The 144,179-nt window shown below is 32.9% G+C and overlaps 2 protein-coding genes, 1 long non-coding RNA gene and 1 pseudogene across 4 annotated transcripts; 1 reads left to right on the forward strand and 3 right to left on the reverse strand.

The window, feature by feature from the left end:
• Positions 1 to 366: 366 nt before the first annotated feature.
• On the forward strand, positions 367 to 10,374 carry LOC134697244 (alpha-N-acetylgalactosaminidase-like). Its single transcript, XM_063559392.1, has 9 exons — positions 367 to 491; positions 2,248 to 2,401; positions 3,581 to 3,755; positions 4,404 to 4,578; positions 5,024 to 5,118; positions 6,156 to 6,317; positions 7,638 to 7,835; positions 8,729 to 8,824; positions 10,092 to 10,374. Exons 1-9 carry the CDS (start codon positions 458 to 460, stop codon positions 10,251 to 10,253), a joined length of 1,251 nt encoding a protein of 416 aa, XP_063415462.1. The 5' UTR covers positions 367 to 457; the 3' UTR covers positions 10,254 to 10,374.
• Positions 10,375 to 11,382: 1,008 nt separating this feature from the next.
• On the reverse strand, positions 11,383 to 36,911 carry LOC134697245 (cytochrome P450 3A6-like). 2 transcript variants are annotated; one of them, XM_063559393.1, is made up of 14 exons: positions 36,728 to 36,906; positions 35,218 to 35,314; positions 28,356 to 28,408; positions 26,902 to 26,998; positions 24,572 to 24,688; positions 22,205 to 22,293; positions 21,586 to 21,731; positions 20,945 to 21,072; positions 20,200 to 20,311; positions 14,757 to 14,914; positions 14,296 to 14,384; positions 12,973 to 13,110; positions 12,564 to 12,726; positions 11,383 to 11,571 (listed from the first exon to the last, which is right to left on the reverse strand). In XM_063559393.1, the coding sequence occupies exons 1-14, from the start codon at positions 36,808 to 36,810 to the stop codon at positions 11,494 to 11,496; spliced, it is 1,548 nt and encodes a 515-aa protein (XP_063415463.1). In that variant the 5' UTR covers positions 36,811 to 36,906; the 3' UTR covers positions 11,383 to 11,493. The 2 variants fall into 2 exon arrangements, with proteins under 2 accessions (XP_063415463.1, XP_063415464.1); XM_063559394.1 differs by lacking the exon at positions 12,973 to 13,110 and having other exon boundaries at positions 36,728 to 36,911.
• Positions 31,879 to 33,678, reverse strand: LOC134697246 (uncharacterized). The gene is made up of 2 exons (XR_010103087.1): positions 33,506 to 33,678; positions 31,879 to 32,207 (listed from the first exon to the last, which is right to left on the reverse strand). It is a non-coding gene; the product is annotated as an uncharacterized LOC134697246 (long non-coding RNA).
• Positions 36,912 to 64,078: 27,167 nt separating the features above from the next.
• On the reverse strand, positions 64,079 to 86,988 carry LOC134698040 (cytochrome P450 3A14-like; annotated as a pseudogene).
• Between the last annotated feature and the right edge of the window lie 57,191 nt (positions 86,989 to 144,179).

The raw sequence follows: 144,179 nt of genomic DNA on the forward strand, positions 1-144,179 counted from the left end.
TTGCAAAGATCAAACACATTTTTTTTAAAGTGGCTGGGACAAGAAAAAACGTTTTTATTGAAAAACGCCCAGATATACATCATTTTAAAAAGATTTGTTAACAGTAACGTACAAAAAGAAAATTAACATACACATTTCATTTTTTTTATAAATGTAAATATATGTAACAAAACCATAGAAAAACCACTAAAGCAAAAATATCCAGTAAAACATCTAAAAGCGAAACAATCTACATGTATCTTAATATTTATATACATAAATCAAGTGTAGATAAATTTATTCAGATCATGTGATGTGTATTCTATATATTGTCGTCGTCAGATTAGACAATCACATGTATACATGTATCTGATTATCATTTTCTTATGATAACGATTTACTTCGTGTACATCTTAACCTGCTGTTACTTTGACACATGATTCGGTCATAAGATAGATCAATATAATTATTAAATCACATGATAACATTTTTACATATAGTATCTTACACAGGTAGGTGAACAAGGACTGTGATATTTTTTATATTTTATTTTCAGTTGTAAAAATGAACATGAAAATACTAGTTTTGTGTATATGTAGAATTAGATATACATGTTTTCTTTGTTTATTTTATGTGCATCTTAAAACCTGCTTTGTTTACAAGACCGTACACAGTTTATTTACTTGATTTGTTATGGACGCCTTCCGCACGGTGTTGTGCTAAATGCAACACAAATAAATTAGTCCAAGCGGAAATTTAATAAAAAAAAAATGATTATTATTTTTCAGTTCCAGGGCGCTCATTTAGAAGATGTTTTTGTGTTCGGTTAAATTGTCCCCTTTTAAAATTGTTATACGTTGATGACTGATGTACCCATATTTTGACTATTTTATTAATTGTGACTGGTTTTTTAGCGCATCATGTAAATATAACGGAATTTGACGAGACTGTTATTCAAGTGAGAGGGTTAGCGCTATAGAACCAGGTTTAATTCACCATTTTCTACATTTGAAAATGCCTGTACCAAGTCAGGAATATGACAGTTCTTATCCATTCGTTTTTGATGCGTTTTGTTATTTGATTTTTGCCATGTGATTATATGGACTTTCCTAATTGATTTTCCTCTGAGTTCAGTATTTTTGTGATTTTACTTTTTGCATGTTAAGCACAGAAGATTAATTTAGAGAAAAATTCTATAACTACATGAGCGATATTCCTCTGCATATTTATATAATTGCACTATTAAGGAATGCAGAATATATCGATTGCAGCCATTGCCTGCAAAACTAAATCATTGAAATGATTGCAATTTTCAAGACAAAGAAGTAAAAGGAAAACACTTGTAGTGTGTATCGTCCCCGACCTCCTTTGCTGTGTCTTATAAACTTTAAATTATTATTAACGTTTTGTTAAAAAATATATTTCAACATTTTATTTTACATTTCTAACAACAGCAAAAAAGTATATTAACTTCGGGAAATATTCGGGAAACATTATGTGAACATCATTCAACCTTAAAGCTCTGCAAGGTAGTTACGGCTGTGTCATAATCAACTTATCAATTATAATTCAGTGTTGTTGGTTTATTAATATAACATTATTCGTAAAGATTAGAAACATTCTACTAAATGTGATCATGTATTATATATATACAATGTACGTAGTTTTATACGTTTGTATCTGCATGCTGTTCACTTCTGTTAGCATATTTTCCGGGTTGACTTTGCTAAGGTCTGCTAAAGCTAGCTGTCTTTCAATGACAGCTTTACCTTTCAATGATTGGATACAACCTTTTTTCAAGTAAATGAAGCATTGGTTTTTGCCCGATTCTTTCTTTTAGCCCAACTTGCCTAAAAGGATAGTTTCAGCCAGTACTACCACGCATTTCACGTCCTTCGTCGATCGCCGTTCGTTAATTGTTTTAAATATAATTGGCAGGTAAATTGCAACAAACTTAATGATCCTTACAGTATATAGTATAGTTTTTCATTAATTGAAACTTGAGCCTGATATAATGCCTAGTAAGCAACAAGGAATACGTGTAGTCTATATAGCTATAGTTTGTGTACATTAACAGATTACGAAATTAACCATATTTGACTAAATTGATGTATATTTTTTTGTCATGTATGTTATTTAAATGATGATCCTTAATTTTTTATCAATAAAAGAACAAATTGCATAGAAGGGAACAATTAAACCATCATAAAAAACAATATTATAGATAAATAAAACGTAAATGGAATCTTGTTTTTGTTTTTATTTCAGACAACATGAACATTTTGATTTTTTGCGTAGTAGTATTTGCTGTCGTCAATGCCTTAGATAACGGACTTGGACGAACTCCCCCGATGGGATGGTTGTCTTGGGAACGTTTCCGGTGTAACACTGACTGCTTAAATGATCCAGATAATTGTATAAGGTATATTAATTGATATTTTCAATGGTGTTGAAGTGTTTATCTATTCCTTTAAATGTGTTGTCTCTGATATTTTTTTTAGTATTTTAAAAGCCCAAGCTGAAACATGAAACCTGTAAAAATAATACCAAGCTCTCTATATAGTGTTCGGGGTTCATAGGAGGCCTGTTGCAATGCAATAATTATTTACTTATATTTAGGACTCTAAAGTGCGATGGGAACTACGCTTAAGTACGATGGTCACGCTAAAGTGCGATGGTCTGCGCAAAAGTCCGATGCCTGCATACGCTAAAGTGCGAAGGCAAGCGAAGCCTATCACATACATTTTATACCCTAGCATACTAGCTATAAATATATTTTTTTAACATCCATATACTTTAACGTGTTAAGCTCTTTAACATTACATTGTACTCTTTTGGTCCATCGCACTTCAGCGTGATATACAATCGCACTTTAGCGTAGACCATCGCACTTAAGCGTGAACATCGCACTTTGGAGTACCATCGTACAGAGTCCTACATATGTATCCAGTGTTCCTCAATTTTCAAGTAGTAATCACAATTCCCAGTCCTCCACTATTACAGGGCCTATTTATTGTTACAGTATACACTTTGTATAGTATTCACTTGAAGGTGTTCTTGTCTAAAATATGCATAAAATATTTGCAACTCAACTTAAATCAAACAAACTTAATCAATTTAACGCGAGTTGCCGCGGTCGCGATACCTTACTGGATCTATTCAAAATTATATGACTGTGTTGCTTCGCCTTTTTCGATAGGCAGACGCAATGCATGTGCAACTGAAATTCAGAATATTAACAATGAACATCCGAGTATAGTTGTATGTCCTCCAACGGACCGTTATTTTGTAAATTGGCATGTAAAATCAGACTCCAAATAAAGGACCAGCATAACAAACTTCAAGGTATTATCTTATTCCCCTAACCATGTTTACTTCCTCAGTATGCATGATATATTTGCCGCTAGACATGTAAAAAAAATGATCAATTGATCAACCATATCAAACACCAATGGTATATAAAACGAAGATTTGGTATGATTGCCAATGAGACAACTCTACTCACGAGGCCACGAAATCGCAAATTATAAAACTATTAAAACGAGAAAACTAATGGCCTAATAAATGTACAAAAAATGAACAACAAATATGTCCTTTTTAGCGAAAAATTGTACATGCAAATGGCAGATCACATGGAACAAGATGGCTACCTTGTTGCTGGCTATGAATATGTAAATATTGATGATTGTTGGATGGCTATGGAGAGAGGTTCCGATGGTAAGCTGGTGGCAGACCCAAAACGGTTTCCTCGTGGAATAAAATTTTTGGCAGATTATGTAAGTTATATCAGTAAGAACTTCAAGTCTTGAACTTTTCATGGCGTTGAAAACTAAAATATAAAAATATTCGCGAAAAAACATAACCCCCTTTGAAGTTATAGGGTTACAATATTTATTCCGGAAAACTTCGGTCTTGTGATTAGGACAATCGCGTCATTGTGGCCGATTTACTGTACCTTGTCAGAATGACTGAGCTATAATTCAGCTATGTTACTTGACATAAGTATTAACGCATACATGCATTGCTGTGTTTAAACGTTTACACATGTGTCGAAAACGAGGCAGAAGATATCAAAGGGATAATGACAAAAAATATAAGGATGAAAAACAGAATATTACTGAAAGGACAATGATAAACCAAAAACCGTGGTAAAAACAGAAAAAATATAGAAAGATAATACTTACAACAGTATACAAAATACTTTTAGGGAACATACAGACAAAGCACACAAACCTCACTAAAACGGTTGGAGGGTAGATTAACTGTCTGACACAAAAAAAAAAACCATGATCCATGTGTACTCTGAAAATCTGTTAAATTGAAGAGGAAAAAAAACTAAGAAGGTATTAAGTTTTGAAGAGCACGCATTGATTTTTCATTCGGAAAACCAAAGTTCTAAAAATGGTGGGTGTGTATATATCCAGGTTCACAGTAAAGGACTAAAGCTTGGTATTTACGAGGACTTTGGAACCCATACATGTGGAGGGTACCCAGGAAGTAAATTCTATATGGAGCTGGACGCTCAGACATTTGCAGACTGGGGCATAGATAGTCTAAAGTTAGATGGCTGTTATAGTGGCATTGAGGACATGAAAGATGGTTCGTATGTAAGCTAAGGGAGCTACCATTGGGAGAGGGTGGGGAGGGGGTAGGGGTAGGATAATCTTTTAAAAAGGCAGATCAAGAATTTTAAGTAAAAGAAAGCCTGGATGAGCAACTTAACAAAAAATGCATTGTATGTAGAAATAAATTATATATTACAACTAAAAGAAAAAAATGCAAGACACATTTTTTTAATTTTATAAATCATCTTTCAATTTAGATCGCATGTACAGTACAGGGCAACATCCTGTCCCATACCAACGATATAAGTTCTCTATTGTCCCATTGGCAATCCGAATTTACGGCGCTTCTTGGCGAAACTACAAATTTGAAGAAGCTATATAAATTCTGTTTTATTGTGGAAGAACTTATAATATTTGCCACTGATTTTCAGTAAACAATCACCAAAGTTAAATGCATGTATCGTAACCCTTTGTTTCAGGTTATCCTATCATGGAGTTTTATCTGAATAAGACTGGACGACCAATGTTATATTCTTGCAGCTGGCCAGCCTACGTAGTTTTTAGTGGCACAATTGTAAGTGTTAACGAAATAATTGAATTAAAATATCTTTGGAGGGTTTGTGATAATTAATGAAAAGGTAGTTGAGAATATTGATAAACACAAATGATACAATGCAATATAAAGCTATGTGTACAGCCCCAACTCGTACGTTTTATCACTGAATGCACGCCAAGCACAATAGCATAGGATCCCTATAGTTTTATTCCAGTGTTCCCCTTTTTCCGACGTAGTCGGTATAGTTTCGGTTTGTGCCCTTTGAACTTAAGGACGCTTAACTATGGCAACAGAATACGCATGCTCGAAAATCCGTTCTGTGATTGGACAAAATGCTGTCATGGTTGGTGATTTGGTTGTGTTTGAAAAAAAAACGTCTCGTTAATTATATCGTGATGGAAAGAAAGTAAAAAACTATAAATATTTTAACTAGATTTACAAAGATCTATATTTTTATTGAAATAATTGTTTCTCCAATAGCACTTTGCATCTATGACAGCTGTTTATTCGGGACAATTATATAATTTTTAATGTAAACTTTGTTGTACGAATGTACATGACTTTTAGAACGCACCTACGCATGTGAGATTTCCACGGTATTTAATTAAAGAACACCTTTTATCATTATGGTTCTGAAGGTTATCGAAATGATAGTTTTAAACATATACTTTAGTATTCAAATTTAAATACGTCGGATAACTTTTTTAAAGATAGTTCTTGTTTTCACATACAATATGCATTGTCCTAAGAACATTCGAAAACAAATTTGAAGACGCATCTTATCTTACATGTATACTACGTAATGTTAGTTATTGATGGGTTTGAATGAATGCCCCTTTGATATTTATAGCCTCTCTTAAATGCAATTTTTACATTAACATGTAAGGTCTGCTTATTCATTCCTGTTAACTAACCCTCATGGAATCGTTAAGAATATAGATAACATTAAATGTTAAAATATAAAGTTAATCAGTATTTCAAGTATATTCAACACCATCACAATATTTGTTTATCTATTACTTTTTTTAATCTGATAATTTGATAACTTATTTTAGCCAAATTACAAATCAATTGCTAACAGTTGTAACATTTGGAGAAACTATGCCGACATCGATGATTCCTGGGATAGCGTGAAAGGAATAATAGATTTCTATGGTAACGATAATGGAAGCTTTAGTTCATTTGCTGGGCCAGGGCATTTCAATGACCCGGATATGGTAAGTTAATTATGATTTCAATTTTTGCTTATTAAATTTTATCAGTATAACGGAACTATAATCAACTGTCTACAAGTAAGAGGTTTAGATAGCTATAAAACCGGGGTTAAACTCACCGTTTTTGTATAGTGTAGCTTTTTAAAATTGATATCTATACTACTAACGGAAGAGACTAGTTTCTCTGAGCCACAACTCCTGTGAAACCATACAAAGGCGGAAATATTTGTGATATAATGTATACATGTAGTGTTTTGTACTTCCTAGATTTATCTCTGGAACATTTTTTTTCCATAGAAAAGACGCCATTTTTGAGAAATATCAAATTCGGAGACCGTCATCGGCCCGTGTCTTTTACGCTTTCGTTCAAACTCAGTCGACGTACTGCTGGCCCTCTAAATGTAAATACTCTTTGTATCAAAAAATTACATAATTACATCGCCATTTCGCTGGTATCTTCTAGTAATAATAAAGCCAACTAGAACATTTTAAAATTATTGTAGTAGTAGATATTATCACGAAAATAATGTATTACAGCGACATCAAAAGTTATATAATCAGCATGAATGTCTGCTCGAAACGACGCATGGTACTTTCCTACCAAACTTACTAAGACATAGATGCCCTTTTCCTGACAAAGGTCTCTGATTGTTTACAGTTGTTTGGCTGTGTTGAGAGTGTACTCGGCCGTGGGATATCGTATGTAAAGGATACAAAACAAACATAAAATTGAGAATGGAAATGGGGAATGTGTCAAAGAGACAACAACCCGACCAAATAAAAAACAACAGCAGAAGGTCACCAACAGGTCTTCAATGTAGCGAGAAATTCCCACACCCGGAGGCGTCGTTCAGCTGGCCCCTAAACAAATATATACTAGTTCAGTGATAATGAACGCCATACTAATTTCCAAATTGTACACAAGAAACTAATATAAAAATAATACAAGACTAACAAAGGCCAGAGGCTCCTGACTTGGGACAGGCGCAAAAATGCGGCGGGGTTAAACATGTTTGTGAGATCTCAACCCTCCCCCTATACCTCTAACCAATGTAGAAAAATAAACGCATAACAATACGCACATTAAAATTCAGTTCAAGAGAAGTCCGAGTCTGATGTCAGAAGATGTAACAAAAAAAAATAAACAAAATGACAATAATACATAAATAACAACAGACTACTAGCAGTTAACTGACATGCCAGCTCCAGACTTCAATTTAACTGACTGAAAGATTATGATTAAGATGTTTGAAGAGTTGGTAAAACGTAAACGTTCTCATATTTGTTGATTGGTTTCAATCAATAGACAACTTTCTTATTCAGATCATTGTTGGTGACTTCGGACTAAGCTATGAACAACAGAAATCACAGATGGCGCTGTGGGCAGTCATGGCTGCTCCACTGATGATGTCAAACGACCTGAGACAAATTGATCCTCAATCTAAAGCATTACTACTTAATAAAAATGTCCTCAAGATAAACCAGGATCCAATGGGAATTCAAGGCAAAAGAATATTAAAAGTAAGTATAACACAATAGTTACTTGGCTTAATAGTTTGTACGCTAGACATGCGTTTGGTCTACAAATAACTCCTTGGTGACGCTCGAATTAACAAGTTAAAAATGCCAAAAATAATGCACAAAGTTAAAGACCGGGGCAAATAATGTACAAAGTTAAAATGCAGGCCAAATAATGTGCTCGGTTGAAAAGCAGGTCAGATAATTTAATGTACGAAATTGAAAAGTATTGGGGACTAAACATTTTAAAAGGTTTTTCCAGATGCAGATAAGTTAAGCTCTTCCTGCATGGTGTAGAAACTCTGCATTATTAAGAAACTATATAAGTTTTGTAAACAAGAAGAAACACAAATGTATATAATTATATTATGTGACATATTTGGAATTGTTTGTGTTATTATTTGTCCTTTGATGGTCTCAATTTTAACTATCCTGTAGAACATCACCACTTCTGTCAGTATCAATGTAGTATTCTGTGTCTTGGTGTACATGATGTCGACAAGGAGGTCTTTACTGGGTTTAACTTTTGTATTCCTAAATGTTTAGGACATTTTTCTCTTTTTATACTTTTTTTTTCATATATAGTTGAGGATGATGATTGAAAATCGGTTATTAAATCGATATCCACAATTTTCATATAGCAACTTTAAGAAAGTTTATAATGGCATGTAGTTAAAAGTGTCAAAGACTCCAAATATTTAATGTATCCTTAGACAGATACATTACATAAAGTATACCTACATGTACGTCCATGATTTAAAAATCTAAAATCATATCCTGATTAAAAAGATGTACTGAATCGTTTTATTGCTGTCAAACAAATATTTTACCCTTCATCTTATTTTAGACATATATTAATCATACGCTATTTGTTTTGACTTGATATATATTTATAGACAAAGGATATGCAGGTATGGACACGGCCAATTATGCCAAAAGGATCTGTGGCTATTAGCATTCTAAATACTGGAGAAGGAGGCGCTGGCACTAAAGTAAGTAAACCTTAAGAATAAAAGTCTTGTTTAAAAGGGATCAGTAGAAGATCAGTACAAGCAATCAAATCTAAGATGTGATGCATCGGTTTTGAATCTTGCACTATAATGCTCTTTGGAAGCACCTTAAGTCAACCAGAGTTTTTGGTAGATTTTAAACATAACTTTACATAGCGTTTATATGTGTGTAATGTACGAAAACATGGATATCATTAGTAAGACGAAAGAAATAATCATGTTAGCAATAAACTCCTCGTAGATACCAAGACTAAATTTTGCATATACGCCAGACAGGCGTTTCGTCTACAAAAGACTCATCAGTGACGTCAGGCCAAATAAAGTACGAAATTGAAGAAAATTGAGGAACAAATTTCCAAAAATTTTTGCCAAATCCAGCTAAGTTAATCTCTGCCTGAGGAAGAGCCTTAGTATTTCAAAAAATTTAAGTTTTGTAAACAGTTAATTTACAAATATAAACATTTCAATTAATTCATGTCAGCACAAAAGTGCTGACTCCTAGTCTGGTGATACCCTCGGGCTAATAAATCTCCACCAGCAGTGGCATCGACCCAGTGGTTGTAAATAAACTCCTCATAGATACCAGGTCTAAGTTTTGTATATACACCAGACGCGCGTTTTGTCCACAAAAGACTCATCAGTGACGCTCGAATCCAAAAAAGTTTAAAAAGCCAAATTAACGAAGATAATTGGAGTTTTAAACATTTCAAATAAGAAACTTCAATATATAGTTACCAATTGTTCAAAATGCAAATCAACTGTTAAAAATTCTCCCCCATACAAACAAATTAATATTGTATTCAAGATGGTCAACAATTAAGGTTAAAGGAGATCTTGAATTGAAAACAAAATGTACCGATTTTCATTCAAAGTTGTAGACTTTCATCAATTTCTTTGTGGCAACAACTTGAAAGTAGTGTCTGCGAGATGAATATATAAGCAACCAATTTGTTTAGGGGCAAAGAGATGAAAATATAGCACTTACTTTACGAAATAGAAGTTGCTATTGAAGGGGTTTATTTGACGATTTCTTTACATTATTAATACTTGATGAGAAGCTTGTTTTTAACACATTATTATTAATCAAAATGCAGAGATAACCGAATAAATTTATCAACACAAAAAAAAGAGAATTAAATGGTCATATGTTTGTGTGAGAACTCTTTAACATTACTAAATTTACACGCTAGTTTCTTCTATCATGTATGCAGAACTATGAAAACTTATGTTGCAGTGCCTTTCGTTTCAGGTTAAGATGTTGTGTTCAGACCTCGGACTAACGAGCCCTGGTGGATATATCATCACAGAGGTTTTTACAGGATCTGTTGTAGGATCATTCAAACCTCAGCAATATCTGAACGTCACAGTGGTGCCATCTGGTGTTTTCTTTGGATCAGCCACTCTACTCTGAGAGCCAAGATGAGAAATGTATGAAGGCCATTTGCATGAATGAGGAAAAATATTATGAATATAATATGCACTTCTCTTTGAAAGTTGAATGAAATTTTATATGTGTGAATGGAGAAATGATCAGATGACTTGTATGTTGTCATGTTGTGCGGTTGATTCTGTGTATATGATTCGTGTTGTTGAGTTAATTGCATTTTTAAGTGCAACTTCCTAATATGTAAGCGAGGTCAATTGTTGATATACATCCGAAGTTTTGTTTTTCCCCTTTTTGCATAATTATATTTTGAATTTCGATTTTGTATTAAATTGTTTGTAAAACACTATAATTGTTTTATCTTTATATCATTGAATGAAATATATGCTAACAAATACTAGGAGCTTCCAGGATTAACGTCTAGTTGAGAGAAAAAAATTTGGCTTTATAAAAAAGGTCATATATACATAGATAAGTAGATTAAAATAGAAATTCAAATGATTACAACATTTTTGATTCTGCGTTAAATCTGATTTTAGTTTTGTTTACTCTTTTATGCTCCAGCTGCAGCGGAGAATTAAGTTTTAACACTTTTCATCCGAATTTTACTTCGTCATTGACACTTTTACCCATTATCTTGAAAACTATTATAGATAATGAGAGTTTCTAAATAGAAAAAAATACCAGCAAGACAAGATATACAAGACCAGGAAGACTCATTATAAGAGTTATTGTCCTTCAATGACGACCTTTTCCATGTGTTTGCTGTTTTGATAATAACTGAACAAGATCGAGAGAAACTGTAAACAGTAGTCAACAATGGACATATACATAGATGAGCGACACAGGCTCTTTAGAGCATCTTGTTTTATTGAACAGCGGTATACTTCTGTAGCCTTTATTTAGGGCTAAAAGAATGTATTTTGTTCCCAGCATTAGTGATAATATTCATATATCGATTAAGCAAAAACAAATCCGAGTCCCAAACCAAAACTGAAGGAAACTCATCAACTATACAAATCTCTTAATATCAATAGGAATAATTACATGGCAAAAAAACCCAACAACGATCGTTTGAACATGAAACAGTTTTTGAGAATTTACAGAGACATCCATAACATCCTTAAATTAGAATATGCCAACTTTAAATCAGTATAATTATGAACAGTTTTTAATTCAAATGAAGAAATAGATAAATACTGTATGAAACCAAATGCATATTAAGACGCATATTCTCTCAACTTATATCGTATGCAGTTTAGTTTTTCTATACTCGACTTTCCAGTTTTAGTTTCATGCCATTCGCGGGTTTTGTAATTCCACCTTTTGTCAGTTGTAAGGGAATCTGAAATAAACGGAAAAAAGAACGATAATCTACCATGGTCCATATAAGGATTTTTATAGTGACAATGTATATAAAGTAACAAAAATAAGAAAATAACTCGATACATGTGTAAAAAAAAAAGTGTTCCGATATCGTATGTGACAAGTAGTAGTGGTGAGTAGCAAAGTCTCGCCGCGTTAGAGAAAACGATAAACCACGATATTCCAATCCTTCTCACTAGACGAAGTTGGATTCGTTATTTCTAAGGATAGCAGTTTTTTGGATAAAGGAAAAAATAGGATTTTCGTGTATATTTGATTTCGTGGATATACCAAAGTCTGCATTCAAGCCTATAAAACCATGTTTTTCCTTCATCATTTAAATTCGTGGTGTACTTATACATTTGTTTACTCACGAAATCCCCAAAAACTTGGTATCCCACGAAGAAAGAAATTAATCCACAATAATTGAGACAAAAATAAATTGTGGTACGGTTACCATTTGATATCATAAGTTGTTTAAGTTAATTCATTTTTCTGTCCAGATCCATGATGAACTCCGAGTTAAATCTCTTTATTTTACACACCATAATTACTCATGGACAGGAATGACATACACAAAATTGTCAGACAAACGTGATAAATACTACAGTCAGTAGTGTGAAATACGTAAAGTCGGATAACTCAATTCCTCTCCGTGTTCGATTGTTTCCCAACAGCAGCATAATACAGCCATATTAGATCAGCGGGCTATAACGAACGCATTGTTCGGGTAAGAGGTACTTTTTTGGTATATTTTGTGTATCTAGCTTTAAATGACTGGTCTTGGAGCGGGTACTCAATAATATGATTATCAGTCAGAAAAAAATATTTTAATCGCTTATGAACCAACATAACATAGCCAACTGAATTGCAAACAATATCAGTACCTTGCCCTTTATAATATAATAAAATTGTTTTACGTAAAAAAGTTCTAAAATGCCCCCTCCCTTTCAATTTAATCATTTAATTTACCTCTGTTTCTGCGCATGTTTTGAACCTGTAATGTTGTAGTATGTACACTAGTGCATATTTGGCTTCTACTTGAGCCAGACGCATGCCGATACAGCTACGAGGTCCATGACCAAATGGTAAATAACAGTAAGGGTGCCTCTTTGCTTTGTTTTCTGGTGTAAATCTAAAACATAAGTTGTTTATGACAAACTTAAAAATTAAAAAAATCATTTTTTTGTGTAATCTGTGATCACGTGTTACAACAAATGTATATAAAACGTTAAGATTAGAAATCTCAGAATATTGTCTTTTTTTTTAATCGGAATATTTACACTGTTATTCATGACAATTGCAAAACTCCGTACAGTGATCGTTTTCCTCTTCCCAGGAGCAGCGGTGGTACTACCGAAGAATTTAAGCAATTACTTACCTTTCAGGGTCAAATTTGTCAGGTTCTTCCCAAAATTCCGGATCTCTGTGAATTGCATGTATAGGAATCATTATCTCTGCATTTTTGGGGATTTTATATCCATTTACTATCATTTCCTTCTCAACATTTCTGCCCGTTCTAAAAATAAACACAACAAAAAAAATAGCAAAAAATAAAATATTAATCAAAGAATAAAGTGTTCAGATATTAAAGCGTATGTTGCTGAATGTTTCCGATTGATTTGTGCTGACATGAATTATCATTGATATTGTTATATTTATAAATTAACTATTTACAAAATTTTGAAATACTAAGGCTTTTCTACCTCAGGCATAGAGTACCTTAGCTGTATTTGGCAACACTTTTAGGAATTTTGGATCTCAATGCTCTTCAACTCCGTACTTTATTTGGCTTTTTTCAACTTTTTTGGATTCGAGCGTCACTGATGAGTCTTTTGTAGACGAAACGCGCGTCTGGTGTATATATAAAATTGAGTCCTGGTATCTATGATGAGTTTATTTATTTTGACTCGGAAGATTTTAATCATTGACACGGACAATCCCTTCATGCAAGTTGAAGGATTTTAGCGGTGTTAACCAACTACTAGTACATTTGAACCAGCTTATATCATTCTCCTGGTGGATGAAGGCGCAGTGGTTCACTGTATACCCGATTACGTACATTCTGCCTGGTGCGTATATCATAATTGTTTATTGTATTTTAGATTGTATATAATCTTTATTTATGATTATTATTGATGCATTGTTTATTTTTAATGTAAATATTTTTGTATAAAGAGAGCCTTATTGAAAATTGGTGTAATCCAAATGAGTTACTCTCTCTCTTAATAAAGATATTATAATTATTATTATAGGCACAATGTTTTATTGTATACCTTAGTACATACACTCCGCCTGGTGCGTAAAGACTCAATTTTTCACTGTATACCTTATTTCGTACATTCCTCTTGATGCGTATAGGTGCAAAGTTTCACTGTCTACCTGATTACATCTATTTAATTTCCTTTTGGTGCGTAAAGGCCTAATATTTCACTTCTACCCGATTACGTACCTTCCCGTGCGCGTATAGTCGCAATGTTTTACTGTCTACCCGAGTACATACCTTCCTCCTGTGGCGCATAGTCGCTGTCTACAAGATTACGAACCTTCCGCCTGGTTCGTATCGACGAACTGTTTCGCTGTATAACCGATTAAGTACCTTCCTCGTGGTGCGTATAGGCGCAAAGTTTCACTGTCTACCCGATTACTACCTTCCTCCTGGGGCGTATAGGCGCAATATTTTACTGTCTAGCCGATTACGTACCTTCCTCCTGGGGCGTATAGACGCAGTGTTTCACTGAATACCCGATCCAGGTAATCCATCTTCTGGATATTGTCATAATTTGGACAATCCTGAAAAATATCATATTGGTATACTGTCACAACCATTTTTTAGATAAAATATTATTCGGTTTATTCAAGAATCTTGACGATACAAATGAGACACACGTGTTTATGGTTCCTTCTTCTCACATTAAATTAGAGTCAGATGCTTAATGTATTATTGCGAACGTCAACTTAAAGATGTCTTTCCGTTTCATGTATCGTTAGGTTTCTTGCTAGAAGATTTATATCATACCAATTCGGTTTATTCATTAAATATATTATATTTTGATTATCAATAGAAAAAAATCCAATATTTGAATAAAAATGCAAGTAAATTTTAACTTCAGTCCAAACAAACTATAATAATGTCACAATAAAAAGACTATTCATGGGTATTACTTTTCCTAAAACGGAGTCTATTTCTTTAATGAGTTTCTCTTGGCAATCCGGGTTGGTTGCTAGGCAATAGGTAACAAATGTTAGTGCGGAGGCAGTGGTATCGTATCCGACTAACAAAAACAAAATGGCGTTCCCAGTAATTTCATCCAATGTTAATCCTGCAATTAGAAAACATGACTTAATATCGTGATTGAATATTGAGAAGCACTTATATGGCATCCACTTTATACAAGAACAGTTACTCAAATATCCATCTTTACGAATGTAAACATCCAATGGGTTTAGAGTGAAGACGTCATACACAGTAATGATAAGACACGAATATTTCATGCAAGGCAATTATGTCCACATTGTCGTCTAAATAAAATAGATGACGAATAACATTTTTAATTCACATAATGTACAAAAGTCTTAATGATAATATCATGGGAATTGGTAATATATCAAGAACCGATTCCGTTAACATTTTGGATATAGTTTCTACACCTGTTCGTTAAAACCGTTCTCACGGTCTTAGAACAAATCGCAATCAAAGAAAATTTCGGACCAATCATACCAATATTTCGGACTTAATTTTTATTTAAAAAAACAACGGCAGACATTATCTGTTAAGAAAGCTCTGTTCATTACCGGTTAATAGGTTAAATAAAATTTTGGAGGATTGCAACACAATTTCATATAACAGTCCTAAGTATGAAATAGTTCAAATTATTATGGCATATTGTTATTCTAAACTATTTCCAAAAATTGATCGCCCTGAAGATCTGAAAAACATTTTATTAAAATAAAGTATGTCAATAAAGGTTTTCATTTTGTAAATATTGACGGTATATTTAACGACCATTCTGTTAAAGAACAAATTCCTGGATATTTTGACAATACTGAGCTCCCTCTTATTTGTTATATTTACAAGACATCTACTCTAAAATTTGTGTTCAATTATAACCAATTGTGTAAAGATGTTAATATCAGTGAAAATACCCCTACTTCATGTAATTGTATGAATTCCGCATACATTTATGGACCCATTTCTCATGTTATAACAGGAGATCTTAACATCGTTCAAGACCGAGAGTTAAAATCATTCCTCAGTAAAGGACCTAAATATCGCCCCCCTTCAGTTATTAATTGGAATGAGTGTCGTAATATCATCCACGACTCACTCCGTACTCACTGTTTGAAATGGATAAAACGGGAAAAAGCTGACAAAAAATCTTTGGACTCTTTTTTCAATTCAGTAATGAACATAGTTGATATACGTATTCAACATTTTAAGAACATTTTATTATTAACAATAACCACAATAAATCTATTTCTCGTATCAAACATAAACTAAAAGAACTAGCCAAGGAATTTTTTTTTTGTCCCGGCCGATAAAGCTGCTAATAATATTATTATTGTTTGACGTAAATTTTACATTGAGGTTCTGAAAAAAGAAATTACCAATTCAACAACATTCCAACTGACTCCATTTTCAGAAAACGACATCTGTAACAAACATAAACTTTTAGCTTCCGCTTTACAAGCAGAACCAAATACAATGAAAGTCCCAACTATGTATTGGCTCCCGAAGCTCCACAAAACACCTAACAAATATAGATTTATTTCGTCTTCAAGCCATTGTTCCACAACTAAATTGTCTATTATCCTTACCAGTACACTTGGTACAATAAAAAACCTGATAATAAATTGTTCAAATAAGGCTTTCGAAAATAGTGGAACTAATTACTTTTGGAGTGTCAAGAACTCGTTGGAAGTACTTGATAAATTGCATGCTTATATTGGTGATTTTGAATCTGTTCAAAGTTTTGATTTTTCTACCCTGTATACCACATTGCCTCACATTCTCATTAAGAAAAAATTCACCCACTTAATTAAATGGGCATTTAAAAAGTCAGAATGTGAATATATATGTTCAAACTCTTTTAGGTCATTTTTCAGTTGCAATAAACAAAAAAACTATGTCAATTGGACATGCTTTGATACTATAAATGCCCTTGAATTTTTACTAGATAACATTTTTGTTCGCTTTGGAGATTCCGTATATCGTCAGGTTATCGGAATTCCAATGGGGACTAACTGTGCACCACTTATTGCGGACCTGTTTTTGTATTGCTATGAGTTACAATTTATGACAAAAATCAGCAAAGACCCATCGAAACAACATCTGATAAACAAATTTAATAATACTTTGAGATATTTGGATGACAGTTTGGCTCTCAATAATGACGACTTCAGTATGTATACTAAAGAAATTTATCCTGTTGAACTTACTTTAAATAAAGCTAATACTAACAATGACCACTGCCCTTTCCTCGATCTTGATATCTTTATCACTAACGGAAAGCTTAATACTAAAATTTATGATAGAAGATATGATTTTTCATTTCCTATCGTTAATTATCATTTTTTTAGATGGTGACGTTCCCTTGTCACCATCTTACGGTGTTTATATATCTCAACTTGTACGATTCGCTCGTGTATGTAACAATGTTTTAGATTTTAACGAGAGAAATTTATGTATTACTGAAAAATTATTACACCAGGGTTTTCGATATCACAAACTAGTCAAAACATTTACTAAATTTTATCATCGGTATAAGGACATCATTCGTAAATATAGCTCAACATGTAGACTTCTTATACGCTTAGGTATTTCACATCCAATGTTTTATGGAAATATTCTTTATAAAGCACAAAAATGTCAGTATTCACCGCAGAAACTAACAAAACCTTTAAATAAAGTTATTAAGAAGGGATATAGTTACGATATTGTTGTCAGGTCATTAAAGATTGCATATTTTGGCGTTAATATTGATTCACTTATATAGTCTTTGCATCGGAACTAAACACATTTATTCAAAAACCAGTTGTAGTCATGACACGGGTTATGTTCTTTTCATATTTGTTATGATGGTATGATACTAAACCTCTAACGGGAAGGATTGTGCCTGATTTTCATATGATGAAATCATAATCTTTCAATCAGTTTAATTGAAGTCTGGAGCTGGCATGTCAGTTAACTGCTAGTAGTCTGTTGTTATTTATGTATAATTGTCATTTTGTTTATTTTCTTTGGTTACATCTTATGACATTAGACTCGGACTTCTCTTGAACTGAATTTTAAATGTACGTCTGGTTATGCATTTACTTTTCTACATTGTCTAGAGGTATAGGGGGAGGGTTGAGATCTCACAAACATGTTAAACCCCGCCGCATTTTTGCGCCTGTCCCAAGTCAGGAGCCTCTGGTCTTTGTTAGTCTTGTATTATTTTAATTTTAGTTTTTTGTGTACAATTTGGAAATTAGTATGGCGTTCATTATCACTGAACTAGTATATATTTGTTTAGGGGCCAGCTGAAGGACGCCTCCGGGTGCGGGAATTTCTCGTTACATTGAAGACCTAGGCCTGTTGGTGACCTTCTGCTGTTGTTTTTTCTTTGGTCGGGTTGTTGTCTCTTTGATACATTCCCCATTTCCATTCTCAATTTAAAAAATGACGATTTGAGACTTGAATTTTTACCAAAAGTTAAAAAAAAATATCTATTCAGATATAGATAATATAGATGATTTTGATAAATTGGTTTATGTCTTTCGTGTCCGTCAATTATGTAGTATGCTGCTCTATTTGTTAAAAAGTCATGGTCACTGAGGAGGGATGGACTCAACAACTGCCTGATAGATACATATGTATACAATGCTTGTTCTTTCATTGGGTGTTTTTGTCGAGCCTTCGACTTTAGTCGAAAAAGCGAGACTAAACGATCCTACATTCCGTCGGCGTCGGCGTCGGCGTCGTCGTCGGCGTCGTCGTCGGCGGCGTCCACAAATATTCACTCTGTGGTTACAGTTTTTTTAATTTTGATAACTTTCTTAAACTATACTGTATTTCTACCAAACTTGGACAAAAGCTTCTTTATGATCATTAGATAGTATCCAGAAGTAAATTTTGTAAAAATAAAATTCCATTTTTTCCGTATTTTACTTATAAATGGACTTAGTTTTTCTGCGGGGAAACATAACATTCACTCTGTGGTTAAAGTTTTTGAAATTTTAATAACTTTCTCAAACTATCCTGGGTTTGTACCAAACTTTGACAGAAGTTTGTTTATGATCATAAGATAGTATCAAGAAGTAAATTTTGTAAAAAAATAAATGCATTTTTCCGTATTTTACTTATAAATGGACTTAGTTTTTTCTACGGGGAAACATAACATTCACTCTGTGGTTAAAGTTTTTGAAATTTTAATAACTTTCTCAAACTATCCTGGGTTTGTACCAATCTTTGACAGAAGTTTGTTTATGATCATAAGATAGTATCCATAAGTAAATTTTGTAAAAAAATAAATGCATTTTTCCGTATTTTACTTATAAATGGACTTAGTTTTTTCTACAGGGAAACATAACATTCACTCTGTGGTTAAAGTTTTTAGAATTTTAATAGTTAAAGTTTTTAGAATTTTAATAACTTCCTTAAACTATCCTGGGTTTGTATCAAACTTTGACAGAAGCTTGTTTATGATCATAAGATAGTATCCAGAAGTAAATTTTGTAAAAAAATGAATTCATTTTTCCGTATTTTACTTATAAATGGACTTAGTTTTTCTGCTGGGTAACATTACATTCACTCTGTGGTTAAAGTTTTTAGAATTTTAATAACTTTCTTAAACTATCCTGGGTTTGTACCAATCTTTGACAGAAGCTTATTTATGATCATTAGATAGTATCCAGAAGTAAATTTTGTAAAAACAGAACTCCATTTTTTCTGTATTTTTCTTTTAAATGGACTTTAATTTTCTTCCAGTTTACCTTACATACAGTCTGCAGTTAAAGTTTTCAAAACATTTATTATATTCATTAAACTATCATAGATTTTTACCAAAATTGGACAGATTAGCTTCTCACAATCATAAGATAGTATCAAGAGGAATATTTTTATTGACTTTTTTCCTCAGTTTTGTTGAGCCTGCGATTTACAGCAAAAGTAGGCGAGACACTGGGTTCCGCGGAACCCTTACAAATTTTTATATGTATTGTAAACTTATTTTGTTGTTTTATGTATGCCTCCAACTCTATTGTGGTATAAATGCGCATAATTGAATATACTTAACTGTTTGTAATTGGTGAATAAGAAGCTGACGGTTGAAGTTTAAGACTTTTAACGGACCGTAATCAAATGTCAAACAAAGGAGTCTATCCGTTGACTCGTGCATTTTTGTTAATAAAATTTCGACAGTCATTCTTTTTTTTTAATATCGATAGAATTACATCAACAAACACATAAACAAACAAGCAAATCTCTTTGACACAATTCCAATTTCCCCAAATTGTCTCTTTGACACATTTCCCATTTCCATTTTCAATTTAAAATATTAATAAAAATTATTCAAACGTTTGCATATTTGTGTGTAGATCGTAAATGTATTACATGACGTATAAATACCTCTTTTCTTCCATTTCTCTGGATCCTTTTCATACTGGTGTACAGCCTCGTAATCATTCACATCTTTGTCGTTGTGCGCGTTCAGCATCATTTGCAGCAGATCTTTTGGTTTCTGAAACTATGAGCGACACAAGCATTATTTGATTTATTATTAAAATATAAAGTTCCGACTTCGCGAAAATTTAACTAAGAAATATTAGTGTCACAACAAACAAAAATGTGCTTTGTTTATAAGTGAAAAACCACAAACAAAGTTTATGAAAAGTACCCTTCATGGAGACGCTTGATCAAGTGTGCGCTTTATTACATACGAATCTATCCTATGGCAAATACTATATTACCCTTCACGGAGACGCTTGATCAAGTGTGCGCTTTATTAAATACGACCCTATGGAAAATACTCTAATACCCTTCACGGACACGCTAGATCAAGTGTGCGCTTTATTAAATACGGATGGTTGTTATGAACAAGACATCATTGTTTATTACTTTGAATTTGAAATTTAATCGACAGTAATAACAGAACATTCAGTATAATAAATTAAATAACACATATCTGAGAGGGTGATAGAGCCGATTGTTACACCTCAAAAAGACATGGTCAACCTTGGCTTCGCCGCGGTTGACAATGTTTTCTCGGGGTTACAATCCGCTCTATCACCCTCTCAGATATGTATTATTTATATAATGTTTATATTTTCGATTGTTTTATGCCAGAATTGTAAATTTCAAAACTACTTTTTACCTGGTCAGTTTCATTCCTCATACCAATAGCTGTTTTGACAACAGATTTAAAAAAGTCCATTATAGTTCGGTTATTATTCGGTGATATGTTAAACCAGTTGAAGATGATGTCAACACTTGGAAAGGCCACTACAAAAGATGATTAAAGTTTGCATAAGATACTATATGAAATAAATGGAAATCAAATAAAAAAAAACAATCAATGTACATATATGTGGTAAATTATTATACATTTGTAATGCAGAAATTCTGATAGCTTCTTTTTCTTAAAAATATCCGCCTTTATTTGATCAAGACAGTTATAATTGGACAGGAGTCTCAAAAGGTAATTACTATTAATCAGAAACGTCCCTGAACATTGATTATCAACGTGCACATTGTTTGAACTCACATGAGAAAACCACGATCTACATACCCTTCCGCAGCACCTGAGATAATATCCCCTGTTTTTAATGGGGTTCGTTTCGCTCAGTCTTTAGTTTCAAATATTGTGTTTTGTGTACTGTTGTTTTGTTTTCTCGTATTTTTCATGTTTTGTTTACATATAATCCAGAGTAAAAAGTCGATTGTAGGAAAAAGGTGTATTGTCAATGACTCGTTTGTTTATGTCTAGTTATTCCTACTTAGGTAATAATATCTTACTTATCAAAATAATCAACCTTGAAAATTTAAAATCGAACAACATTTTTGCATATTTTGTAAATTTGTTCTCTGGATTTTTCTGTGAATCAACGTCAAGACCAAATCCAGCTGAGGCTATGATATCCATAGTATACGCTCCAAACACCCTGAAAAGTGGAAACGAGGCTTTGTTAAAAATAACTTTTCACTTTAGGCTGACACACTATTGTGCTAAGTTAAAACCTTGATCGATCAATAAACTTGATTTTCAAAACAAATAATAAAATTAACAGTAAGTGCTTAAGTCTGACAGACGCCATTATAAATTGTTAGATCGTTATTGCATGCTTGTATTATAGATGACACAATTCAATCATGTTCCATATTTCTCTTAACTTGATATTGTAGAATCCCTTTATTCTCTGTTGTTTACATTTTTTTATCTTCTCTTTTTATATGTCCTTTTATATGCAGGTGTACCTATTCTGTAAGCCCTTTCGATACCCTCAAAGAAGTATAAAAGTTGTCGTACTGGTTTAGTAGCACACGTAGTTTAAGCAACGTATATAATTGTCGTAAAGTTTTTTTCATTTTAACTGTTGTGCTGTTCTTCATTACAAAAAAAAATTACGTTCCTTACTGTTTGAATTCAATTGGTTCTCCAGCTTCAGCTTTCGGCTTCAGGTTCTCTACTAATTGTTCATACGACCGTTTAAAGATAGGGTTCAGCTGAAAATACAATGTTTTATTTATGATAAGTAAACTTATAGTTATGGAAAATCAAGTTAAACACCAAGGATTTACCTTGGTAAAGAAAGGCTCCCCGTGAAACCCTACATCGAAGGTCGTCCTAGTTATGAAGGCATATTGGATGTAGTTAAATAGTCGTAATGTATTCCTGCTTGGAACTAAATGTGTGCTGACGTGATGTGTTTAGGCTGCAATGGAGGTTACTATTTGGCTGAAAGGGTACATGTCTGTTTGGATACAATGGACATGAACATACGTGTCATAGATAAATGTTTATAGTTTATACACAGTATAATGTAGTCCTGCTCTAAGGTAACTAATGTGCTGAGAGGGAGTTTGTTTGGCTGCAAAGGACGTAAACATAATTACGTGGAAGGACGCATGTGTATACATTTAGTTACATAGTCGTAATGTATTCCTGTTCGCATGTAACTATTGTGCTGAAAGGGTGTCTGTTTTGCTACAATGGACGTGAACATACATGATATGTAAAACTGTATGATATATAGTAAATACGTCGTTCATTACATAGGTGCTTGAGGACATGATCCTGTTATGAGCCCCCCATAGTCCCTCCCCCTTATTATAATAAATCTCAGATTTTTTAATATATATCACTTATTTGTACCATATATATACTATTATTAATTAACTACACTGGTATTGGACTTAATATGATGAAAACTGCCTATTCAATATAAGGTGTAAACTCGGCCAATACAGAATAACTCGGCCAATATAGATTTTTTTCTGTATTAGCCGAGTTATTCTATATTGGCCGAGTTGACACAAGTGCAGGATTTCGGAACGTCTCTAGTTTTTACATCGGAAGTCATGAAAAACAGAAACTGTTTTGAAGACGCAGTTGTCATTTAGTCATCTTAAACATGCTGAAAATGTCAGTATGGCATACATTTCAGGCTAAAGACGGTCACATTCATTTAAAAAGTGTTTTGAAAGCAGATGATAGAACTATTTCAGGTTTGGGGAACGAGTAGATTATCACAAAGTTCATTTCTTGACGACCTCGGACCTGTTTACTTTCGCTCTTTTTTTTTGTAAACTTTCATTTATTTTTAAACCCGAACCAGGCATTCTGTAACTATGAATCTCTGTTCTTTGGTAATTTGGCTTATGGATAGTGGTATCAATATCAACTACTACATCATTGGAGGATCCATGGTTGGAACCCCCCTTTTTTTGGCCGATCAATGCATTTGAATGGGGACATATAGTTGGACCCCCCCCCTTCCCCCTTTTGTCCTGGGTTGGGAACCCCCTTTTAAAATATCTGGATCCGCCCTTGTACATTTAAAAAAAAATATATTCAATTTGTTTCTGCATATAAATACATACAAAGGCAGTACCTTTCCAATAATTACTAGTTATGTGTTGCGTCTAAATTAAAATTGTAACACTTTATAGTGACTGGAAAGGGTAGAAAAATTCATCAGATGAGAAAATGCTGAAGACACCTGGAAACAGCACCAGATCATTATATATATTGCATCTAATACTAGTAAAAAGAAACTGAGATTTGGATAGTTCCACTTCAAGGTAAAAATATTTATCTCTTGTGAAATGAAAAAAAAATAATTGTAACACTGTAGTTAATTAATAAAGATACTATTACATGTATTTCTGTATTGGCCTTGTTATTGGTCCGAGGCCAGCTGTATTGGCCTCGGACCAATAACAAGGCCAATACAGAAATACTTACGTAATAATATCATAATATACCATAGTTTTACTTTAAATATGCATGTTTACTATCAACGTGAATCTCGAGTATCGAGCGAAGCGAAAGGTTGCCAACTTCGTTTCATGAAATTGGGGCAACGGTCAGTATATATATATGGTACAAATAAGTGATATATATTTAAAAATTTGAGATTTAAGATAATAAGGGGGAGGGACTATGGTGGGGGGGCTCATAACAGGATCCTGTCCTCAAGCACCTATGGTTCATTAGGAAAAAAATCAATTAAATAAGCATTTACAAAAACAATAATAAACAATAAACATTCATAAATAAAAAAAGAAGATGAGGTATGATTGACAATGAAACCATTCTTCACAAGAGACCAAATGACACAGAAATTGAAAACAATTATATTTGAGCAAAGCCTATACCGTATAGTCAGCTATAAAAGGCCTCAAAATGACAAATGTAAAACAATTCAATTGAGAAAACTAACGGCAAAATCATATAAAAAAATTGAATGAAAAACAAATAAAATATATATTATGTACTTACCGCTCTCATCTTGCCAGAGGAAAACGTTGGCAGTAAAGTATTCCTAATAAACCTCCAATGATCGTCTCGTAGATGTATCAATGAGTGTTTTAGTTCATTTCTCGACGGAAGAACATTCTGCAATTATATAATTTTTACGAGGAAATTTAAAAGAGGGTCTGGATGGGTGCATTTTTTTTTTAATTTGAGGTTTCTTATGACGTTAAGAACCTCAACCTAATTAATCTCTATTCTATATTGTTTATAGTTGAGTTTTTCTATTCTGTTTGCCCATCATTCTCTATTCAGTTACCCACCATCCACACCCCATTAAAGAGCCAGCAAAATTCAAGAGGTACTACAGTCAGTTCTCAAAAACTTTTGTTATAGAGAAAACTTGTGGTGTAGTAACTAAGAATAATCAACTCTATCGGATATGAAAAAGGAAATTCCAAACCTTACATGTAACTAAATATTACATGTTCAGGTCACAAGTGTACCCAAATATTGTTTTTTTTTAAGAAAGTATAGAACACATCATAATACGATATAATAAATTTGGAACGTGTATACATGTGTATAAATATGAAACAATGGCGGTATATCGCGTTTAATATCTCATTGAGAACGAAAACGGAAGAGAACAATCTATGTGTTAACACATGACATGGGTAAAATCTCTTTTGTTCTTACTGTGATATAATCTGAATAATGCACAGCTAAGGTGTGCATTAACTACATCAGATATACTGCACAGTTCAAATCTATTTTTACCTTTAGGGGCGTTTCCTGGATTCTGAAAGGGGTGTAACATGTATTCTATAAAATAAAAAAATATTTACTATTGTAGCGAGACTTACAATTTACGTTGTCCAATTCAATGGTGAACAACCAATTTGCCACCCCACCCCCCTCCAAAAAAAAAAAAAAAAAAACAACATACAAAACAAACTAAACTAAAAACGAATCCGCCTTCTGACTTCAAGTAACTAAAAGTTGATTAATTAAACACTTTGTACAGACATCGTAGTTTAAAAAAAAAATGGATTGATTGTTGGTGTTTTAACGTCACTTTTAAGCGCCACATATCGGCTATTTCGTGGCGCCCAGTTTTTATTGGTAGAGATAGCCCCTTTGAGAGGAAAATTGACAGTTCTTATCAACTAATACTGGAGTAAAAAAAAACGCACGGGCGGAGTTCGCCTTCAAACCCTCCGAGTGTTGACGGTCTAGTAATTACAGTAGAACTACTTACACTTTTTGGAAAACGAGGCCCCTGATGAAAAAAGAAAGGTTTCTCCTTCCTTTTTTATTCTAAAATGGGACATATGTTATTTTATTTTGTGTACACTGAAAATCTATATTCAGTGTTTTAAAGTCAGAACAGATAATAACGATTTTTTTTGTAGTTTCTGCCAAAAAGAAATCATGTATTTAAAAATATTCAGGTAATGAAATCTGATTTGAATTAGTTATAGACTCAATAAAATTCATTACGTTTTTGGCGTATTTATTCCTATACAGGAACTCTTTGGGAATCGAATTTAAATTTGTGGTCGGGGGAGGGGGTAAAGATTGGGAAGATAATCGTTGTTTCTGTTAATTGAACATTTTAAATTTATGTACTAACATCTTCCTCGGTTCATCTTTCTCTAAGCATATCATTACGGAAAGAAAAGCAATTAAAATTACTCAATAACACCGTTTTGAAAGTACAATAAATTTAACAGAAACGATAGAAAAATTTACAATTAAATCGCAAATAATGTAACAATTAAGGAAGCCTAAATATAAAAAGAAATAATTTTAAAACGTACCAACCTCATACTACATTAAGGCTCATTTCCCACTTTCTTTACTCTACAAGAATTTTCCTAGGAGCCGTGGATTTCGGGATATCGTTTGCATATTTCTAAAACGTTCACGTAAATTGATGACGTCATGTGTTAAAACAGTTATTGGCCAATCAAATCGGTATATTGGATTTAATCTGCACGTTTTGCGTGACCCCTTAACCCGAACTCCTACGTCGTTCGGGTTAACCAGGGTCACCCAACCCGTGCAGATTAAATTCAATATACCGACTTGCTTGGTCAATAACTATAACTTGTGATATACATTTTATAAATATACTAGTACTGACGAGTTTCCAGTGTTCGATAGTTATAATGACATATGCACCAATCCTATTGAAGGTACAATATCAGTTCAATCTCCCAGTAAGGAACAAAAGCAGAAGAAAACGTAAATCTTACGTCAATCTTTTTTATTGATAATCAGATTATTGATTATCAATAGTATTTCAAACTCATTATAATTTACCAAAATACATCCTTATATATTATACTTACTCGTCTGTTGGGACAATTAGAGAATTCTTTGACCATAACTTCTTTTATTGTTTCCGGGTCAGAGATCACCAGCGTTGGAACCAGCCCTTGATATATCCTTAATAAAAAAAACGTATTGTAAATATAGTTCAAACAAGCACGTCTCGTTCCACTTGCATTTTTTTCCATCCGATAAGTTAAGCCTTTTTCAACTGATTTTTATAGTTCGTTCTTATGGTGTACTGTCCCAGGTTAAGGGGAGGGTTGGGATCCCGCTAGCATGTTAAACCCCGCCACATTATTTATGTATTTGCCTGTCCTAAGTCAGGTGTCTGTAATTCAGTGGTTGTCGTTTATTTATACGGTACATATTTGTTTTTCGTTCATTTTTTATACAAATAAGGCCGTTTTTTTCCCGTTTGAATTGTTTTACATTGTCATATCGGGGCCTTTTATAGCTGACGATGCGGTATGGACTTTGCTCATTGTTGAAGGCCGTATGGTGACCTTTAGTTGTAATATCTGTGTCATTTTGGTCTCTTGTGGACAGTTGTCTCATTGGCAATCATACCACATCTTCTTCTTCTTTTATATGCGTCATGTTGACGCATGTGTGATAAACTTCTGTAAAGATTTTACACTAATCAATTTCGTTTGAATGCTAAGTCAATTTCCTTCCTAGAACAAAGATACGCATTATGTCATTCAAAAAAGTCATAAACTCTACCGAGAAGCTCTCTAAGGCCACCTTGTGTGATTACCTGTGATATTATGAATCAGTGGCAAAAATAGTAGTCTTTTAGATTAGTATATATATAATAATAGTGATAAAAAAATCACTATTAGTTGTTATTGGATTTGAAGTAGCTGTCAGTTACTGCGAGTACTCTCAGATCTGTACTTTGTATCTTTTATGTTGCAAGTGATGTATAAATACCCTGCCACGTCCGGTCTGTATATTTGTTAGATGTTATGTTTTTTTTCTGCTTTCTTTCGATCTGATGAGTAATATTGAGCCATTTTCAACGCATTTTTATAGTTTGTTCTTAAGCTGTGCTTTAAAACCACTGAGGTTAGGGGAATGCTTAGCGTTCACACAGACATTTAATCCAGCCACATTTTGTACGTGCCTGCCCCAATCCATCAGCCTATAATAGTTCAGTATTTGCCGTTAGTTCATATTTCATATTTATTTAGTTTTTTCGTAAATTGCTTTGTTATAATTATACATCAGGCTGTTAGTTTTCTTAATTGAACTGTTTCATATACAACAAATGAAAGTTTTAACGACCTTGGCTGGCTATACAGCCCTTGCACGGTCGGTTGTTTCATATTTGTCAGGCCACTGCCTTTTATATGCGACTTTGAAGGCCGTATAGGTTCCTGTAAATGCTGATCACTTTCATTTCATTTGAACTTTGGTTTTTATATATATGGTATCAGTATCAGTGAGATAAAATATCAATTCAACTTACCCAAAACATCTGCCGTACTTCTTCACTAGGTCCAGGTCTGTTTGTATCATTCCCTAAAACATAATTTGAGTTTTGGACATAACACGACGTCTTCCGATTAACTGAAAGTTTTTTGTATATCCCCTCATATATTTGATTTGGCCAGGTGACCGTGGTTTTATTACCCCGAAAAAAGTTCATTTAAAATTAAACAATAAGGAATGGCTCTAATGGTTTTTTCTGTCTACGAAGAATAAACATATACAAAATGTCATGCATACTTTTAGATATAACACTACGCAGTTTATTCAATGGGCACTACATTTTTGATGTTATTCTTCATAGATAGAAAAAAATATATTTCAGTCATTCCTTTAACTCGAATAATTTAATCCCTCTTTGTGTTCGATTTTCTGCCTTCGTAGATCAGCGTATATATGCTAGTTCCCGGTACTGCGTTCCAGCCAGATATAAGCTGATATTGGTAAATATGTAAAATACTGAAGGTTACAAGATAGCAATTATTCGTAATGCATTTTCCATAGGTACCACTGGTGTTCCGTATTTTTTTCCCTCGAAGACTGCATAAACCAGGGGAAAACGGGTAGCACTTCCTATTACTAGAAATGCCAGTGTTGCGTTACAATAAAAAAAATATACATTACATGTATATAGTTATGTGACAAAAAATGACTTAAAATGCAGTTAAAAATATCGTCTATTTTTTTTTTCGCTTAATGAAAAAGGCATATTTTGAATGGCTCTGACCTGCAGAAATAGAAGATTTTATGAAATGTGAATATGATTTTCTACATTTTTTAAACCTAATTGGACACGCTTCCACTTAAAGGTAATTCCGATCCTGTATCATCCAATCAGAAGCCGTACAGGATTCTAATCTGAGTACTGTCCATCTTAGGGCAAACAAACTTGAAGTCGGTTAAATGTTAGTCTCGATAACCCAGACGCATATTTAAATATAGCGTCTGGGGTGATTAACCGGACTGGTCAGATATTTATAGGGGGCGTAACAAATAATTAAATATAGAACATATCTATAAATAGCACTTCCGTTATCCCCATTATATCTAAAAACAATTATTACAAACGGTAAACAGTGTTACGTTACATGTATAAAAATTATGTGATTATAAAAACTGACATTTTGTAGTTGACCATATTTTGCCCAACTTGCAGATGGGCAATCTTAAAAGAACGATCAAAAACTGTAATTAGCGGTGGTCTTCCAATTTCCTGAATTTTGTGACACATCCAAATTAAGAATTAAGACAGGATTTTTTTTCGGGGGAAAAATTTGGTTAATTATATAGGAAAACAATGTAGCATGACTGTAGAGTGCCCTCCTTATAACAAGGTCTGGATCAGCCACTGTTGGTTTATAGGGGATACCAAGCTCCGCTGTGCGCTCAGAGAGCCCAGGAATCCGTATAGGTGGACCGTTGTACATAAAGCCATACAATATACCCTTATTTTCTGGTCAGTTATGGTCCGACATGTATCCCTATAATGGCCTATAATCTAGAACCTCATCTTTATATTTATTGTCATTTTTCCGTCCTGAACATTACCATTTTTTACCACAAGACTATATATAACCAAGCAACCCAAAATCAATCTTTTTGTATATTATAACACACCACGTTAAATATTCTCTTATCTTCATACTATAAAATGCCATTTTTCTATATTTTTGTATTTTTAGCATACACTCTCTATTCTATGAAACATTTGCCACTGGACGTTAAGCAACCAACAGTCGGTATGTTGATCTATAGTGTATCCATATTAGTCTGTATTCTTTATTTTTTCCCTTTTTGTCGAGCCTTCGACTTTAGTCGAAAAAGCGAGACTAAGCGATCCTACATTCCGTCGTCGTCGGTGTCGTCGGCGGCGTCAACAAATATTCACTCTGTGGTTAAAGTTTTTGAAATTTTAATAACTTTCTTAAACTATACTGGATTTCTACCAAACTTGGACAATAGCTTGTTTATGATCATAAGATAGTATCTAGAAGTAAATTTTGTAAAAATAAAATTCCATTTTTTCAATATTTTTCTTGTAAATGGACTTAGTTTTTCTGCGGGGAAACATTACATTCACTCTGTGGTTAAAGTTTTTAAAATTTTAATAACTTTCTTAAACTATCCTGGGTTTGTACCAAACTTGGACAGAAGCTTGTTTATGATCATTAGATAGTATCCAGAAGTAAATTTTGTAAAAAAAATAATTTAGTTTTTCCATATTTTACATTTGAATGGACTTAGTTTTTCTGCGGGGAAACATTACATTCACTCTGTGGTTAAAGTTTTTAAAATTTTAATTACTTTCTTAAACTATCCTGAGTTTGTACTAAAATTGGACAGAAGCTTATTTATGATCATAAGATAATATCCCGAAGAAAATTTTGTAAAAAAATAATCCATTTTTTCCATATTTTACATTTGAATGGACTTAGTTTTTCTTCCAGTTAACATTAGATACGTGTAAAGTCTGCAGTTAAAGTTTTTAAAGCATTTATTAGATCCATAAATTATGCTGGATTTTTACCAAACTTGGACAGAAGATTCTTACAATCAAAAGATTGTATCAAGAGGAATATTTTTATTGTTTTTTTTCCTCATTTTTGTTGACCCTGCCATTTACAGCAAAAGTAGGCGAGACACTGGGTTCCGCGGAACCCTTACAAATTTTTTCTTAGTTTTGTCTCGTTATTCTTATTTCTGTAAATTCTTGTTATCATTTATGCTTTCCTTTTTATATAAACTTCCAGATATCTGAAGCACTTACCTTACTCGAAAAGCACACATCAAGTTACGTTTATGGGGGGAAAAAACTCATACAAATACTAAGATTTCAATGTAGAAAATCCTCCATAACAACTTATTACTGGCAGATCAGTGAGACCATTCAATGAGCCAACTCAATTTTTATTTACAAAATTAACTGATCTTAAAATTGCAAACGACAGAATAGTCTGAATGTTTCACAATAATCTATATCGCCTAATCATTTTGGGAAGAAAACATTTAGGGACCAATCTTCACACAATACCACTTTTTCAGTCTCCGTGTCCATGAAGAACTTTTCCAGTCTCCATGTCCATGAAGAAATGCATAAGTTAACCAGTCATTCATGAAACCCAATTTAATATTCTTCGAATATGTTTGAATAAATCACATTGAAAAGATGGAATGGGATTTATCTCATACTGCATGATAATTATCTTGTAAAAAAAAAATAACTGAAGTGTATTCTCCTGCTACAAACTATTATGCTGAGTTCACACGATATACGAATTCGATTCCAATATCCATCATGTATTAAAGGGCAGCTTCACAAAAATTCTCCTGTACATGTGAACCTTTATATAAAATAAGGAGATTGGTATGATTACTGATGAGGCAACAACCTGGATGTTCGCAAAATCACTGCTCAGTCTTCAATATTAAGAAAACTCCATACCATATTAATAATTGAGAAGGGCCTGACATGTAAATGAGATATAATTCAAACGTGAAAACTGTTAAATTTCTTATATGATTTTTAATTTGTTTAATTCTCTGACATATCTTACAACAATGTGATTCTTGATTTTTGTTTTATTTACTTTAATGAATGTAGACATCTGTGTACCTTTTTTCGCTTTATGGTTGCTGTCAGAATAATGTTTATACTGTGATTATAATGATTGCTGGCAGCTTCAGTAATTAAAAACAAATCTTTGAATCTTTTTTTCTTATAAAATTGGAGCTGTTTATTGATACAATGAAAATTCAAGTATTATAGATTTTTTTTTTTAATTCTTCACATTTTACACATAATATCTGTGTCCAGAAATCTTCATTGGTTTGTCTACAAAAGAAAGTAAAATATTAAAAACATATCAATTTTTGGTCACCAGCATAGCATATATGAAAAACAAAATGTTTGGAAAAAACATCATATATAAATATACATTTTAAAATGTCTTGGTGCAAACTGAATCCCGCTACGGCATGCGAGATTATCTCGCTGTGTTAATGACTCAACATGGTGGCATTGGGTTGTTTCCTGTTCTTTTGTCGGGTTGATGTCTCTTTGACACATTCCCTGTTTGTATTCTCTATCAAAATCATGCATGCATTTTTATCATTATTGAAAGCCATACAGTTGCCTATAATTGCTCACACCCACCTCGTTTGAACTTGGGGTGGATAACTGTCTCATTGGTATTCATACCGCATCTTCTTTTTGTATAATGTTGACCTTTTGGTACTTTAATTCTCAATTTTTGTTTTAGTCTTCAGTATGACCTCTTAATCATGTTGATGTTTACTTTTGGTAATGTATGTTATTGGGTTAACAAGTTGCTGCCTCATTGACACCTCCTTTCATTGATGCTGGATCTATTGTTTTGCATAAAATCGAATTTTCAGTTTTTTCCTCATGTCATGGTTTTATTTCAAGGTTTAGAAAGCCAATTGGTATTACCGTATATATTCACCGACAACATTGAATGTATTCTGTTATGATTTTTTTTTAGTGTGGAAAAATGCCTTTTAAAAGTGCAAAAAAAGTATTGTCCAGTTGACCAGTCCAGACTTTGTTTACTAACAGTATATTTAAATTACTTTTTATAACAACGTGTCCCTCTTCTTGTATGTTTGTATATAAAGCTAAATGCATTTGTTTAAAAAAAAAAAATCGAGCATAAATCATTTTGACCTTTTGGTGTATGTTCAAATTGGCATCTTTTAGATATACTTTGTTTGGTTTTCTTCTGCTAATGGTTTTGGATTGCGTTCCCTCTTTTAAATGTGTACAACATTGCGCATCCTTCCTCCCCCTTTTTTTTTACACATATCAAAATGCGAACTCCATTATATACTGCAGACAGATACAACACACTTATCCTGGACGAAGTTCATATTTCATAACACTTTTCAATAAAAGTATTTATAAAGTTAAAGATACTACAAATCAACCACAACATGTATTTATAGCGTACACACGACTGTTCGAGTGTCCCAGTCAATACAAAAATTACCATTTATTGTATATAATTATTAACTTGCTTACGTAGCACGAACATGCATGAAAGAATATAACTACTCGGTGTTTCAGGTTGTATTAAAATTTATGTAACAGTTTGTGTTGTTATGTCATCTTACCAAAGTTTGATGTGCTGTTATTTTCTTTCGCTGTGATGAAAGCCATGCTGTCTGGTGTTTTCCACGATTTGTATGTCGTCACAAAAAAAATATAAATAGCTTTAAACAACAATCGGTACACTCGGGAGTTTCAATAGTATTATCGTAATATTATTTCTTCCGAAGTCAATAACCAACTTCTTGGTTCTTCGTCTTGGACATTATCTTTAAATACAAGCTAAAAAATCCGATACTATTCCGAATGTCATAAATTACCATTTTTATATCACTTGTCATCCAGACGCTCTACTTTGAAGAATAAAGCGGCTGGATGATCGAGACTAGTTAAATGTAAACAAATAATTGCGCTCTTGTCACCGGAATATTGCGATCGGTAACCAGTATACGGGATATAACGAGTGACAAACAAATGGGTTATCATTCCTTAATTAGTTAAAACAAACAAATATTAGGTAAGACTAGCTAAAAAGAAAAATAATGATAAAAATAATTTAAAAAAAAAAGAAATAGTAAAAGAGAATGTCACCTTTAACAGTAACCAGCAAAGCCCAAACATTCAAAATTAATCTTAATATCTTAAAAAAAAAATTCTCTCATAAACATTAAAAAAAAAAAATTCATGAGTACGTGTAAATTAGTTGAACATGTTACCCTGCATTATTTCTGAGCCAGACATCACTTTCACAGTGAAGGCAATTTACCATTTCATAGTCTAATGCATTCTGGGTAATGTTCTCAAAAGAATATATCAGAACGCTCACGGTGCATTGACTTCCAACGATTGAAATTCAACCAACACTGTTTAGATTTGCGGAAACGAACAGTTTGCGGCTTTACCCCTTTATCCTTTAGATTTTGAAACGGCGAATTATGAAAGAGGTTTCAAATTGATTCTTATAGGACGTGCTTCTTTTGCATTGTGCATTTTTTACATAAATAAGGCCGTTAGTTTTCTCGTTTGAATTGTTTTACATTGTCTTATCGGGGCCTATTATAGCTGACTATGCGGTATGGGCTTTGCTCATTGTTGAAGGCCGTACGGTGACCTATAGTTGTTAATGTCTGTGTCATTTTGGTCTTTTGTGGATAGTTGTCTCATTGGCAATCATACCACATCTTCTTTTTTATATAAACTCATGTTCTATATATAAATCCAATAAAAGTTGGTTGCACATGCATATATGGACTTCTTCAGAATAATGAATTTTATCAAATTATCATGCACTTAATATATTTTAACTTTAAAACACTTTCAAACTCTTAAATGGTGCACATGATGTTACTAATTTATTTATTATGACTGATATGTGGTTGCATTCCGAAATTGACATATTTGCTTTTTTACAAACTAAAAGGGAGGTTTATGGAAGAGCCCACACAAACGCTTTTACACTTATACTTATCGGACACAGAAATTACCTTAATTGTACTATTCAGAATCGAAACAATTGATGCAAGCTATTATACTTTATTGTAGTTTTAATATGGGTAGGCATTATGTTTGTGTTATTGTAGCCCTTACGTTCGCTCGGGAAAAAATAATCACGAATATAATATATGCCTACCCATGTTAAAACTACAATAAAGTATAGCTTGCATCATGCTTGCGTCAATTATTTCTTAATCATAACTCTAAAAACGATGTTTGTTATGCGTCCAGCAGCAAGTATTTCAAGTGTTTTTTTTAGAACGATATGGTTATCTTATCTTACTTTAGTTCTATACAGGGGAGTTATTCCGACAAAAGGTTTCGATGTTGGACCAGGAACTCCTGCTCGACTCCATACTGTATGCTTAGATCGGAAATGGCTGAAATAAAACATGCAATCTAGGTAATATTCTAACATAAGTTGAATAGTTTCATTTCAAAAATATTTTACATTGTGTACCTTATTCTCTAAAACGGAACAATTAATACAAAGGCATCAGTACTTTGATTTGTCGAATCTTTCTTCAAAACACCAAATGACTGTTTTTGCGTGTTTTACAAGATTTTCAAATTGTCGAAAATGAAAAAAAAATCGCATACTGTCGGGTTAGTTAATGGGCTTCGGATTGACTATATATTTATAGTGACACGTTTTTATGTTGTACTGTTATACCACTGTCCCAGGTTAGGGGGAGGGTTGGGATCCCGCTAATACGTTTAACTCCGCCACATTATTTATGTATGTGCCTGTTTCAAGTCAGGAGCCTGTAATTCAGTGGTTGTCGTTTGTTTATGTGTTACATATTTGTTTTTCGTTCATTTTTTTACATAAATAAGGCCGTTAGTTTTCTCGTTTGAATTGTTTTAGATTGTCTTATCGGGGCCTATTATAGCTGACTATGCGGTATGGACTTTGCTCATTGTTGAAGGCCGTACGGTGACCTATTGTTGTTAATGTCTGTGTCATTTTGGTCTTTTGTGGATAGTTGTCTCATTGGCAATTATACCACATTATCTTTTTAATATTGTCGTTATACTGACATCCAAATCGACAATTAGGTACTGAAGGATGGTCTAGCTGGGGTCTTTCAGTTTTGTTTTCTATAATTTTTAGGATTTCACTATTCTTAACAAGTTTTGCTTATCATTCTTTTATATCAGAACTCTTTTTTCTTCTTTTTGGTCGTTATTTCTCTATTCTTCTTATTATTTGTATTGGAGTTTATTCTGCATTAGTTACTGTAGTTTCCATGGAAGCATGGTAGATACATTGGTAACCGTCTGCTGCGACTGTTATATACATGCAAAAGAGTGGAACACAGTAATAGAATAGTTATAAAATATCATACTAAAAGACAAAATGGCTGTTTCAAACAAGGTCTTGGACAATCAATTGCAAAATATACCCCCCCTTAAATAATATACAAACATAACCTCCTTAAGAAGTCAGTACAATTTGTACCTTATTCTCATAATGTTAATTTTTTTAAATGTATTTTTGTCTGGTTGTATGTCCGTACATGTCACATTGTGTAAATTTCTAGACCGTTTTTGAAATTGACTTCGGTTACTATAAATACGGATACATTATAAGTTTGTAAGATTAGATTTATAATTAAGGTATTTGCATATTTTATATTCTTACAAATGTGCCACTCAAGGTGACCGCGGGGGTGGCGGTTGACTTTTTCAAACTTACTGTGTATTAACGGAGTGACCCTGTGTATTATTTGTGTGAAGGTTAAGTTTTGAGAAGTTTATAAAAATAATAAAACAATTAAAATTTAACTTACACGAATATAATAATAATTGTCACACAAAGAAAAATCACAACCAAAATCCATCCGTTTATTTCTATCAGTCCCAAAATATCCATTTTATATGATCAAATTGAGCACTGTTGATAAAAACTATTATAGACCAGTTTTGATGTTAAGGTATGCAAATTACCTTATTTGACCAAGATAATTTTTCGTTTATATTTATATACGTGTTTTATCGTACTTATCAAGGTGAAAGCAATGTGTACACAGCGATTCCATCAGTTGTGCTAACATGACATTTCATCAACAAGGTCATTAAAAAGGACGACTAGTATATGCTCTGTGCTCTTTCTCGTTGAAATGTACATTACTAAAACGTAAAATAACAAATTTTAAAATACTTAACTCCGGGGAAAATTCAAAATGGAAAGTCCTTAATCAAATGGCAAAATCAAAAGATAGAACACATCAAACGAATGGACAACAACTGTCATATTCCTGACTTGGTACAGGCATTCTCAAATGTAGAAAACGGGTGATTGAACCTGGTTTTATAGCGCTAAACCTCTCCCTTGTACGTCAGTCGCATCAATTTCCATTATATAGACAATGATGCGTGAACTAAATGTCACAAATAGTGGATACAAAAACAACACGGACCCCACCAAAAACTATGGGTGATTTCAGATGCCCTGAAAGGGCTTAACAACCTCTCACGATTTGTGACGGTATGGATTGGGAGGTTCCTTTGTGTCTTAATTCTTTAGTTTTCAGGCAATTTCTCAAATCTTGGTTTCTTTGGCCCATAAATCTCTATTCTTTATTTTCTAGTCTCTCATTATTAGTTTATCTTTATATGTTTGTCATTTATTCTGCAATTTTTGTCCATTATTCATAATTTCTCTAATTCATTAACAACATGAATCCTCATTTGGATCAAACTGGGACTATGATAAAAGTTATTATAATAGTCCCAGGATCAACCAAAATTTAACTATACATGAAAAATAGCAAGGACGGGTCAGAACGTCCATAGGAAGGTTTGACTGGCAGTTTATAACATATAGACTAGAGGCTCTAAAGAACCTGTGTCGCTCACCTTAGTCTATGTGCTTACAATTATCTCATGTTTTCATAATGTTTAACATATGTTTTTCATATGTTTGAAAACATAATTTCATTTAAACATATGTTTAGGCCCGACATGAAAAGATATGATTTTGAACATATGAAAAACATATGGAAAACATATGTTTATAAAATCATATGTTTTTCATATGTTTTCCTACCAGACCTAAACATATGTTTTCATTTATATGTTTCCATATGTTTTTCATATGTTTTCATATGTTTGGCCTAGGCCTAAACATATGTATTCATATGTTTAGTCTAAACATATGTTTTCATATGTTTGGCCCAAACATATGTTTTCATATGTTTTTATATTATATATATTTTGTATATGTTTTTTTTAAATTGTCCAAATGCATTTATTTTCTCATGTGTATGTATTTTTGTTGGGATTTGTAAATAACCCAAAATACCTAATACATAGCAAAATCAAAAGCTCAAACAAATAAAAAGCAACTGTATACTGTACATTAGCATTCCTTTATGTAGAAAAATAATAATCACAATCAGTGCTCCATAATTTATATATCAAGTAGAACCTTTATTTTATTAAGTTGTTGTCTCTTTTATTTTCATATTTTTGTCTCTTTGACATACACCATTTTATTGTGTTTATTCTTTTTTCATATGTTTGTCTCTTTGACATATCCCATTTCTATTGTCTAGTCTTTGTTCTATTTTCATATTTTTGTCTCTTTGACATACTGCATTCTATGTTTGCCTCTTTGACATACACTAATTCTATAATTTATCTATATTCCATTTTCTTATTTTTGTCTCTTTGACATACCCCATTCTATGTTTTCTATTGACATACCTAATTCTATTGTCTATATTTCATTTTCATATTTGTGTCTCTATGACATACAACATTTCTATTGGCTATATTCTATTTTCTTCTGATGTAAGTGATATTTCTATTGCTAAATCACCATATACATATATGTTATTGTCTACACTGCTAGCTATTACAGGTGCTAGTGTATGTAGCTGCTTTGATGGCCCGTCATGGCTTGCTGTTCAGTGTGAGCATATGCTCTGTTTTGAAGACCGTACTTTGACCTATAATGGTTTACTTTTAATTGTGACTTGGATGGAGAGTTGTCTCATTTGCACTAATACCACATCTTCTTATATCTATGAATAAGAAAGACAAGTAGGTTGACTTTTGAGTTCAATATTGTATTAATTTTAAATGCATGTTCTTTGATCTGTTTCTTTACTTTTCAGTTCCTGCAATAAAAGAACAGAGTTTCAATCTCCACCGAGTTGCAAAAATTTTATCTATCAAGGGACAAAAACTAAAAAAAGGTACTTGAAAAAAAATTATAAATAAAAGGTGTGCTTGGAAAAAAAAATCTTTTTCTTGTATACGAAATATTTGAAACAGACATTCAAGAGCATTACTTACAGTAGACTAGAATCATATTCAAAACAGTGTGGTCCTGGCCATTGATTGACGACCTAAATTATCCCATTGACTGGGACAGATTAGGTGAACGTTTGTCGGTAACAATCACTGTTCACTATGTACTTGTTAAAGTCACTGAATCTGTGGGGTCACCAAAGGTTCTCAACATCTAAATAAAGCAATTCGAAAAACGAATCCGGAATAATACAATGTGTTGATTTATATCAATAATATAAATCAAAACATAAAGGTTATTCCTGAATAATTTTTCGAATTCTTTTATTATTAGAGGCGTTAAGAACCTTTGGTGATCCCACAGTTTAAATTCTATAATAAGTCCGAAGTGAGCAATGGTCGTTACAGACAAACGTTCACCTAATCTGTCCCAGTCAATGGGATAACTTAGATCGTCAATCAATGGCCAGGACCACACTGTTTTGAATATTATTCTATGTGTTTTATAAAAATTAATGTACCGTTGAGAGCACATACGAGGCCATTTTCTATTATTTTATATTTTCAACGGACATAACTCTTTGAAAAATAGTCAATCTTTCAAAATCAGTGAACTTGACCAAGATATTGCTGATATTAAAGTATAGTATAAGTTTGAATTGTACCTGCAAGAGAAATATAAAAACCTTACAATCATTCCATTTAAAATAATGTAGTTCACCTTTACTATAGTATCGAAAAAGACAGAATCAAGAGAAATTTAAGAAATAATTGACCGATAAATCATTGACAAAGTTATCGAAAAAAACTATAACCACAGACTGATCCTAAATTTTGATGACAGTTACGAGGACGGATCCGGCATAATCTAAGATCTAGGATCACTGTCTTGCTTTTTGAAAGCTCAACAAAGAGCAGAACATGTATATCTAAGCAATTATTGATACTTAATGCTGTTGTGATCCTACATCAAATTCTTTTTGTGTGTTCAATATTTTGGCATTACATAAAGTCATGCTTTATTAAGATTGTTTAAAATGACAAATGTGTTGTTGTTACATTAAAACCCTCAAAGGTGAACTGAAATAGATATTTTTGCATCTTTTATTATTTTGTTATTTCTTTTCAAGTAATTGTTTATTAGTCCACACCTTTGTGGCTGATTTTGACAGTTGTTTCTTATGTTGGGCGCCGTCTGCCATACTGTATGTAGTTTTAATTTTTCAATGATTCAAATTTTACATCCTTATACAAGTTGAAGGTTACTGAGGTATGGATTTTGATCATTGTTTATTGCTGTACAGTATCCAGTACATGTTTCATCTTCATCTTTTATTTTTTTAATTATTGATAGTTGTCACATACTCCATTCTCAACGAATATTCATACTTCTTTAATTCCAAGGCTCTGACTACTGCCTTTAATTATATCTTCTACAAATCCAAATGTTATTGGTGGAACGATCGTTAAATCGTGTGTTCCACAACTGTCTTGTAAGCGATCTTGTTTATCGGCCATGTTGCTAGAATACGACCTTAACCTCGTTCTGATAATTATATGAATATTCATGACATCTCATTAAGAATGGAGTATTGAGGATCATATCTCATCTCCATATATCTATATTCTAATTCTCAAAACACGCTCTACGGTTAAAAGAAAATTATTTAATTGTAATATGTTTTGATTCCTTGATGCATACCAGACATCAGAAAGACAGGAAAATAAACAACAGTATACTTGCACAATTATACTTGAAAAAGTTTTTAAACAGATTAAATTAAGGTGGTACCCAACACTTCAACTAAAATTAATTTTGTTCGTTTAATTTCATAAAATTTTGTCAAAGTATTTACTTTGATCCTTTAACAAAAATATAAAAAAATCAAAAATTTTGAACCAACCGTTTTGTAAGAAAAATTACACTGGTTATTTAGCAGTTTGACAAACACCAACTTTGATCATTGAGAAGCTTTATATTCCTTTTACAACACAACGTAATTAAAACGTTTAGTTGACTTTACAGAGTTATCTCCCTGTAGTGTTAGGTACCACCTTAACTGCATTTCTACATATGAACTTACTTTGATCATGTTGATACCAGTTTTTTTGGTAGGACATCGGCACGTACATGTACATCAGTGATTCTAATACTGCACTTTCCTTTTATTTAGTCATTATGCTAAAATAATAAATTTTAATTTAATCCAGAAGTCCAGACAAAAGCTAGATGTAGTATGAACTGATGCTCACTAATTTATACTTTTACTTTTGAGTGAATGGAAACAATTTATAAACAAATAACAGAAAGAACACTGTTCAGTGTAACTTATAAGTATATGTATAGCATGAACTTTCTCATATAAAATGAACTACTCTGCTGTCTAAAGTTTAAAAAAAAACCATTTAGGCATTAACTCCTGTTTATCTTTATTTGCTGTTTCATAGGCAAAATTGTTAAAGTCATAAGAAACCTCAAATCAAAAAAAAATAATGCATATGATTTTAATAACTCAATGGATAGTTTTCATTATAAAACTTATGTACATATACTTTTTTCTGAAGAAAATTCTTTAATTTATTCATATTTAGAAGAAGTTTACTTTATTTGAATAGCTTCCTTCCAGCAAGCAATTCCCCCGACATATTTTCCGTATGCAAGGTGACATCGGTGTGACCCATCTCGTAAAAATCCGGTGACTACAATACGCATGGATGTCCTTAAAATAAACTACTATCTGAATTTACATGGTAAACACGTGCTCAATTTCCATGCTTTTTTGTTTATTTTTCGTCAATTGTTGACAAACAGGTGACAATCGTTAAACTTCGGCTTCAAAACACGAACTTTAATTACCTGCCATATTTTCACAACAACACTGACCGATTGAAAAAAAAATGACAATTATACGAAATTTACACGAAAAAACTGATAAATTCGAGCACAGAAGACTAAGTTTATGATGTTTGTATGCATTGGTTCAAGAATTGGAATAACATTATTTTTCACCGGTCACTCCTTTCTTATGACTTTAAAATACAACATTTATAGGCATTATTAAACTCATAAACATAACATGTTGTCATTTGTGTTACCATCCATATTTTATTGATCTTGTATTGCTTATCATTTTAATAGCCTGTTAAGTTTCTCTCTATCTTCTTTAATTCTTGCTGAAAACACAAAAGAGGATATAAAAAAAAATCATTTCAGGGCAATTACTCCTATAAAGAGACACAGTCTACTTATCTTTGTAAAAGATTGCAAAATTACGAAAAAGTTGTTAAAAATTGACTATAAAGGGCAACAACTCCTTAAGGGTTCAATTGAAAATTTTGGTCATGTCGACTTTTGTAGCTCTTACTGTGCTAAACATTATTGCTGTTTACAGTTTGTCTCTATCTATTATAATATTCAAGACAATAACCAATTTCCTTAAAATTACTAATTCAGAGGTAGCAACCCAACAACAGGTTGTCAGATGCGGCATCTTGGTTGATGGGCAGGGTCATCAGATATATTTTTTCAAACTAGATACCCTAAGGATGAGTTAGGCTAAATTTGGTTTTATTTGGCTCAGTAGTTTCAGAGGAGCAGATTTTTGGAAAAGTGTAAGGACATTGACAGACCTTAAGTCTAAAAAGAACAAGCAATTAAGGTTTTAATTGAACTTCCAATGCTTTTTCTATAAAATATAAAAAAAAAAAAAATTTCACTACTGACATGAAATCAAAACTTGTAACATGTGAAGAGTCTTGACAGCAACAAAATATTCAAACAAAGTCAATCCTTTTCATTACATGTTGTGTACATACCTCTCGTCATAAAATAATTAATTGTCTGCTTCTCTTTATATGCACATAAATCAATATGAAAATCTATGAATCCATCAAACAATATCGAAATTAATGCCTCAAAGAATTTCCATTTGTTGATTAGCTTCTTCTTGAAGTACATGTACTTTCATTGAAAATGCTATAAGAAAAAATGTAAAATCAAATGAAGTTAAAATATCTGCCAAATTGCCTTAAGGATGTACACCTCTGAGAAACTAAAAATTTCTAGAATTAAACTTTTTTTCTTAACCTGATTTTTGGGTTTATAATAAAATTGAAAATGGAAATGGGGACTGTGTCAAAGAGACAACAACCCGACCATAGAAAAGACAACAGCAGAAGGTCACTAACAGGTCTTCAATGTAGGGAGAAAATCCCGCACCCGGATGCGTCCTTCAGATGGCCCCTTAACAAATATATACTAGTTCAGTGATAATGAACGCCATACTAAACTCCAAATTGTACACAAGAAACTAAAATAAAAATAATACAAGACCAACAAAGGCCAGAGGCTCCAGACTTGGGACAGGCGCAAAAATGCGGCGGGGTTAAACATGTTTATGAGATCTCAACCCTCCCCCTATACATCTAGCCAATGTAGAAAAGTAAACGCATAACAATACGCACATTAAAATTCAATTCAAGAGAAGTCCGAGTCTGATGTCAGAAGATGTAACCAAAGAAAATAAACAAAATGACAATAATACATAAATAACAACAGACTACTAGCAGTTAACTGCCATGTAGCTCCAGACTTCAATTAAACTGATTGAAAGATTATGATTTCATCATATGAATATCAGGCACGATCCTTCCCGTTAATGGTTTAGTATCATACCATCATAACATATATGAGAAGAACATAATCCGTGTCATGCCAACAACTGGTTTTTGAATAGATGTGTTTAGTTCCGATGCAAAGACCCTATAAGTGAATCAATATTAACGCCAAAATATGCAATCTTTAATGACCTGACAACAGTATCGTAACTATATTCCTTCTTAATAAGTCTATTTAAAGGTTTTGTTAGGTTCTGAGGTGGGTTTTTTTTGTGCTTTATAAAGAATATTTCCATAAAAAATTGGATGTGAAATACCTGAACGTATAAGAAGTCTGCATGTTGAGCTATATTTACGAATGATGTTCTTATACCGATGATAAAATTTAGTAAATGTTTTGACTAGTTTGTGATATCGAAAACCCTGGTGTAATAATTTTTCAGTAATAAATAATCTTCTCTCGTTAAAATCTAAAACATTGTTACATAAACGAGCGAATCGTACACGTTGAGATATATAAACACCGAAAGATAGTGACAAAGGAACGTTACCATCTAAAAATGGATAATTAACGATGTCCAATTGACCTAGTTTTTTTGTTTATTGCTACTAAAAAATTACCAAAAAGAGTTTGAACATATATATTCACATTCTCACTTTTTAAATGCCCATTTTATTAGGTGTGTGAATTTTTTCTTAATGAGAATGTGAGGCAATGTGGTATATAGGGTAGAAAAATCAAAACTTTCAACAGATTCAAAATCACCAATATAAGCATGCAATTTATCAAGTACTTCCAACGAGTTCTTGACACTCCAAAAGTAATTAATTCCACTATTTTCGAAGGCCTTATTTGAACAATTTATTATCAGGTTTTTGATTGTATGTAAAAAAATAATTGGTGAAGAAAAAAGCATGTGGTGGTGCACTTCTTTTTTTGCTACGATCCTTTGAAAATACCCAATTTTGATGATTTTCCCATTTTTCATCAATTTCTACCCATTTTTGGGCTATTATCGTGAAAAAATCACAATTCCACAATTAAACTTTTTTTCATACTTTCAAGAAAGATGAGGTGGACTAATCTGAATAAATTTAGCTTACAAAAACTATAGGTAGGTGTTTATATAAGAAAGTTTTATCATATTTTGATGCTTTTTTTGTGTCAAATTTGCCATGCTGTCAATTTTGTAAATTTGTGATTTTTCTCAGTTTTAAGAACAAAATGCATATTATTTCAACTTTTTTTGTTATAAATGATTGAAAAATACATATCTAAGAAATTTGAAAAAACAAAAATGATATGGGATGTACATGATTCTTGTAAAATCATTTTTTGTACCCCTCATCCATTTTCTCAAAATTTTGGCTAAAAAGACTGACTTGATTGGTCGTAACATTTGAAAACGGGATTACTCAAAAACTGTTCATTGGAAATACCCATTTTTTCACAGAGTTATGTTTGATTATAATATTTTTAAAATTCATTTATATTTTCCACTTGTATCACATTTTTTGGAAATAATTCCCGAACTAGATTTCAACGAGACTGAAACCTCCGAAGAATACATCCTTAAATATATTTATACGTCATGTTATATGGCAAAATTAGCTTATTTTGATCTTTTTAAACAAGATCTAGACTTACCAGGAAAAAATAACTACTAGTATATACATGTAAAAAGTATTAAATTATTTGAATGTTCTAATCCATCTTATTAAATCCATCTGAACATTTTATGAGTTCAATGGTCGTTAAATTGGATCCTTGACTAAAAAAATTCTTGTTATGATGTATAATGCCAATCTTTTTCATCAGTCAACAGTACATGGTCAAAGGGATAACTTTAAATAAGTTATTTGTGAAAATAACATGCATGTTGTTATGCCAGATAATTTCATGATTTGTCTACTTTTAGTTTCTAAATTTTTCTTCATCTGTTGTAACATATGTTTGTTATTTGTTGTTTTTGGTGGGCACTAGGGATTTTTTTAAACTATATATGCACAGTTACTAAATACATAAACTTTATAACTAATTTTCAAATTAAATAAATATATTTTTAATCAACCCTGGTAATTTCTTTAGTCAATGTGACAAGGATTTCAAGGGATTTAACTTAGCTGTTATAATAAGGCTTAGTTATAATTATCATGATTATTAGACATGTAATGTATTACATGTATTATATGAGACAGTTTGGGTGGCATCACTTTTACCGTTCTTGAGTTATACCCTTACAGTCCCTTTACAAGTGGAATAAAATGGTCCACAGGGCGCAACTTGATAGGACCGCAGAGGTCGAACCCTGAACAGTTGGTGCAAGTATGGACACAACATTCAAGCTTGATACAGCTCTATATTTGGATTGTGATTAAATAGTTGACACAGCATAGTTTTCTGACACAGAACGAACAAAATTTTAATTGGACATTTACCTTTAATGGTCCAATATCCCAAATCTAAATGCATGGTTAGATTCGGCATATCAAAGAACCCCAAGAATTCAATTTTTGTTAAAATCAAGCTTATTTTAAGTTTAGACCCTTTGGACTGTAATGTAGACCAATTTGAAAACAGGACCAACATTTTAAAATCTAAATACACAGTTAAATTTGGCATACCAAAGAACTAAGTTCGAACAAAGTTTTATTTGTGTTTCATTTTGGACCCCAATCAATGTCAATATGAAACAATTTATAAACAGGGCCCAAAATCCTAAAACCTAATACACTGTTAGATTCAGCGTATAAAAGAATCCTAGGAATTCAAGAATTAAACCTCATTGAAATTGGTAAAAAAATAAGCAATTTAGAAAAGTCTTGTTTTTGGACCCTAATTCCTAAACAGTGAGGGCCAAGACCCCCAAAATCTATCGGAGTCTTCCTTAATTGGTATGGAACCTTATGGTACAATTTCAGAGAGATCCATACACTCACACACAAGTTATTTTCTGGAAACTAGAAAAATGCTTATTTGGGTCCCTTTTGGTCCTTAATTCCTAAACAGTTGGGACCCTAACCCCCAAACTCAATCCAATTTTTCCTTCAGTGGTTATAAACCTTGTGTTAAAATTTTATTGATTTCTATTTTCTTATACTTAAGTTAATATCTGGACACCATATGTCTTCAAACGACGCTGACGAGGATGACGACGAAGTGATACCAATATACAACCATATTTTTTTTATTTTAGCGGTTGTATAAAAATGGCTGAATTCTTTGTTTCCGTTTTCTTATTTTAGTTAACTTTTGCCTTGACCAAATGAAAATTAAACACAATGCTTATAACCACATGAAATATACACTTTGTAACACAGATCAAGTTTTGAATTATAGAGGAATTACTTATACATTTGTACCTTTCTAGAGTTATGACCCTTTACAAATGAATACATTGTTATTTTTTTGTTTCCACTCTCTTTTGAAATTTGAAGTTATATACACAAAGATGTTTAAATTTAGACAGTGTTAATGAGATCAAGACAATGTCAAATAAACCTTGATAGACAGATTTTCCAACGCATGCAAATAATTACTGCATACAGCAAAAACTGACCTATTTTCTATACTATAGTATCTGAGAAATGGACTAAAACCTTAACCAGACAAGGTATGAAGGTTTGGTAGTAAATACCTTGTTATTGGCTTTGTACTAGCTGTCAGTAACTAAGAGGTACATGTAACTCTCAAATCTATACTTAAAAAGTCTTATTTGTTGTGGTGATGTATAAATACCCTGCCTGGTCATGCTGGTATGTTAGATGTCTTTCTGCTTTGTATATATCTAATGTCAAATGAGTTAAGCCTTTTTCACACCACTAACCCAGGTTGGGAGGGGGGTTGGCGTCAACAAACTAGTTTGACTCTATCACATGCTGTATGTGCCTGTCCGAAGTCAGGAGCCTGTTATTCAGCGGTTCATGTTGTAGTTCGTTGATGTATATATTTTATTTGTTTATACATGTATGTTGTTGGTTTTTTTTATAAATCATAATAAGACCGTTAGTTCCTTCATTTGAATTGTTTTATATTTTTCATTTTCATTTGGCTTCTTTTATTAAGCTGACTTTGCAGTATGCTCTTCTCTGCTGAAGTCAACTTGTAGGATAGTCCAAATTATTATGACGTCTAGAAAGGATATTTTAAATTGTTGCGTTGACGCTATTCTGGGACATAAGGTGTAAAATAAAATACAATCAGGGCAGTAAATGACCCATTTTATGCCGAAAATGACATTTTGTCGGGCCTTTCCCTGTATGCAATGTACCTACCTTAAAATGAAAGGCCCCCTGAAGTTGAGAAATTTTTGTTGTTAATCAGGCTTCTTTTGGCTGTCCCAATCGAGCTGTTTTGATTTCATTTCAGAGACACAATTTTCAAACCTTGAAATGAAATACATACTTAAAGACTCATATTAAAATTAACTTTAATTATTCATTTCAAATTATTATATCGTAACACTGTTTGTTTACACTGAAAATTTTATTCGGTTAGGTTTTGTCAAATGCAAGGCGATTTTCCTGTGCCAGAAAGATTCCAATCCCTTTTAATAGAATCTAGCACTTATATGCATCACTATTGCCAACATTGTCACTTCGATGTAATTGATTGATTGATTGATTGATTCTCTTTATTTCCGCCATTATACTGAAGATTTACATTTTATAACACAAATATACTAATTACAAGAAATGAACACCATATAATTACAGACTACAATTAAATCACACACAAACAAACAAACAAAAAAAATGTTACTTATATCTATGTTTATCTCCTATGCTAGCAGCTACATTTGTTTAGTTCAGATATTTTAGTGACCAAAATTAAACCTATGCTCAGATAATTCGCCTTTAAATTTTCCGTACAGATGAAATATATGATCTGCCAAGCAAAACATCATGTTTCTCCAGTTATCAGAGTTCACAGATTGCATAAAGTCTGTAACACCACCAAGTAAGGCTACGATCATATCGCTATCATTTTGCTGAAAAGCGTACAGATTCCTTGATTGGTAAAACATCAACAATTCCGTAAAACATTTTATGTCTTGCATCCAAAAGTTTTTCACAGTATAACATTAAGTGTTGAACGACATCTGTAGAATAATAACCGCATAAAGAGCACTGGCCATCCTTTATTGCTATTGAGCCAAATTTTACTATGACTAATAGTTTATAATTCAAATGCTGATAGACAACGGCAAGACGTAACAGTCTGTGAATAGTTAATCTGTTTTGAATTTCGTAGTAACGACAAAGTTCTGGTCAACACTGTATAGATGATTTCCAAATATTTTCTTCTCGGATTTCAATTGATTGATTTACAATTTTGGACCATAGTTTTTTATCCGGGATATACAAGTCATCCATGTAACTCTCAAGAAAGGAATGCATGTCATATTTAGTCAGAGTTTTTATTAAGTCGTATGTTATTGAACGTTTATCGGATTCACCAAGCAAAAGTTGACTGAGACGTAGAATAAATAATTGTTTATGAGTTGTATTGGACTTAGCTCTGAGCAACCGTCCGAGGAACAATAATTTAAATTTATCGATGAGTCCTTGTATAGACCATAGTCCTACGGTACTTGTACAAAAATCAGTTGACGATCGTTTATCTAGACCCAATACAAATCGTACGAAATATCGTGGTGGTTGCTCTTACATTTTGGTTTCAGCAAATGTTAACGTTCCCCAAAGCTCACACGAGTAAAGTGCAGTTGGTAACACAATACGTTTCCAAATAGTAGTATTTGTAATTGAGTTCATGCAACTCCGATTAAGTCCTATACTGTATAGAGAAAAGAGGGACGGAAGATACCAAAGGGATAGTCAAACTCATAAATCTAAAACAAACTGACAACGCCATGGCTAAAAATGAAAAAGACAAACAGAAAAACAATAGTACACATGACACAACATAGAAAACTAAAGAATAAACAACACGAACCCCTCCAAAAACTAGGGGTGATCTCAGGTGCTCCGGAAGGGTAAGCAGATCCTGCTCCACATGTGGCACCCGTCGTGTTGCTTATGTGATTACAAATCCGGTAAATAGTCTAATTCGGTAGGTCACATTCATGAAAGGGAAGGGGATTGTAGTTGCGACGTAAGGAACATATCCGATATCATTTGTGAAATGGTTATTCCATAACGGTCAACCAACTCGTGATGGCGTCCGTAAAATTTACGAAGGGATGATTTCAACTTCACCATTTGGAACTCTTGGTTTAATAGCATCCTTGTAAGCAGCAACCCTCTATCAAGAAAATCATGATAGGAAATGCAAGCACGGGAATATCGTATCAATTGGGAGATATATATACCCCGTATGCAGGTGCTGCTGGAATGTTGCTACTTAGAAATGGAAAGTTCACAATTGGAAAGCTGAAATCATCTCTTTTGTCGTAAAGTTTTGTTTTCAACCGACCCTCATTGTCAATTTCTAGATGTAAGTCAAGATATGAGAATGTAGATTCATTTTCATCTTTTTGCACGCCTTATCAGTACGATCGTATGATTTCATATTACTATCAATCAAAGTTCCAGCATAAATTATACTTTGCTTCATAGGATCCTTTGTTTCACCCAGACAAAACTCATACTTGGACTCATTATGTTTTATAGTAGTTTTTGCTGGTTTGAAGAGAAGGTGAGTGCTCTTAGTTGCGTTGTATTTCAACCGCCATGTATATGCATATTTATTGACAACATTCAACATTTGTTGTAACCAGATTTTATGCCACTAAGTAAAGTGGTGTCGTCCGCTAATAAAATTGTAAGTATATGTATATGTTCAATCATCAGTTTGTTTCCAATAGTTGAGTGATTAAATCATTGATGAATAAAGCAAATAGCCATGCTGACATAACTCGACCTTGTCCTACACCTTGTTTTATTTTAAACACCTGACTATTTAAACGGTTATATTGTACATGTGCAGTTGCTGTCTTAAATGCATATATTTGACATATGTATTATTTTCCACATTTTACTGGTAATTCCAGCATTCCATCATTTAAACAAAAGTCCGTCTTGCAAAATACGATCAAAGGCCTTTTCGTTGTCTAAGATTACTGAACAAACATAGGAGCAAGTTCGATATAGTACCTAATTGACTCTTTTAATGTATAAATAGCAGGAATTGTAAGCCATGAGGTACGACATTGTCTATATTTTCCAACAGATTTTGAATACGATACAAAAATATCTTTTCTAAAAGTTTTTCTAAAACTGATGTTAATGTCACAGCTCTGTAACTGTTGGGATTAGTTTTATCTTTATTACTCCCTTTAAACAGTGGAATAATAATGCCATGTCTAAAACAAACAGGTAGATATTCAGTTTTCAAGATCATATTGAAAAGTTTTTACAAACATTTGATCACTTGGTCACCGCCATATAGTATATGTTCGTTAGTAATACGACCCGGCCCGGTGCTTTACCACACTTTAAAGTATTTACTTGTCCCCGAATTTCTTCTAAGGTAATTTCTTTTTCAAGTTCTGGAATAGATGCTTTATCACTATTTTCAAAGTATGTTTGCACTTTTGACGAAATTTCATGGTAAAAAAGTTTCATTGAAACATTCCGTTGGTTGCTCAGAGTACAGATCGCGAAAATATTTACCCCATAATTCACATCTATATACTACTATCGTTTGTAGCTTCAGTACCATTGTATGACGATTTTGTAGTTGATGGACCGCTTTTTTGAATACGGCGTACTCGTTGGTAAAATTCACCAATATCCATTTCAGCAGCAAGTTTTATATCCTCGAAATTTTTCCTCCTGCCAAAGTTTTTCAGCGATTCGTTTTCGCTTACGAAATTCTCGTTTTTTGTTTTTATATTCGATATAGCTGAGATCAGTTTTTTCCCTTGTTTTATTGTTGTTTACCCATTTACGTCTTGCATTTCTTTGCTCGAAATGACTGTTATTAAGATTTTGTTTTTTCCAATAAGGTTTTAAGTACGGTCGGAATGTTCCAACTGGAATACAAGAATTTGCCGCCATATGAAGAGCGTTTATTAGAAGCGAGGAGAATCTCTCAACGTCACCTTTTGATAAATTATCAGAGTTTGTCTCAAAGTTTAAAAGTTTATCGATTTCGGTTTGATACATCTTGAGTTCAAATTCATCTGCTTTTGACCATTTCAATGTCTTTTTATTTATGTTGTATGCGTTTGACGTCCTACTTAGCAGATCAATATTCAACTATACAAAGACTGGCTAATTATCAGAAACTTCATACGGAGAATTTGATTTAACCTCTAAGGTAAAAATATCATTTGACAAATATTCAGGAACACAAATATAATCTAATAATGATCTTTTGGTAAAATCTTTACTTCTAAATATATATTTAGGCCAACTCTGCACTGTAGTAATAGTGCAGGACATAGATTTCTATCATTCAAAAAATTTGAAAAGTATGTTAATTTACCACTTGTAGAAATACTTGTTAAGTCCATATTACAGTCACCTCCTACAATAGTAGTACAATCTTCAGAATACATATCATAGCATGTACATAACTCATCAATATAAATCATATAAACCTCCGAAAAAAAATTGTGGAGGGTAAAAGTACACATATTAGGCAAATGTCATACTATTTATCTGAACAAAGTTTTACTCCGCACATTCTATCATTAATACTATTAAGACTTTGTATTTTAAAATTTAATGATTTTCGTACTAAAATAGCCGTTCCACCAGAACCTTCAACTGTTTTATTACTATTAATACCAATACTGTATATTAAATGAAAATTATCTGCAAAAGTGCTCAAAAATGAAATATTGTTTTCGTTTAACCAATGTTCTGTTAATAAACAAACATCTGATTCCTTTGAAACAGACTGAAAGTATGAGGTACCATACATTGCACCTCTCATATTCCATGTCGAAACCCGCAACATATGAGTAATTACAAAAAGTATAGATAATAGTTTAATTAGTCCCATTGTGATTCTGTTTTGTTGTTGGTTGTATTAAAGTTGTAGGGGACGTAATCCCTCCAGTATATTCCTTTTGGCCAGAACTGATTGTCCGTTTCAATTTTATTGAAATAGTCATTTTCATTTATATTCACACGCATTATATAAGTAGATTTACCCCTACTTTCTCACCTTTTCAACAGTTTTGTAAACGTAATATGTACATCTTTCTGTTCCGCATACGTTCTCACAACATGGTATGGTTTGTCGGCAATAACATTATATAAAACAATTCGTCTTGTTCGTTTTCTAACAATACCTCGAAATATAGCTGTATCATTGTCAGTTACTTTTGTCTCTATTGGTCGCACCATTTCATCATATTGGAGGTCTTTGGTTAGTGTAGAGTACACTACAAACTGCTCAGAGTCTGAATTGACCAGTTTTTGTGCTCGACCAGTAAAATCGAGCACACATTTTACTCGACTAGTCTCGACATTGTCTCGACTGGACTTAACTGTACTTAAGTGTACTCGACTAGGTCTCGACTTTACTTAATTAGTCTGAAATAGTCTTGACCAAGGCTCGACCTGTCTCCACCTGTCTTGACTAGTCTCGACTCAGTCTGAACCAGTCTCGAGCTGTCTCGACTAGTCTCGACTCAGTCTGAACCAGTCTCGACCTGTCTCGACTAGTCTCGACCTTCAAATTTAGTTTTGACTGGTATAAAGAAGCCCATCTAACTTAATTAAATATTGATCTTACAAAATTCAAGCTTATTTGGTAGTTTGATTACTGGCTGTGAAATAAAAAAAAATTTTTTTTACAATAGGTAAAAATAAAAATTATTATATAAATTCAGATAGGCATCTTTAAATTTTCTAATAACTTTTTCAAATCAACTTGGATTTTCATCAAACTATGCACCTATCTAAGATATATATCAAGCTTACTGAATCCCATTTCGTTTACTTTTTTGTTGTATATCTATGAAATTTAAGAATTAAAGTCATCTCGGTAAAAAAAGCTAGGATTTGCAATTTGGACAAAATAGAGATAGGCATCTTTAATTTTTTTAATAACTTTTTCAAAATCACTTGGTTTTTCATCAAACTATGCAGCTATCTTAGATATAAATTAAGCTTACTGAATCCCATTTCATTTACTTTTTTGTTGTATTGCTGTATAGTTTGATGACAATCAAAGTTGATTTGAAAAAGTTATTAAAAAAATTAAAGATGCCTATCTCTATTTTTTCTGAATTGCAAATCCTAGCTTTTTTTACCGAGATGACTTTAATTCTTAAATTTTACAGCAATACAACAAAAAAGTAAATGAAATGGGATTCAGTAAGCTTGATATATATCTAAGATAGCTGCATAGTTTGATGAAAATCCACGTGATTTTGAAAAAGTTATTAAAAAAATTAAAGATGCCTATCTCTATTTTGTCCAAATTGCAAATCCTAGCTTTTTTTACTGAGATGACTTTAATTCTTAAATTTCATAGATATACAACAAAAAAGTAAATGAAATGGGATTCAGTAAGCTTGATATATATCTTAGATAGGTGCATAGTTTGATGAAAATCCAAGTTGATTTGAAAAAGTTATTAGAAAATTTAAAGATGCCTATCTGAATTTATATAATAATTTTTATTTTTACCTATTGTAAAATATTATTTTTTTCTTTCACAGCCAGTAATCAAACTACCTAATAAGCTTGAATTTTGTAAGATCAATATTTAATTAAGTTAGATGGGCTTCTTTATACCAGTCAAAACTAAATTTGAAAGTCAAGACTAGTCGAGACTGGTTCAGACTGAGTCGAGACTAGTCGAGACAGGTCGAGACTGGTTCAGACTGAGTCGAGACTAGTCAAGACAGGTCGAGACAGGTCGAGCCTTGGTCAAGACCATTTCAGACTAATCAAGTTAAGTCAAGACCTAGTCGAGTACACTTAAGTACAGTTAAGTCCAGTCGAGACAATGTCGAGACTAGTCGAGTAAAATGTGTGCTCGATTTTACTGGTCGAGCACAAAAACTGGTCAATTCAGACTCTGAGGAGTTTGTAGTGGTAATCAACGTAATTTTAGACTCAGTGTAAATTTTGTTGTCTTTTGCGTAATTATCACATCATTTGAATTACTTTCATTAAGGACAATGTTATTTCCACTTGTTATCGGTTGCTTGCTGATATACACAATGTCTGTCGAAGTGTCATTTTTCGTTGATTTTTTTCTGTTGCATTTTGTTTCTTTAGTTTATTGTCTATAACATCCAGTCGGCTTATTATTTTGTCGTTAGTCTGCCTTTGTTTTTCGTTGCCTTGAATGATGTCGTCTTTGTCTTTTATCTGTTGTCCTTGTAACTTTATTTCAGCTTGAAGTTTACCAATTCTGTCCCGGCTCTCGTGGATTTGGCTTTGTAAGTTTGTTATTAATATGTCTTTTTCGTATAATTTGTTTTTCAGCATTATTGTTTCATTTTCAAAGTTTTTGTTGAGTTTGTCAATTTTGTCATTCATAGGTTTCATGTTATCATTAATCATCTGTTTTATTTCCATTAACATCGAAAGCACAATAGTATTTTCATCGTTTGTACTGGTTGTTTTGTTTGATAATTTGTTAAGAATATCGGACATTTTCGAATCCGTTTCATCGGATACTGTAGCCGTTCTTTTGCTCTTTGACACACATTGTCTTAGCTCAGAAGCATTATTTTTGCTCTTTCATGACACTGATAAATGACATATATGTCATCCACTAATTTTTCACCTAGTGGCTGACCATTGCCACGCTGTGTTCTTTCTACTAGTTTTGTATCACAATATGTTTGCTCACGATTCCGAATTAAATCAAATATAGAATTTCTAATAGGACGGAGATTATCTGTGTCTGTATGTTTCAGGAGGTCGTGTTTAAATATTTTTCTATCAAGTTGTCCAAAGCTGGATTTTATTAAATTAAACATATCTTGGTCATTAAATTGGCTATTGGTCATACCATTTTGTGTGTTGTCAATCATATCATTAGACAAATCGATTTCATTTTGTTCCGTTATAAACGAATCATTTTCACCGATGTCACTCATGTTGTATACACTTTCTACCTTGATTTCTACTCACTTTGTAGATAGGTTAAAATGTTATCATTTTACAAAACACTTTTACGTTGTGTTTTATAATCCGAGACCCAAATGGCAAGGCTAACAGAAGCAATAGTATTTGTTTTGAATTTGGGTAGAACTGTATAAGATTGATTGCTTGCTCTATTGTACATTTATCCCAATCTAGACGTAGATCTAGAATAGACGTAAAAGTAACAACCAGTGCTATTAAAATAATGCATGATTTTAACCCCTTTTTATCTTTTCAGTGTTTTTTTCTTTTTTTTTTTTGTCAGCTTGCAATAGGAGGCAACTGCCTACATGCCTCTTTGTAATTTACGGTCCTGAGAATATGATAACTTTCAAGAAATCATATTTTTTTGGACTACATTTGTACTTACAAGTACTATAACTTATAATTGTTGGCGGGCCTCGGTGGCCAGGTGGTCTAAGTAGTTACTACTGTAATCACTAGCAAGTCAAGTTGACAACACTGAGGTAACACTGTGAGTTTGAACCTCGCTCGTGTGGGTGCACTCAACTCCAATCTTAATTGAATAGGATTGTCAGTTTTCCTATCTAAACATGCTAAAGTCAATGGTTTTCTCCACCAATAAAACTAGCAGTCATGAAATAGCCTAATTGGGGTGTTTAAAAGTGGCGTTAAAAAAACTGAAATCAAATATAATTGTTTGGATCATATCACATCTTCTTTTTTTCTATTTACATGTACATTTAAGTACATGTTAGTAGACCTTTCATGCACTCATAATAATTTGAGCTTCAATTAAAAGTGATGATTTTCAAGATTATGCCAGATATGTGATTCCCATTTTGGAATTAATTTGTCAGTTGATCATAATTAAAATTTGGGAAAAAGTTACATGTACATTATTACCTATGCAATGTATGAAAAAGTATACGTTTTTTACATCTAAACTTTATAAAATGAATGGGAGTAATAGAACCCCAGCGACACCTCCTATATAATCCATTCAGTATAGATGTTTTCACATCTCAAGGGGGGCGAGGGCCGGGGAGTGCCATGACGTGCTGCTAGAATATGTCACTTTTTCAAGCTTGAAAATATGAGAATAGGTGGGGAAAACTTTCAGAAATATATAAGGTAGATAAAGTTCCAATTACTTGTTTATGAAAAGCCCTGTCAATTTAACAGCCGCAAGTTTCGCCGTAAATAAACATTATTACACACAGAATCCTAGCCTTGAATGTTCCACTTTTCCAACACATCCCACAAAACCCAACCAATATGGGAAAAGTTTACCTTTGCAATATATGAAAAGGTAAACAATTTTAAGATCTAAATTTTATGAAAAGGGTGGGATAACGTACAGAAGTTGAACCCCAGCGACAATCAGGCCCCCCTGTCAATTAAGTATAAAAGCTCAGCTAAAAACCAAAAGTGTTAATACGTTTATTGTCATATTGATGCCCCCCCTTTTCCCCCTTTTTCAAAGTTAAGCTTATCTCTAAAGCCAAAAGGGTTTACAAATATAGTTATTTGGGATGTATTTGTGTCTTAATCGTGTAACAAAAAAAAACTATATAACATCCTCAATTTAGATAGTGAAACATTTTTTTCTGCTTTTGTCCAATAATAAAAAAAAATGTGCACCATTATATAAATTTACCTTTGGTTGCCCTTTTACGTAATCCATGAAAACAAAACACTGACACTCTAATGTCTACTTTCACTCTATAAAGACTTTCATTTCTATGTTTCGTTACCCGATTTCTTCTTGTTAATCGCCAAGTCACCCATTTTAATTTAGTTGTTTATAAAAAACTTTTTAAAAACCCTGCTGCAGACTGCAGACATCGCGCGAGCGTCCATATATTTTCGTCATATTGTACAAAACGTAAACGGTGAAAAGATTTCCGGGTTTTCCGGTTTTTTTTTATTTCGACGTGCCAAGTACGTAAAATGAGGATCCGGAATCAAAATTAGTGATTTAAGACTAGAGAATAATGACAAAAAATGCAGAATAAATAAAAAAAATAAAGAAATAAAGAACAGATAGTAAAAAAAGCAGAAATATAGAATAAAGAATCATGGGGTTATTAGTAAAAAAAACTAGAGGCTATAAAGAGCCTGTGTCGCTTACCTTGGTATATTTGAATGTTAAACAAAGGACACAGATGGATTCAAGACAAACTTGTGTTTTGGTGATGGTGATGTGTTTTTTTTATCTTACTTTACTGAACATTCTTGATGCTTACAATTAACCCTATCTATAATGAACTTGGCCAAGTAGTTACAGTAAAAAATGTTAGTAAAAATCTACAAATTTTAAGAAAATTGTTAAAAATTGCCTATATTTGCGCCAGGTGAGCTAAAAAAGAAAAGAATAACGTTACAGAACAAACTATTTAATAAAGAATATTTATTCATATCATTATTTATTAATCATAACTCATTCATTTATTTTACATTCTGTTCAATTCAGAATAAAATAGCTCGGCTGTGGGGGTGACACAAAACAAAACTCATTTTGACATTTTCGCCAAACAATTTATTTTAATGCCTTTTAAAACATATGAAAACATATGAAAATCATATGTTTTTCATATGTTTACAAACATATGTTTACATATGTCATAAAACATATGAAAACATATGTTTGCTTACATATGTTTTCATATGTTTCAAAACATATATACATTTTGTAAACATATGATTGTAAACATATGTTTATCATATGTTTGTCCTAAACATATGAAAAACATATGATTTTCGTATGTTTTTCATATGTTTTGAAAACATATAAAAACATATGTTGCAATTTTCCCGGTGTATCTAGGACCCAAAACCTAAAATTAATATAACATATATTGCCTTGTGCAGAAACTCTGTAGTATTGAGAAAAAATATAAGATTTGTAAACAAGAAGATAAAATTGAGAATGGAAATGGGGAATGTGTCAAAGAGACAACAACCCGACCAAATAAAAAACAACAGCAGAAGGTCACCAACAGGTCTTCAATGTAGCGAGAAATTCCCGCACCCGGAGGCGTCCTTCAGCTGGCCCCTTAACAAATATATACTAGTTCAGTGAAAATGAACGCCATACAAATTTCCAAATTGTACACAAGAAACTAATATAAAAATAATACAAGACTAACAAAGGCCAGAGGCTCCTGACTTGGGACAGGCGCAAAAATGCGGCGGGTTTAAACATGTTTGTGAGATCTCAACCCTCCCCCTATACCTCTAACCAATGTAGAAAAATAAACGCATAACAATACGCACATTAAAATTCAGTTCAAGAGAAGTCCGAGTCTGATGTCAGAAGATGTAACCAAAGAAAATAAACAAAATGACAATAATACATAAATAACAACAGACTACTAGCAGTTAACTGACATGCCAGCTCCAGACTTCAATTAAACTGACTGAAAGATTATGATTTCATCATATGAACATCAGGCACAATCCTTCCCGTTAGGAGTTTAGTATCATACCATCATAACATATATGATACATGTCTTACGAATGTTTTGCAGAAACACAAAATGTAAATATAATATATGACATGTTTGTAATTGTTTGTGTGTCTTCTAACTATTACATCTGCATTTTAACCATACTGTGTTTGTTTTGTTTTGACATGCTATTTGTATATACTTAATATAGACAAAGAATATGCAAGTATTGAAACGACCAATCATGCAGAAAGGATCAGTGGCTTTTAGCATTCTGAATACTGGAGAAGGAGGAGCAGGAGCTTAAGTAAGTAATGAAAGGCAATAGTAGTATACTGCTGTTAAATAGAAGTTAATCAATTTAACTGAAACACATCTGGATTATAAATCAAAAGCAAGGAAAACACATCAACTATAAAAGGAAAACAACAGATTAACAGAAAAACTGAACTGCTACAAAAACAAACAGCAACATACATAGAAACGAACTATTTGATAACAATTGCTACATTCCTCACTTGTTACAGGACATTTTAAGAAAAAAAATAGTGAGTTGAACCTGGTTGTATGGCTAGCTTAACTTCTCAATAATATGATAATGTTAAATATTACCGCTCAAAGTTGACAGGAATACAGTACCAATGAATGCAAGAAACACTCCTGACAGAGAAGTAAACTTTACGAACAATAGACTAGTTAAAAAAGGGTTCAGTATAAAGTCGGTAAAAGCAATCATATCTAACGCGTGATATATTGGTTTTGAATCCTATATATGGTTACACTTCAAAGCATATATTATTAAGAGTAGGATCTGCTTACTCTTCTGTAGCACCTAAGCTTTAACCTAGTTCGTGTTGCTCAGTCTTTGGATTTCTATGTTGTGTTTGCTAAACAGTTGTTTGCTCTGATCTGTTTTCTTTATTAACCATGACATGTCAAAAATCCGTTACGGTATCTTTCATATCTCTTCTTTACATAATCTTGAAATATGCGTAAATTAAAAACACAATCATGTCATTAGTAAGACGAGAGATTTGGAGGACAAACAGTTTTATTTTGTATGTCAGATGCTTCATAATTTAAGACTAAAGTAGATCTTGAATTGAAAACAAAATAAATTGTTTCGATTTTCATTCGTTGTTCATGTTGTTTGAACTTTCAATTTCTCTGTGGTAATTTGAAATTAGTGTCTGCATATGAAGTATTAAGTACTTATAAAAAACAAAATGTGGTATGATTGCCAATGAGACAACTATCCTCTAGAGACCAAAATGAAACTGACATTAACAACTATAGGTCACCGTACGGTCTTCAACCACGAACAAAGCCCATACCGCATAGTCAGCTATTACAGGTCCCGGTATGACAATGTAAAACAATTCAAACGAGAAAACTAACGGCCTATCTGCATAAAAAAAAATGAACGAAAAACAAATATGTAACATATAAACAAACAACAACCACTGAATTACAGGCTCTTGACTTGGGACAGGCACAAACATAAATACTGTTGCGGGGTTAAACATGTTAGCGGGATCCAAATCCCAACTGTATCTTTTTAGCCAAGGTATCTAAATGTAAATATTAGATTGTAGCACTAACTGTTCGTTATAAGAGCTGAAGTGGTTCAAATTTTTTTTTAATACTTGCTGATTATCACAATTTTATTCCAAATGCAGAGATTATAGTTATCAAAGGTACCAGGATTATAATTTAGTACGCCAGACACGAGTTTAGTCTACCCAAGACTCATCAGTGACGCTCATATTAAAATATTTATAAAGCCAAACAAATACAAAGTTGAAGAGCATTGATGATTCAAAATTCCAAAAAGTTTTGCCAAATACGGCTAAGGTAATCTATGCCTGGGATAAGAAAATCCTTAGTTTTATTGGTAAATTCAAAGTTTTGTAAACAGGAAATTTATAAAAATGACCACATTATAGCTATTCATGTCAACACCGAAGTGTTGACTACTGGGCTGGTGATACCCTCGAAATGATTGGCATAATGTAAAAAGAGAGAAAGACAGACAATATATAAATGGAAAAACTCTTTTACATTACAACTGAATGTACATGATAATTCCTTCTATCATGTATGCATGACTGAAAACTGTAATGTGGCAGTGCCTTTCGTTTCAGGTTAAAATGTTGTGTTCAGACCTCGGATTAACGAGCCCTGGTGGATATATCATCACAGAGGTTTTTACAGGAACTGTTGTAGGATCATTCAAACCTCAGCAATATCTGAACGTCACAGTGGTGCCATCTGGTGTTTTCTTTGGATCAGCCACTCCACTCTGAGAGCAAAGAGGAGAAATGTATGAAGGCCATTTGCATGAATGAGGAAAAATATTATGAATATTATGTACACTTCTGTTTGAAAGTTGAAAGACATTTTCTATGTTTGAATGGAGAAATGATCAAATGACTTGTATATAATATAAATCTTTTGTCATGTTGTGCGGTTGATTCTGTGTATGTGTTTGTGATTTCTGTTGTTGAACTTATTGCATTTTGAAGTGGAACTTCCTGAAACGAGGTCGATTGTATATTTATACATACTTAATTTTGTTTTCCTTTTCAGCATAATTATGTTTGAATTTTGATTTTGTATTAAATTGTACTGCAAACACTATAAATGTTTTATCATGTTTATCTTTGTATGATTGATTCTAATATGACGTTCTTCTTTGACTTTGGAAACAAAGCCATGTTCTAATTCCAATAAAACATGGGCTGCACGGGTTTGACGACACAATTGAAATGCAACGTTAGGTAAATTTTGAACAAAGCTGGAGATCAAATAGGACATTTTTGTTGGTGTTGCTAGCTGGGAAATTAAATAAAAAAATTATAGAAGTAAGTTTAAATGTGTCTGGTCTTTATTTATTGTTAAACTGTCCAATTCTTATACTTTTTGGTGCGCTTTAAAATCAAATTTGGCGACATTTAGAGCGTGTATTATATGTCTGCTTCAGAGTAAAAAAAGTTCAAACTATTCCTATTAGAACCGAAATAATTCTATTATGCCATGCTCTGGTTCATTTTAACATGGTTATTAAAATATTGACAAATATGATACCTACACATGTTAAAATGAGCACAGAGCATGGTTTGAAGGAATGATATCTTAAAAATGAATATATTAGCATGGAAACAGGAGCTGTCATTGTGTAGGTCTAAATGAGATGATAAAAAAACTTGGCTTTTTAATAAATAACTCACCATGATCATTTAGATCAGTAGCTTAAACATGGAATGATTACAATATCTTTGACTATCTGCTAAATTTGACTTTAGTTGAATTTGTTTACAATTTTTTTTGGTCCCCACTTCGGCGAAGGAATGAGTTTAACCCCTTTTTGTTTGAAATTTACTTCTTCGTTTACATTTTTGCCCGTTATCTTGAAATATATAATAGATAGAGAGAATCTTTAAACTGTAAAAATGACCAGGAAGACGAAATCTTCAAGATCAGGTAGGCTCCTTATGAAAGTCACTGTCCTTCAATGACGATCTTTATCATTTGTTTGCTGTTTTGACATTTACTAAATAAGATAGAGAGAAACTGTAAACAATAGTCCACAATGGACATAAAATATTATACATAGGTGACTGACATTGGCTCTTTAGAACATCTAGTTTTATTGAACAGCGGTATATGGTTGCCTTTATTTAGGACTACACGAATGTAATTTGTTCCCAGCATTAGTTATAAAAGTCATGATAAAAGTCATAAATCGATTAAGCAAAATCAAATCCGAGTCACAAACCAAAACCGACACATCAACTTTACAAATCACTTACTATCAATAAAATTAATTACACGCCAACAACCAAAAACAACAACGATCGTTTGAACATAAAACAGTTTTTGAGAATTTACAGAGACATTTATAGTTCTAATAAGCCAATTTCAAACCAGTATAATTATGTACAGTTTTTAAATAAAACGGAAGGCATTGTTAATTACTGTATGGAACTAATTGTATATTGTCACACATATATCCTCTCAACTTGTATCATATATCTATACAGTTGAGTTTTTCTACATTCTACTTTCCAGTTTCAGTTTCTTGCCATTCACGGGTTTTGTAATCCCCCCTTTTGTCAGTTGTATGGGAATCTGAAATAAACCGAAAAAAGAACGATAAGCTAAAATGGTCCATATGAGTTCTTATAATAGCATTTTTTTTGTGGATTGATCCTTAATCATTTTAATACAAGGTACACTTATACTCAAGAAATCTTAGATAAATGATAACACATGAAAATTGTCAATCCACAATAATTGAGATGAAATATAACTTGTGGTACCATTTAAAAGGTTTACCTTACTCTAATTGACTGTTCTTCAAGTTCTTTGAGCGTGGACTCAATAATAAGAGCCTGAACAACTAAATTAAACCGCTTATGAACCAGACTTTTTATATAGATTAGACCGTTGGTATTCCCGTTTGAATGGTTTAACACTATCTAGTAATTTTAGGGCCCTTTATAACTTGTTGTTCGATGTGAGCCAAGGCTCCGTGTTGAAGGCCGTACGTTGAACTATAAAGGTGTACTTTTATAATTGTTATTTGGATGGAGAGTTGTCTCATTGGCACTCAAACCACATCTTTCTATATCTATTTTATAAAATAATAAAATTGAATTGCACAAAGTTCTAAAATGACCCCCTTTTTCCTGAAATCCTTTTATTTACCTCTGTGTCTGCGCATGTTTTGAACCTGTAATGTTGTAGCATGTACACTAGTGCATATTTGGCTTCTACCTGTGCCAGACACATGCCAATACAGCTTCGAGGTCCATGACTAAACGGTAAATAACAGTAAGGGTGACTCTTTGCTTTGTTTTCTGGAGTAAATCTGAAAGATAATATAAAAAAGAAGATGTGGTATGATTGCCAATGAGACAACTATCCACAAGAGACCAAAATGACACAGACGTTAACAAGTATAGGTCACCGTTGTTTGCGTATGAAAACCCTCTTACGTACCTTCACTCCTTGTGCGTAATGGCTCAATATTTCACATTTTTTAGGTCACCTGGCCCAAAGGGCTAAGTAAGCCTTACTCATCGCTTAGCGTCCGTCGTCCGTAAACTTTTACAGAAATCTTCTGCTCTAAAACTACTCTGCCAAATTTGACCAAACTTGGCCACAATCATTATTAGGGTGTCTTGTTTAAAAAATGTGTCCGGCGATCCGGCCAACGAACAAAGATGGCCGCCATAGCTAAAAATAGAACATAGGGGGGAAATGTAGATTTGGGCTTATAACTTTAAAACCAAATCATTTACAGCAAATATAACATGAGGTAAAATTGTGAATAACGTCAAGATCTATCTACTCTGAAATATTCAGATAAATCTGACAACCCCTTGTTATGTTGCTGCCTGAGAATTTGTAATTTTAAGGAAGTTTTGTCGTTTTTTGGTTATTATCTTGAAGATTATTATAGAAAGTGATAAACTGTAAACAGCAATAATGTACAGCAAAGTAAGAGCTAAAACTAAGTCATTGCCCTTTATAGTCAATTTTTAACATTTTTTGTTATCTTACAAAAATCTTCTACTCTGAAACTACTAAAACAAATTTAACGAAACTTGTCCAGAGTCATCATAAGGATATCTTATTTAAAAAAAATTGTCCGATGACCCTGCCTGCGAAACAAGATGGCCGACATAGCTAAAAATAGAACATAGGGTAAAACCAATTTTGGCTCATACATGTACCTCTGAAACCACAGCATTTAGAGTATATCTGCTGTGGATAAAATTGTTCATTAAGTCAATATCTATCTGCCCTGAAATTGTCAGAACAATCGTTCAACTTGTTGTTGGGTTGCTGCGTCTGAATTGGTAATTTTAAGAAAATTTTGCAGCTTTTGTTTATTATCTTGAATCTATCGATAAACTGTAAACAGCAATAATGTACAGCAAAGTAAGAGCTACAAATTAGTCAACATGACCAGAGTGTTATTCCCCTTTAAAGTAAATTTTTTAACAGTTTTCATAAATTTTGTAAATGTTTTTAAATGTTTACAAAATATTTTCCAGTCAATTCTGTGCCAAGTTCATTATAGATAGAGATGATTTTAAACAGCAAGATTGTTCAGTAAAGTAAGATCTACAAACCCCAACACCAAAACACAATTTTGTCATGAATCCATCTGTGTGTGTTAGTTTGATACGCACATAGACCAAGGTGATCGACACAGGCTCTGTAGAGCCTCTAGTTTTATAACATACTTGTCTCCTGGTACATATAGGCGCAATGTTTGACTGAATACCCAATTACGTTAAATGTACCCTCCTCCTAAAGCTTATAGGCACAATATTCCACTGTCGACCCGAGTACGTACTATTTTCTTGGTGAGTATAAGATCAATTATTAACTGTCAACCAGATTTTGATTCACTGTCACCCAGATTTTGATTCACTGTCGCCCATATTTTGATTCACTGTCAACCATATTTTGATTCACTGTCGCCCAGATTTTGATTAACTGTCGCCACGATTTTGATTCACTGTCAACCAGATTTTGATTCACTGTCGCCTAGATTTTGATTCACTGTCAACAGATTTTGATTCACTGTCAACAGATTTTGATTCACTGTCACCTAGATTTTGATTCACTGTCGCCCAGATTTTGATTCACTGTCGCCCATATTTTGATTCACTGTCGCCTAGATTTTGATTCACTGTCGCCCAGATATTGATTCACTGTCAAACAGATTTTGAGTCACTGACAACCAGATTTTGATTCACTATCAACCAGATTTTGATTCAATGTCAACCAGATTTTGATTCACTGTCGCCCAGATTTTGATTCATTGTCGCCCAGATATTCACTGTCGCTCATATTTTGATTCACTGTCGTCCAGATTTTGATTCATTGTCAACCAGATTTTAATTCACTGTCAACCAGATTTTGATTCACTTTCAATCAGATTTTGATTCACTGTCAAGCAAATTTTGACTCACTGTCAACCAGATTTTGATTCCCGTTGCCAAGATTTTGATTCACTGTCAACCAGATTTTGATTCACTGTCAACCAGATTTTGATTCAGTGTCAACCAGATTTTGATTCACTGTCGCCCAGATATTCACTGTCGCCCATATTTTGATTCAGTGTCAACCAGATTTTGATTCACTGTCGCCCAGATATTCACTGTCGCCCATATTTTGATTCACTGTCAACCAGATTTTGATTCACTGTCAAGCAAATTTTGACTCACTGTCAACCAGATTTTGATTCACTGTCGCCAAGATTTTGATTCACTGTCAACCAGATTTTGATTCACTGTCAACCAGATTTTGATTCAGTGTCAACCAGATTTTGATTCACTGTCGCCCAGATATTCACTGTCGCCCATATTTTGATTCACTGTCAATCAGATTTTGATTCACTGTCAAGCAAATTTTGACTCACTGTCAACCAGATTTTGATTCACTGTCGCCAAGATTTTGATTCACTGTCAATCAGATTTTGATTCACTGTCAAGCAAATTTTGACTCACTGTCAACCAGATTTTGATTCACTGTCGCCAAGATTTTGATTCACTGTCAACCAGATTTTGATTCACTGTCACCCAGATTTTGATTTACTGTCAACCAGATTTTGATTCACTGTCGCCCAGACTTTGATTAACTGACGCCCTGATTTTGATTCATTGTCGCCCAGATTTTGACTCACTGTCGTCCAGAATTTTGATTCACTGTCGCCCAGATTTTGATTTACTGTCGCCCAGATATTGATTCACTTTCACCCAGATTTTGATTCACTGTCGCCCAGATTTTGATTCACTGTCGCCGAGATTTTGATTCCCTGTCGCCGAGATTTTGATTCACTGTCGCCCAGATATTCACTGTCGCCCAGATTTTGATTCACTATCATCCAGCTTTTGATTCACTGTCAACCAGATTTTGATTCACTGTCACCCAGATTTTTATTCACTGTCAACCATATTTCGTTCTTTCTGGCTCTATGTTGTACTGTTTACCTTGTTAAATATCCTCTTCCTGGTCACGTCTATATAGGCGCAATGTGTCACTGCAAGCCCCCTTACGTACCCTCCTCCTTCGGCGTATAGACGCAATGTTTAAATGTCTACCCGATTACGTACCTTGACTCTGGTGCCTATAGGCGCAAAATATCACTGTCTACCTGATTACGTACCTTTCTCCTGGTGCGTATAGGCGCAAAGTTTCACTGTCTACCCGATTACGTACCTTCCCCCTAGTTCGTTTAGGCGCAAAGTTTCGCTCTCTACCCGATTACGTACCTTCCCCCTGGTGCGTATAGGCGCAGAGTTTCGCTGTCTACCCGATTACGTACCTTTTCTCCTGTTGCGTATAGGCGCAACGTTTTACTGTCTACCCGATTACGTACCTTCCCCCTCACTGTATAGGCGCAAAATTTCACTGTCTACCCCATAACGTACCTTTCTCTTTGTGCGTTTATGCGCAAAGTTTGACTGTGTACCCGATTACGTACCTTCCCCCTTGTGCTTATGGGCGCAAAGTTTCACTGTCTACCCGATTACGTACCTTCCTCCTTAGGCGTATAGACGCAGTGTTTCACTAAATACCCGATCCAGGTTAACCATCTTCTGGATATTGTCATAATTTGGACAATCCTGGAAAATAGCATATTGGTATACTTTAACAATTAACCTTTTTTCCATTAAATACATGTATCATTCGGTTTATTCAAGAACCTTTACGATACAAATGAGACGCATTTGTTTATCTTTCCTTCTTCTCACATTTAATTAGAGTCAGATGCTTATATATTATTGCAAACGTTGAATAATTATGTCTTTCCGTTTCATGTGTCGTTAGGTTTCTTGCTCGAAGATTTAGATCATACCAATTCGGTTTATTCATTAAAAACATATTTTGATTATCATTGGAATAAAAAAAAAAATCCAATGTGAGAAAAAAAAATGTAAACACATTTATCTTTAGTCCAAGCAAACTATACAAACTGTCATAAAAAAAAAAGTGTAGATGCTATTACCTTTCCTAACACGGAGTCTATTTCTTTTATTAGTTTATCTTGACAATCCGGGTTGGTTGCTAGGCAATATGAAACAAATATTAGAACGGAGACAGTTGTATCGTATCCGACTAACAAAAACAAAATGGCGTTCCCAGTAATTTCATCCAATGGTAATCCTACAGTTAGAAAATATTACTTAATATAGTTATTGCATATTGAGTAGTACTTAGTATATGACATCCACTTTTTAGAGCAACATTGACTCAAATATTTGGGGAATATTAATTGATCAATATGGATATATGTTAAATCGGTATTGGATAAACAAAACTTGCAGCATATTTTACCCGCACCCCCAAATTATTTGATTAAAGATCCGTTGATGTCGTCCCTTAGAGTAAAGACATAGTAAAAAATAAGAAACGAACATTTCTTGCAAGGCAATAATGTGTAATAAGCTGACGGTTAAAATTTTAGGACTTTAAAAGGTAATCAAATGTTTAACAAAATTCAACGATTGTACATATTCAGTTGAATCATATGCGTTTTTCTTAATAAAATATTCGAATGCAACTTTTCTGATAAATTTAAAATTACGCCAACAAACAAATTTACAAACAAACAAACAATGAAACTTGGCCCTTTATAGCTTGCTGTTCGGTGTGAGTCAAATGTCCGTGTTGAAGGCCGTACCTTGACCTATAATGGTTTACTTTTATAAACTATTACTTGGATGGAGAATTGTCTCATTGGCACTCATACCCCATCTTCCTATATCTATTTAATACAAAATAGAAACCTTTATATATTTCAAATTAGTTGTGTATCATAGATGTATTAAACATACCTCTGTTCTTCCATTTCTCTGGATCCTTTTCATACTGGTGTACAGCCTCGTCATCATTCACATCTTTGTCGTTATACGCATTCAGCATCATCTGACGCAGATATTTTGGTTTCTGAAACCATGGAGACACAAGCATTATGATTTATGCATTTTTTCGTTAAAATATGAGGTTCCGAAAATTCAGATATTAAATACTGGTGTCAAAATAGAAAAAAAATGTTTTCAGTTTAAAAGTGAAAAACTACCAAAAAATTTATGAAAAGTTAACTTCCCTTTTTCTATTCAAAACAGGAGCAAAGAAAGATAACTTGGAACTCATATAACAATGGTTTTCCTTCCTACCATGAGCTTAATCTTTTAGAAAATATTGACAACTCCAGGACAAAAGGGGGTATTTGATTGTAATGTGCTGATGTGTAATGTTTTTTTCCCGATAATTGTTTAATGCCAGCATTAGAATTAACAACAAAAAACTCCAAACCTGGTCCGTTTCATTCCGCATACCAATAGCTGTTTTAACAACAGATTTAAAAAAAGTCCATTATAGTTCGGTTATTATTCGGTGATATGTTAAACCAGTTAAAGATGATGTCAAGACTTGGAAATGTCACTACAAAAAATAATTAAAGTTAGCATAAAAAAAAAAGATACTATATGTAATAAATGGACATTTTATACTTAAATCAATGTACGTGGATTTTTTTTTTTTTTGATAATGCAGACATTCCAATAGTTTTTTTTTACTTAAAATATCCGCCTTTATTTGATCAAGTAAGTTATAATTAGCCGGGAGTCTCAAAAGGTTATTACTAGTAATTAGAAACTTCCACGAACATAGCTTCTCAAGTTGCACATGGTTTGAACTTACACGAGCAAACCATGATCTACATACCTAACAACAGCACCTGAGAAACACCCTGAAAAGTGGAAATGAGGCTTTGTTAAAAATAACTTTTCACTTTAGGCTGACACACTTTTGTGCTAAGTTAAAACCTCGATCTATCAATATACTTGATATTCAAAACAAAGTTTGTTACAGCAACTGCTTTAGTCTGGCAAACGCCATCATCAATTATTTGATCCTTATTGCATGTCTGTATTATAGATGATTCAATTCAATCCTGTTTTTTTTTACATTTTTAGCCATTTTTCTCTATACTTGATATTGTAGAATCCCTTTAATCTCTGTTGTTTACAATTTATATTCATCTTTCTCATTTTATATGTTCTTTAATTTGCACGTGTACCTATTATGTAAACCCTTTCCAGACCCTCAAAGTTGTATTCATGTTATCGTATCGATGGTAGTTTGAGTTTAAACAAAGTATATAATTGTCGTCAAGTTTTTTCATTGTAACCTTACCATTGTGTTGTTCTTCATTACAAAAATAAAACAATATACGGTCCTTATTGTTTGAATTCAATTGGTTCTCCAGCCTCAGCTTTCGGCTTCAGGTTCTCCACTAATTGTTTATATGACCGTTTAAAGATAGAGTTCATCTAAAAATATAATGTCTTATTTAAGTAAACTTAATATAGTTATGGAAAATCAAGTAAAACACAGAGGATATGTTATGGTAAATTAAAGACGGCTAAAGTTCTAGTTGCGAATACATATTGGATTTATAAAATTAACGGTGCCAATTTTCTTGCACCAGATGCGCATTTCGACAATACATGTCTCTTCAGTGATGCTCGTGGCCAAAATATTTGAAATCCAAAGCTTATATAAAAGATGAAGAGCTATTATAATCCAAAAGGTCCAAAAAGTATAGCCAAATCAGTCAAAGGAATCAGAGCTTTGCATGAGGGAGATACATTCCTTAATTTAAAATAATTTCTAATATTTTGAAACAGCAAATTTTAATAACACAAACAATCCGTATTTTCATGCCAGTACCGAAGTACTGGCTACTGGGATGGTGATACCCTCGGGGACTAATAGTCCACCAGCAGAGGCATCGACCCAGTGGTAGTAATAAAATTAACGGTACAAATTTTCTTGCACCAGATGCGCATTTCGACAATACATGTCTCTTCAGTGATGCTCGTGGCCAAAATATTTGAAATCCAAAGCTTATATAAAAGATGAAGAGCTATAATCCAAAAGGTCCAAAAAGTATAGCCAAATCAGTGAAAGGAATCAGAGCTTTGCATGAGGGAGATACATTCCTTAATTTAAAATAATTTCTACTATTTTGAAACAGCAAATTTAAATAACACAAACAATCCGTATGTTCATGCCAGTACCGAAGTACTGGCTACTGGGCTGGTGATACCCTCGGGGAGTAATAGTCAACCAGCAGAGGCATCGACCCAGTGGTAGTAATAAAATTAACGGTACCAATTTTCTTGCACCAGATGCGCATTTCGACAATACATGTCTCTTCAGTGATTTAGTTACACAGTCATGATGAGGTATTCCTGCTCGGAGATTACTATTGTGTTAAGCTGTTTAGCTGCAATGGACATGAACATATACGTGGTATGGAGAAATGTTTATAGTTTTACATTCATAATGTATGCATGCTCTGACGTAACTATTGTGCTGATAGGCCAGGTGTCTGTTTGGCTACAACGGACGTAAAAATACGTGGAAGAACACATGTTTATAGTTACATTGTCGTAATGTATTCCTGTTCGGAGGTAACTATTGTGCTGAGAAGGTGTTGGTCTGTCTTACTGCAACGGACGTGAACATACACATACAAGTTATGAACAAATGTGTATAGTTATATAGTCGTAATGTATTCTTCCCCGGAGGAAACTATTGTGCTGAAAGGGTCAGCGTGTATCATCGTACAGCGGATATAGGTACTAACCAAGCGGACGTGAGCGATTTTGATCTTACACGGTAACGAAAAATCTTTGTTTTGTTCACATAATATCAATGTGTACTTTAATCGAAACATAACTGCTGTTTTAAGAAATGATTTGGTCGTAGGTTGATGATTAGAGATGTCTCATTATTTTCCCAAAACAAGAGGGATTACTAAAAGCATGTGAAAATACTTGTAAAAGAAGTTAGCCCTCGCCTCATCCGATATAATTCTATATTCATTGCAACTCTTTTTTCTGATAGGAGGTCAATGTGTGTGTGTAATAAGTATAGCTGTTTCAATGGCATTGAAGTCTTTCATACTATGTTATTATTCGATATTTTATCCCTAAAGAAGCGTTGTGTACGGTGTTTAGCTGACCACATAAATTCTTATGTACGGTGCATAGTTAAGTTGTTGTACACCGTACACAAAAACTTTATTTATATACTCGTTTATTACCCAAACAGTTTCAAGGAATGAGTAATCACAGGTAGGTTTATGATTCGTAACTATTACTGTTGCCCTGTATTAGGTTTCTTTCAGATAAAACATGTAAATGTCTCAACAACTGTATCGAAATTGAAAGTGGGTGTTGACTTTCACAACTAGTTGCGCATGAACAAGTTAATTGTTCTTATTTGAATATCAAAGTTTATGAATAGGAAAAAATCGATGCAAAAATTTTTTGGGACCAGGAATTCAAATGTTGAGAAATGTACATTGATGAATATTGATAAAGCAAATTATGATAAATACGTCGTTCATTAGGAAAACAGCAATACGCAATTACAAAAACAACAATAATTAATCCATACGTTAAAAAAAGACGAGGTGTGATTGACAATGAAAAAATTCTTCACCAAAAACCAAATGACACAGAAATAAACAACAATGAGCAAAGTCCATACCGCATAGTTAGCAATAAAAGGCATCAAAATGACAAATTTATGTAATTCAAACGAGAAAACTAACCGCCATATTTATATACAAAAAATGAAATGAAAATCAAATAAATAAAATATGTATGTACATTTTACTTACCGCTCTCATCTTGCCCGAGGAAAACGTAGGAAGTAATGTATTCCTAATAAACCTCCAATGATTGTCTCTTAGATGTATCAATGAGTGTTTTAGTTCATTTCTTGACAGTAGAACATTCTGTAATTATATTTTTACGAGGGATTATAAAAGAGGGTCTAATGAGCGAACCTTCCTTTCTGTATTCTGTATTTTTTTTAATCCATTTTACCTTTCTCTTTTCCTTAGCCTTTTTAACCCAATATTCTGTATTCTTTATATTTAAGAACCTTATTATTCTCTATTCTTTATTTCTAAGTTCCAGTTTCTTTAATCTGTTCCCCCATCGTTCTCTATTCTGTTACCCACCATCCACACCCTCATAAAAGACCCAGCAAAATTCAAGAAGTACAAACTACAGTCAGTCCACAAAACACTATTGTTATAGAGAAAACGTATTGTATAGCAACTAAGAATTATCAACTCTATCGGATATGAAACAGGAAATTGCCAACCTTACATCTAACTAAATATATTTTTGTGACATGTGTACCCGAATAATGTTTTTTCAAGAAAGTATAGAACACATCATAATACGATATAACAAACATGGAACGTGTATGTGTATGAATATGAAACAATGGCGGTATATCGTATGTAATTATATCTCATTCAGAACGAAAACGGAAGAGAACAATCTATTTGTTGTGACATAATTTTTATAAATATACTAGTATAAACGATTTTCCAGTGTTTGACAGTTATAATGACATGTGCACCAATCCAATTGAAGGTATAATATTAGTTCAATCTCTAAGTAATGAACAAAAGCAGAAAAACACGTCAATCTTTTTATTTATAATCAGATTATTGATCCCCAAAAGTATTTTCATACGCATTGTAAATTACCAAAATACATCCCTTCATACTTACACGTCTGTTGGGACAATTAGAGAAATCTTTGACCATAACTTCCTTGATTGTTTCCGGGTCAGAGATCACTAGTGTTGGTTCAAGGCCTTGATATATCCTTAATAAAAAACACAATTTCGGTACAAAACAAACAAGCACGTAATATTGACGCATGTGATAATGACTTCTGTAGAGATTTTATACACTTATCAATTTTGTTTCAATGCAAATTCGTTTGTAACGATAATTTTCATTAAATTTTGACAAATATGTTGAAAGGTTAGATTCCACGTTCTACCAGTTCGTAACTAAGAAGCCACCGTTTTGAATTCTAATTTTTGTGCGGTATATACTTTCTAAAATAATAAACACGAAAGTCACATTTTGAGCCTCAAAATCTCCTTTTTGTCAATATTGTTGAAACCATTCTTAAGCGCACTAATAGTATAAATTAAGTCCGGTGTTTATGTTTGACATCAAGAGCAACTATACATCTGACTGATGTAGATGCTAAAGGAGATGAAACAGTTTCGCAGACTTTCTTTCTTAATGGCATTTTTAAGGCAAACTATTTATCAAATGGAATTTATTTTAATATGTTGCATTGGAATGGAGATAACTGTACCGTATTTTAAGCTTGGCCTACGCAAAACTTGATTTTACGGTGACTGTCGCAAATATACGTTTACATAACTCCGCTACGTGTTGCTAGGTTAACTCAATTTGAGACAGTAAAATCTAAATTTTAAATACTAGTTCACAGTGTATGTAAAGTGCGGATCCTAAAATATCATTTTAACTGTATATGCCATATACGTCTAATGTAGAATGATAAATAAACAGACGAACTTTTTTAAATTTTTGAAGAAAATGAAGAAAATTGGTTAAAATGTATATGTTCAGAAATACATAATACTAATAAAACAAAGTAAGAGATGCGAGCGGGGTTTTATCGCGCCTAAAGCCATCCAGCTGTGAAATATATACCAAAATAGGTGAATATTTAGGAAATTTCACGAACAGATCGTGCAGGTGCTTTATAACTAACAGGTAAGATGTTGTTGCCGTAAAAAATATTCATTTTAATACAACTATTAAAGTTATATAACGTAGAATATGTTTTGTCATTCAGTTTCTTCATATTTAACTAAATTCCACTATGATGATTTCGTAATACTAGTCATGTTTACTGTCGAATAATGATACTATTCTTTCATTTTCACTGTGGAGCGAATCATTAGTATTGTATATGCGGTGCAATTTTTTTATCTATTACAGCTCATTTCTTTCAGCATGTAGAGCAAGGCTTTAGTTGACTTGCTTACTTTTTTTTATTGGATAATCATTATGATAACACCCAATTTAATTCAAATATTAAAAATACAGATTGACTATGCCTATTCATATTGTTTAAAAATGTCAATCTTATTTACAAAGTTTGTATAAACAATTATACAAACAAAGCAAGCAAGCCAACCAAAGTTTTGCTTTACATGCTTTAGGAAATTAGCTGTAAAGCCTTAATTTAACCGACTTGCACAAACAATAGATAAAGTAAGAGAAAGATTTGATAAAATTTAACTTACAGAGGAAAGTTTGGTTTTAAAACACTCTAATAAATTCAATAGAAATAACATTTATTTAAAATGTATTCCATTTAGTTTCTTATAAAGCGTATGGGGATCTTTATCCTTATTTCTTTTTATCCATTTCCATGACACTTCACCACTAATTACGTACATCTTGCTATATATTGAACCTTTGTTTTCCCGTTTAAAAGGTTTTACACTGTAGCCCTTTATAACTTGCTGTTCGGTGTGAGCCAAGACTCCATGTTGAAGACCGTATTTTGAATTATAATGGTCTACTTTTATAAATTGTGACTCTGATGGAGAGTTGTCTCATTGACACATACAACATCTATATATGGTTCAAAAACGAAACGAGACGGGATAAAAAGGGATAAAAAAATCCACGCTACTTTTTTTCATATATTTATAATGGGCTTAATATGAGTCAGAATAGAGTAAAATAGTTACAGTATCAGCTGTAACATTTGATATCTGCGTTGCTTTGTTCAAATTCATGTTCACTTGTAAAAGCTGTCTCCAATTGCAAGGTGTTTCCACAAATCTTACTACATTCTTTGGTTTACCAATTACAATTGGTCCGTTTATAGACTGCAATCCGCCAGCTGTTTCAATTGATACTTCAACATCAAAAGTTTTCAAAACACTGTTTAAATTTTCCAACTTTTGTACTACCCCAATTGATGCAATTTCTCTGATTATATCCGGCTTAGATGTACTGCTTGCTTACTTCCATATATCTTTTGAAAGTTGGAGTTTCATTTTGTTGATCTTTAACTGCAAAAAAATATAAAAATATCTTCAAAATTTTGGTTAAAATCAAGGAGAAACGTAATCTGAAGAATACAATTTGACATTTTGAGAATCGCTTTTGTTATAAGTTTGATAGCTATATATTTGATGAAGAATGAATGAGGAGTTTGTATTTCAATTTGAAAATACATGTATCATAAATCCTAAAGTCATCAACTAAGTTTTTTCATTTGTTGCAAGTGCATTTATCACAAAATTCTACAATAAAAATTCCTCGCATCTTTGAAAATTCTACATTAATAATGACTGCACTAACAGTGATAATTCATCGCATCTATAGTTAAAATGGATCGCTTTCAATAATCGATATGCTATATTATGATGCTTTTGTAACACTTATTTGAACTTTAATGCTATGTTTGTATATTATAAAGACATATCACAATGAAAATATGTTAAAACTTGCCTTCAAATCACTTAACTTTATATTTTCAAAACGTAAACAAATACAGTTTTCCCATGATCCTTTATTCTACAATAGACATACCCGCATATAACAGTAAAAATGAACTAGCTGGATTCGCACTTTATATACACTGGTACAGTTATTTTCGTAGTCAATTTCCTTTTAAGAGTAGAGATAGTATTACGCTTTATGTCATTTAAGATAGCCATAAATCCTATGGAGAAGTTCTCTCTTAGGCCATTTTGTGTGCAAACCTTTGATATTCGGAATCAGTGGCAGAAAGTGTGATAGCCTTTAGGATTGTAGTGATAACTTCATAGATTTAAACAAAGACAAATTATTATTTGTTGTTGTTGGATTTTAACTCTAAGAATTGTTCTTTGTTTCGGTTATGTTGCAAGGGATGTATAAATACCCTGCCACGCCCGGTCTGTATTTTAGTTAGATGTTTCGTATTTTTGTTCTCTTACGATCTGATGAGTTGAGCTATTTTCAACTGACGTTTTTTTATAGTTTTTTATGCTGTGCTATAAAGCCACTGTCCGATGTTAAGGGGTATATGTTGACCGTTCAAAAACACATTTAACCCCGCCACATTTTTGTATGTGCCCACCCAAGTCAGTGTTTGTGGCTGTTTCAACTTTTATATTTGTTTTTCGTAAATTGTTTTGTTATTATAAATCAGGCCGTTAGATTTCTGAATTGAATTGTTGTGTATTTGTCATGTCAGAGTCTTTTATAGATGACTATAAGGTATGTTTTTTTCTCATTGTTGAAGGTCATACAGTTACCTACAATTGCTTACATTTACTTCATTTGAACTTTGGTGGATAGTTGTCTCATTGGCAATCATGCCCCAACTCCGGTTTTTTTTATACATGGTTTCAGTGAGATACAAGATAAATCTAACTTACCCAAAACATCTGCCGTACTTCTTCACTAGGTCGAGGTCGGTTTGTACCATTCCCTAAAAAAAGAAAAAAATGGACTAATTACGTCTTCTGCTGATTGGCTAAAAGTTTTTTGGATATCAGCTTATATACATAGTTTTGTCAGAAATTTACTCCTTTGAAAAGGAATTTATAATTAAATTATAAGTAATATACTGTTGTATTTTTTTCTGTTTATTTGAAGTAACATCGAAAATGTTGTGAACACTTTCAAATAACCTGTACGCAGATTATTCAGTGTTCACCCTATTTTATAGGCTATTTCTTCATAGGTAGAAAAGCGTGACAGTCATTCTTTTAACTCGAATAATTCACTCCTTTCCGTTTCCAGTTTTCTTCCAACGTATTTCAGCTTAAGATGACGAATTAATTATTCGGGTTATCTTTCTTTAGTTAGTTCAAAAAATATTAGGTACGAGTTAATTTAAAGACGGAAAAGACAAAAAAAAATGATTACACATAAAAAAAAAAATGTAATTGAAAATGTCTCGTATAACAGTGAACAGTAAAGGCCCAAGTATTCCAATCTTAATCTCTTATGAAATCAATTCTTTCTTATAGTTGAAAAAAGTACTTTTGAATTAGTTGAAAATATATACTAACCCTGCATACATTGTACTAGTTTTCTCTGAGCTCATCAAGCTAGGACAAATACTGACAGAGATGGAATTGGATTTCCTTAAAAGACTCAAGACGTATAAGAACCAGACATTACTGTTACAGTTAAGACAATTCACCTCTTTCGGAATCTAATATACTTTGGGTAAAATTCTCAATAGCGTACACCAAAATGCTTGGCGTACAACGTCCAAAACAATTGAAATGTAACCAATAACTTGATGTTGTACTTTTGGGTTACAAACAATGAGATTCTTGATAGTCCAATAGAAACGGTGAACGTTGACAAAAGTTTTTTCATAACCATATTAACGACATGAAGTCGAGTCGCTTTATCAAAGTTTGATTTTTACGTCCAGTGGCAAATATTTCAATTTTTTTGTAAGAACGATATGGCTTAGTTTTCTTACTTAAGTTCTATACAGGGGAGTTATTCCGACAAAAGGTTTCGATTTTGGACCAGGAACGCCTGCTCGACTCCATACTGTATGCTTAGATCTGAAATGACTGAAATAAAGGATGCATTCTGGTTAATATTCTCACAATTATAGCTAAACAGTTTCATTCAAAAATATTTTATATTGTGTACCTGATTCTCTAAAACGGAACAATAAATACAAAGGCATCTGTACTTTGTTTTGTCGAATCCTTCTTCAAAACATCAATGAATATATATTCTCGCGTGTTTTTTTGTGTAAAAAATGAGAAAAAACGCATACTGTCGGGTTAGTTAATGGGCTTGGAATAACATTTTTTTTAAAAGAGTCGGTGTTGTTGCAAGTGAGACAATTATCCGCCAGCTACCAACAGTCGTCGATGTTTACAACTATTGGACATTGTAAGGCATTCAACAGTGATCTAAACTAGAACAATTAACAAAATATCACCCCCCCCCCCCCCCCCCAAAAAAAAAAACAAACAAAAAAAATCCATAAAAAAACACAAAAAATGAAGAAGTCAGCATATCGACAAAGACAAAGAATTGCATCTGTCATTGTTCCTTACTCTCAATGTGATATTTTTTAAAGAATTGTATTTTTTCTGATTGAAGACCCCATTGTGTCAATTTCTAGACCGTTCTTGAAATTGACTTTGATGGGGCGTATGACATTTGCGCCGATTTTGAAAATTTTCATTCTTTCATTTGCGCCGATTTCGTTTTTTCATTTGCGCCGATTTTATTTTTTTTCCTAATTGGATTTACAGGTAAGTTACAGGTAAGTTCATACTTTACATTGGCTGAGCACAGAGTATTTAGACAAATCAAGTGACATTGCAATTGGTAAATGACTATCCCAATGTTTCTGGTTACCATTCCTTTCCCTAAATGAAATCGATGACTCACTGCTTCACGTTTGACATTGTCTGACGCTCCGCTCCTTCTGATGACAAGTGTCATACATTCTTAGACAACGTACAAGTACACATTTCATAACGGTCAACCAATTCGTGATGGCGTCCATAATAGCTTCCTTGTGAGAAAATACGAACTCTAGAAATGCCCCCACCAGTACGTATGCCAGACAAAGAAAAGAAAACGTTATCGACAATTACGCTAAATATAGAAGAGACGAAATCATAAGAAAGGAATATATTAGACGTGTTGCCTATACATACTTGGCAAGAACAGATTTATGATTTAAATGTATTCCGTTTTTATGGATTTGAATGTTGTACATATATTTTGAATTCGTCATTTTAGTATAAACAAAGTGCTTTTATCTTATGTTTTTACTTCTTGATTTAAAGCAGGAGACAACAGTTATATACATGTTATGATTGACAATTCATAACATATATATATACGTACAACTGGCTAACGAAAGAGGTCTTTAATGAAAAATGAAAATAACATTACTGTGATGGAGAGTTGTCTCATTGGCACTCATACCACATCTTCTTATATCATTTCACCTGTAATTTACCTGTCATTTACCTGTAAATAAATCGGCGCAAATGAAAAAAATAATCGGCGCAAATGAAAGAAAAAATCGGCGCAAATGCAAAACGCCGCTTTGATTACCATAAATGGGTACATTATAATTTCGTAAGATCAAATAAATGATTAAGGTAATGGCATATTGCATATTCTAACGCCATCTTTAAAAAAAAATTATTAACGGTGTGTCTCTGTGTATATTTTTGTGTCAAGGTTAATGTTTGTGAAAAATAATAAAACAATTCAAATGTAACTTAAACGAATATAATAATAATTGATGGACAAAGAAAAACCACAGCCAAGATCCATCCGTGTATGAGGTCGTGTATCTATCAGTCCTTAAATATCCATGTTATATGATCAATTCTAACATGACGTCCTTCAAACGCTTTGAGTACATACCCGTGGTAAAATATGAATATATTGCATTGGCTGTTCCGATCGTACTCCCACGTCATATGTTTTTTTAATGAATGAAGTACCCAGACGTCATAGAATGATGACGTTATAATTTAAGCATTTTACGGGAAAATACACGCTTTTGATACCGAAAATCATCACAACAAGGAAACGTAAACAAACGATGCAAAAATGTGGTATAAGCCCATTTTTTTATATACATAGAAGGCATATAAGTAAGTTATCATTAAAATTCATCGAAATCTATCTTTATAAGTTTTGTGAATAGTTTGAGCATGTCACTTATTCTGTTTGTTCCGTTCTTTTACGCCAATCTAAAAGTGCGTGAATTTATGGGAACGGCAAATAATGGCCTCCACCTAGGGCGCTTCGATCCAAAAAAGTAGCCGTATTTGTCCTATTAGAATCGAAATAATTCATGGGGGCTTGAATATATCTAGATTTTACCACGGGTTGTCCCTTTATGCCGATATTTTACCCCTCGCTATCGCTCAGGGTAAAATATTTGTCATAAAGGGCCAACCCGTGGTAAAATAACGATATATTCAAGCCCCCATGAATTATTTTTTAAATTGAACACTGTTATATACTAGTTTGGATGTCAAGGTATGCAAATTATCTTATTTGACCAAGATAATTTTTCGTTTGTATTTATATGCGTGTTTTATCGTTCTTTACAAGGTGAAAACAATGTGTACATAACGATTTCATTACTTGCAATTGTGCTATCATAACATTTCATTTAAAAGGTCCGTAAAAAGGACAACTGTTATATATTATGTACTGCTCTTCTTTTTGTTTAAATGTTCATTTTGTTTCTCTATTTTTTCCATAATTCTCTATTCATATTTTACAAATCTGTAAACCACGTCCACATCCTCTTTAAAGAATAATAAATCAATAAGGACCACTATCCTAACGTTTATTCGAAGACAAATTTTAACATGACATGACTCAATTATAGTTATCTATCAAAAAGAAATTGAAAAGCCATCAAAGTAAACTGAGAATGGGTTTGGGGAGTATTAAGTCAAAGAGACAAAAAACCGACCAAAGAGCAAACAACAGCCGAAGGTCACCAATGGGTCTTTAACGCAGCCAGAAAATCCCTCACATTGGGAAAGGCCTCAACAGGCCTCTAAATAAAATCAAAGAGCAGAATGCTCTGAGGGATACGATTGCCATAGTTTTCATTGACACATGTATAGCAGTTCTGCCAAATTTTCATTAAACAAATGCATGAGATTTGGCCAAAATTCAAAAGATCAAAGAGGAAAGAAATAGATCCAAGAATACTGTTGCAAAAAAAGCATGAACATGCGCGAGTCTCAAGCATTTTTGGCCGGTAACCCTGGTACAGCTGGATAGTATTATTCTCTAAACTAATTCAACTGCACATGCAAAATGTAACAATCTGAATAGTCACTCAACTTAAAGAATAGCCAATCCCCGTTACAAGTGTATGAGCCATGTACTTATTGTGTTTTATCGAATTATAGTTATCCTGTACCATTGTTAACTCGTACCATTAAAAAAAATTGTACCAATGCAAACTCGTACCATTGCTAACTCGTACCAACTTATTTAAATGCATTCAAATGGTGTTAAATGATACATGATATACGTTACTTTCACCCAATACCTCTTAAGTCTGTAAAATGTATATAATTTGAAAGTACAATGACCAATTTGTAGCTTATGTTCCTTGTATATTGGATAGAAAATACTGTGGCAGATGTAGATAATTAAGGTACATGTATATACAGTTTCACCCGAAGAAAATTTTTCATGAATAATTAAATCTTAGCAGTTAGTCAAAATGATTGCCAAAATTATTTTTACTGTCTATAAATAAATGTAACAATGAAATTTAACTGATTCCTGTTAAGGGGGTCCGCATTTTCCCCGCAAAAAAAGCACATGGCTTTCAACAATTGTAAACATAGCATTCAATTTGTGATCATGGATTACAGCTTTAATTAACTTAAATTGGATATATACATATTCAACATGTTCAATTTTAATAAGGTACAAATAAAGCAATGTTTTAACTTTCCTCTGGATTAAGTTCTACAGTGGCGGATCCAGAACTTATCCTAAGGGGGAGCCCGCTGACTGACCTAAGAGGGGGCCCGCTCCAGTCATGCTTCAATGATTCCCTTTATTATCAACCAAATTTTTTCCACAAAAAAGGGGGGGGGGGGGGCTGGATCCGCCTATGTTCTAGTTTGAAAGATCAGTTAAAACATTAATGCTTTAAAACATTCTTTATTTTTGTCTAAGTTTTCATTTAACTCCTGTGTAAAATTCAAGTAATTCAACTTTATTTCTATTAAGTTTACAAACAGAAACCCATAAAACATCATATTTTTTATATATTTTTCTGAATGTTACCACTTCCCAGTAGTACAAGTTAACTTTTTTGGTTCCAATGCCGTGGTACGAGTTAACTTGCTTCCGTATCTTATCACCGTAATTCTAGGAGGAACCCTAAACTGGACCCCTATTGTGTTCACTTATCGCTACACTGACCTTCGGTGCGAAGCTATATATATATAGAACGGCGGACCAGTTTAGGAGGAACCCCATTTCTTACTCTTTAATTATTGAAGTTCCTTTGGGTCAGAGGGCATGACTCCTTTCCGTACACACTCCTCTGTTTACATTGAGATCGTTCTTAATATAATACGACGTTTACCGGCATTAACGAGTGAATTCTTCTTGACGAATACTTCGAAAAGGGAGACAACTCGAAACGTGGAAGATTCCATTTCTGCTGAAGGGGTGTTATAGGTAATTTTTACGATGAAACATTTACTTTAATTTAAATTATGCATGTGATTTAAAATTATGCAACAACAATAGCCCTCCATATGCAGACAGACATAGAAAGAATCACATGAGTTTCAAATTAATCAATGAAGCGGGGAATCAATCAATCTGATACCCCTTGAAATCAGGAAAACTACACGCATGTGGGTCTCACTAATTAGCGACAAAAAGCGTCAAGAAACGACAAGAAGAAAAATAATAAGTGACAAAAAGCAACAAGAAGCTATTTAGCGACAAGAATACATTTTGTTATCACATACATTAAAATATTTTTTAGGATTATATTGAAAGATGAAGAAATAAAAAAAAATCGATGAAGAGATTGTGTACTTTTTATTATCATATTGATAGATGTAGAAATTAAACATGTGTAAGAGCAAAGGAAATGTAAACGCTATAAAATGAAAATAAAAACAAAGATTTGTCACCTTCCTTTTGAAGGATTTAATAAAACAAAAACATGAAATATTATTTCCTTCCTAACTGTACAATTATTTTTTCCTGATAGGACCAACATTAGCTGTGGCTTCACTCTAAGGTAATACACAATTAAGAGCAACAAATGAGATTAACTAGGTGCGTGTCCTTTGTTTTATTGCAACAATAACATCCATTAACACCTTCATCAATTACACGCACCAGAATATAAAATTATTGTACCGAATAATCACCTGTTGAAAACTCAAGATTGTCATCAGTTTCCTTTAATCTTCAATCTATATGCATAAACATGATAAATATCGATAAATGAGACAATACACTAAATAAAATGATGAAAAATATTCACATTTTAATTATGTTTTCCTCTTGTTTGATTTCAGTTCTTAATTTGTATTTCACAATTTGTGTATGTATTTTCTGGACAATTGTGCACAAATAATGCATTTTGCAAGTTAATTATATATTGTACAAAAATGGTTTTAAAAACAAATAAAAAGACAAAATATACTTCCTGTGATACCTTATAAAATATCATGTAAATAAATGTAGCAATTGAATTAGATTTACAAGTTTCATTTTTCCCCCTATCAAAATTAATTTTCCTGTCGTTGAAATTGTTTTCTTTTGCATATTTTTTTAATATTTATTTCGAATAAGTAATATAAATAAAAAAAATGTTTTCTTGTCGCTAAATAGTTTCTTATTGCTAATATTATTCTTCTTGTCGCTTCTTGACGCTTTTTGTCTCTACATTTCTTTTTGTCTCTAATTAGTGAGACCACGCATGGACATTAATACATAAACAAACCGCGACTTGCGATTTGGAACAAGAACGTTTATTAAATGATATGATGAATGGTTCTCCATTTCTTTATGAGAGTACAGTATCAAATATCAGTTTCATAACGGTAAAATATAGAAATACTCCACTTCAGTTCTTGTGACAGAAATAGAATTATCGATCGGCTTTCAGAGAACTCTCGCAAGTTATCAAAATTTGGGAATTCCCTCTGACGTGTTTCTAAATTTATAAAAACACTAAATATAAATACTGTTTAATTCTGATTTTCCGTATTGTTAAAACACGCATATAAGTCAAGGAAAATATCACACATGAAGATTATGAGTAAAACATTACAGGAAAGTTGTTTATGTTCAATTGTTTTGCTTGTTTTTACCTTTTAAAGCAAGACAATCATAAGAATCTGAGATGTTGCCGAATGTTTAGAATAAAACGAATGACGTGAGGGAGTGTGTCATAGGGTCAATGGTAAAAGTCTACAGATTGCTTGACAGCAATCGTATCCCAAAAATGTACTAGGCGCACAAATGCGGACGGGTTAAACATATTTTGTGAAATTTCACCCCTCTCTAAAATGACAAACGTAGAAGAATTAACAAAACATATACAATTTCACTGTCCTTCTCATACACATATATCTGCGCTTCGCTCTCAACCCATATGGAATTTACTGACCCCGTTTTAGGTCATTAAAACACTATATAACTAATGATAAAATTATGTGAATAGTAAACACAATATGAAACAAGCTACCAGTCACACGGTATGTAAGTATCAAATACAGAATAAAGGTACTAGTAACAAGAAAAAAGGCTGATAACGATGTCGTCATATAGTATTCAAGTAGTCAGGTCAAGCCCTGTTTTAAAGCCACTATTTATTGTAATAAAATAAATTGACAAAGTGATGAGGTCCATCGTACTGTTCCCAACATTTGCAAAAGCGAGGAACATTACTTTAAGATCACATTTTATTAATGCAGTTACGGAAGAGTTATAATCGTAAAAGAATTTCCTATGGGGGAAATGCATCTTGTATATTTACAGAAATGCAACCTCAATATTCTATGGTGACAGCTATCGAACGCAAACTCACGGTTCAATGTTCTTGTTTGAAAATTGTTGAAACCTGCTATATAAAATAAATGCATGACCTTGCTGTATAGTAGACATGTCTGCATACAAGTTACAGTACACCTTATTTTCTTTCATACTTCTTATGACTTCCAGCCACAGGTCTTAATTCGATTTCTATTTGGTGGTGTTTTTGTTGATTAACGAGATCATCTAAAGTACCAATCACGCATGTGTGCATATATTTGGCTTTAAAGTATTTGATCATCTTCCCCATCATGGTCTCAGTGATCGAGAAAAGCACTAAGGCGTATTTGGCAAGTAAAACATAAATGATGCTAAGAATAAAGGTGAATTCTTTATTCTGTTGAAATAGAACTGCAATCCAAGTCTCACTCAAACGAACAGCGATCAAGTCGAAATGTTTTATCCGTTCAACAAACTTTTCTATTGAAACGCCAAGACCGATTTGTTCTTTTTGAAGATGAGGAAACAAACGATGTCGTGTTCTATCTTCTTTCTCATTGTTGGATTTTATATAGTGCCCAGTTAACAATCCATGTTCCTGTAACTCAATTATCTATCTATTCCTGCAAAGCGCACTGGGGAGGAGGTTCTTACAAATCACATAAGCGACCTGATATCCGATATAAGTAAATGTACCACATCACTCATCAATGCCATTGTTAGTCTTCGGGAAATGACTCAAACAGTAAAACACTGTTTTACCATTTATTTCAAATTTTGAGCTCAAGATTCAGATTTTTGAACATAGCGCTCTTCGATACATTGCGCAAAAGAAGCGCCTGTTTCTCCCCTACAACACCTTGATTGTCATACCCCGTGTTACCCCTCATTATGTTTCGCTAGATTTTTTCGCCATTTGTTTTCAAATTTTTAGCTCTAGTTTCAGATTGTTTAACATAGCGCCCTTCGATACCATGCACAAAAGAAGCGCTTGTTTGTCTTCTACTGGATTTATATAGTCATAACACGTGACAACCCTCATTATTTTTCTCTAGAAGCCCTGGAATAGGCCAACCCTCATGTTTTTTGCCATTTTTTTCAAATTTTGAGCTCTAGTCTCGGATTTTTTTAACATAGCGCCATTCAGTAACTTACGCAAAAGAAACGCCCATTTCTCTTCTACAACACCTATATAGTCATTACCCGTGACACCCCTCATTATTTTCTCTAGAAGCAGTGTTCTTTCACCATTTATTTCAAATTTTGAGCTCTTGATTCAGATTTTTGAACAAATCGCCCTTCGATACCTTGCGAAAAAAAAGCGCTTGTTTTTCCCCTTCAAGACCTAGCCATTCCCCGTGACACCCCTCATTATTTTTCTATAGAAGCTCTGGAATAGTCAACCCCTTTGTTTTTTTCGTCATTTTGAGCTCTAGTTTCAGATTTTTTAAGGTAGCGCCCTTCGATACCTAGCACAAAAGAAGCCCCTTTTTCTCCTCTTAAGACCTATATAGCCATACCCCGTGACACCCCTCATTGTTTTTCTCTAGAAGCCCTGGAATAGGCCAACACCTCTATTTTTCCTAATTGTTTTTAAATTTTGAGCTCTAGTTTCAGATTTTGAACATAGCGCTCTTCTATACCTTGCACACAAGAAGCACCTGTTTCTTTTCTACAAGAACAATATATTCATACCCCGTAACAACCCTCATTATTTTCTCTAGAAGCCCATAAATAGGTCAACCCCGTTGTTTTTTTGCCATTTTTTTCAAATTTTGAGCTCAATTTTCAATTTTTATAACAAAGCGCCCTTCGATACTTTGCGGAAAAGACGCGCATGTTTCTCCCCTAAAAGACCTATATAGTCATACTCCGTGACACCTCTCATTATTTTTCTCTAGAAGCCCTGGAATAGGCCAACCTCCTTGTTGTTTTGCCATTTTTTTTCAAATTTTGAGCTCTAATTTCAGATGTTTTTTTCATAGCGCCCTTCGATACCTTGTGCAAAAGAAGCGCCTGTTTCTCCTCTACAAGACCTATATAGTCATACCCCGTGACACCCCTCATTATTTTTTTCTCTAGAAGCCCTGGAATAGGCCGACCCCGTTTCTGTTAATGTGTATGTTAGTTCAATAAAACGATGACACCGAATGTTCTATATTTTACAGGATATGACTACTTTTACACACGTTCTAAATTGAAGTGGTCCTACACCAACAAATAATCCATTGCTGGATAGAGAGTTACTCTGGTACTGAATATTAACCTAAATAGAGATGTGACTTGTTTTGTTAATGGATTTAAAAATTGAATTAAAATTACTATATTTGGACTGATGTTCTGCCTTTTTTTTTATTTAACGGCCGTTGTTTTCTTATTCTGTTTTTTGGTTTCTCAATACATCGTCTTATTGTTCGCTGGCTTTTTGTTCGCTAGTTTCAGCCTGGTACTGCCAGTTAAGACTGGACTTCGAAGCCATATCACGATATCATAAAGTAAAACATGTAGATATTCTTGTGCACAAAGAGTATAAAAAAATCGACATAATGCACTTCGATCAATTATATAGTCATTTTTGTAAATTTCCTGTTACAAAACTATGATCTTTTCGAAAAAACTAAGGATTTCTCATCCCAGGCATATGTTACCTCAGCCGTATTTGGCACAGATGTTTGGAAAATTGGGTCCTCAATGCTCTCAAACTATGTACTTGTTTGAACTGAGCGTCACTTATGAGTCTTATGTAGACGAAACGGCGTCTGGCGCTCGAGGTCTGGTGTATGAAATTATAATCCTGGTACCTTTGTTAGCTACATTCATCAATACATTCATACAAGCTTTCAGAGACAATTTCACACTTACACAATGTATGTAATCCCATTCCCGAGATATCAATATTACACATTTAAAACATTATTACCTAGGTTCTTGCATGGGCAGTTTTCAATGTGTTTAAACACCGAAGAAAGAAGTTTATTTAAATGTGTACCGTTTAAAAAAATCAAAATAACGAGACATAGTTTACCTTTAAAAGGAGGTCAATTATACATTTTTAAAAACACGATGAAAAACCTCATAATCAGAACGAAAGTTGATATTATAAATTACAGGTTTCAAACGTTGTTCATCATGATACATCAACGCTTTAAAGATTATTTTGTTTAATTAAATATTTTCATCTTGTACAGATAATTAATGACATCGAGTACTATCATATTTTGTAAATTCACTTTTAATATACGGAAACAAAATTGGACGCCATTTTGTTGACATAAAATGCAACATAAAATGGAGTTGAAAGACGATTTTGAAGCGGCTGGTGATTTTAAGGCTTCATGGAATAAAAAAAATTGATTTCTTTGAAGGTAATACAGTAACTGAATCTCAAGTTATTTGTTTTAAAGTCATCAATATCATACATGTAACATACTACTGCAGTACAATCGTGTCATTGTTTCAATATGATTGTTATCTTAATATGTAGTTGTTTACAAGTTTATGAGGCAAACCCTTACTTTTTAGAAAGTATCTAAACCATGAATTTAACTCTGAGTAAAGTAACTTTTGCATCTGGAAAAGTTTAAAAGTATGATTGGACCTTGATCCATTCTACTGAATTTTCAAAGAATAAAAAAATAACTGGATTTTGATATTATTATGTTTCTACAGAAGATGCCATTATAACATGTATAAACAAAATCGGGTAAGATGCTTAAGAAGCTTTCCTTATATAACAAATGTTGTGAACTGTTTCGATATGTTGGAATAATTTAAGTACACAATTGGTTTGTCAGTACTAAAAGATATAGTAAAGAGTATAGTTACTTGTGTTAACACAGCCCTATTTGTTAATTCCTTTTGCTGAACCTGGAGATTCATCAGAAGAAGTTGAAAGATATTGTCTTGTTTACACCCTTACTATATCTTCGAAGGATACAGAAAAAACTATATTCCTGGTTTGATTTTCAGACATTAAAAGCGATATACTTTCAAAGTTCTTTTCAATGGTTTCAAAAATTTTAAGACTAGATTTCAATTTTGAGATCATTTTTGTATCGTTTCCATACGGGTTCAAATTTTTAAAAAAATCCAACATATGCATTTCATTTGATACGGTCAATTCAGTCTAACAATTTTCGTCGACTATCCATGTTATTTTTGTGCTGATATATTTTATAACAAACAAAGAGAAACTCAAAATTTGTGAACTTTTAGAAAAAAAAATTATAAATTATATAACATGTACGTAATTAATTCAATCGTTCCTGTCATGCTTTAAAACTTTACCAAATCCAAACGTTTCTATTTCCTGAGAGTTTATTTTATAGTGTTAATATGGCTATATTTGTCCAAAAGATTATGAGGGACGGTCGAGTTCGTCATGATAAATGGAAAAAAAGTAGATTGGTTTAAACATCGAAAATTACCCTTTTTAAAGACGAACATGTGCAATGAAAAACACTAACACCAATGAGAGAGGCAGTTGCGAAAGTGTATCTAGATGAGACAACAACATTCTAAAAAACAATAACAACTGTTGCAATAGTGAAATAAATAAAGGTCAATTTAACGTCAATGCATGTGTGAGGAACATGGTGTCTTCCACTTAAATAAGCAAAAAAAAAAAAGCCAAGTGATGTATACCTGATTAAACATTTGTTGAGATATAATCTTTATTTCTGGGTTCAAAGTACTCGTATGCTAGAGAGGTAATTAAACGTTAATTATTTCTGTTTTAAAGTGAAACAAACAAAAAAATACAGATACCCGTGAAAAAATCAAAACGGAAAGTCCCTAATCACATGACATAATTAAAAGCTCAAACAAATCAAACGAATGGATAACAACTGTCATATTTCTTACTTCGAACAGGCATATTCTTATTAAGACATTGGTGGATAAAACCTGATTTGAAAGATAGATAAACACTCACTTTTATGACATTCGTATCAAATGCCATTATATTAAAGGCATATATTACCAAGCCTAATTTGGCACAACGTTTTTGGAATTTCGGATCCTCAATGCTTTTCAACTTTGTACTTGTTTGGCTTTATAAATATTTTGATATGAGCGTCACTGATCAGTTTTATGTAGACGAAACGCACGTCTGGCGTATTAAATTATAATCCTGGTACCTTGAATAACTATTGACAACGATGTGTTAATTTATCACCTGTTTCAATTTGATTTATTTCAGAATCAATTGGATGCCAATGAATCAATTTGAAAAAAAACATAAATAACTTTGCAGTGGCAGTGACCTTGACCTTTAACTCATTCATCAAAAATCAATTCACTTTATACCCTTCCCTATATATTCATCTTATAAGCCCAAGATACTTTCGGAAAAAAATAAACAAACACTTAATATATTTAGTGCCTCCAAAGCCATTTCCTAGATTGACTGTCACCAGGAACGCTAAAACCTTATGAACATTGCAAACCAGAGTTGCGTATGAATGAATCACACAGAAACAAAAAGTTGAAAGGCTTTAATTCATATCTTTTTTAACGCATGTCAATTTTTTTCTTTTAACAGTGTTTCTATGGAAGGGAAACAGCGGCTTTTACAGTTGTTGGCTTTTAGCACTGGGCCCGCAATTGACGTCGTACAGCACTATTTTGAAGTCAAGATTATGCAACAATATAGAGACTTTGAAGATTACTTAAATGATCCTCAGAACAAGCATAAACTATTTCATGAACATTACCCTAAAATACCCTGCTGTGGTTGCATACTAATCTCCATCGCAGCACCTCATAAGCGTGGTTGTTTGGGAAATCAACAATTTGCTAAGCTTTATGATGTAAATGGTACCATTACTGCTGGTCATGAAAAGACGATGAAAGGTCAGATATCACAACACTGTATATGCAAGGTATCAGCTCAAAAGTCAGTTAAAGTAACTGATATTGATATAACATTGATTAGTGCAATAATTCAACATTGCTGTCCTTTGCACATTACTACAACCATATCTCGTTGGATGATTGACATCAAAGAAGTAAGAAATACTTTTTCGCATTGGGGAGAAGGAAAACTGGACAAACAACAGTTCGATCAGAACTGGAAAAAGTTGAAAACTGCTACGCTGGAATGTGCGGGTGATATTGGGCACACGAGCGTTAAAATGTTCCAGATGGCAATAGATCAAATTGTCACATGTTCTGTAAATGATCTTGGTGACAGAATTTTGCAGACCACAAAAAAATTATCAGAGGTACTATTCTTTTAACACTCTGTAAAGCAAATATATTGTTGTTTCTGATACACAAATAGTTCAATATAAACCATTTGTAAACATCAAACTTAAATAAACTGATCTGCACTGTTATATTTTCTATTTGTTATTGAGTGCTCATTAGAATGATACATCATATAACTGTGGATATTTTCTTCCAGAATGTGCAAATAAGTTTTTCTTTCTTGATTGGAATAAGAGATGTATTGTGTATTTGAACAGATTGGTTTTAGTTTGTGAAATGCTTACATAAATAATGATTTACACAATTCTCAATATTTCAGGTACGCAGCGTTCTAAATGGTGTTATTCCAAAGGTAGAGTCAATATTGTCTGAAAACCAAAAGTCATTTTGTGATCAAATATCTACCCAAAGTAAAGATTTGAAAACTGTGAAAACCGTTGTCGGTAAGCAATATTGAGATAAGGTTTGTTAATGAGTAAATAGTTATCAAAGGTACCAGTAATATAATTTGATACGACAGACGCGCCTTTCGTCTTTATAAGACTCAGCAGTGACACTAAGATCTAAATAGTTCTAAAGGCAAAGTACAAAGTTGAAGAGCATTGAGGATCGATGATCCCTAAAAATTGTGCCAAAAACGGTCAAGGTAATCTATTCCTGCAGTAAGAAAATCTTTTGTTTTACGGAGAATTCTAAGTTTTGTCAACAGGACATTTATAAGAATTACCATATATTTGATATTTATCTCAACACCGAAGTGCTGACTACTGGCTGGTGATACCCTCGGGAACGAAACGTCCACTAGCAGTGGCATCGAAACAGTGGTGTAAATAGTTATCAAGTGTAACCAGGTTTATAATTTGATATGCCAGACGCGCGATTTGTCTACATAAGACTCATCAGTGACGCTCAGATCAAAATAGTTAGAAAGCCAAAACAAGTACAAATTAAAAAATGAAGAGCATTGAGGACACCAAATCCCAAAAAGTTGTTCCAAATACGACTCAGGTAATCTATGCCTGGGATAAGAAAATCCTAAATATTTCGAATAATTCATAATTTTGCAAACAGTAAATTTATAAAATGACCATATACTAATTAATATTCATTTCAACTAACGCAGTCCATGTATCTATCAAATACGTGGACTGCTATTCATGGATACTGCAGAAATAAAAATGATAGAAAATATCTTCCTTTTGTCAGCTGATAACGTAGTTTACAGTTTCTAGAGTAGTCGATATTTTTGATATACCTACATACATTTTGAATTAATAATTGAAATTGTATTATTTAATGGTTAATCATTTCATATAAAGTTTTATTTTTCGTAATGTTTTTTTATTAAACATTTTTAATCAATTCCGGCAGATTGGTTATGCATTGTTTGTGTAACTCCTACTAGTATCAAACTGTTGCATGTTAAGACGATAAAACATGCTTCTTTTGTATGTTTTCTGCTAACAAAACAAGCTGATATAATATGTTTTTCTCAAATCCCTACATTTTGATCCAAAATTAAAAAAAATCTACAAATGACAACATCATGATGCTTAATTTTATTGTTATTGCATTAGCAAATATACCACACCTTCTTTTTGATGTTTATATCAGAAGAAGGAAAAGACGAGATTGGGAAGTTAAAAAAAGAACTAGGGACAGTAACCCACAGACTCAGTAGTATAGAGTTTATACTTGGTATGAGTTTAAAACGGAAGGAGGAATGTCCAGAAGATTTTGACAAAGGTAATGCGGGGTTCACACATTTCCGATTATTGCTCCCGTTTGAGATCATACAGCGATATGACACGAAAAGTGAAGAAGTCGGATAACTATCCTCAATTATCTTGAATGTCCTATCATTGTCTGTCGTTTAAGTTCGTCACAAATTCCTACGGGTCGGGAGGGGTCCGAATAGTGCGTAACATTGGGGGAAACGCAGCCGATTTTGTCTCGTCGGATTACAATCGTGCCTATTTCGTGACAGATTCTGCCGTATCGGATCAAAATCCTAACAATGTTCTGTGTATTTTTTACGGTGTCCTGTTGACACAGGGATGATCTGGAGAAATTTTTCATTGCTGTTTTTCTGCCGATTGAGTCCAGATTGTGAACCGTTTTTGCCGAAACCGTTCCGGAACAGTCCTGTTAGTAATACGAAATTCGTCAATTATACCCACTTCTTAGTCCCGACAATTACAGCATACAATACGACTGAGACCAGACAAAGCCGTTTGCAGTGCGATAGAGCGGACCGTGATAGGATTACGTACACACAGCACATGAACCTCATCATCCCGAGTATGCCAACTGTTTTCGAACGGATAACTTCCGTCAGCGTCAATTCACTGTCTGGTCACTGTCTGATTTCTGTCGGATAACATTCGGTGGTCACTGTCTGATTTCTGTCGGATAACATTCGGTAGAATAGACGCAGTCGTGACATAATCGGTCGAATCTTACCAGGCGAAAGATACAAAACGGATTAAAAGCGAAATGAGAACGGGATTATCGGGATAAATTCGCTTGGAAACGGTTGAATATAGACGCTTCCTGAATAATATCTTATCGTTGTCGTGATTATTTTTTTTTCTTCAAATTTTAATTAAAGTTTGAATTTCCATTCACGATTCGTAGGATCTTGATCAGACTTTTGACAAATTTTAATCGGGAAAAGTCCTGTCAAGGACGGCAGTAAAAATCATGAATGTGTGACCCCAGCTTAATAAAGAAAAGCCTTTATAATATTTACTTTTAAAGACACAAAAATCGTTATCTAAAATAATATAAATCATTTCAAAATATAAAGTTGTCTGCTTGATTGAGATACAATATCTATTTTATAAAGCTAGGCATTTAATTACAGATTTGCTCCATGAAGCCTATACAGTATGCTTTGAGGCATCGCAATTTATACTTTATTACACCATATTGAATACGACGCTATTGTGTGTCAAGTCCTATATTGAACATGATATTAACGTTCTCTCTGTGTTTTCGTACTGTTGTTTTTCTGGTTTTTTTTTAGCCTTGTCAGTTTATTTCTAATTTCCCTTTGGTGTGTATGCGTTTCAGTTTATGATGATTAAAAGTTTGCAATTAGAACACACACAATTATCAGGCACAATTTCGTGACAAAAATCGCAAAGGGAAGAAGCACTTAAAATAAAGATTTAAATTTTGATCCTATCAATTGTTTTATTTCATCTTTGATATTTTTCTATGGTTTAGGAGACAAACAAGATAATAAAAAAAGAAAATTAAAGATTGATGTAGATGCAACGTCTACATCCTGGGACGAGGAACAGACAACACGTAACCTTGCGCACGAAATACAAGAAACTAAAAATTGTGCTATCAATGATAATGATCACAGTGAAGGATTTCAACTGGAGAAAGCGGAAAAAAGATGTATACATTTAGAAGTTGGTGCCTCTCCAGAAGTGTTCCAAAGTCCAGAGAATTTGAGAAACGCAATCAAAGGTCTAATCCGCCAGTTTGTAAAGGCCAGTGAACTCGATAAAAATGTTGCAGCATCTGTTAATATAAAAATTTCATTGAGAAGTCCACTTACAAGAGGTAAATTAATTTCCTTTTTTGAAATAGAAAAATTGATTGACATAATATACATTATTTACACGACGTACTTATAATTTAGTAATTCGCGTTGCTGTGCCCTACAAATAAACGTTTGTCCTTTGATTACGCGAGTAAAAAAGAACAAGCCCCTAAAATCTAATCATAAGGGACATTACCTATAGTATTAGTTACATGGTGTGTAAATGATGTAATATGATATATATGAGGTCAGCAAATTTCATAGATAGTTAACTATAATCTGATCTATAACATGTATAAACAATTTGTAAACTGTTATAAGCTTTTTCAAAGTTACGAAAGTTTTTAGGAGTTGAAAGACTGTTGGATCTTTTTTGGTTCTTGAAGGGAGCCTGATGTTTAACAACAAAATCTTGGCCACTATTACGAGAAAAGGCATCGACAATTCAATTTTTGCTTGAACTTTGGTGTATTGCTTGGAATTGTTAATTACCTGTTATAGCTTGTAGATTTTTTTTTACAAATATGAATCATCCTTTGTTATCTAAATGTTTAAGTATGTTACACGAGTATGTGTATGCGGCTTACATCCACCACCACCCTTTCCCAAAAAAACCTGCTCAACACTAACTGAAAATAGCTCTAAATCAACGCTTGATTCGATTAGGAATCAGGGAAAAAATAAATGCTTTTCAAACAATCTAAAAATATCAATCAAAGCTGTAAATCTTCCATAAAGAACACTGTGATCCTTATTTTTTATGTAGGTATGTAACACTTGAGATTGCATCATAGTATCACTACCGGATTAAATCATTCAAGAACAAAAACAATAAAAATAATTGTTCTCGTTTGAACGGTTTTTCTAAAGAAATCTGGACAGACATTTCAATTGTATATATTTCGAAAAAAATGTTACCACATGAGTTGTACCAATGGGTTTTATGTGCAGCAGTCCACAATTAACAAAAGAAATATTTTCAAACATATGAACTCAAAATTTCGGAAATGAACAGGGAATTTACAATGCATGGCCTTAATAGTTAATGTAAGCCTTGTGTGTGTTTTTAGTGTAGACACTATCAATTAACTATCGATGTGACCTTCGAAAACGGTCGACAGCTATAAAACCAGGTTTAATTCACCATTTTCTACATTTGAAAATGTATGAAGCGAGTCAGGAATATGACAGTTGTTGTCCATTCGTTGGATGTTTTTTGTCATTTGATTTTGCCATTTGATTAGGGACTTTCCGATTGAATTTTCAGTATAACTAAATCCCTCTTTATACGACTTTGGTTGTAATAAGCTATGGTGTTGTCTGCGTCTGAAGAGATTTTACTTCGCAGACAATAACTTGAGAATCTATGAAATTTTAGCACAATGTTTCATTCCACTTAATAATAGCTTTGATTGTGTATGGGCTTATTGTCTTTGCAGTATTGCAATTATGGACCTATAAACAGGTAATTTGTTTCTGTTTCTTGGACCGAAAATGGTTTGCATACAATAACTTAAGTGTAAGTGTATTGATTTGTATGAAATTTCAGCTTCCATACCATAATAAGAGAATTGGAATTATTTGGGGGAGGGGCGGTTAATTATTGTACATGTAGTTAGGAAATTAGGAAATGGTCCTATCACTAAAAAGTCAAAAAGTCTGAAAAGACCAGTTTCTGTCTTGATTTGCATGAACTTTCACTCGATATCCTCCAAAAAATTTGACTTGTGTCTTAATGTGTCTTGACAAATTCTCATTTATATCAAATGTGTATGAAATTTACTCCATATTCTGAATATGGTCTTAAAATTTCTTGACAAATTCTTGGAATTTAAATACTGTCTTGTAATTTCTCGACATATTCTCAACATTCTATTTTTTTCTCAGTATGGCTTTACATATTCTGAACATTTTGAATTGTGTCTTAAATTTACTTGACAGTTTTGAGTTTTACAAATCATGACCAATACTCATGATCTTTATTTCTCTTTACATAATATACTGTTTTTTTCAAGTTACACTTCTTACAACAAATATGAAAGTTGGGTATGTAAAATAATTGAAATTTTGGGTATCTAAATATTTTAACAAATGCAAAGAAGGCTATTAAATCTAATTTATAAAATAATTTTAATGTGGGTGTGTTGAAATAAAACAAATTAAATGTGAGTTTTAAAAAAAATAGAAATTTTGATTCCTAAATCTTATTGATTTAATGATGAAAACCAATCATACTGTAGACATATTTCATTCTACATTCATAATATTCAATGTTAATATGGTAAATAACTATCTTATTTACAAATTATTCATTTAAAAGAAGAAGAATGTGTGTAATGTCATCTGTTGGAATATATATTAAGTATTACACGGACAGGCTTGTTCCCATAAACCTAAGGTATTCCACACCCCAGAACACACGCGACTGTCAAGTAGAAATTACTTATTTACCTGTAAGCAGCCTTACAACTTATCAGCTGACCATTCCAAAGATTAAAAGAAAATTATTATATACTCAAGGAATAAAAAAAATGTATTTATAAAGGGTCCCATCAATGATTTCTATATTGGTCTTATGAAATGGATCTCAAACAGACATGCATAATATAGATCTATTTTTTTTCTTATTACAAAAAAAAATTAAAACAAATTATAAAATTCAACACTCAAATTTTAATAAAATAAAGTTTTTGAGTTGTTCTAAAAAATGAATAAGGTTTTTGAATCAAGATAGGAACAAATTCGTTGACCTACACGAAAGCCCCTCCCCCTTTTTTTTAGCCACAAAAAAAAACAAAAGATAAATTGTGAGGTCCAAAGGAGACACATGATCACAATTTATCACTGCCTTCAAGACACCTATTGTAGTATAGCAAACTTGACTAGCAGTTTTGCAAATGGAAAAAATCTAAATGCTGTTTGTCAGTAACTTCGACTTATATTCCAAGTGAAAACAATCAATTATACGTTTAATAAAAAAAAAAAAAATACATGGGGGATTATACATGGTATTCCAACTTGCACGAAAAAGGTATCTTACGTTACTTGATTAATCCTTGATGATTCTTCAAAGTTAAGTTTAGCCATAATAAAAAGGAGTAGATAACAGCAATAGAATGTCATAAACAGTGCAGAATAAGTCTATACACATTTCATGCGAAATTTATACTGTTAAGATAGTGTCAAGAAAGATTTAAAACTGTCAAGCATGTGTCGAGACATATTCAGACATTACTTAGAATGTCAAGAATATGTCAAGACATATTCAGACATTTATTAGAATGTCAAGAATATGTCAAGACAGATCGAGACAAATTTAAGACAGTCAAATTTAGTCGAGACTAATCCAGACTATTATCAGATGATACAGGAAGTGTCGAAAATTTTAAGACAATGTTCATACTGTCAAGGTACTTGTCAAGAAAAATCAAGAACCTTATTTGACAAATTAATACTAAAACTAAAAATTTTAAAAAAATATTTAGACAAATTAAGAATGTAGAGTAAAAATTCATGAAAATTCAGACAAAAACTGTCTTTTCAGCCTTTTTGACTTTTGTAGCGTATATAAACTTTTGTTTGATCTCATCAAAAATTGAATTATCGGGCTTCTTGGAATGATGATTCATGAACATGAATACAGATTTTAGATATTGAACCATAAAAGATAAAGGTCGAATAATTTTGTCTGTTCTTTGTACACATTCATTTCGTGTCATAAACATGTGCTGTCACAAAACTATGATGTGTCAAATATTCAATCAAAATTCAAACAAACTTTGATGTTGTATCCATACGTGCCTCAACTATTCAGGATTCAACCTCTGCGGTCGTATTAAACTTGGGCCTACTTTTTATTCTAAATCTGTCTTATAGTCCGGCCGATCGGTGAAAAAAATGCTAAAATAATGAGGAAAGCACCATTTTTTGCATGATGGTACATTTTTGTGTACTGAGCAATATTAGCCTTGGACCCACCCTCAAAATTCAATATGGCGGCTTATTATAAGATGTCTGCGGTACGTTTTAACATATTTTCCAGTATTGCACAAACCACAGTGGATTTGATACTGGGTGCACAACAATCAACATATTTGAATGGCTTTGTGTACTTTTTTTTTTTAAGATTTTGTTTTGATCTATTTTTGAAATACAAAATGGCGGCTTTTTTCATAATGGCCGCCTTGAAAAATAAGCAACTATTCATTATTCAGAATTGCCCTGAATATAAACTTTTATTGATGTATAGTGTCATTTGGTATATGTCCCAGTTCTGTCCTTTCTTATTTCGCCTTGCTTGTCATTTCATACACAAAGTGGTAGCCTTCATAAAAAGCTGCAGTAGTAGCTTTCATTAAAAGCTGCACTATTTGTTGTCTAGGGTCACACATAAAGGCTGTGATTTGGGATTTATCTGCCTAAAGATATTATTTAGTGCCGATCTTGGGTCGCAATATTTTGCAACTTGGGACATTGAGTTCTGAATTGAGAACCAGTTAAACACATATCAGTGAAATGGTAGGAATTAATGACAACAAGGACAAGAACATTGAAAAGGCAGAAACTGAATCACTTGGGGATATGGAGAAACCCACAGCTGAAGACGCTTTAACAGAGGACAGCTCGCTCAGAAATGGCTCTTAAACAATTGTACCAAGAATATTTAGCAGATAGAAAATCAAATGCTCAAAGAACAGCTGAGATGTACCGCAATATATAAAATAAAGCGAAGCGCGAATACTGCATACACAATATATGTGTTGATCTCATTACGTTTCAAGCTGAACAGAAAGAGGCAATGACTATTAATAACAAACAGATCAAAACAATATCTCAGAAACTTCAGCGGTCTGAAGACAGGATAGACCACAATGCTAGTAATAATTGCTTGCCGGAATTGATGTTCAGACCAATAAGATATTCAATGTTGTGGTGAGACGAATGGACAAGCTGACAACAACTGAGGAAGGAGACACAGTTCTATTCAAAAGTGTATTTGAACAGCAGGGTACCTTCCAACAACTGGCATCTGTTGAAAATGAATCAGTGGACAATCGAAAATTTAATATTTCTGCAATGGACACATCATCTAAGCCAAAATTGACCTTAGCCAGTACAAAGAAAGTTTACCAAAAGTACACACAACAAAATCCATGCCGTGGGTCTTTCCCCAATTGTAGTTCGCATGAACCATAAACTGCGCCAACTCTGTTGAAGATGTCCTCACCTTAAGTCAAAAATCCTATGGCAGGATCCTAGACCCTGCATGAGACAGTTCAAATTATTCAACAACAATCTCCATTTGAGAACATACTATAAACCCATAGTAATATCTGGTACTATCCCATCAAGGATACCATCAAAAGGCTTATGTGTCTTCTTACGCACACTCACCGTCAACTATGAGTCAATACTATTGGTTCAGATCAGCACACCATTACAGAAACAATTGGCTGCAAGTGGATTCTATCAAGTTTCTCCAATGCTGAATGCAGTGCCTACTTACTTACATCCCCTTCGAGTCAATGGCAAATCCCACATTTATCACTCCAATTATGACAACCTCGTCCGCTTCTGGAGCTCTAATATGCTTCCCATAACAGCAATTTGGCTCCATTGACCGATCCAGGAAAGGACAGAGGAAACAAAAAGAGTGTAGCAACACCTCTTCTTCAGACTCCTCACTGGAGAGAGAATACACGTGATGGCAAGAAAATCTTTGTGCAAGGGACCGGAGCCAAGGCCCCTAGCTGCCAAACATGCATAAACTCAATTGAAGAGGACCTATCACTAGTACTTGGTAGGTGTTCATTTACCAATTTGAACGAACTGCCGGTAGATGACAATGGGAAATCAGAAAAAAAATGTGTGTAGGCCCCAGATTTCCAGGCCGATGCATGCTATGAGAACGCTTGCATGGTAAACACAGATGATGATTCCAAGGCCTTAAAAAATATTCATTTGGAGCAGCGCTTCAGCAAGAAAGACGATCAAACCAGATTGGAACCAAAACATTCCGTCGAGGATGTAAAAACAAAGATTCTTCAAGGCATGTAATCAAGAGGAACACAGAAACATTCAACAAGGTGTTAAAACAATTGAAAACCTCAAAAGCGAGCCATATGGCGATATATGGATAAAAAGTGCCAATTATGACGATCGACAAGTCTACTTTGCTGATGGCACAATATCACCGACCGATGAAGAAACTATGAGCAGTCCTTTGGATTATGAGTTGCATAACCTCACACAAATTGTCACAAAACTAGCTGATATGATGCTTTCAACTAATCAGCATAACTTTGGATTGGCCGATCAATATAATCTCGGTTCTTCTGTTAAACTAAATCACGGAAGATCACCAGTTCAATGGAAGATCACCTGATCAATATAAACGCGGAAGATCTCTTGAGAAATACAATCGCGGTAAATCGGCAGATAGAAGTACACCCAAGCTTAATGCCTATCGATCAGCAACACCTCCACTAAGCTAGAGATCATATAGTCCCTAAAAACAACAGTTAACAAACTCCGAAAATCCCGAATATTTCATACAACGGTCACCTTCACCAGGATACGGAACAAATCAAAGTGTAACCCAAACAATGGAGCAAAGGGTCTGGCCAGTAAGCCAATTTAGATTCCAAAGTATATTGGCCATGAAACATCACCTTATCACAAAATCGAATAGAGGCCCACTGCCTCGACCAATATTGTCATCAGACGAACCGTTTAAAAGAGCTTAGTAGTACGAGGTACTATACATGACCAGAATTTGAGCAGAATTCTGGACACTGCTGCAATGATGACATTAGTAAATGAGAAATTAATTCCGGCAAAAAATGGAGATTTGGAGAACGTTACGTTACGTGGTTTGGGTTAACAGCTTGTTATTGGGAAGATTATAAGGAAAGACTCTCGACATTAATAGAGTAAACATACAATGGGTTGTGTGCAAAGAGCCATTAACAGACGATGTTATACTTAGGCTTATGGAACGCCATCGCTGGCTTATAAAAAGAAACTACTATGACATAATGCAAATGTTGCTTACATGATGTAAATTCTACTGTATTTGATGTGAATTCTTCATTCCATGATGTGAATTCTTCTTTACATTATGTCAATTTTTCTTTACATGATTTGAACTCTTCATTACATGATGTGAATTTTTCTTTACATGATGTGAACTCTTCATTACATGATGTGAAAACTTCATTATATTACATGATGTGAAAACTTCATTATATTACATGATGTGAAAACTTCATTATCTTATGTGAAAACTTCATTACATGATGTGAAAACATCTTTACGTGATGTGGTTGTTTCATTACATGATGCGAAACTTACCTTATGTGCTGTTAAAATAAAAACACTTGTACATGATGCGAATACTTTAGTGTATGATGTGAAAATTGCAGTACGTGATGCTAGAACTGCATTACCTGATGTGAACGTCACCTTATAAGTATACGTCATGTAAAATGTTTAATGAGACCATTTAAGTGTTCAAAACTTGATAGAAGCGTGCTTTGTGTTTTTTTATTATAAGTTTGTCCGTTTTTTGTATTCTGGTGCTCCATAACTCCTTAACCCAAATATGTGCCTTATATTTACTATAAAAGTGTTGTTGCACAGTCCGTAGGCTTGTTAAGGATAATTATATAGGATTTATTTATGATAAGGCTATTCAAGGGTTCAAAACTTTATAGAAACGTTCTTGGTAGTGAATTTTTATGGTAGTGCTATTGTAAAGGAGGGGTTCGGTGACGTCACCTCCCGGGACATGTAGTTGCCAGTATTGTGTCCCTATTCGACCATCGGGACACCTGATATCAGATTATGGTTGAATAATATATCCATTCATCAAATGAAACTATGTTTATTCACAAATGTTCAATAATTGCGGACAAACGAGTGTAAAAAAAACTTCCTTAAATGAAGTTCAAAAATGGAGTAATTTCAAATGTAAATTGAAAAATAAAGTGTTCCCAGAGTTAATCTTTAGTAAAGTAAATTGGCTTCGCGTTGTGTTTTATGTAGTAAAATTACACCAAGAAGAGATGACTAATTCTAGCGAACTGCACAGAAGTGGTGACTAACTCTAAACTCAAGTGGATTGATACAGTCCGGCGAGTATTTGGAGGCCTGTACAAGGCCGACTCCGACTGGAAAACAATTAAAATCCTTATATTTTCATTAAACCGGATAACTTTAACAGAAAAGGTACTGAAGACAAATTGAATAAATTAATATTCATAAAACATTACAGAAACATCAAAAGTTAAATACTAAAACAGTTAAATTAACAATCCTTACTTTTATTTCACTATGGCGTTTACATTAAATTCAACTTAAAATAAACATTTAATCAACAAATAATTAATCTATCCAAAATTAAGGGGAATTAACTAGGCACATCTATTACACTACTATAAGGTTTATATATTTTAGGAAACCACAGTATTATATACTAAACTTTTATGAGTCCCTTACCAACGAAGTTGAGGGGGACTTTAGGTTTGCACTTTGTTCGTCTGTCAGAATGTCCGTCCGGAAAATTAGCTCACCGCATTTTTTTAGGTTTAAACATATTTATTTATAGTGGATTGGGAAACAAGTTTTGCGACTTATATAAAACCCTTTCCACTTTGCGAATGCGAGCGCTGTCTTGCAGCGACATTAGCCTAATCGTTTTCAAAATCTACAAGGATGTCTTTTACGTGCAATAAATATTGCACTGTTGTTGGCCATGCTTGAAGATGTTGATTTGATATTAAGTATATAGTATAACCATGACATGTTACAGATCAAGTTCTAATTTTGTTCTGGTTTGATGATATTTTGCAGAGTTATAGCCCTTGGACTTAGAAAATTAACTCAAATAATTGGTTTCCACATATATTTTTTTAAAGATATTGACTTAAAATTTGGCATATAGTTAAACCATGACAAGTTACAGATCAAGTGCGAATTGTGTTCCGGTCTGATGATTTTTTGCAAAGTTATGGTCCTCGAACTTAGAAAATCTTGCAAAAAATAAATTTTCCACTTTTTTTTGTCATTAACTTACATTTAACAGTCGGGGCACTTAACGAACTCCATAATATTATGGTATACCCTAATTTTTTAGGAAAATTAAAGTTGACTGTCTCCCTTAGACTAACACGATAAATTTCATATGGGAGATAACTATATTTTTTAACTGATTCTCAGAATAAGGGAGACAAATGGACTTTATTTATTGTTTTATTTTCTTAAATTCAATGGAAAATACAGTATATAATATAACATTCCCACAAACAGAAAAACAAAATATAGAATTGTTTTCAAAATTTAACATTGATTTAAATAGTCGTAAATGTTTCAAATATGAAGTTGTTGGCAAATGTTGACACAAGATTTGTAAAAAAAATAAACACGTACGGTGACCTATAATAGTAATTAATGTTTGTGTCATTTTGGTCTTTTGTGGATAGTTGTTTCATTGGAAATCTTACGACATCTTCTTTTTTATATTAACAACAGAAGATTTGATGTGATTGCGAATGGTACAACTCTCTACAAGATACCAAATAACACACAAATTAACTTGAACCATGTACATACATAGTGTGACGGGGTTAAACAACCTTAAAGGTTCCAAACCCTCCCTTAACCTGATATAGTAACTTTACAAAATATGAACGAACTGTATGTATACATCAGTTTGATTTTTTTTTAAAGGCGACCATATGGTTTTGGATTTTCTAATGGTTAAAGACTTTACGGTTGCCTATAGTTGCTTTCATCCACTACATTTAAACACTGTTTGATAGTTGGTCTCATTTTCAATCATACAGCATCAATTATCCTTATTTATTTTTGTATAAACTCATAAGCTGAATACGAACTTATAAATGACCTATTACCATTTCTATCAAAAAAGGCATTTCGATATATTAACTGCAGGACATAATTATGAACCATAACAATCATTGACAAATTGTTCACGAAATCAAAGAGATTTACAAATAAACCTATCGTATCAACAAATAAATAACACATTGAAGTTTGCGTGTTGCTCGTGCGTGTGCTATAAATACTTTATAATCTGCAGACTTAAGTTAAAAACAGAGGTTAAATTGGTACGTTGATCCCTCGAATTGCACTTGCAAGTGCTTCTTTGATATATATATATAATCATTTGAGATCAAATTTTAGCGATAAATCGCCAACTGTAAAAACAGACAAGGCAACACAAAACACAAGTGAAATAATAGTAATACATTTTGCTTTTAATTTTTTTTTAGGATAGTCAATTATAAAATTAAGTTTATTTATATAAATAACGCTCATTTCATATATCCATTTTCCAAGTTGTCCAATTACTAGGCTTATTTTCTACTCTCCTTTTCCCGTTCATAACTAAATCTTTATAGGTTAACGAATAATCCAATGTCTGGATATCAAGAATACACGATTTTATTTCTTTAACTTTATTATAACAAATACAGTGACAAATTAAAATCACTAGTTCAAAAAGAAAATGTCATTATGTATATTGGTGCATTATTAACAGACTAAGGATTTTCGTATCCCTGGCATATATAACCTTATCCGTATTTTGGCACATCTTTTAGGAACTTTAGTGGCCTCTATGTTCATCAACTTTGTTCTGGCCAGACCTTGACCCGACTAAAATTGGCAATCATACCACATCTTCTTTTTTTACATAAAAAATCATGCAGAAAAACTATCCGGCAACGGATTGTATTGTATTGTATCTAATATTCATCTGTGTATCAATTAAATCTTGCGTTTAAACTATATAGTAATGATGTTACCGTATATTGATTTCTTATAACAAACGTCTCTTCGAAAACTTTATCATTATAATTATTCCTTTTGGAACAGATATTTCAAAATAATTATTCCGTGAAGAATAAAAATAATATACCGCTTAAAAGTTCTTCTTCGTTACATTTTGGAACACTGTCATGAGGCGAGGGTTTAGCAGAAAGAATATGAAACCTTGAAGAAAAGACGTGAAAAAAGGAGTAATGAGAGAGAAAAAAACCGTCGCCAACCCTAAGAATTAAGAGTAACTTGATATAATTTTCTTTCGAAATCAATAGTGACGGACTTTTAACTTACGGTGTGTTTATCCGTGATGCGAAATTTTGGACGGGTTGTGCCTAATGCAGAACCGACTCTTAAACATATTCCTGCAAAATTTCAAAACATTTCGCATTGTAATTTCTGAGGACTGTAATTATCTAACCCGTTTGATCTGCCTTTCAAACATTCTAAACAATATTCGCTGTCATACACACTCTGATGCATGTCTGTCTTTGTTTACTTATTTAAGCCTAACCAAGTCTTAACAAAATCAAAACAAACTAAGATTGAACTTTAATTGTAAAATCTCTTGTAAGGATTCTTTGTAAATGTGAACTTAATTGATATTTACCGGTTGCGCATCCTCAACAACTACGTGGAAGGGTGGCATAAAATACCCGAAACGTAAGCGGTATTTGACAGCAATGTTCGTGTCGTTTGCAGGCAAGAAAAAGAGCCTCGGGCATAATTTTTCTAAAGAGTTGTGGACAATACATATAAAATAAGGTTTACACTATAACTATAGGATGATGGTAAAAATAAACTTGCAATTACCGTTCGGTTATCCGAAATACATGTAGGTGGAACATGATATTAACACTTTCAAAGTAAGCGGGAGCCTTTAAAGACATCCGAAAAACAAGAATTGTATCCTTAGTACATGCCCCATGCACACTATCATTTTCTATGTTCAGTGGACCGAGAAACTCTCACTCTGGCATTCAAATTAGACAAACCATATCATTAGGAACATGTGAACTTAGTTTAAGGTTGATATGACTTCAATAGAATTGAGAAAGGAAATGGAGAATGTTTCAAAGCCACATCAACTCCGACCATAGAGCAAACCACAGTCGAAGGCCCCTCATAGGTCTTCAATGTAGCGATCGATCGAGTAACTTCCGTACCCGTAGGTGTCCTTCAGCTGGCCCCTTAAAAATATGTATATTAGTAAAGTGATAATGGACGTCATACTATACATCACCAAAACAGACGAACAGACGGACAGAAGAACGGACGTACTGATCGATTACCATCTCCTATCGTAGGGGCATAAAAACAACTAGACAGTAGAGCTTTGTACGTGTTTTGCAGAGATAAGTTGAATGTTGTTTGTTTTTCGTCCAGTGAAAAATTGTTCATACATTATCAGGACGAGGTTCACATGTGGTGTGACAGTATGATATCGTAATTAATTTTAGTAATAAAATCTAACTGGCTTATTATTTGATTTTGTTCAAATCTAGATGTGCATACTACAAAAATCCTCCCTAACCCCTGCAAACACGTATACCTTAATTTTCCATCCTATAATTTTAAGCAATGATATCAGAAAATGATTATTCTAAAAACAATTGTATCATCTTCAATGAACCAAGAATTGTGTAGGAATCAGAATCTTTTTCTATTGTGGTCTTCGAAGAAAATCCTCTGGTCCTAAATATTATTACTCTACTCTTGCAAAATTTCGATAGTCAAAACCTTTCGAACCAACCTCATTTCAAAAACTTTTAATGTATATGGATCTATATGCAAGTATACAACGTATACCAGACGTCATACTATGTTAGTTTGTATTAAATAAATTCGTTGTTTGTTAACTGATTGATACTGCAGTCCGGAAGTACAACTAGTTGTTATTAGCTTTGAACATATACTTCCAGTAAATGCAAATACTATTATTTCGGTTCTGTGTGCCTATATTGCCTTAATGCTAGTTTTTGGGTGTGTGTGACGTACCGATGTGTTGAGTTAATATAATTGCAACTTGTTCTTGTATTGTACTGTTACGCCACTGTCGCAGCTTCAGGAAGGTTTAGCGCTCACAAATATGGTGTACTGTTACATCACTGTTCCATTTTAGGGGGTGGGTTGTGATGCTTCTAACATGTTTAAACCCTCCACATTTTATCTGTTTTTGCCTGTCCCAAGTCAGGATTGTCGTGGTTGTCGTCTGTTGCTATGTACATGTACGTTTCACATTTGTTGTACGGTTTTTTTTTGTACATTATAATTAGGCCGTTAGTTTAATCATTTAAATTGGTTAAACTTTACAGTTGCAATTTCGGAGCCTTTTACAGCTGACTATGCGAATTTGGCTGTGTTAATCGTTGAAGGCCATCCAATGACTTATAGCTGTTGATTTATGTGTAACTTGGTCTCCTGGAAAGATGCCACATTCCGGTTTTTATTATCCCTGCCTTATTTATTTATGTGATTGTCCCAAGTCTGGAGCCTTTAGTTTTAAAGTGTTTGTCGTTGGTTCATGTCTCGAATCATATTTGATATTTTGTAAATTGTTTTGTTATGTATAATTAGACCGTTAGTGTTTTTCGTTTGAATTGCTTTACACTTTTAATGTCGAGCTTTTTATAGACGACCCTATATCATCTTGTTTTGTTATTTGTGTTGACGGCCTTAAGGTAACCTAAATTGCTTACATGTACATCTTCTTCATATTTGAATTCCGGTGGATATATGAGAATCATATCACATCTCTTAGTTATATACCTGACTTTAAACTCGTGTTTTATTAAAATGAATGAAATATTTGTCACCGGGCGTTACAAATTATCACCAAACAATCAATCAATTTAAATATGTGTTAAAATGAAAATTATTTGCTTTTTATTCATTTTTTGGGTTTGGGGATAGGAGGATTTAATATATGAATATGGTAAGATCTGAAAAATAGGCAAGATTAGCGACATATTAAAATGAATAATAATGCCCTTTTCCTTTCCCAGTCCTCCATCTATAAATTTAAACTGACCACCACGGAATAGCCCAATGGTGTTAAAATTAGCGTTGAACACCAATCAATCAAAATCCCTCTCCTAAAATATCAAATAGCCATCCTTCAATTGTCATTTAGACTAAACGACGCCATCGTTTCTTTCCATTCAGAGGTTCTCTCAAACAAGACATTTGTATGTATTAACTGTAGGGTTCTATGTCAAACTACGTCTCCCGCTGGCGGCTATTTTGGATAATGGATCGGCTACAAAGTAACATGTCATGTTTGGTTTCATTCCATTCAGTGGCTCTCTAGAAGAAATTCAAAATGAGAAAACATAACGGACTACGACGGACGACGGACGCCAAGTGATGAGAAACCCTTCAGGTCAAGTGAGCTAAAAAAGGGGGGTATGTTTTTTAGTTTGATTTTTTTTTTTAAATATTTAACGCTTTAAGTAAATCTGGATTCAATATATATTTTTTTGGTTATCTGCTTGACCTGATTAATTTATTCCCCAGCATACTCGGAATAAGAATATTTTTCAAGAAGAAAACATAAAGTCTCCTTCGACTTCGTCGATAGGGGACTATACAAAAGCACCCCCCTTCTTTGAAGTTCAGTGGTTGTTCTCTTATTAATTAATATAATAATTGAAAATAATGCTAAACCGTTGCTACAAATAAAATACTGAACTAGCTTGTATATCGCAAAATCAATAATTTCCTTATATTCTTTTCTTGTTTTAACCTACAAAACTCATATCTGCTCAAATCAAAATGAAAGAACAAGTGTTTGTCAAAATGATGTAATTTGTTTTAACCTCATAAACCTGTTAACCACTGCCTAAGTATTTATTTCAAAAATGTCTTGAAAATCAAAATCATAGGTATGTAATCAGTTTGTTCCTCAACAAACGTAAAAATCATATTTTATGAGATAATCATGTGAACTGGTTTATCTAACCTCATTAACATGTCACTTTGAAGCTTGTGAGCTCAGAAAAGATTCGTAAATGACCTCAATTTTCTACTCTAACATATATGTATTAGTAAACTTGCTACATGTCTCTTCTTCTTATCATCTTTTTTTTTTCAATTTTGCCCCTATACCAATTTTATACTATAACTAAGAATGCAATAAAAGAAAGGAAATTGTAGCAATACTACAAAGACGAAAGAAGAATAGATTGGTAAATTGTTTGTTTTATAAGGGAAGTGAGTTTGAAAAATTATTTTCAAAGAAACTAAAACAACATGAATTAATATTATAGTTTATATATAAGCACATAGACAAACACATGTTCTACGTTAATAAATAATCCTAAATTGTATAATAAAATACATAATTAATATACCATGATCATTTGCATGAATTTGTATTTTTTTAATCCATTAAAATTACTTAATTGTAATATTGATATAATTCTTGAATTCTGTACAGTCAACCAGAAATACAAGGTCGATGTCTCAAGAAATGTATAATTTATGAGTTCAGAACATTATGAAAACCACCTCTGATACGAAAGAAATTCGGTAAATACTTTTTACAGATGGATAACCTTTAAACTTCCTAATCTAAAATGTGTAATAAATCACAAAAAAAAGGGTCAAAGCACTAAGCAATGAAGGCGCGAAGTTTCTCTTGCGTATTTTAACACAGTAATTACAAATACATGAAATAGGACGAACACGTCACCTGATAATGTCTTTTTTGAGAATGTTACTTTTACTTAGGGAATAAATGAAAAAAGGGGTGTGTGTATTTCTACCATACTTTTCCGAGAATGTTAGTTTACTTACGGAAAAAAATCAAACGGGGGGGGGGGGATGGGGGGGGGGGTGTATGTTTTCTGTCCATACTTTTTTTCGAGAATGTTACTTTACTTAAGGAAAAAATCAAACGGGGGGGGAAGGAGGGGGTGTATGTTTTTTTCCATACTTTTTCGAGAATGTTACTTTACTTAGGGAATAAATGAAAGGGGGTCTGGATTTTTTTCCCATACTTTTTCAAAATTGTTACTTTACTTAGGGAATGAATGAAAAGGGGGGAGGGGTCTGTTTTTCCCATACTTTTTCGAGATTGTACTTTACTTAGGGAATGAATAAAAGGGGTGTATGTTTTCTTCCAATACTTTTTCGAAAATGTTACTTTACTTAGGGAATGAATGCAAGGAGGGGGGGGTATGTTTTCTCTTATACTTTTTCAAGAATGTTACTTTACTTAGGAAATGAATGAAAGGAGGGTGTATGTTTTGTTCCCATACTTTTTCGAGAATGTTACTTAACTTAGAGAATGAATAAAAAAAGGGATATGTTTTTTTCCATACTTTTTCGAAAATGTTACTTTACTTATGGAATGAATGAAAGGGGGTGTTTTCTTCCCATTTTTTTTCTCGAAAATGTTACTTTACTAAAGGGATAAATGAAAAAGGGGGATGTTTTTTCCCATACTTTTTCGAAAATGTTACTTTACTTAGGGAATGCATGAAAGGGTGTGTTTTCTTCCCATTTTTTTTTTAGAAGGTTACTTTAATTAGGGAAAGAATGAAAAAGGGGGGATGTTTTTCCCATAATTTTTCGAAAATGTTACTTTTCTTAGAGAATGAATGAAAAGCGGGGATTATGTTTTCTTCCCATACTTTTTCGGGAATGTTACTTTACTTTGGGAATGAATGAAAAGGGGGGTATGTTTTCTTCCAATACTTTTTCGAGAATGTTACTTTACTTAGGGAATGAATGACAGGGGGTATGCTATGTTCCCATACTTTTTTGAAAATGCTACTTTATTTAGGGAATGAAAGGAAAGGGGGGGGGATTTTTTTCCTCATACTTTTTCGAGAATGTTACTTTACTTAGGGAATGAATGAAAAAGGGGGAATGTTTTTCGCATATATAATCTGATTCCAAAGCTGATGAAAAACCAGCTTTCAGAGAAAAAAAAATATATTTTGAATTCTGATTTCCCCCATACCTCAGAAAATAATTTTATTGATAGCGTTGAAGATATGAATTAAATAGTTAAATAGTTGTTCCCTAAAAACAATTTCACTGGGCCGATGCTTTTGCTGGTGGTACTCCCTGAGAGTATCACTATCCCAGTAGCCAATACTTCGGTACTGGCATGAAATTACGGAATTTGCGTTTTTATCTAAAATTTCCTGTTACAAAATTTTTGAAATAATTCAAAATTAAGAAATATGCGTATCTACTTCATACAAAGCTTTGATTCCTTGCCCGACTTCGGTTGGTTTTTTTTTGTCCTTTTTGGTTTAGTATAGTTTTAAAAAAAAGCTTTTGATTTTCAACTATTTTGGCCTCGAGCATCACTGTAGAGATAATAATTGATTGTCGAAATACGCATCTCGTGCAGACAAATTTGTACCATTTATGCCGTTTAATGCTGTCATTTTGATGTTATAATTAACACTGCCGTTAAAGAGGGAGATGCCCCAAAACCATATTGAAAAGTTCGAAAAGTGTATTAGATGCAAATACATATTACAGATAAACAAAACTTAAATATTAAATGAATATAAAAAAAAAAGTTCAATAAATTATTGTAATTGAAATAAAAAATCATGCTAATCAACTCTATTAATCTCTTGTATTTAGCATGTCGATCAGTTATACATTAATTGAATTATGGTCACTGAAATTGAATATATCTGAAATAAACATAATATGGGAGGACAGTTGTTTTAGAATGTTTAGCAACTTTACAAATAAATGCAAATGCAAAGGAACATGCATGAACTGCAAACATGTTCATTTTTTAATGTAAAAATTATTACGGTACTTTTATAGCACATGTCACCATAGGCGAGTGTACCAACATAGGATTCAGATATACAATATTAATTTAACAAATGTTTAATTTCAATTGTTCGTTTGTTCAGTTTATCTATCTAATTGTAATAATAACATTTTGTAATTTTGTAAAACAAAAAATAATGATTGTGATAAATTGTTAAAATATAACTAATATGATCCAATCACATGTATATGGTCAGCTGGTACTGAACCATACGCGTATACGCATACTGCCCGACCGTACGAGTATACGTACATGTACGCGTACGGTCCAAATACTCATATGGTCTGGAATAGCTATACTAAACATGAATGTGATGATGAGCCGAACCAAAAAAAATAATCTCTTTACCAGAGGATATATATTAAAATATATATCTGCAGTATAAATAAAAAAAATGTGGTGTGATTACCAATAAAATAACTCTTCACAAGAGACCAAATGGCACAGAACTTAATAATTATAGGTCACCATATGGCCTTCAACAATGTGGAAATTTAATACCGCATTGCATCTGTCTTCTAATACAAATACGAAAAACCCGACAACAAGAAGAACACTTTATACACATACCGAAAGTTATCCGATTGCAACACGATCTTAGCACGCTTCTTCTGCGATTATAGAACGATTTTTCCACGATCATTCTACGATCTAACCACGTTCATATCGTGATTATACTACCAGAACTCGTTTGCCTGGTGGTAGGGGTCGAATAAGTGGGGCCTCTGATACAAAGTCAAAATGGTTTTAATATTCATATATAAACGTAGTTATGTCGTAAGATGAGCGTGATGAGGACGGCATAAGCGTGCTAGAATAGTACTATGGTAGTAACGTCGCTGCGAGATCGTAGCGTGATCTCTTTTATTAGGATCGCGCTTTCGCTTGATCTGTAACTTGTAATGGTAAAACTAAAAACCAAATTTCAAATCTAAATCTGTAAGTTAATGACAAAAAAATACTGGAAAATTTATTTCTTGCAAGATTTTCTTAGTTCGAGGACCATAACTTTGCAAAAAAATCTTCAGACCGGAACACAATTCGCACATGATCTGTAACTTGTCATGGTTTTACTATATGCCAAATTTACAGTCGCTACAAGACAGCACTCGCATTCGCAAAGTGGAAATGGATTTATATAAGTTGCATAACTTGTTTCCCAATCCACTATAAATAAATATGTTTAAAATTTTAAAATGCAGAAAGCTAATTTTCCGGACGAACATTCTGACAGATGGACAAAGTGCAAACCTAAAGTCGACTTCAACATCGTTGGTATGGGACTCATAAAAGTTTAGTATATAATACTGAGGTTTCCTAAAATATAAACCTTATAATAGTAATAGTGTAATAGATGTGCCTAGTTAATTCCCCTTAATTTTGGAAAGATTTATTATTTGTTGATTAAATGTTTATTTTAAGATTAATTTAATTTAAACTCCATAGTGAGATAAAAGTAAGGATTGTTAATTTAACTATTTAGTATTTAACTTTTGATGTTTCTGTAATGTTTTATAAATATTAATTTATTCAATTTGTCTTCAGTACCTTTTCTGTTAAAGTTATCCGGTTTAATGAAAATATAAGGATTTTTTAATTGTTTTTCAGTCGGAGTCGGCCTTGTACAGGCCTCCAAATACTCGCCGGACTATATTAGTCCACTTAAGTTTAGAGTTAGTCACCACTTCTGTGCAGTTCGCTAGAATTAGTCATCTCTTCTTGGTGCAATTTTACTACATAAAACACAACGCGAAGCCAATTTACTTTACTAAAGACTAACTCTGGGAACACTTTATTTTTCATTTTACATTTGAAATTACTCCATTTTTGAACTTCATTTAAGAAAGTTTTTTTACTCTCGTTTGTCCGCAATTATTGTAAATTTGTGATTAAGCATAGTTTCTTTTAATTAATTGTCTGTTGTTCAGCCATAATCTGATATCAGGTGTCCCGATGGTCGAATAGGGACACACTACTGGCAACTACACGTCACCAACCCCCTCCATTACAATAGCACTACCATAAAAATACAATACCAAGAACGTTTCTATAAAATTTTGAACACTTGAATGGCCTAATTAAAATTAAATCCTATGTTGTCTGAAATATTCGAGCATTTCTGGTGTTTGTCAGTGAAGATGCTTACCGTTGTTTTTAGGGACTTTATGAACTCTAACTTAGTGGAGGTGTTGCTGATCGATAGGCATTAAGCTTGTGTGTACTTCTATCTGCCGTTTTACCGCGATTGTATTTCTCAAAAGATCTTCCACGTTTATATTGATCAGGTGATCTTCCACGTTTATATTGATCAGGTGATCTTCCATTGAACTGGTGATCTTCCATGATTTTTTTTATCAGAAGAACCGAGATTATATTGATCGGCCAATCCAAAGTTATACTGATTAGTTGAAAGCATAACATCAGCTAGTTTGGGACAATTTGTGTGAGGTTATGCAACTCATAATCCAAAGGACTGCTCATATTTTCTTTATCGGTCGGTGATACTGCGCCATCAGCAAAGTAGACTTGTCAATGGTCGTAATTGGCACATTTTTATCCATATATCGCCTTCTGGTTTGCTTTTGAGGTTTTCAATTGTTTTAACGCCTTGTTGAATGTTTCTGGGTTCATCTTTATTGCATGCCTTGAAGAATCTTTGTCTTTACATCCTCGACGGAATGTTTTGGTTCCTATCTGGTTTGATCGTCTTTCTTGCTGAAGCGCTGCTCCAAATGAATGTTTCTTTAAGGCCTTGGAATCATCATCTGTGTTTACTATGCAAGCGTACTCAAAGCATGCATCGGCCTGGCAATCTGGGGCCTACTGATTTCCCATTGTCATCTACCGGCAGTTCGTTCAAATTGGTAAATTAATGCCTCCCAAGTGATGGATTCTCTTCAATTGAGTTTTTGAATGTTTGGCAGCCGAGGGCTTCGGCTCCGGTCCCTTGCACAAAGATTTTCTTGCCATCGGATATATTCTCTCTCCAGTGAAGAGTCTGAAGAAGAGTTGTTTCCTCTATCCTTTCTTGGATCGGTCAATGGAGCCAACTTGCTGTTATGGGAAGCATATTTGAGGTCCAGAAGCGGACGAGGTTGTCATAATTGGAGTGATGAATGTGGGATTTACCATTGACTCGACGGGGATGATACCGTAAGTAGGCACTGTATTCAGAATTGGAGAACCTTGATAGAATCACTTGCAGCAAATTGTTTCTGTAATGGTATGCTGATCTGAACCATATATTATTGACTTATAGTTGATGGTTAGGGCGCGTAAGAAGACACATAAGCCTTTTGATGGAATCCTTGATAAGTACTATGGGTTTATAGTATGTTCTCAAATGGAGATTGTTGTTGAATAATTTAAACTGTCTCATGCAGGGCCAAAGGACCTGACATAGGATTTTTGACTTAAGGTGAAGACACCTTCAACAGAGTTTAAGTTTATGGTTCATGCGAACTACAATTGGGGAAAGACCCACGGCATGGATTTTGTAGTGTACTTAAGGTAAACTTGCTTTGTACTGGATAAGGTCAATTTTGGCTTAGATGATGTGTCCATTGCAGAAATATTAACTTCTTTATTTCGATTGTCCACTGATTCATTTACAACAGATGCCAGTTGTTGGAAGGTACCCTGCTGTTCAAATGCACTTTTAAATAGAACTGTGTCTCCTTCCTCAGTTGTTGTCAGCTTGTCCATTCGTCTCACCACAACATTGAATATCTTATTGGTCTGAACATCAATTCCGCCAAGCAATTATTACTAGCATTGTGGTCTATCCTGTCTTTAGACTGCTGAAGTTTCTGAGATATTGCTTAAATCTGTTTGTTATTAATAGTCATTGCCTCTTTCTGTTCAGCTTGAAACGTAATGAGATCAACACATATATTGTGTATGCAGTATTCGCGCTTCGCTTTAGTTTATATATTGCGGTACATCTCAGCTGTTCTTTGAGCATTTGATTTTCTATCTGCTAAATATTCTTGGTACAATTGTTTAAGAGCCATTTCTAAGCTGTCCTCTGTTAAAGCGTCTTCAGCTGTGGGTTTCCCCATATCCCCAAGTGGTTCAGTTTCTGCCATTCAATGTTCTTGTCCTTGTTGTCCTCAATTCCTGCCATTTCACTGATATGTGTTTAACTGATTCGCAATTCACAGTTTAATGTCTCAAGTTGCAAAATATTGCGACCCAAGATAGGCACTGAATAATATCTTTAGGCAGATAAATCCCAAATCACGTCCTTTATGTGTGACCCAAAACAACAAATAGTGCAGCTTTTATTGAAATCTACTACTGCAGCTTTTTATGAAGGTTACTACTTTGTGTATGAAATGTCAAGCAAGGCGAAATCACAAAGTACAGAACTGGGACAAATACTAAATGACACTATACATCAATAAAATGTTTATATTCAGGTCAATTCTCAATAATGAATTTTTGCTAATTTTTCATGGCGCCATTTCAATGCCGCTATTTTGTATTTCAAAAATAGGTCATAACAAAATCTTGCTAAGTACACCAAGTCATTCAAATATGTTGATTTTTGTGCACCCAGCATCAAATCCACTGATGTTTGTGCAATACTGGAAAATATTTTAAAACGTACGGCAGCCATCTTGAAAGAAGCCGCCATATTGAATTTTGAGGATGTGTCAATAGCTTATATTGCTCAGTACACAAAACTGTACCATCATGCAAACATTGATGCCTTCCTCATTATTTGAGCAATTTTTTCACCGATCGACCGGACTAACATGTTTTAACAACACATTACTATTAATCAAGGTAAATCCAGGTAATTCTTGTGGAAAATAAAGAAAAGAATACAAATTATATCACAATATTTTATATTCCTTCAATATTTCATTATTTTATATATAAATAATTAAAAAGCAAATGTGTGGTAAATAATGTTCCAAAACACAAAATGAATTTATAGGCTCAATGTAATTCACAAGCATTTGAATTATTAAGGTGAAAAAACATTAGATTAAAAAAACATTTACAAGTAAATGACATCACTTGAAATATAATTTTATCTAAATTGTAGTATTTTTCTTTGAAACAAAGCACTAATTTTTGAGTTACACTAAATACTCATTGAAATAAAACACCAAAAGAAGACTATATTGATATTAAAGCAGATCACTTAATATACAGTAATAAATTTCACTTGATTAAACACACAAGATTATACAAAGTCTGAATGAATGTTCAGTAGATGAGAAGAAGCATCTACATACTAGAATGGCACAAGTTCATCATTCTGTAACCTTGTTTTTAGTGTTTGAATACAACAAATAAGAAAAAGTGATATATTTCCATATGTGACATATGTGACATATCTCATCAAGAGACAGAAATTACACAAAAATTAACAACTATAGGTCAACGGATGGCCTTCAAAAATGAGCAAAGCCCATACCGCATAGTCAGATTAAAGACCCCGAAATGACAAATGTAAACCATTTCAAACGAGAAAACCTAAAGGCCTAGTTTATGTATAAAATAATGAACCAAAAATAGTACACAGAAACAAACGGCAACCACTGAATCGTGACAATCACATTCAGAATGTGGTGGTGTTAAACTCGTTTTAAGTGCCAATCCTCCCTCTAACCTGGACAGTGATGTAACTGTTCAACATAAGACCAAACAGTTGAAAAGGCTGCTTAGCTCAGATCGATAGACATATCAAAAATATATCCCACAAAAATTTCATATAAATAATATTTTATTCAAAATCCACAGTTAAAGTTACATTGGACCTAATTAGAGACTAATGACTAAAACAACATATCTTGCAATAAAAACATCTATTGTTTTTCCACTAATCCCAAATGTAGGAATAGCCATAATAGTAACTTACAAAATGTAGCAATAGCCAGAAGACACCATATACTTTATGTATGAAAGTAGCAAGCAAAGGTAGAATTCGTGTTGCATGTGCGATTTCAACCAAGCCATGTACAGATAGCATATTCATTTTATTTCATTTAATTTCCATATTTTTTTTTAAATTTTGAAAATAGTCCATTTAAAATAAAGTAGTATTGCGTTAACAATTGTTTTATCACAATTATCTGTACAAACGTTAACACGATATTTTCTTCAACGAATGAATCGTTGGCGCTTTGATAATAAAGTCGTAAGTTGAGCACAACTGTTTCTATCAATTTTTTAACATGTTAACATTGATAAAAAATAAATGCACAAAAATCCCTATATCACACAAGTGACATTTTCCATTTGAGATTATTTGCAGTCTGTTTTAAGTGTATATTATCCTATAAACAGTTAATGTTGTGTACACGTTATTATTTTGTATACATCATAACTGGAAAGTTAACATGTCCATTGAAATTCTTTAACTTTTCTATTAATATCATTTTTACTGTGATTAAGGTAGATATGGTGTCTTCCTCCATTGTGGATTTTGAAATACCAGAAAACAAGATCTAGATTTTTTATAAAATGCGCAAATTTTGAAATAAGTAGGTGATTCATGAGTAAGATTTTTCATAATAATATAGAATATGCCATATTCTATCATATTTATGGCTGTATTTTACCAAAAAAGAAATACTTTTGTTTGATTCATTTTTTTCAAACTTTGCTAAAGAAGGGGAGAAAACTGAAATGCAAGGGCAGATAATTCAGATAGTGTTAATTTTACAATAGAGTGTGTTAGGAATTTACCCATTTTATTATGTAGCAAGAAAACGAGTTTGGTGACCCCATTTTTTCTTCTTCTTATCTGAAAGAATAATATTGAAGCTATCTCCTCATATTTTATCTCAAAATGCTTTGGTGTAGTTTTCGTTTTATGATCGAAAATATAGTATTCCATGCATAATCTATACAAAATTTGACAATTTTGAACAACCTGTAGTGTTAAAATAAGTCCGGTGACCAATTCTTTTTATTAATTTTCTCAGACAAGCAGGATATAAACTACATCTTGGCAACTTATTAAGAAATTCTATGGATTACAATCTAGACAACCGATCTACCTTAAACTAAATTTTATCCCCAATTACATGTATTACTCATCATATACATTTTCTAATTTTGGCTGACATTTATGGGTCTTAATTGTTTCTATGGTTAATCGAAGATATGTAAATGTCAAATTTTTAATTTTAATTGCTGTATTATCTGTATTTAGAAACGGTTTCTGAAATTTTAAATCTTAGGACTTTTTAAATCGCGTTGAAAATCGTTCTTGTTTTGTTTTTCTTTTAATTTGGAAGAGTATAGATTGTATTGAACTCTTAATTCTTATGTGTTCCCAAATGCGTTAACCTTCAACTGTTGGTGGTTTTAAATTTAGAATTTCTTTGTTGTGTTTTTACAAAGAGGGACGAAAGATACCATAGGGACAGTCGAACTCTTAAATCGAAAATAAAGTGACAACGCCGGTTACAAATTAAAGAAGACAAACAGACAAACTAAAGAACACATGGCACAACATAAAAAACTAATTCTAATATGACGTGCTTCTTTCGCTTTGTGAACAACACTGTGTGAAAATTCTCGATATATCTATACTAAGCGCAGACTCAGAGATATACATAATAATGGATGTTACAATATACCTCCCACGTATATCCACATGTATTTGAACCTACATTGCAAACGATATGCCAAATTTATTGTATTACTAATTTTAATTAAAAAAACCATTACAGAACTTTTATTCTTATTCAGATGCATAATAAAAAGAATTAATGTATTGCAACTAATTTTGTTTATTTCCTAAATATAGTAACACTGTATATTTTGTGCAATGTCAATTTCATCATGGAACACTTTCTCTACAATGAGGGGTTCATTAAGGGATGCAAATAAGCTTGATATTTATGTTACGATTTAAAAAAATATCAATATACTAATTTAAGTTGCAGTATAAAAACAATATTAGTCAATATCACAAAAATAAAAACTTTTTTGTAACCAACGAAGTTCGTATAATATTGTATAAAAATGGAATTCTGAGGTTTTCTATTATTGCCTTTGATTCAGCGAGTCAACATGACAGCTCCTTCTTTACGAAATGTCAATTTTGGATTTGACGGTAGCTTACGAGAAAACAAAAGTCATGTAAATTAAAATGATCGGAAATATTGGGTTTGAGAATTAAACATATTTTTTCTAGCGGTTATTAACGAAAAAATTAATGCAAGTTAAAGATGTATGAGAATATTTGAGCTTTATCTAACAAGGAGTAAAAAAGAACAGCTCCACACACGGCATACCAACCCTCGCTTCAGTATTTAAATTAACTTATTTGTCCTATTAGAATCGAAATAATTCAAGGAAGCCATAGATTTGTTGTAAATTTACACATGGCCTGGGCCGTGATATTCGTTAATTTTATCCCTCGCTAACGCTCAGGATAAAATTCGAATATCACGGCCCAGGCCATGTGTAAATTTCCAACAAATCTATGGCTTCCATGAATTATTTCTTAAATATTAAGCAACACAAACCCCACCAAAAACTAGGGGTGATCTCGGGTGCTTTGGAAGGGTATGCAGATCCTGCTCCAAATGACGCTCCGTCGTGTTGCTTATGTGATTACAAATCCGGTAAATAGTCGAATTCGGCAGGTCACATTCATGAACCGAAAGTGGATTGTAGTTACGACGTATGGAACATATCCGATATCATTTTCATAACGATCAACCAACTAGTGATGGCGTCCGTAATATTTACGAATGGATGATTTTAACTTCACCATTTAGAACTCTTAATTTAATAGCTTCCTTGTGAGCAGCAACCATCTATGACGAACATCATGATAGGAAATGCAAGCAAGGGAATATCGTATCAAATGAGAGATATGTATCCGGTATGCAGGTGCTGTTAGAATGTTGCTACTCAGAAATCGACAGTTCACAAATGGAAAGCTGAAATCATCTCTTTTGTCATTTTGTTTTCAATCGTCCCTCATTGTTAATTTCTAGATGTAAGTCAAGATATCAGGCAGAATTAACTGTATCTGTTGTATCTCGTATCTTTAGTTAGATGGGATAGATGCGTTCAACAAAGTCATCAAATATTGAATTATTTAGTGAAAGAACGTCATCTATATAGTGAAATGTAGAGTTAAAGATATTTCTAACTTCTTATCTGTCTTCCTAAGAAGTTCCTGTATGAAACAAGTCTCATAATAATGGAGAAACAAGTCGGCAAGAAGAAGGGTCCAATTGGTTCCCATTGGAATGTCGACAGTCTGTTGAAAAACACGTCCTCCGACCGTAAAAAAAATGTTGTCAATAAAAAAACTCGTCTCAGTGTGTGGGCTGCAGATATATCTTTCTTCTCTAACTACAAAATATTAAACCATATATTACTAAATATGATTAAGCAAAAAATATTTTGTATCATACAAAATTTCTAAAACAATCACTTCAAGCTTTAAGCAGACACTTCAAGAGATAATGTTGGTCTTTTTACGAATCATACAAAGAAAATACTGAAAATTGTTAGTTCTATGTTTTTCACAGGATATGTTGTTCACCCATACTATGGTAATAATAAGGTACTACTTCTTAACATTTTTAACTGCACAATTAAGTACGTTGTTCGATATGATGAGATACTATATATTTACCTATAAGTTTAAAAAATTATATTTTACAGAAGAGGAAACGGTTGTCTATTCAGTATTTGGTGCAAATAATACATTGGATGGGATAGACAATGATTGCATATTGGAAATAGACCAAAAGCCAAGGTTACTCATTGAGGCATCAACCAGTAAACAGGACAAACAAACAGCTTCTACTTCAGAACGTATGTATCTTATTATACAAGAAAACAAACGATTTAGCAATCAAACAATAGATGATAGAGCCTGACATAAGGTTTAACCGACATTTTTTTATTATGAAAGTAAACCTTTTTATTGCGATTGTTGGTTGCTTAAATTCATTGAACGAGAAAAGACAGTTTTGAAGTTCTAAATATTGAAAATGTTTATCTTTATGAAGCTTAATTCCAGTATTTTAGTTATAAAAGTTTAAGCACATTGAATGTGACCTGGCTTATATTTCCGATCATGAATAAGTTGAGGGAGTGCTCTAAACATGTTAACAGAGGGTTGGCAGGAATATGTGTTTTGTAACAAATTGGCATTTCAATGGGAACCAACTATGCCCCTGTTCTTGCTGACTTGTTCCTTTATTCTCAAAAGGATGATTCTTATGAAGACAGAAAATAAGTTATCAGTATCCTCTAATAAATTGTTATCAAAGGTACCAGGATTATAATTTAGTACGCCAGACGCGCGTTTCGTCTACATAAGACTCACCAGTGACGATCATATCAAAATAGTAATAAACCAAACAAATACAAAGTTGAAGAGCATTGAGGATCCTAAATTCCAAAAAGTTGTGCCAAATACGGCTAAGGTAATCTATGCAATTGAGTATGGAAATGGAGAATGTGTCAAAGAGACAAGTTGTGAAGTTTAAATCATCCCTTCTTTTCGTAAATTATACGAACGCCATTGAGAGTGGTTTGACTGTTATTGGATATCTGTTTCACATATTATAGCAGAAATGCTCCTTATACCGGAACTAAAATACCGTCCACTTTTCACAAATGTGATCTACTGATCCGGACTTATTATCGGGTTTGTACTAACATGATCAACACGATGGGTGCCACATGTGGAGCAAGACCTGCAGGTCAAATATGTTAAGTTTGTGAGTCGAAAAAACAGATAATACATAAACTTATTCTAAAAAAATGTGGAATCCTTATTTTATTCGTATGACGTCTCAAATTGCCGTAACCCTACTGCGTCTAGTTAATTCATGGAAATTTGTAGAATTGTACTTTATTTCTTATATTTTTCAATCTTGATCGAAGAATATTTTCTTATATTTTTCAATTTTCATAGAAGAATATTTTCTTACATTTTGTGATTATTTATAATTATCGTTTTAATAGTGATAATAATTTTAACTTAACAAACGAATCGGCATTTGCTAGAATACACTTCGAATGTAAAAGGACCTGCAATACGATATTTTGTCAGAAACTTATATTTTATGAGAATAATAGTCAAATTCATGTTACCATAGGTGAACTATTGTATAGTCGATCCAAAGTCATACAGATTGCAGACGACGTTGTCAAAATTGAAAGACATGAAGATAACATAGGTGTAGTATCAAATATATCTCAAATGTTTTGTTTCCACAATTGTTATCATATAAAGACTTGAGGACACATTTTGTTCATACAGTTAATTAAATACTGTGGATTCATTAATTTTCGTAGGTAACAATTTTCGTGGACATTTGCTTTAATGTTTCACCAATGTTTATTCACAATGCAATAGAAAGTTTGTTATCCGTTGAACATTTGAATTCGTGGTCCACCTATTCCCACGAAACCCACGAAAATAGTATCAAACGAATAATAATGAATCTTCAGTACGTTTGCGAAACGAAGGACATTTCAGTGTGTTTTTTTAGTGGTTTTTTTTTAACGTTTACTGTACATCGTATCTCAGAAATCATACTTTCAGAAAGATTTAAGTCCATTGTACACCGATTACAACTCCTACAAATATATTTATTTTAACACATGAACTATATAACTGTAGTAAACAACTTTTAATAATTAAAATATTGCTTACTTTTATTCTTCATGATATTTTCTTTATAAAAATTCACCATTCAAGGACAAAAGATATAGACTTAGTAGGAATCATATTAATAACTTGTCGATATCAAGACAGCGTAATGACTAAATTATTGATCAACAGACAAACAACTTCACAACAATACCAATACCAATGCTTAAATCTGAGTTAAGGTGTCCAAAACTAGTAAGTTATCGTGGTTTTAAAAATAAAAACCATTCTATTGCTGCACTCATATTACATTTTGTCTTCTGATTATTTGATACTTCATTTTACATTGGAATACTACATTTTTCTACCTCAACTGTATTGTTATTTTGTGTGTTTTCTATCTGTAAGTTTTTACTTTCCTTTGAATAACTGATGAAGCACAATCAATCGATCCCGAACAAGTTCATTTGTATGTTTGCGTATCTGCATTGCATAAAGATAGTAACGTTTAATGTTTCAGTGATATTGTCAGTTCATCTGGAAAATTTAAAATTCATCCTGAACATTGAAGGAATTCCACAGAGTTTATCTAAATCAATGTATGCAGAACAGGGATCGTATACTGACGGTAAACAATTAATTGAAAATATTTATCATAGATTTAATCCGATAATCAATACGATATGATCATTTTTATAAAATGTTTCACAGAGAATTAAAAAAAAAACATGATTTAAATGTACAAACGTATGCTGAATTCTCTTGATGTTTTCTAAAAAAAAGTCTAAACATGATCTTCAACATGACCTCTTCAACCATAAGTTCTTGTGTAATGGACTTGCCACTACTCATGATGTTGGTTAATTTAATGAGCATTTAAACAAACAATGAAAACATATAATGTAATGTTTTATATGAATGAAATGTACCATGTGCACAGCGTGAATAGTAAAATAACAAAAATAACAAATTTCGGGGAAATTTTCAAACGGTCCTTAATTAGTTTGCAAAATCAAAATTTCAATCACATCAAAAGAATGGATTACACTTGTCATATTACTGACCTGGTTCATGCTTTAGTGTGATAATGATGTGTTCCTTTGCTAATTTGGTTGCATTGTTTTTTATATATATATACAGTATATAAACGAGTCTAAATTGATAACTACGTTCAAAACTATGATTGCGTTGGAAAAAAACCGCAATTTTTATACTTGTGCATGTCAAACAAATTTCGTCGTAGAAGGGTCTAAATACAGCACAAACAACATTTTCCAAAAGACCAAAAAAGTAAAAAAGTATATTTAAACAGAACGCATTTTACTAATCGGTCGAACAACTGATGTTATTTAACCCTGCTGACTGCCATTGGCGATTGCCAAATAAAATTGATCACAAGATCTAACAAAATGGATCTTAATATAAATTTGATACTCAACAGAAAACAATGAACTTGTGAACACGATGTTATGCCACAAACATAATGTGTCAATATTTATATACAGTGTATATATATATATATTTATCGCTATTTTGTGCATTTTTCCCTTGATCTTTTTTTGTGATAATTTTCATATCATGCTTCTCGCTTAAGATGGAAAAATTATCGCTAGAAACTATGGAGGCCACGCGGCGTTGCTAACGAAATTGACATTGAAATTGACAACGTCGTCATAGGTAAAATAGCGATAAACAGATTATCATAGGTCATCTCAACTCGATTGCTTTTCTTACTATCGCTGTCCCAGCTCAAGCGAGAAAATCAATCTCGTTGAGATAATCAACGATCATCTATAAATATAAAAATGATATATATATTTACAGATCTAACATTGTTGGGTTGATGTTTAGACGAGTTGTATATATATATATATATATACAACTCGTCTAAACATCAACCCAACAATGTTAGATCTGTAAATTTGCTTTCGCAAATTTTTGGTTCTTCCCTCGCCGGGATTCGAACCCATGCTACTGTGATATCGTGACACCAAATCGCCTGCACTGCAGCCGTCCCGCTAGACCACACGACCACCTGGGCTCTCAAAAAAAGAGCTTTCGGTGGCCATATGTTACCTTTCCACGTCAGTTTTAATCTAGCGGCGTACTACAGTACATGATATATAAGGCATGAAGATGTTATTGTTACAGATCAGCTAAATTATCTATAGTAAAGGATCCTACAAATAAATGTAAGATACAGTCACAGAAAATAATTATATTCATAAGTACGTCTGAGTCAGTGACAACCATATATATATACAACTCGTCTAAACATCAACCCAACAATGTTAGATCTGTAAATTTGCTTTCGCAAATTTTTGGTTCTTCCCTCGCCGGGATTCGAACCCATGCTACTGTGATATCGCGACACCAAATCGCCTGCACTGCAGCCGTCCCGCTAGACAACACGACCACCTTGGCTCTATATATATATATATATACGAGTCTAAATTGAAAACTACGTTCAAACCTATGATTGCGTTGGATAAAAACCCCAATTTTTATACGTGTGCATGTTAAACAAATTTCGTTGTAGAAGGGTCTAAAAACAGCACAAACAACATTTTCCAAAAGACCAAAAAAGTGAAAAAGTATATTTCAACAAAACGCATTTGACTAACAGGTCGAACAACTGATGTTCTTGAACCGTGCTGACTGCCATTGGCGATTGCCAAATAAAATTGATCACAAGATGTAATAATATATATATATATATATATATATACAACTCGTCTAAACATCAACCCAATAATGTTAGATCTGTAAATTTGCTTTGGCAAATTTTTGGTTCTTCCCTCGCCGGGATTCGAATCCATGCTATTGTGATATCGTGACACCAAATCGCTTGCACTGTAGCCGTCCAGCTAGACCACACGACCACCTGGGCTCTACAAAAATAGAGCTTTCGCTGGCCGTGTGTTACCTTTCCTCGTCAGTTTTAATCTAGCGGCGTACTACAGTACATGATATATAAGGCATGAATATGTCATTGTTACAGATCAGCTAAATTATCTATAGTAAAGGATCTTACAAATAAATGTAAGATCCAGTCACAGAAAATAATTATATTTATAAGTACGTCTGAGTCAGTGACAACTCTACAACAGATGTATCCATCGGAATGCCATCAGTTTACGAGTTGTATATATATATATTCATTAAATAAAACAGTAAAATAAGTTAAAAAGGTAACAGTTTCATTCAATCGATTTTATCTGTAAATTTTTGTTCTTCCCTCGCCGGGATTCGAACCCATGCAAGCATACTGAGATATCGTGACACCAAATCACTTGCACTGTAGCCGTCCCGCTAGACCACACAACCACCTGGGCTTCACAAAAAGACAGCTTTCGGTGATACATAATATATAACATTTCGAAACGTGCAGTATTGGAAAATTTACGGTATATCCCTTCTAACAAACATAAAAAAAAAATGGCAATGGAAGCACACTTTATGAAGGATTTTTAGCCAAAATTGAACGGATCTACGTTAACACGTTTGATATTTCTCCCCTTACCGTTATTATAACGTAATAAACGTTACGAATGGCAGTGTCGTCAAGGACATTGTTAAAATGTCGCTGGAAGATTGCCAGAAGGCATGAAAACGCTAGTGCCAATATTTTAACGAACTGTCATTGTTTGATGTGAAATGTAGTTTTGCGAATTAAAAAAATAATAATGTATATATATATAAGTACGTCTGAACAAGTGACAACTCTACAACAGATTTATCCATCGGATCACCAGCAGTGATTGTAATACATGGCTGTGTATATTCTGTATATACAACTCGTCTAAACATCAACCCAACAATGTTAGATCTGTAGATTTGATTTCGCAAATTGTATACACATATACCTGTAACAAATAGTCAATAGTACATTGTCTTAACTAAAGCCTCATAGGAGAAATGTAAAAAAAAACGGTTTCATTTACTGTTGTAGCAAAAATATAAAAGAGGGACGAAATATACCAAAGGGACAGTCAAACTCATAAATCTAAAACAAACTGACAACGCCATGGCTAAAAATGAAAAAGACAAACAGAAAAACGATAGTACACATGACACAACATAGACAACTTAAGAATAATTCAGGTGCTCCGGAAGTGTAAGCAGATCCTGCTCCACATGTGGCACCCTTTTACATACAAAGCAGCATATATTACTACTCAAGCCAAATATACCAATATATTTTAACTTTGTTCTGAAAATGAGGAATACGATGCCGCAAAAAGGAAGAATATTTTGTATACGAGAAACTGACAACATAAACCGATAAAATGACAAACAACATTTAACAAAATTTTCTTTAGGGCAAATAAGGACAGAGCAACATGATTCCAATCAAATACTAAATGTGATTCCAGGTTTTCCTTAACAGTAAATAGATTTCACGACAAATGTATCTCTGCCATGTTGCTTATATAAGTGCACATTTAGTGATGAGTTTCGTTCGGTAGTGTTAAGTTTAGAAAATAAAACGGAAAAAGCACAATAAGGTAAACTTTTATATTTCATGATATACATTTTTAGAAATATGATTGGTTAGAAGCATCCGCTTGAAGAGCTTGTGTATTCCATATTATGTTAGTAGGGATGCGGGTCTTAGTTTAATACACAGTAGTGGTATTACGTCCCTTTTTTAAAACAAAACGGTACTAAGAAAAATCTTTAAGGTTTCAACAGACGCAGAAATTGATGATGGTTGAAAAAAAATCAAAAAACACATTTAAAGCTCAAAAGTTGTTATTGATGGCATCTCTTTTTGTTTGATCAACGAAGTATTTTTTTTAATTCTAACTGTATTGTAGACTTGCTCATTTGGATAGGTCACTAGTCTAGAATATCACTGGTAAAGATAGTCGGTAAGATAATTCGTTACATAGTGTGCTAGTGACGTCATATGGCATACATTTTTTTCAATCAATTCCATTTGGGGATTCGAGCTTCGCTCTCGCTCCATACATCCCGTATTAGGTCACTAGCACACTATGTAACCAATAAAATACCCCGTATTATGATTATGATAATTTTCCTCTTATGGAACTCTTTGTGTTACAGAGATTACCGATTTTACTGTAATATGGACCTGGAAGCGTACACAGGAACAGCGTCAATGGAACGTTGTTTCCATAGAAGATACTATCAATAGTAGACTATCAAGTTTATGTGACTGGTTCAACGTTAATTACGCCAGTATTAATATCTCTGGAACACTGGTTCTAAATACGACAACATCCGGTCATACATTTAGCTCACTCACATCACTTGAATTAGCAATCAAATCATTTCTTGGGAAATTTGTTGAAGTATGTAAGATTCAAGATGACCTCGAAGAAGAGCAACTAATTTATATCACTGTTACAAACCCAATAGAAGTTGATAAAGGTACTTATTACCATATGAACTGTGCTTGTCGTAAGATATAAAAAAAGAGGGGAAAATATATATTAAACTAATATTGACGTTCATTTACATGGTTTTTTTTTTAAATAAAAATTCCAGATTAGTTGTTTAATTTCATTAAATTCAACATAAGCCACTTTCATTGATTGAATTATTTGATTAGAGTAGTAAGTTAATAAAAACTAGTATATATGTTTGAGCGGCATCTTACAATGCCCAAATCTTAATGACATCAAAAATTACAACTTGTTTTTTTGTAAAACAATAACATATTCGTGGGTGGATTCACATCTTCAGTATTGTTGTTATAATCCATTTTCACTGTGTTGAAATTAGGGATGAAAGAAAAAGAGGAGAACAAATCCACGGATATACAAATTACATGTGACAGCTGCAAGAAAGATATGATATGCCTTAAGTGCAGATCATATAAGAACCTTATAACCAAGTTAAATGTTACTGTGCAAGAACAAAGGGACAATATCATGAGTAAGTTTGTATTATGCTAGACATAATGTACCAACAATATAACATCGCAATAAAAAAAATTAAACAAATGGTGTAATTGATTTTCTATTTTGTGCAAGTTTATGAGATCCAAATAAGTTCATCGTCCTGAATTATCTGGCCTAGTAAAGCTTTCGAACGACTCTATTATATTCTGATGTCTAAAAGTGGTATCCTAGAGCTCGACTTATTATATGAAAGCTGTCATAATTGGTAAGCCCCTTTATTGATTTCGTCTATTTGGTTTTTGTTTTAAAAATCGCTCTCTTCCCAAAGTAAAATTAAGTCAAATTTAGATAAATGTACAGTTAAAGCACATTTTAAAGATCAATATTGAATAAAGGTTGTTTGATTTCGTTTTTGTTTGTTTGAAGGATTACAAAAACAAATGTCAACATTTGAAGAAGAGTCAGACGGTAAGTTATAGATAATATAAAAAAGAAGATATGGTATAATTGAAAATGAGACACTTTACACAAGTGACCAAATAAAACAAAAATAAACAACTATAGGTCATCGTACGGTCTTTACAAAAGACCAAAACTAATGTTGAATAGTCAGCTTTAAAAGGCCCCGAAAAGACAAATGTAAAACACAAACGAAAAAAATAACGACCTAATCATGCTAATTTATGTACAAAAAAAAATGAAGAAACAAAAATGTAACACACTAACAAATGACAACCGCTGAATAACATTAAAAGGCACCTGTCGTGGGACAGGCACATACATACAGAATGTGGCGTGGTTAAACATGTTAGCGTGATCCAACCCTCCACCCCCTTACCTGGGACAGTGGTGTAACAGTGCAACATAAGCACGAACTAAAAAATCAGTTAAAAATGGCTTAACTCATCAGATGGATACGAGGAGAAATACTACACAGAGTGGACGTGGCCGGGTAAAATTACCAATCCTTAAACACCTAACATCCAATGGATTTAATGTAAAGACGTCATAAACAGTCATTAAAACATGATCTTGTGCAATGCCAAGATACAGGTATTATCATATTGTAGATTTAAAGTTTTGCTTGTCGTATAACACACCGAGTGGTGTCATGCGTGGCAAAAAACAACCGTTTAGCGCCGCAAGAAAAACCTCAAAAATAAGCATTATATGACTTATATACCATCAATACTATAGTTATCTGCAAATATTTGGAGGATTTGCATCCAATTTTACCGAACACACTAAAGCTGAATGTTCTTATACGATACATTCAAGTTTGAATATGCCCTTTGGCTTATTTTTATTGTGAAATAAAACTCCCTTATTAGAAAATCTTTATCTAGACTCAATAAAAATATATTTGCATGACATGACGCCCATTCGATAACGATGATCGGGTTTTTTCTATGTTTGCATGACATGTATCGTAGAAAAGCATATTATTTAATAATATAGTTTTGAAGCAATCCAACTATTCAGAATACTTTTCATTAAAATGAAAACATATTTTTCAAATAGAATTTGGATAAAATTGCACCCCGCCCCCACACACTCCCAAAATAAATTATGTGGATGTTATTTTATTACAAAACCCATGAAAATTTCGAGAGAGATAAAAGTAGAAAAAATAGGTGAACAGATTAAGAATTGGCACGACGAGAGCACTAAGTCTCAATAAAAGTGTACATAACACAAAATACAAATATCCATACGTGTAAGTCAAAGTATGATTTCCAATACAGTGTGAATCAGTAAGCTTTTAAAGTCCTAAACACGAATGTGTTATATCTGGCTTATTATGCGAGTGTTGTCAAAAGTCTTGCATTATTAAATTCATCTCACAAAATGTCCCTTTCACACTATTTGTTTCGAAAGTTAAAATGCGCGTCAAAGAAGATTTTTGTTATTTAAGTCTAATAAACAGAGGAAAGGATTAGTTCTGCCTACACCTATCAAACATGGATTATGGAAAGTAAACCCTAAAGTTATAACGACACGCGAAATCAGTTACTATAAAAGAAAGTAGATGTTTAAGTATATTATGATTGGCAATTTAACCAGGATAATAATGACCTTATACAGGTCATTATTTTCTGCCTTGAAGTATTTTACTTTGAAACTCATTATCGTCTTGTTTGAGTCTTTAACATAATAACTAATATGTTTTGATTGAAAATAACTCCAGATAGATATATAAATAGAAATAACTTATACATTTAATTACTTTATGGTGACATCTAGAGATGATGGGTCTGTCGTTCGGTTACTGTTTCATTTGATATTTAATTAGGTTTCCTGTTCTTTTTTTTATAATTGATGCATTTCGTATTCTGATATTGCGCATAGTTATCTTTTGATACTTTTCTAGTTAAATTCATCCTATAAATGCAGGCCGGTCTCCTGTAAATTAAAGTGTTCTTGATACCTAAGTCAATTAATTATAACAATATATAATAGTATATAAGTCATATTTCTTCAAACAGATGGTGACAATGAAGATGATGCCACTTCAAAGTTAGACGAATATGAAGATCCAAATATTGGTAACAAGATGAACGATTTTTTTTCTCTATCAGTTTGTTTCTCTTAACAAAACATTAGAGATCATATTTTTTCTCTTAACTATAGATTGCACAACTGCAACAAGTGTATTTTGATATTTATCCACTCGAAACTTGCCGAGCTTTTTAAATAATTAAATGTTAACTGTTGAGAGTGGAGAAATATCGTTCTACACGAGTAACAGTTGTGGGATCTTTTTCTCTAATGATTTGTATCCTTCCTTTTCAGAGATTTGAGGGAAGTTGTGTACTTTTGATGTGACGTCATCAGGCATGGTTGCCTCAATGTATCACGTCAAAAAAAGAAAATTCAGAAGAAAACAAGAAAATATGACGTCACAATTTCAAACAATCATTTGCTGAGAACAATTTTGTCAATAGAGAATAGAAATATTTTTCTCACACCGGTCAGGAAATGTGAAAAAAAGCATGAAAATTAGAAAAAACAACATTAATAAAACATTTTGGTCACAAACTGTTATTATAAGATCACATACAATACTACAGACGTGATCTGCTAATCCGATTTTTATTTATACATTGGTAATAGATTAATGATTTGATACGCCGGATTTCTTTATATGTTCCCCGAGCGACGCTTTGCATGTGGAGATAGAGATACCGCACGTTCGTTTGGTCGGTCTGTCCATTTGTCCTACCGGTCTTATTAACGTCTCACATTTACAATTCTTGCCATACGAATCTTATATTATGAGTTTATATCAGTAATGTCTTGGAAGAGTGAACGCTCTCATAGCTACACTTCATGTCATATTTTTATGAAATTAATATCATAGGTTTATTTAGCAATGTCTTTGTGATAGCGAAAAACGCTGCCAATTCATTTCTTTTTAAGATTGATGCCCTTTGAAATATTGAGTAAATGGGAAATGCACCTTTTGCCCTCTTATGTGTAGAATTCTTATTTGCTTTTTTAAAAACTATATCATATGTTTTTGTATCAATATCAAATTTGAAATAACTGCTGATTAAATATTTTTTACGAGGTTTGCCCCTTGGATATATTACTCAAAACGGATATCACATTGCATTTGCTCTGAAGCCTACATTTCTCTCAGATATTTATCAAAAGTTTTAAAGAACATTTTTTTTATATTATTATTTCCCTAGTATCTTGGATAAATAGAATATTTGCCATCGCGGAGGACATTGGAACTCTTTGATTTGATATTATGTCAGTGGTTGATCCAATATAACTTCTTTTAGAGTGTACGCCTTCCTTTTCATATCCAACGAAAAACAAAAAAAAATATATGTTTCCATGTGTTATATTATTTGTAGCATAACAAATACCAACAAATGTTAAAAAAACCTACAACTCCATTCGGCATTATTTATTCTATTTATTGATATTAAGACACCTTTAAAAATTCCCCGATCTGCCTTTGGTTTTTTTTTTTGGTTGTTTTTTTACATCACCTTATTCGTATTTACTATAGACTGTTTACCTGATATCTGGTGAGACGGTAAGTCATTTTAATGAATACACGTTGTAAGAGACTTACCCGAATTAATTTTAAACAAGGTAACATAGGCTTGGATTCAAAGTAAACTTTAAATTGAAAAGTCTTTTTCACAGATGTTGAGTTAAAGAAAAGGAAAGTTACACCTGAATTGTCAGAAGAATTACAAGATGAAGGTAAATGACCATTATTTTTTATTTAATGGATTTACCAAACCAACCAATTAAGAATATATTAATTGACATAAAAAAAACGCGAAAATACAAATAATGATATAACCTCATTGCTGAATTTTCGTAAGTACAGTAAGGGTTGTTAATAGTCACTGTTTGTGTAATTTGCATGTTCACCTGTGTTTTTATATTCCCATATCAGATATTTATACCTGGATTTATAAAATTGAAAGTATATAAGATGAATCAAACAAATAGGATCGATTTAAAGTTTGGTTAAACGGTCAAAAAGAAACCCCCCTTCAAAACAGATATGGGTGATGATTATGTTGAGATGTTAACTTCCGAGCATATTTTTACAGAGTATTTTTTTCCTTATAAAAACCTTGTCGATTAGCTCTAAATTTATACTATTAAACAAGAAGACCTCATTTTGTGTGTTGCTTCTCTTCTCTCCACAATAAATGAATTATGCCTTTGTGTCCTATGGTACCATGCATAGTCGCATTTGTCATCCTCGCTTATGATTATTCCGTTTGGGTTATTTTGGGAGAAAACGATAATAAAGGCGTCCGCATATTGTTTCCGTCATCGGTTTGACTCTTAAGTAATAGACTAGACTTGTTTTAGAACAGTTTTAATTACACATAGTTTTCATGAGGGTCGTAATTGGGATACCTTCATGACGAATAACAGTAAAAGTTCTTGCCTCTTGAATAAACGTTAGTTTTCCTATGTATGACATTTTTTTCCAAAAATAACGGTAACGATAATTATTTGAGACCTCTGACGAATCATGATAAGGATATTTTAACAAATCACGGTAAAATTTTAACCAATTTGACGCTAAGGGTAGCCGAAATATACTCCTCTGATAAGCCAAAAACTTCTAGAATTAATTTTTTTCTTAACCTGATTTTTGGGTTGACACATGTATGACTTAAACAAATAATTAATGAAGAAAAAATCATATGGTGGGGCACTTCTTTTTTCTTACGGCCTTTTGAATGTACCCAATTTTGATTATTTTCCCATTTTTCATCCATTTTTACCTATTTTAACAAATCATAGTTCCATATTTAAACTTTTTTTTCATACTATCAATAAAGATGAAGTGGACCAATCTGAAAAAATTTAACTTAAAATCTATAGATAAGTGTTAATATAAGAAAGTTTTATCATATTTTGATGCCTTTTTGTGTCAAATTTAACATTCTGTCGATTTTGTCAATTTGTAATTTTTCTTAGTTTTAAGAACAAAATGCATATTATTTCATTTTTTTTGTTATAAATGATTAGTAAAATGCATATCTAAGAAATTTGAAAAGAACAAAATGAAATGGGATGTACATGATTCTAGTAAAATCATGTCTTATTCATCTCACCCATTTTCTCAAAATGTTTGCCAAAATGACTGAGTTAATTGGTGGTAAAATCTAAAAAATTGATTACTGAAAAACTACACATTGCAAATACACATTATTTTCACAGAGTTAAGTTCAATGATATTTTCCACTTGTATCACATGTTTTGGAAATAATTCCAGAACGAGACTTCAACGATACCCACACGTAAGAAGAATTTATCCTTAACAAGCATATTTATCGTCTACGTTCGAAAACGTTGCTACCGAAAAAAGATGAAACTATTAAGAAAAGGGACAATTACGTATTTTGACATGGGCTTCGGACTTCTTTTAAATTTGGTTTCACCGTGCATATATTGGCTAGAGGTATTAGGGGATGTTTTGCGCCTGTCAAAGGTCAGCAGTCTCTGGCCTTTGTTAGTCTTGTATGTTTTTAAATTGTGGTTCGTTTATATGACATATTCAGCATTCCCATTCCTGGTTTTATTTAGTACGACAAAAGGTTGCAGTTGCGTCTGAATACACAGCCAAAACCCCGTTTTTGTAGTGACTCCGATATGAGTTAGACTTAGCATTGAACACTTATTTTGGTTTTATTTTAAGTGGTCTTTTTTTATTTTGAGAAAAGACTGAAACATTTTAGAACCACCTCATTTTTTATAAACACCCAAAAATAAAAACATTCATAAATTTGATGAAATATATACATTGTAATATGTCATTATATTTTGTGACTATATACACAATGTATTGACATGTTTGTTTTATAAACTTATCTTTAACATCTAGATAATGCCAGTTCAGCTTTAAACTTGGCAGCATTTAATTGGTGGTACATTCAATTTCATGGTGTTTTTTTCTTACCATAGATATTTTGATGGAATTAGCTGGTGACTGAAACGATTACACAAAGAGTCAACTTTAAAAATGTCTATGTTTACGGCGGCAATCGTGGAATTCACGAGCAGTAATCGATTTTCTGTGTCAGAGATGAACACAGACGTGTCCTAGTTGTCTTGCCAGTCTGATACTCTTTTACTGAAGAAATACAATTCAGCATTTGTATTAGAATTGTATTATTTTTAGAGCATTGTTTGTCTTATCTCTGTTTTTGTGTTTTGGAATTAGTTTTTCTCTCTTACACTGACTTATTTTACACACTATTCCTTGTTATGTGTGGATCGGATTAAACTTAGTCATTAAGTTTGCAGAAATACAAGAACTACGTTTGGATAGAGTTGTTATTTACATATTTTATGTTGTGAGTTGTCTATGTTAATTGAGATTATTTCTAATCGATTCGAATTGATTATCAATATATATCTTTTTAATAAGCTTTGGATTTTCAAATATCGAGCATCGATGTGCGCATGTGTTGCAAACAAATTGGTACCGTTTATCTCATAACTACAATTGGGTGTATGCCTCTGTTGGTGGACTGATATTCCCTGACGGTATCACAAGCCAAGTAGCCAGTACTGGTCAACAAAATACTGAATTTGTGCTATTGAAATATTCTGTTACATTTATGATTTTTTTAAGTTACGGAATGTAACTCCCTCGTGAAAAGCTCTCACAGCTTGTCCGTCTTCGGCTATACTTTTTTGTCCTTTTTGGTTAATAGGTCTTCATCTTTTAAATATGCTTTGGATTTAAATATTCTGGCCTCTATCATTACTGATCAGACATTGATTGTCTAAATGCGCATCGGGTGTAGCAAAATTTGAACCGTTTATTATATAATGAAGTTTCAAAATTATATATACACATGGAAAAAAGTTTTGCAACACCAAATTGAAATTGTAATTAAAAAAACACTCTTTATTTTTTTGTGATTAAATTTGTTGAAATAGAACTAGTTAAACATTATTCAAATATTAATATAAATTATATTTCAATCAATAAATATCGACTCGATAAGTTCTTCACATCAAAACCTGTCTTATCCTCATTGTTTTAAACACTTTAAATAACCAAGTTTATAAAGTTATGTGATTGACACCTTGTAATGGGTCCTTGACAACTCTTAACTGCAGCAAGATGGCGGATTATCAGCATGAGAAAGCAGGTATGTCCCTATGACAACTGTACGTATTGTTGGTCATCACCATTCCACTATAAGTGGTTTTGAGAATTAAAATCAGGCAACAAACGATGTTAAAAGCCTTCCGAGATCAAGAAGACCCCCTATACCATCTGCTAGGGAAAAATCAAGCATAATGAAGGTTGGTCAGAAGGAAACCCATTGCATACAATACAATGTTAAAACGTGAGTGGTGGCCTTAGAGGAGCCTTTAAACAAGAACTTTTCGAGATCGACTTATCGCTACTGGTTACAATGCGCTAAGACCATTTCGGGGATCTTTGTTTACGACCAGACATACAGTTGTCCATATCCAATGTAGTGCAGAGCATCCCAAAGTTAGAAACTTACCATCGTGGAGGGAGATCCATTGTTCCAATGAAATTTGGTTCATCGTCTTTGGCTCGATCGTAGCCCGGATTTGAACCATATCGTGCATTTATGGGACACTATTGGTCGAAAGTGCACCCCAGTTCAAACACGTCATTAAATAAGCTATGCCCTTCATTAGAAATGGTTGCTGCTACCCTAGCGACAAATTATTCGATTTATGGCAGGAATGTTAAGATGCAGTTCTCCGTTTGAATGGAGGGAATTCTTTGGCGTAAAACGGTCAACCATGATTTGAACAATCATCTTAAGATTACTTTTGAAATGTCTGACATTGTTAATGAAAAAAAAGAGGATCGAAAGATACCAAAGGGACAGTCAAACTCGTAAATCTAAAACAAACTGACAACGCCGTGGCTAAAAATGAAAAAGACAAACAGAAAACAATAGTACACATGACACAACATAGAAAACTAAAGAATAAACAACACGAACCCCACCAAAAACTAGGGGTGATCTCAGGTGCTCTGGAAGGGTAAGCAGATCCTGTTCCACATGCGGCACCCGTCGTGTTGCTTCTGTGATTACAAATCCGGTAAATAGTCTAAATCGGTAGGTCAAATTCATGAAAGGGAAGGGGATTGTAGTTACGACGTAAGGAACATATCCGATATCATTTGTGAAACGGTTATTCCATAACTGTCAACCAACTCGTGATGGCGTCCGTAAAATTTACGAAGGGATGATTTCAACTTCACCATTTGGAACTCTTGGTTTAATAGCTTCCTTGTGAGCAGTAACCCTCTATCAAGAAAATCATGATAGGAAATGCAAGCACGGGAATATCGTATACATTGGGAGATATATACCCCGTATGCAGGTGCTGCTGGAATGTTGCTACTTAGAAATGAAAAGTTCACAATTGGAAAGCTGCAATCATCTCTTTTGTCGTAAAGTTTTGTCTTCAACCGACCCTCATTGTCAATTTCTAGATGTAAGTCAAGATATGAAGCCGACTTAACTGTATCTGTAGTATCCAGTATCTCCAATTCGATGGGATAGATGCGATCCACATAGTCACCAAATTTTGAATTGTTTAGTGAAAGAACGTCATCTATATAGCGGAAAGTAGAGTTAAAGGATATTGCTAACTTCTTATCTTTCTTCCTAAGAAGTTCTTGCATGAAGTCAGCCTCATAATAATAAAGAAACAAGTCAGCAAGTAGAGGGGCACAGTTTGTTAAAGTTCGACTACAGTAAAAGTTGTAAAATGCATTTTTTTGTACAAAAAAACTTTATTTTGTTATTAAAATTGTGGTAAGATAAAACATTTTTTTTATAAATTTGTTTTTTCATTTAAATGCCAATGTTACCATTAACTATGTTTCATTATAATTTTACAAATCTTTTATCATATTCCATACAAAAAAGACGCTGATTTTTTCAAGTTTTAAAAAATCAAGGTGTTGCAATACTTTTTTCCATGTGTATATATATATATTTAATTATAGCAATGATTAAGACGACTCTTACAAAACTAATACAAAATAAAGCAAACATATCAACTTAAGATAGACAAAGTAAAACCAAGGCAAATCTCGCATGGATAAAAAAGTATGTATGAACGTCATGAAGTTGGATGTTTTAACTTTGAAGAAAATACCGTATTGATCGCTAGAATTTTAAAAAAAACCGGACATATAGCCAATTTAAAAGGTTTAACACACATGAAATATTAAACAAAACAGCAAGCAAAAAAGGAAGTTCAATGTCAATTTCGCCTTACATTGCATCTGTACGTATATAAGACACGATACGTTTTCAAAATTAACATAAATGTTAATCTTTATCTTCATATTTAAAAACAAAAACAGAAAAAGAATTTAAAAGAAGAAAATTGTCAACTGAAACGGAACAGGGTTTAACCGAAGAAGGTAAGATTGAAATTGTATTCTTAAAAACATATACGGTATTAATATGATTTATATTGTACATTGTGTTTGTATAAAGCGTAGAATTGAGCAGAAACAGAGAAAGTAAAGCAATGTTATAGTGTTTGTTCACCTATTAAATATTTTTAAAGCTGTTGTCAATGTACTTTAAAACCAGAATACATTGAATGCGTTGAGCTAAATTTGAACACTAATACATGATAAGTATTTTTTTATTTGAGTGACATCGTGTATTGTAGCTTATGATATTTTGTGGGTTTTTTTTTCTTAACCTATTATCCAATGTCATTTGTATGCCCCTGCCGCTAGCCGAAAGCGACATCAAGTGTCATTCTTGTTCGTACCGTCCGTCCGTCAATTGGTTTCCGTTCTCTAACTTTAGTTTGCCTAAATCGAATGTTATAAAACCAAGACGCAATGGTTATTACCACCACAAAAACACAGATAAAGTTTGAATTTTGATTGCGTCATTTTTACCGTTCTATATAGATATCACTTTACATATTAAAAAATTTTGGAAGCTTGACTTTGATAACTATTTACTGTTCCTGAGTCCACAATGCGTTAAAAACTATAAGGGCTCAAGAAGGAATAAAGGCAACAGTAGAATACCGGTGTTCAAAACTCATATATCGATTGAGAGAAAACAAATTCGGGTAACAAACTAAAACCAAGGAAAAAACACTAACTTTAAGATAAAAAAAAAAGAAACAACTTGAACTCTGATTTGTAACAAACCAAACGCCAACATGCATAGAAACAAACTATTTAAAACAACTGTCATATTTCTGACTTTGGACAGAACATTTTTAAGAAACAAATGGTGGGTTGAACCTGGATTAATGGCAGGCCAATCATCCCGCGTTGTGACAATGCGTAAACAATTTATATCGCTAAAATGACAATACTACGTCAAATACTATGTACAGCACAAACATACTCAAAACATTCACCAAAGAGAAACGCAGGAACGAATATAATAAAAGATGCAAACCACAGAACAACAACAAACATATTTCATCCACAACAAAAACAGTGACGCGCTTAATTAACAAACATGAAATATAGAACTTTTAAAAATTATTTAACAATACTTGTCCAATTAATTTTTTTGCAATGATGTTATAGAAAAGCAATTATATGGACGAAACCCGATACGACATAACATACATAAAGTGTATCCAAACGAAACCATAACGAATATATAATTTTTTTAACAACAATCGATAAGACATAACCCATTATACTACTGAAACTATAATAGAAACATCAAGTATAAAAACATAGAATGGTGGATGTTCAAAATACCGAGACAGGTCGTTCACAAATGCAAATATTCGGGAATATGTCACATGCGGTACTTAACAGACAAACGACATAGATCTAGAACAACAACCTAAGACGTGGTAAAAATTTCATTAGTTTGTTAGACATATACACATAGTATAGATCAACCAGTTAGTGATAGTGTCTATAAAATATCTTTCCTCCTCACAACTCTGTTGGAACAGTTTCTGCGTAAGGAGCACATTCCTGTTTATGAATTCAGTATAGTGGTGTGACTTGGAGGAACTTGCAGATGCCATATGTAAATACATACATCCAAATATATTTATACATACTTATGAGTATATATTTCCCCAATTTGTACGAAACAAACAATATAATTAGTTTTCACTCAATGGATCCAATAAATGAGTTGAAAATAATTTGATTCAGTGTATTTGTGTTGTATTATAACAAAAACAATAAGTCAGTGTACACTACAACGTAACGTTCCTCTCTAACACTGTATATTACTAATCCATTTTTTTTATGAAAGTGTCGGAGGAAATAGTAAATGTGATTGATAAAGATAGAGCATTAAAGAAACTTGGAGAAATACCTTTGATAGATTTGAAAATAAGAGAAGGACAACGGAAACCGAAGGTAATATGTTCGTTTAAAGATGTTTTTCAAGTAATGTTAATTGACTATCATGATTGGCGGCCAACAAGGTAACGTGTGTTTTTTGGGTTTTTTGGGTTTGGTTTTTTTTTTGCTCACTGGTCAACGGTTACTATCTATTTCTTTTCATTCGTTATAACTTTTTTGGAGTTCATATCACTCTTTCATATTATTGTTTAACCTGATTTGCATTTCAAATAGAATAAGAATATGAACCCACTGGTAAACTACTGTTACTACTAATTTCTAAACAGGAGCACAAATTATTGTTCTTTCATCGTATTCTTCTATAGGATATAGGAGATGTTAAGGCGTTTCCACTTGATACACACGTTGTGCACTCTTTCTCTTTTTGAATTGGGAATAAAACAAAATGGATGAAAAATCAAGATTGATAACGATGTTCTGTATCTTAATTGTAGGATATACTTAGCGTTGGTAAATCAATTCGACGTGCCATGACTGATTATCTCCTCTCTAATTTGAAATTGGAACGGAAGCTACGAACCGGTATGGCTAAAACTTTAGCAAAAATAGTCACCAAAAACACGAACAAGGTAAATATTTTTCGATTTGAATGTTTTGCTTCCATTCAACAGAAACACATAAGGTTTAGTGAATAAAAAAGTATTCAGCACGTTGTAGAAAAACATGCCGTTTTTTGCGTGATATAAATTTGATTTACACTAGCTTTCATTATCTGTATGCCTAGATGAGGACTTTGTGCATATGTCTTTTAGTATTATTGTAATTTGATATGTTGTTGCTTTTTTTATAATTAGCCTTTTTCGAACTTTTTCTTTTGCATGATTTTTACACAACTGTGCCAGGTTATCGGATTGTTTAGTGGTCGCAAAAATGTTTAACTAATCCTATTTATCTTCCCTTCTCATAACTCTGTTAGAGCAGTTTCTGTGTCAGATCACACTCCTGTTTATGAAGTCAGTATAGTGTGAAACAGGCACTTGGAGGAACTTGAAGATGTCACATGTAAATATATACATCCCAATATCAACTAGTTCACATACGCAACGCGTTTCAAATAAAGCTACTCTTGCGACTGTCACATCCCAAACTGGAGTGTTTATAGTAACATGTGTGATGTAAGGTTTAAATATGTACAGCCAATATTATAAATCTAATCTTTATTCATGAAAGAAATCAATAAAGGTTTTTATTGATTCTTGGTAACGAGATAGTTTGTATATGTCTTTAGTCGATATTCTTGGTTTTTTTATTATTATTATCCCTTTTCCAACTCTTTCTTTTGCATGGGTGCTACAAAACTGTGCCAGGTGATTGGAGTGTTAAGTGATCGCAAAAATGTTTAACCAATCCGTATAAAATATCAACTAGTTCACATACGCTACGCGTTGCAAATACAGCTACTTTTGCGACTGTCACATCACAAACTGGACTGTTTATAGGAACATGTGTGATTTAAGGTTTATATATGTACAGCCAAAATTATAAATCAAATATGTAGTCATGAATTAATTCAGTAAAGGTTTTTATTAATTCTTGGTAACGAGATAGTGAACAAATATCTTGGTTTTTTTTTATTAAGTAGAACAAATTGATATGAGATGCCGTAAATAAGTTTTGCAATCCAATTTT

This window comes from Mytilus trossulus, chromosome 14 (assembly GCF_036588685.1).
Source record: "Mytilus trossulus isolate FHL-02 chromosome 14, PNRI_Mtr1.1.1.hap1, whole genome shotgun sequence".
Lineage (NCBI taxonomy): Eukaryota > Metazoa > Mollusca > Bivalvia > Mytilida > Mytilidae > Mytilus > Mytilus trossulus.

What these genes read in the sequence shown, in the direction of transcription:
- LOC134697244 (XM_063559392.1), top strand. Translation starts at nt 458, where the DNA reads ATGATAACATTTTTACATATAGTATCTTACACAG. An exon ending in ACATATAGTATCTTACACAG is followed by an intron (nt 492 to 2,247) that starts GTAGGTGAACAA and finishes TTTTTATTTCAG; the next exon opens with ACAACATGAACATTTTGATT. An exon ending in TAGTTTTTAGTGGCACAATT is followed by an intron (nt 5,119 to 6,155) that starts GTAAGTGTTAAC and finishes AACTTATTTTAG; the next exon opens with CCAAATTACAAATCAATTGC.
- LOC134697245 (XM_063559393.1), bottom strand. Translation starts at nt 36,810, where the DNA reads ATGGATATTTTGGGACTGATAGAAATAAACGGATGGATTTTGGTTGTG. An exon ending in GACAAATTTGACCCTGAAAG is followed by an intron (nt 12,727 to 12,972) that starts GTAAGTAATTGC and finishes CTTATGTTTTAG; the next exon opens with ATTTACACCAGAAAACAAAG. An exon ending in AAACATGCGCAGAAACAGAG is followed by an intron (nt 11,572 to 12,563) that starts GTAAATTAAATG and finishes CGTTTATTTCAG; the next exon opens with ATTCCCTTACAACTGACAAA.